Here is a 144,179-nt window from a genome sequence, read left to right as displayed (position 1 = left end):
TTTAGCCCGCACTTTCTGCCCCATCTACCTGTGCCAGCATCCAGCATTAGTGTGTAGCCATATATTTATTTAGCCCCCACTTTCTGCCCCGTCTACCTGTGCCAGCATCCAGCATTAGTGTGTAGCCATATATTTATTTAGCCCCCACTTTCTGCCCCGTGTACCTGTGCCAGCATCCAGCATTAGTGTGTAGCCATATATTTATTTAGCCCCCACTTTCCATCCCGTGTACCTGTGCCAGCATCCAGCATTAGTGTGTAGCCATATATTAATTTAGCCCCCACTTTGCATCCCGTATACCTGTGCCAGCATTGGTGTGTAGCCATATATTTATTTAGCCCCCACTTTATGCCCCGTCTACCTGTGCCAGCATCCAGCATTAGTGTGTAGCCATATATTTATTTAGCCCCCACATTCTGCCCCGTGTACCTGTGCCAGCATTCAGCATTAGTGTGTAGCCATATATTTATTTAGCCCCCACTTTCTGCCCAGTGTACCTGTGCCACCATCCAGCATTAGTGTGTAGCCATATATTTATTTAGTCCCCACTTTCTGCCCCGTGTACCTGTGCCAGCATCCAGCATTAGTGTGTAGCCATATATTTATTTAGCCCCCACTTTCTGCCCAGTGTACCTGTGCCACCATCCAGCATTAGTGTGTAGCCATATATTTATTTAGCCCCCACTTTCTGCCCCGTGTACCTGTGCAAGCATCCAGCATTAGTGTGTAGCCATATATTTATTTAGCCCCCACTTTCTGCCCCGTGTACCTGTGCCAGCATCCAGCATTAGTGTGTAGCCATATATTTATTTAGCCCCACTTTCTGCCCCGTGTACCTGTGGTCAGCATCCAGCATTAGTGTGTAGCCATATATTTATTTAGCCCCCACTTTCTGCCCCGTCTACCTGTGCCAGCATCCAGCATTAGTGTGTAGCCATATATTTATTTAGCCCCCACTTTCTGCCCCGTCTACCTGTGCCAGCATCCAGCATTAGTGTGTAGCCATATATTTATTTAGCCCCCACTTTCTGCCCCGTGTACCTGTGTCAGCATCAGCATTAGTGTGTAGCCATATATTTATTTAGCCCCCACTTTCTGCCCAGTGTACCTGTGCCAGCATCCAGCATTAGTGTGTAGCCATATATTTATTTAGCCCCCACTTTCTGCCCGTGTACCTGTGCAAGCATCCAGCATTAGTGTGTAGCCATATATTTATTTAGCCCCCACTTTCTGCCCGTGTACCTGTGCCAGCATCCAGCATTAGTGTGTAGCCATATATTTATTTAGCCCCCACTTTCTGCCCGTGTACCTGTGCCAGCATCCAGCATTAGTGTGTAGCCATATATTTATTTAGCCCCCACTTTCTGCCCCGTGTACCTGTGCCAGCATCCAGCATTAGTGTGTAGCCATATATTTATTTAGCCCCCACTTTCTGCCCCGTGTACCTGTGCAAGCATCCAGCATTAGTGTGTAGCCATATATTTATTTAGCCCCCACTTTCTGCCCCGTGTACCTGTGCCAGCATCCAGCATTAGTGTGTAGCCATATATTTATTTAGCCCCCACTTTCTGCCCCGTGTACCTGTGCCAGCATCCAGCATTAGTGTGTAGCCATATATTTATTTAGCCCCCACTTTCTACCCGTGTACCTGTGCCAGCATCCAAGCATTAGTGTGTAGCCATATATTTATTTAGCCCCCACTTTTCTGCCCGTGTACCTTGCCAGCATCAAGCATTAGTGTGTAGCCATATATTTATTTAGCCCCCACTTTCTGCCCTGTGTACCTGTGCCAGCATCAAGCATTAGTGTGTAGCCATATATTTATTTAGCCCCACTTCTGCCCCGTGTACCTGTGCCAGACATCCAGCATTAGTTTGTAGCCATATATTTATTTAGCCCCACTTTTCTGCCCCCGTGTACCTGTGCCAGCATCCAGCATTAGTGTGTAGCCATATATTTATTTAGCCCCCACTTTCTGCCCCGTGTACGCTGTGCCAGCATCAAGCATTAGCTTTGTAGCCATATATTTATTTAGCCCCCACTTTCTGCCCGCGTGTACCTGTGCCAGCATCCAGCATTAGTGTGTAGCCATATATTTATTTAGCCCCCACTTTCTGCCCCGTGTACCTGTGCCAGCATCCAGCATTAGTGTGTAGCCATATATTTATTTAGCCCCCACTTTCCATCCCGTGTACCTGTGCCACATCCAGCATTAGTGTGTAGCCATATATTATTTAGCCCCCACTTTCCATCCCGTGTACCTGTGCCAGCATCAGCATTAGTGTGTAGCCATATATTTATTTAGCCCCCACTTTATGCCCCGTGTACCTGTGCCAGCATCCAGCATTAGTGTGTAGCCATATATTTATTTAGCCCCCACTTTCATCCCGTGTACCTGTGCAGATCCAGCATTAGTGTGTAGCCATATATTTATTTAGCCCCCACTTTCTGCCCCGTGTACCTGTGCCAGTATCAGCATTAGTGGTGTAGCCATATATTATTTAGCCCCCCACCTTTCTGCCCGTGTACCTGTGCCAGCATTCAGCATTAGTGTGTAGCCATATATTTATTAGCCCCCACTTTCTGCCCGTGTACCTGTGCAACATCAAGCATTAGTGTGTAGCCATATATTTATTTAGCCCCCACTTTCTGCCCGTGTACCTGTGCCAGCATCCAGCATTAAGTGGTGTAGCCATATATTTTATTTAGCCCCCACTTTCTGCCCCGTGTACCTGTGCCAGCATCCAGCATTAGTGTGTAGCCATATATTTATTTAGCCCCCACTTTTCTTGCCCCCGTGTACCTGTGCCACATCCAGCATTAGTGTGTAGCCATATATTTATTTAGCCCCCACTTTCTGCCCGTGTACCTGTGCCACCATCCAGCATTAGTGTGTAGCCATATATTTATTTAGCCCCCACTTTCTGCCCCGTGTACCTGTGCCAGCATCCAGCATTAGTGTGTAGCCATATATTTATTTAGCCCCACTTTCTGCCCCGTGTACCTGTGGCCACGCATCCAGCATTAGTGTGTAGCCATAATATTTATTTAGCCCCCACTTTCTGCCCGTGTACCTGTGCCACCATCCAGCATTAGTGTGTAGCCATATATTTATTTAGCCCCCACTTTCTGCCCCGTGTACCTGTGCCAGCATCCAGCATTAGTGTGTAGCCATATATTTATTTAGCCCCCACTTTCTGCCCCGTGTACCTGTGCCAGCATCCAGCATTAGTGTTGTAGCCATATATTTATTTAGCCCCCACTTTCTGCCCCGTGTACCTGTGCCAACATCCAGCATTAGTGTGTAGCCATATATTTATTTAGCCCCCACTTTCCATGCCCCGTGTACCTGTGCCAGCATCCAGCATTAGTGTGTAGCCATATATTTATTTAGCCCCCACTTTCTGCCCCGTGTACCTGTGCCAGCATCCAGCATTAGTGTGTAGCCATATATTTATTTAGCCCCCACTTTCTGCCCCGTGTACCTGTGCCAGTATCCAGCATTAGTGTGTAGCCATATATTTATTTAGCCCCCACTTTCTGCCCCGTGTACCTGTGCAGCATCCAGCATTAGTGTGTAGCCATTATTTATTTAGCCCCCACTTTCTGCCCCGTGTACCTGTGCCAGCATCCAGCATTAGTGTGTAGCCATGTATTTATTTAGCCCCCACATTCTATCCCGTTGTACCTGTGCAAACATCCAGCATTAGTGTGTAGCCATATAATTTATTTAGCCTCCACATTCTATCCCGTGTACCTGTGGCCAGCATCAAGCATTAGTGTTTATTATTTATTTAGCCCCCACATTCTATCCTGTGTACCCTATGCCAGTATCAAGCATTAGTGTGTAGCCATATATGTATTTAGCCCCCACTTTCTGCCCCGTGTACCTGTGCCAGCATCCAGCATTAGTGTGGTAAGCCATATATTTATTTAGCCCCCCACTTTCTGCCCCGTGTACCTGTGCCAGCAATCCAGCATTAGTGGGTAGCCATATATTTATTTAGGCTCCCCACATTCTATCCCGTGTACCTATGCCAGTATCAAGCATTAGTGTGTAGCCATATATTTATTTAGCCCCCACTTTCTATCCCGCTGTACCTGTGCCAGCATCAAGCATTAGTGTGTAGCCATATATTTATTTACCCCAACTTTCTGCCCCGTGTACCTGTGCCAGCATCAAGCATTAGTGTGTAGCCATATATTTATTTAGCCCCCACATTCTATCCCGTGTTACCTGTGCCAGCATCCAGCATTAGTGTGTAGCCATATATTTATTTAGCCCCCACTTTCTGCCCCGTGTACTGTGCCGACTTCCAGCATTAGTTTGTAGCCATATATTTATTTAGCCGCCACTTTCCGTCCCGTGTACCTGTGCCAGGATCAAGCATTTAGTGTGTAGCCATATATTTAATTTAGCCCCACTTTCTGCCCCGTGTACCTGTGCCAGCAATCCAGCATTAGTGTGTAGCCATATATTTATTTAGCCCCCACTTTCTGCCCCGTGTACCTGTGCCAGCATCCAGCATTAGGTGTAGCCATATATTTATTTAGCCCCCACTTTCTGCCCCGTGTACCTGTGCCAGCATCCAGCATTAGTGTGTAGCGCATATATTTATATAGCCCCCACTTTCCTGCCCGTGTACTGTGCGCAAACATCAAGCATTAGTGTGTAGCCATAATATTTATTTAGCCCCCACTTTCCTGCCTCCGTGTACTGTGCCAGCATCCAGCATTAGTGTGTAGCCATATATTTATTTAGCCCCACTTTCTGCCCGTGTACCTGTGCCAGCATCCAGCATTAGTGTGTAGCCATATATTTATTTAGCCCCCACTTTCTGCCCCGTGTACCTGTGCCACCATCCAGCATTAGTGTGTAGCCATATTATTTAATTTGCCCCGCACTTTCTGCCCCGTGTACCTGTGCACCATCCAGCATTAGTGTGTAGCCATATATTTATTTAGCCCCACTTTCTGCCCCGTGTACCTGTGCCATATCCAGCATTAGTGTGTAAGCCATATATTTATTTAGCCCCCACTTTCCTGCCCCGTGTACCTGTGCCAGCATCCAGCATTAGTGTGTAGCCATATATTTATTTAGCCCCCACTTTCTGCCCCGTGTACCTGTGCCAGCATCCAGCATTAGTGTGTAGCCATATATTTATTTAGCCCCCACTTTCTGCCCCGTGTACCTGTGCCAGTATCAAGCATTAGTGTGTAGCCATATATTTATTTAGCCCCCACTTTCTGTCCCGTGTACCTGTGCCAGCATCCAGCATTGGTGTGTAGCCATATATTTATTTAGCCCCCACTTTCTGCCCCGTGTACCTGTGCCAGTATCCAGCATTAGTGTGTAGCCATATATTTATTTAGCCCCCACTTTCTGCCCCGTGTACCTGTGCCAGTATCCAGCATTAGTGTGTAGCCATATATTTATTTAGCCCCCACTTTCTATCCTGTGTACCTATGCCAGTATCAAGCATTAGTGTGTAGCCATATATTTATTTAGCCCCCACTTTCTGCCCCGTGTACCTGTGCCAGCATCCAGCATTGGTGTGTAGCCATATATTTATTTAGCCCCCACTTTCTATCCTGTGTACCTATGCCAGTATCAAGCATTAGTGTGTAGCCATATATTTATTTAGCCCCCACTTTCTGCCCCGTGTACCTGTGCCAGCATCCAGCATTAGTGTGTAGCCATATATTTATTTAGCCCCCACTTTCTGCCCCGTGTACCTGTGTCAGCATCCAGCATTAGTGTGTAGCCATATATTTATTTAGCCCCCACTTTCTGCCCCGTGTACCTGTGTCAGCATCCAGCATTAGTGTGTAGCCATGTATTTATTTAGCCCCCACATTCTATCCCGTGTACCTGTGCAAACATCCAGCATTAGTGTGTAGCCATATATTTATTTAGCCTCCACATTCTATCCCGTGTACCTGTGCCAGCATCAAGCATTAGTGTTTATTATTTATTTAGCCCCCACATTCTATCCTGTGTACCTATGCCAGTATCAAGCATTAGTGTGTAGCCATATATGTATTTAGCCCCCACTTTCTGCCCCGTGTACCTGTGCCAGCATCCAGCATTAGTGTGTAGCCATATATTTATTTAGCCCCCACTTTCTGCCCCGTGTACCTGTGCCAGCATCCAGCATTAGTGGGTAGCCATATATTTATTTAGCCCCCACATTCTATCCCGTGTACCTATGCCAGTATCAAGCATTAGTGTGTAGCCATATATTTATTTAGCCCCCACTTTCTATCCCGTGTACCTGTGCCAGCATCAAGCATTAGTGTGTAGCCATATATTTATTTTACCCCAACTTTCTGCCCCGTGTACCTGTGCCAGCATCAAGCATTAGTGTGTAGCCATATATTTATTTAGCCCCCACATTCTATCCCGTGTACCTGTGCCAGCATCCAGCATTAGTGTGTAGCCATATATTTATTTAGCCCCCACTTTCTGCCCCGTGTACCTGTGCCAGCATCCAGCATTAGTGTGTAGCCATATATTTATTTAGCCCCCACTTTCTGCCCCGTGTACCTGTGCCAGCATCCAGCATTAGTGTGTAGCCATATATTTATTTAGCCCCCACTTTCTGCCCCGTGTACCTGTGCCAGCATCCAGCATTAGTGTGTAGCCATATATTTATTTAGCCCCCACTTTCTGCCCCGTGTACCTGTGCCAGCATCCAGCATTAGTGTGTAGCCATATATTTATTTAGCCCCCACTTTCTGCCCCGTGTACCTGTGCCAGCATCCAGCATTAGTGTGTAGCCATATATTTATTTAGCCCCCACTTTCTGCCCCGTGTACCTGTGCCAGCATCCAGCATTAGTGTGTAGCCATATATTTATTTAGCCCCCACTTTCTGCCCCGTGTACCTGTGCCAGCATCCAGCATTAGTGTGTAGCCATATATTTATTTAGCCCCCACTTTCTGCCCCGTGTACCTGTGCCAGCATCCAGCATTAGTGTGTAGCCATATATTTATTTAGCCCCCATTTTCTGCCCCGTGTACCTGTGCCAGTATCAAGCATTAGTGTGTAGCCATATATTTATTTAGCCCCCATTTTCTGCCCCGTGTACCTGTGCCAGTATCAAGCATTAGTGTGTAGCCATATATTTATTTAGCCCCCATTTTCTGCCCCGTGTACCTGTGCCAGCATCAAGCATTTGTGTGTAGCCATATATTTATTTAGCCCCCATTTTCTGCCCCGTGTACCTGTGCCAGTATCAAGCATTAGTTTGTAGCCATATATTTATTTAGCCCCCACTTTCTGCCCCGTGTACCTGTGCCGACTTCCAGCATTAGTTTGTAGCCATATATTTATTTAGCCCCCACTTTCCGTCCCGTGTACCTGTGTCAGCATCCAGCATTAGTGTGTAGCCATATATTTATTTTGCCCCCACTTTCTGCCCCGTGTACCTGTGCCAGGATCAAGAATTAGTGTGAAGCCATATATTTATGTAGCCCCCACTTTCTGCCCCGTGTACCTGTGCCAGCATCCAGCATTAGTGTGTAGCCATATATTTATTTAGCCCCCACTTTCTGCCCCGTGTACCTGTGCCAGCATCCAGCATTAGTGTGTAGCCATATATTTATTTAGCCCCCATTGTCTGCCCCGTGTACCTGTGCCAGTATCAAGCATTAGTTTGTAGCCATATATTTATTTAGCCCGCACTTTCTGCCCAGTGTACCTGTGCCACCATCCAGCATTAGTGTGTAGCCATATATTTATTTAGCCCCCACTTTCTGCCCCGTGTACCTGTGCCACCATCCAGCATTAGTGTGTAGCCATATATTTATTTTGCCCGCACTTTCTGCCCCGTGTACCTGTGCCACCATCCAGCATTAGTGTGTAGCCATATATTTATTTAGCCCCCACTTTCTGCTCCGTGTACCTGTGCCAGTATCCAGCATTAGTGTGTAGCCATATATTTATTTAGCCCCCACTTTCTGCCCCGTGTACCTGTGCCACCATCCAGCATTAGTGTGTAGCCATATATTTATTTAGCCCCCACTTTCTGCCCCGAGTACCTGTGCCAGTATCCAGCATTAGTTTGTAGCCATATATTTATTTAGCCCCCACTTTCCGTCCCGTGTACCTGTGCCAGGATCAAGCATTAGTGTGTAGCCATATATTTATTTAGCCCCCACTTTCTGCCCTGTGTACCTGTGCCAGCATCCAGCATTAGTGTGTAGCCATATATTTATTTAGCCCCCACTTTCTGCCCCGTGTACCTGTGCCAGCATCCAGCATTAGTGTGTAGCCATATATTTATTTAGCCCCCACTTTCTGCCCCGTGTACCTGTGCCAGCATCCAGCATTAGTGTGTAGCCATATATTTATATAGCCCCCACTTTCTGCCCGTGTACCTGTGCAAACATCAAGCATTAGTGTGTAGCCATATATTTATTTAGCCCCCACTTTCCCTCCCGTGTACCTGTGCCAGCATCCAGCATTAGTGTGTAGCCATATATTTATTTAGCCCCCACTTTCTGCCCGTGTACCTGTGCCAGCATCCAGCATTAGTGTGTAGCCATATATTTATTTAGCCCCCACTTTCTGCCCCGTGTACCTGTGCCAGCATCCAGCATTAGTGTGTAGCCATATATTTATTTAGCCCCCACTTTCTGCCCTGTGTACCTGTGCCAGCATCCAGCATTAGTGTGTAGCCATATATTTATTTAGCCCCCACTTTCTGCCCCGTGTACCTGTGCCAGCATCCAGCATTAGTGTGTAGCCATATATTTATTTAGCCCCCACTTTCTGCCCCGTGTACCTGTGCCAGCATCCAGCATTAGTGTGTAGCCATATATTTATATAGCCCCCACTTTCTGCCCGTGTACCTGTGCCAGCATCCAGCATTAGTGTGTAGCCATATATTTATTTAGCCCCCACTTTCTGCCCGTGTACCTGTGCCAGCATCCAGCATTAGTGTGTAGCCATATATTTATATAGCCCCCACTTTCTGCCCGTGTACCTGTGCAAACATCAAGCATTAGTGTGTAGCCATATATTTATTTAGCCCCCACTTTCCCTCCCGTGTACCTGTGCCAGCATCCAGCATTAGTGTGTAGCCATATATTTATTTAGCCCCCACTTTCTGCCCGTGTACCTGTGCCAGCATCCAGCATTAGTGTGTAGCCATATATTTATATAGCCCCCACTTTCTGCCCGTGTACCTGTGCAAACATCAAGCATTAGTGTGTAGCCATATATTTATTTAGCCCCCACTTTCCCTCCCGTGTACCTGTGCCAGCATCCAGCATTAGTGTGTAGCCATATATTTATTTAGCCCCCACTTTCTGCCCGTGTACCTGTGCCAGCATCCAGCATTAGTGTGTAGCCATATATTTATTTAGCCCCCACTTTCTGCCCCTTGTACCTGTGCCAGCATCCAGCATTAGTGTGTAGCCATATATTTATTTAGCCCCCACTTTCTGCCCCGTGTACCTGTGCCACCATCCAGCATTAGTGTGTAGCCATATATTTAATTTGCCCGCACTTTCTGCCCCGTGTACCTGTGCCACCATCCAGCATTAGTGTGTAGCCATATATTTATTTAGCCCCCACTTTCTGCCCCGTGTACCTGTGCCAGCATCCAGCATTAGTGTGTAGCCATATATTTATTTAGCCCCCACTTTCTGTCCCGTGTACCTGTGCCAGCATCCAGCATTGGTGTGTAGCCATATATTTATTTAGCCCCCACATTCTGCCCCGTGTACCTGTGCCAGTATCCAGCATTAGTGTGTAGCCATATATTTATTTAGCCCCCACTTTCTGTCCCGTGTACCTGTGCCAGCATCCAGCATTGGTGTGTAGCCATATATTTATTTAGCCCCCACTTTCTGCCCCGTGTACCTGTGCCAGCATCCAGCATTGGTGTGTAGCCATATATTTATTTAGCCCCCACTTTCTATCCTGTGTACCTGTGCCAGCATCCAGCATTGGTGTGTAGCCATATATTTATTTAGCCCCCACTTTCTGCCCCGTGTACCTGTGCCAGCATCCAGCATTAGTGTGTAGCCATATATTTATTTAGCCCCCACTTTCTGCCCCGTGTACCTGTGTCAGCATCCAGCATTAGTGTGTAGCCATATATTTATTTAGCCCCCACTTTCTGCCCCGTGTACCTGTGTCAGCATCCAGCATTAGTGTGTAGCCATGTATTTATTTAGCCCCCACATTCTATCCCGTGTACCTGTGCAAACATCCAGCATTAGTGTGTAGCCATATATTTATTTAGCCTCCACATTCTATCCCGTGTACCTGTGCCAGCATCAAGCATTAGTGTTTATTATTTATTTAGCCCCCACATTCTATCCCGTGTACCTGTGCCAGCATCCAGCATTAGTGGGTAGCCATATATTTATTTAGCCCCCACATTCTATCCCGTGTACCTATGCCAGTATCAAGCATTAGTGTGTAGCCATATATTTATTTAGCCCCCACTTTCTATCCCGTGTACCTGTGCCAGCATCAAGCATTAATGTGTAGCCATATATTTATTTAGCCCCCACTTTCTATCCCGTGTACCTGTGCCAGCATCCAGCATTAGTGTGTAGCCATATATTTATTTAGCCCGCACATTCTGCCCCGTGTACCTGTGCCACCATCCAGCATTAGTGTGTAGCCATATATTTATTTAGCCCCCACTTTCTGCCCCGTGTACCTGTGCCAGCATCCAGCATTAGTGTGTAGCCATATATTTATTTAGCCCACACTTTCTGCCCCGTGTACCTGTGCCGACTTCCAGCATTAGTTTGTAGCCATATATTTATTTAGCCCCCACTTTCCGTCCCGTGTACCTGTGCCAGAATCCAGCATTAGTGTGTAGCCATATATTTATTTAGCCCCCACTTTCTGCCCCGTGTACCTGTGCCAGGATCAAGAATTAGTGTGAAGCCATATATTTATGTAGCCCCCACTTTCTGCCCCGTGTACCTGTGCCAGCATCCAGCATTAGTGTGTAGCCATATATTTATTTAGCCCCCACTTTCTGCCCCGTGTACCTGTGCCACCATCCAGCATTAGTGTGTAGCCATATATTTATTTAGCCCCCATTGTCTGCCCCGTGTACCTGTGCCAGCATCCAGCATTAGTTTGTAGCCATATATTTATTTAGCCCCCACTTTCTGCCCAGTGTACCTGTGCCACCATCCAGCATTAGTGTGTAGCCATATATTTATTTAGCCCCCACTTTCTGCCCCGTGTACCTGTGCCACCATCCAGCATTAGTGTGTAGCCATATATTTATTTTGCCCGCACTTTCTGCCCCGTGTACCTGTGCCACCATCCAGCATTAGTGTGTAGCCATATATTTATTTAGCCCCCACTTTCTGCTCCGTGTACCTGTGCCAGTATCCAGCATTAGTGTGTAGCCATATATTTATTTAGCCCCCACTTTCTGCCCCGTGTACCTGTGCCACCATCCAGCATTAGTGTGTAGCCATATATTTATTTAGCCCCCACTTTCTGCTCCGTGTACCTGTGCCAGTATCCAGCATTAGTGTGTAGCCATATATTTATTTAGCCCCCACTTTCTGCTCCGTGTACCTGTGCCAGTATCCAGCATTAGTTTGTAGCCATATATTTATTTAGCCCCCACTTTCCGTCCCGTGTACCTGTGCCAGGATCAAGCATTAGTGTGTAGCCATATATTTATTTAGCCCCCACTTTCTGCCCCGTGTACCTGTGCCAGCATCCAGCATTAGTGTGTAGCCATATATTTATTTAGCCCCCACTTTCTGCCCCGTGTACCTGTGCCAGCATCCAGCATTAGTGTGTAGCCATATATTTATTTAGCCCCCACTTTCTGCCCCGTGTACCTGTGCCAGCATCAAGCATTAGTGTGTGTCCATATATTTATATAGCCCCCACTTTCTGCCCGTGTACCTGTGCAAACATCAAGCATTAGTGTGTAGCCATATATTTATTTAGCCCCCACTTTCTGCCCCGTGTACCTGTGCAAACATCAAGCATTAGTGTGTAGCCATATATTTATTTAACCCCCACTTTCCCTCCCGTGTACCTGTGCCGACATCCAGCATTAGTGTGTAGCCATATATTTATTTAGCCCCCACTTTCTGCCCGTGTACCTGTGCCAGCATCCAGCATTAGTGTGTAGCCATATATTTAATTTGCCCGCACTTTCTGCCCCGTGTACCTGTGCCACCATCCAGCATTAGTGTGTAGCCATATATTTATTTAGCCCCCACTTTCTGCCCCGTGTACCTGTGCCAGCATCCAGCATTGGTGTGTAGCCATATATTTATTTAGCCCCCACTTTCTGCCCCGTGTACCTGTGCCAGCATCCAGCATTAGTGTGTAGCCATATATTTATTTAGCCCCCACTTTCTGCCCCGTGTACCTGTGCCAGTATCCAGCATTAGTGTGTAGCCATATATTTATTTAGCCCCCACTTTCTGCCCCGTGTACCTGTGCCAGTATCCAGCATTAGTGTGTAGCCATATATTTATTTAGCCCCCACTTTCTGCCCCGTGTACCTGTGCCAGTATCCAGCATTAGTGTGTAGCCATATATTTATTTAGCCCCCACTTTTCTGCCCCGTGTACCTGTGCCAGCATCCAGCATTAGTGTGTAGCCATATATTTATTTAGCCCTCACTTTCTGCCCCGTGTACCTGTGCCAGCATCCAGCATTAGTGTGTAGCCATATATTTATTTAGCCCCCACTTTCTGCCCCGTGTACATGTGCCAGCATCCAGCATTAGTGTGTAGCCATATATTTATTTAGCCCCCACTTTCTGCCCCGTGTACATGTGCCAGCATCCAGCATTAGTGTGTAGCCATATATTTATTTAGCCCCCACTTTCTGCCCCGTGTACATGTGCCAGCATCCAGCATTAGTGTGTAGCCATATATTTATTTAGCCCCCACATTCTATCCCGTGTACCTGTGCAAACATCCAGCATTAGTGTGTAGCCATATATTTATTTAGCCCCCACATTCTATCCCGTGTACCTGTGCCAGCATCCAGCATTAGTGTGTAGCCATATATTTATTTAGCCCCCACATTCTATCCTGTGTACCTATGCCAGTATCAAGCATTAGTGTGTAGCCATATATTTATTTAGCCCCCACTTTCTGCCCCGTGTACCTGTGCCAGCATCCAGCATTAGTGTGTAGCCATATATTTATTTAGCCCCCACTTTCTGCCCCGTGTACCTGTGCCAGCATCCAGCATTAGTGTGTAGCCATATATTTATTTAGCCCCCACATTCTATCCTGTGTACCTATGCCAGTATCAAGCATTAGTGTGTAGCCATATATTTATTTAGCCCCCACTTTCTGCCCCGTGTACCTGTGCCAGCATCCAGCATTAGTGTGTAGCCATATATTTATTTAGCCCCCACATTCTATCCTGTGTACCTATGCCAGTATCAAGCATTAGTGTGTAGCCATATATTTATTTAGCCCCCACTTTCTGCCCCGTGTACCTGTGCCAGCATCCAGCATTAGTGTGTAGCCATATATTTATTTAGCCCCCACTTTCCCTCCCGTGTACCTGTGCCAGCATCCAGCATTAGTGTGTAGCCATATATTTATATAGCCCCCACTTTCTGCCCGTGTACCCGTGCAAACATCAAGCATTAGTGTGTAGCCATATATTTATTTAGCCCCCACTTTCCCTCCCGTGTACCTGTGCCAGCATCCAGCATTAGTGTGTAGCCATATATTTATTTTGCCCGCACTTTCTGCCCCGTGTACCTGTGCCACCATCCAGCATTAGTGTGTAGCCATATATTTATTTAGCCCCCACTTTCTGCCCCGTGTACCTGTGCCAGCATCCAGCATTAGTGTGTAGCCATATATTTATTTAGCCCCCACTTTCTGCCCCGTGTACCTGTGCCAGCATCCAGCATTAGTGTGTAGCCATATATTTATTTAGCCCCCACTTTCTGCCCCGTGTACCTGTGCCAGTATCCAGCATTAGTGTGTAGCCATATATTTATTTAGCCCCCACTTTCTGCCTCGTGTACCTGTGCCAGCATCCAGCATTAGTGTGAAGCCATATATTTATTTAGCCCCCACTTTCTGCCCCGTGTACCTGTGCCAGTATCCAGCATTAGTGTGTAGCCATATATTTATTTAGCCCCCACTTTCTGCCCTGTGTACCTGTGCCAGTATCAAGCATTAGTGTGTAGCCATATATTTATTTAGCCCCCACTTTCTGCCCCGTGTACCTGTGCCAGTATCAAGCATTAGTGTGTAGCCATATATTTATTTAGCCCCCACTTTCTGCCCCGTGTACCTGTGCCAGCATCCAGCATTAGTGTGTAGCCATATATTTATTTAGCCCCCACATTCTATCCCGTGTACCTGTGCCAGCATCCAGCATTAGTGTGTAGCCATATATTTATTTAGCCCCCACATTCTATCCCGTGTACCTGTGCCAGCATCCAGCATTAGTGTGTAGCCATATATTTATTTAGCCTCCACATTCTATCCTGTGTACCTATGCCAGTATCAAGCATTAGTGTGTAGCCATATATTTATTTAGCCCCCACTTTCTGCCCCGTGTACCTGTGCCAGTATCCAGCATTAGTGTGTAGCCATATATTTATTTAGCCCCCACTTTCTGCCCCGTGTACCTGTGCCAGCATCCAGCATTGGTGTGTATCCATATATTTATTTAGCCCCCACTTTCTGCCCCGTGTACCTGTGCCAGCATCCAGCATTGGTGTGTAGCCATATATTTATTTAGCCCCCACTTTCTGCCCCGTGTACCTGTGCCAGCATCAAGCATTAGTGTGTAGCCATATAATTATTTAGCCCCCACTTTCTATCCTGTGTACCTGTGCCAGCATCCAGCATTGGTGTGTAGCCATATATTTATTTAGCCCCCACTTTCTGCCTGCCCCGTGTACCCTTGCCAGCATCCAGCATTAGTGTGTAGCCATATATTTATTTAGCCCCCACTTTCTGCCTGCCCCGTGTACCCTTGCCAGCATCCAGCATTAGTGTGTAGCCATATATTTATTTAGCCCCCACTTTCTGCCCCGTGTACCTGTGCCAGCATCCAGCATTAGTGTGTAGCCATATATTTATTTAGCCCCCACTTTCTGCCCCGTGTACCTGTGCCAGTATCCAGCATTAGTGTGTAGCCATATATTTATTTAGCCCCCACATTCTGCCCCGTGTACCTGTGTCAGCATCCAGCATTAGTGTGTAGCCATATATTAATTTAGCCCCCACTTTCTGCCCCGTGTACCTGTGCCAGCATCCAGCATTAGTGTGTAGCCATATATTTATTTAGCCCCCACTTTCGATCCTGTGTACCTGTGCCAGTATGCAGCATTAGTGTGTAGCCATATATTAATTTAGCCCCCACTTTCTGCCCCGTGTACCTGTGTCAGCATCCAGCATTAGTGTGTAGCAATATATTTATTTAGCCCCCACTTTCTGCCCCGTGTACCTGTGCCAGCATCCAGCATTAGTGTGTAGCCATATATTAATTTAGCCCCCACTTTCTGCCCCGTGTACCTGTGCCAGCATCCAGCATTAGTGTGTAGCCATATATTTATTTAGCCCCCACTTTCTGTCCCGTGTACCTGTGCCAGCATCCAGCATTAGTGTGTAGCCAAATAATTATTTAAACCCCCACTTTCTGCCCCGTGTACCTGTGTCAGCATCCAGCATTAGTGTGTAGCCATATATTTATTTAGCCCCCACTTTCTATCCCGTGTACCTGTGCCAGCATCCAGCATTGGTGTGTAGCCATATATTTATTTAGCCCCCACTTTCTGCCTGCCCCGTGTACCCTTGCCAGCATCCAGCATTAGTGTGTAGCCATATATTTATTTAGCCCCCACTTTCTATCCCGTGTACCTGTGCCAGCATCCAGCATTAGTGTGTAGCCATATATTTATTTAGCCCCCCCCCCCACTTTCTGCCCGTGTACCTGTGCCAGCATCAAGCATTAGTGTGTAGCCATATATTTATTTAGCCCCCACTTTCTGCCCCGTGTACCTGTGCCAGCATCCAGAATTAGTGTGTGTCCATATATTTATTTAGGCCCCCACTTTCCACCCCGTGTACCTGTGCCAGCATCCAGCATTAGTGTGTAGCCATATATTTATTTAGCCCCCACTTTCCACCCCCTGTACCTGTGCCAGCTTCCAGCATTAGTGTGTAGCCATATATTTATTTAGCCCCCACTTTCCATCCCGTGTACCTGTGCCAGCATCCAGCATTAGTGTGTGTCCATATATTTATTTAGCCCCCACTTTCCACCCCCTGTACCTGTGCCAGCATCCAGCATTAGTGTGTAGCCATATATTTATTTAGCCCCCACTTTCCATCCCGTGTACCTGTGCCAGCATCCAGCATTAGTGTGTAGCCATATATTAATTTAGCCCCCACTTTCTGCCCCGTGTACCTGTGCCAGCATCCAGCATTAGTGTGTAGCCATATATTTATTTAGCCCCCACTTTCTGTCCCGTGTACCTGTGCCAGCATCCAGCATTAGTGTGTAGCCAAATAATTATTTAAACCCCCACTTTCTGCCCCGTGTACCTGTGTCAGCATCCAGCATTAGTGTGTAGCCATATATTTATTTAGCCCCCACTTTCTATCCCGTGTACCTGTGCCAGCATCCAGCATTGGTGTGTAGCCATATATTTATTTAGCCCCCACTTTCTGCCTGCCCCGTGTACCCTTGCCAGCATCCAGCATTAGTGTGTAGCCATATATTTATTTAGCCCCCACTTTCTATCCCGTGTACCTGTGCCAGCATCCAGCATTAGTGTGTAGCCATATATTTATTTAGCCCCCCCCCCCACTTTCTGCCCGTGTACCTGTGCCAGCATCAAGCATTAGTGTGTAGCCATATATTTATTTAGCCCCCACTTTCTGCCCCGTGTACCTGTGCCAGCATCCAGAATTAGTGTGTGTCCATATATTTATTTAGGCCCCCACTTTCCACCCCGTGTACCTGTGCCAGCATCCAGCATTAGTGTGTAGCCATATATTTATTTAGCCCCCACTTTCCACCCCCTGTACCTGTGCCAGCTTCCAGCATTAGTGTGTAGCCATATATTTATTTAGCCCCCACTTTCCATCCCGTGTACCTGTGCCAGCATCCAGCATTAGTGTGTGTCCATATATTTATTTAGCCCCCACTTTCCACCCCCTGTACCTGTGCCAGCTTCCAGCATTAGTGTGTAGCCATATATTTATTTAGCCCCCACTTTCCATCCCGTGTACCTGTGCCAGCATCCAGCATTGGTGTGTAGCCATATATTTATTTAGCCCCCACTTTCTGCCCCGTGTACCTGTGCCAGCATCCAGCATTAGTGTGTAGCCATATATTTATTTAGCCCGTCTTTTTGTCTTTTTCTCTTACCAAGGAGGAACCTGATGAAGAACCTGAAGAATTTTATGGTTCTAATGAATCAGAGGAAGAGCTAGATTATGACGTAAGTGGAAAAGAACTAAATCTGCAACAAATATTATAAGAAAATCCCGATATTGATTGACTTTGAATGTAAATGTGTTTTTGTGTAATTGTTTTTGTCTTTTTCTCTTACCAAGGAGGAACCTGATGAAGAACCTATAGAATTTTATGGTTCTAATGAATCAGAGGAAGAGGTAGATTATGACGTAAGTGAAAAAGAACTAAATCTGCAACAAATATAATAAGAAAATCCCGATATTGATTGACTTTGAATGTCAAATGTGTTTTTGTGTAATTGTATTTGTCTTTTTCTCTTAACAAGGAGGAATCTGATGAAGAACTTGTTTATGAAGAAGTTTATGAAGAAGTTTATGAAGAAGTTTATGAAGAAGAAGTTTATGGTTCTGATGAATCAGAGGAAGACTATGGCGTAAGTTGAAAAGAACTAAATCTGCAACAAATGTAATAAGAAAATCCCTTAGGATTTTCAATCAGACTCTTTTAACAAGGAAGCTCAAGGGGAAATAACGGCCAAGTGGCTGTGATGATGGCCACATTTGAGATTTCAGGTTTTTTGGGGTTTTAAAAAATTCAAATGCTAATAAATCTGCCCCTCAGGGTGCTTTTAGGGCATTTTAATATCCAGGTGTAGGTGTTTAATTACTAGGGGTAATTACTACATAAATGTGGAGATATGCTAAATGGCTAGCTGAAATTACACCTATTATCTCACATTCATTTGTAGTTTCCTAGAATTGACTTTGTTAAACCAAAGATCTGCTCCGTAGCTAATATTATAACATTCTTCCCTTAGGTGCAAAACAACTGCATAAGACGAGTTATTAGAGACTAAGACCAACAATCTGCCCAAAGGAATTTCTATGATAGAATATTAACAGATCCAATGAAGAACGTATAAGCGCCAAAAAGGAATCTACCCCAGGCAGGATCTGTTACCAACCTGAAACTTGGCTCCTTCGATATGTTCCCAAAAGAAAAGGGAAGGGATGGAAAGGGTTGGGAACATCTGGAGCCAAAATGCATCTACTTAATGCTATGAACCAGTTGTGTTCAGAGAGGAGTTCCAGTGACAACTCTCAAACACTTATCTGCCTGATATTTTTGGATGTATATGTACTGTACATGTATATTATATTTTGCTTGAGAAAATGTATATTTTATAATAAAAGTTTTATAAAAAAGAGAAACAAACTACAAAAATAAGGGTTTCTTTTTAATGAGAATTTTAATTTGGTGGCAGTGGACGAGTGTGGATATAATAGTGCAAATAGGGAAAGGAGGGATCTCTTTCTCTCTGTAACATAGTAATAGGTAACTTAAAGGTCCCCTTTATGCAAAAATTGGGATATGGTTAATGTTTTGGTAAATGCATATTCTTAAAATGTGAGCTCAGAAATCACCCAAATCTTAATAAAGTAAATTGCTGGTGGGAAAGCATACGTGGGTCTTGCTTTTCCAAAGTCGCCCGCAGTTTCCTTGTAAACAAAATGCTGCGTATGGTTTCCCACTAGTGGGTTACTTTATTGTCGATGGGAAACAGTCTGGGGTGGATTTGTTGCCCCAGTAGCCCAGATTTAACCCCGGATGACAAATCTCCCCACATGCCATTAGCCTTAAGTGCCGGGCATTCTATGTGGGGCAATTTGTGCTAGTGGTGTAACAACAACAGGGCTGCAAAATGCTCCTCAGAGGGGCCCGGCACGCACACAGCAGCCCCTGCCCGGCCCTCCATCCCCCCACGCTCATGCTGGCTGGGGATGGGGGATTTCTAACAACTATAGAGAAAACAGACCCCTATCCCACAGGCCCCCCCACATGCATGGGGTCTGCATCCTCTATAGCAGGGATCCTCAAACTATGGCCTGGTTAATTTACCCGGCCCCCTGCTGCATCCTCACCCCTGGCAGCGGAGAGAGAGGACTCAGCGGGGAGCGGGACAGGGGAGCTGAGAGGGAGGACAGACGGTGCTGGCAGAGAGAGGACTCATCATTGAGTGGGAGGGGGAGCTGGGAAGACAGACGGAGCGGAGGGAGCTGGAAGAGGGAGGACTCAGTGGGCAGCGAGAGGGAGTGCGGGGGCAGTGGGGGGGGGTGGGGAGTGGTCTGTGGAAGAGAGAGGACGCAGCGGGTAGCGGGAGGGGGGAGCTGGAAGAGAGAGAATGCAGGAGTGGCCCATAGTTTGCCCCCAACAGTCTGAGGGACCATGGACTTGCCCCTTGCTTAAGAAGTTTGAGGACCCCTGTTCTATAGTTACCCCACTGGCTCGATGCCTCTGTATTTTTTTCAGAGGGTCTTAAGTTCAATAAAAATCGAGAAAACTTCCTAAACCCTCTCCCAAGCACTTGGATTGTTTTGTATTGAGCAGTGACTGCTAATGCAAAGCTGAAATTTCTATTTGGCCTTATACCCCCTTTACTTATACTGAGAGGAACAACTCACTTAGCAACTTAGGGACGTCTTATACTTAGCACTAGCCAATGGGGCAGTTATGTTGAATGAGCAAAATGATTGATATAGAACAATTTGCTTCCTCCATCTATTGCAGTTGTGGAACAACAGTTCCAAGGTGCATACCTCTGTTGTGGATGTGAGCGAGTTGCCACTTTAGAGGCTCGCGTTAGAGCTCTAGAGGAACAAGTTGCAACACTGCGTTCTATTGACAATCTTGAAAGAAGTCTCTTGCTAACTGAACAAGAACTAGCGGGGTCAGATAGTATGGGGGAGGGGAGCAAGGAAAGGATGATAGGGCAGTAAGCTGGGTGACAGTTAGGAAATCGAGTGTGGGGAAAAGAAAAAGGGAGGCTGCTCCAGGGTTTGCGCATCCCAACAGATTTGCCAGATTGTGTGAAGAAGATGGGAGTGTGAACTCTGGACTGGCGGTTCTAGATGAGGCTGATCTCTCTAACAGCCGGGAGACCAGTTTCTCTAGTAGTGGTGGGGAGGAGAGCAGAGCTAGGCCTAAACAGATGGTGGTTATAGGGGATTCGATCATTAGGAAAGTGGACAGGGTAATCTGTCGAGCGGATCGCTTCAACCGGACAGTTTGCTGTCTTCCTGGTGCCAGGGTTCGGCATGTGGTTGATCGGGTCGACACATTATTGGGAGGGGCTGGGCATGACCCGGCTGTCTTGGTACATATCGGTACTAACGACAAAATGAACGGTAGGTGGGGGACCTTAAAGAGTGAGTTCAGGGATCTAGGCTCTAAAATTAAGCAAAGGTCCTCCAATGTCATTTTTTCAGAAATTTTGCCGGTGCCGCGTGCTAGTTTAGGGAGACAGCGGGAGCTTAGGGAGCTAAATCCGTGGCTAAAGTCTTGGTGTAGGAAGGAAGGGTTTGGGTTCCTAGAGCACTGGGCTGACTTTTCTTTGGGGTACAATCTATACAGCCCTGACGGATTGCACCTCAATGGAAGGGGGTCTACTGTGCTAGGGGAGAGAATGGTTAAGAGGCTGGAGGAGTGTTTAAACTAGACAAGGGGGGGGTGGGTGAGCTAGATTCTTATGGGAGAGCTAGTGTAGATGGGGCAGTGGGACCAGTAAAGGGTTGTGGGGGAGGAGTGAGGGGGGCATATAGTTTATCAGATAAGGAGCTTCCATTGTTACAAGGGAAACAGACTAATTTTCACCTTAGCTCTAACTGTCCTTTAGCTAATGTAAGCATCAGAGGGAGAAGTAATAATCTCCGCTGCATGCTGGCTAATGCGCGTAGCTTGTCGGGAAAAATAGGGGAGTTGCAGGCTATTGCATGTATTGAAAATTATGATTTAATTGGTATCACTGAGACCTGGTGGGATGATAAATGCGACTGGGCTGTGAATTTAAATGGGTATACGCTTTTTAGGAGGGACAGAGGGATTAAAAAGGGTGGAGGGGTTTGTCTCTATGTAAAGTCAGATTTAAAGCCATGTAATAAAGACATTACCAATGAAAACGTTGAATCTCTTTGGGTAGAAATTTCAGTAGGGCTGAAGGTCACAAAGAAAATGATCATTGGTGTATGTTATAAACCCCCCCGTATAGATGAGGGCGATGAGTCCCAGCTACTTTTACAAATGGAGGAGGCTTCAAAATTGGGTCAAGTTGTTATTATGGGGGACTTTAATTATCCGGACATTGACTGGAGTAATGGGGTGGCTAAGTCAGAAAAAGCTAGTAGGTTTGTAAATATGCTAAATGACAACTTTTTATTTCAGGTGGTTCAAGAACCTACTCGGAATGAGTCTATTTTGGACCTGGTAATATCTAATAATACTGAACTCATCTCTAACATTTGTGTGGGTGAGCATTTGGGGAACAGTGATCACAACATGGTTTCCTTTGAGATAATGCTACAGAGACAGCTCTATAAGGGAGTAACTAATACGCTCAATTTTAGACGTCCAGACTTTGCCAGTATAAGGGCATCTCTGCAATGTGTCAACTGGGAAAGGCTTTTCATGGGGTTAGACACAGAAGGAAAATGGAACATCTTTAAAACATTGCTTTGCAAGTATACACAACAGTATATCCCCCTTGTAAGCAAGGAGAGGCATCGCAAAGCAAAACCTTTATGGCTGAATAAAAGAGTAAAGGTCGAGGTTGGTAAGAAAAAACGTGCTTTGAGGGCATTCAAGTTAGCTGGGACAGCGGAAACTTTCATCAGGTACAAGGAAGCAAATAAAGCAGAAAAAAAGCTATCAGGCAAGCTAAAATAGAGATGGAAAGGGATATTGCAGCTAGGAGTAAAAAGAATCCAAAATTATTTTTTAATTATGTGAATAGTAAAAAAATTAAGCAAGAAGGGGTGGGAACCTTATTATCACGGGGGGGTACGTTGGTTGATGAGAACGGGGGAAAAGCAGAAATTTTGAACTCTTATTTTTCATCTGTCTATACATCTGAGGAGCCAGATAATGAAGGCTTCCCTTGTAATATGCCCAGTGCTAGTAATTTAGCTACTGACGCATGGGTCACTCAGGAGGAAATTCAAAAGAGACTTGAACATGTAAAGGTAAACAAAGGTCCAGGGCCGGATGGGATTCATCCCAGGGTATTAAATGAGCTGAGCGCTGTGATTGCCAAACCTCTTCACTTAATTTTTCAGGATTCGTTGAGGTCTGGCATGGTGCCGAGAGACTGGCGGATTGCTAATGTGGTGCCGTTATTTAAAAAGGGATCTCGTTCTCAGCCTGAAAACTATAGGCCTGTTAGTCTGACATCAGTAGTAGGAAAGCTTCTGGAAGGGGTAATAAGGGATAGGATAGTTGAATACATTGCAGTTCACAATACTATTAGTTTGTGCCAGCATGGTTTTATGCGTAACAGATCTTGCCAGACTAATTTAGTCGCCTTTTATGAGGAGGTGAGCAGGAACCTTGATGCTGGAATGGCAGTTGATGTCATCTACTTAGATTTTGCTAAAGCGTTTGATACAGTACCTCACAGAAGGTTAATGATCAAATTGAGGAATACTGGCCTAGAACATAATATTTGTAATTGGATAGAGAACTGGCTGAAGGATAGAGTACAAAGAGTGGTTGTAAATGGAACATTTTCTAATTGGGCCAGTGTGGTTAGTGGAGTACCGCAGGGGTCAGTCCTTGGGCCTTTGCTTTTTAACTTGTTTATTAATGACCTGGAGGTGGGCATAGACAGTACTGTTTCTATTTTTGCTGATGACACTAAATTGTGCAAAACTATAAGTTCCGTGCAGGATGCTGCCGCTTTGCAGAGCGATTTGACAAAATTGGAAAACTGGGCAGCAAACTGGAAAATGAGGTTCAATGTCGACAAGTGCAAAGTTATGCACTTTGGTAGAAATAATATAAACGCAAACTATCTACTGAATGGTAGTGTGTTGGGGGTTTCCTTAATGGAGAAGGATCTAGGGGTTTTTGTAGATCACAAGTTGTCCAATTCCAGGCAGTGTCATTCTGTGGCTACTAAAGCAAATAAAGTGCTGTCTTGTATAAAAAAGGGCATTGACTCAAGGGATGAGAACATAATTTTGCCCCTTTATAGGTCCCTGGTAAGGCCTCACCTTGAGTATGCAGTGCAGTTTTGGGCTCCAGTCCTTAAGAAGGATATTAATGAGCTGGAGAGAGTGCAGAGACGTGCAACTAAACTGGTTAAGGGGATGGAAGATTTAAGCTATGAGGTTAGACTGTCAGGGTTGGGGTTGTTTTCTCTGGAAAAGAGGCGCTTGCGAGTGGACATGATTACTCTGTACAAGTACATTAGAGGGGATTATAGGCAGTTGGGGGATGTTCTTTTTTCCCATAAAAACAATCAGCGCACCAGAGGTCACCCCTATAGATTAGAGGAACGGAGCTTCCATTTGAAGCAGCGTAGGGGGTTCCTCACGGTGAGGGCAGTGAGGTTGGGGAATGCCCTTCCTAGTGATGTGGTAATGGCAGATTCTGTTAATGCCTTTAAGAGGGGCCTGGATGAGTTTTTGAACAATCAGAATATCCAAGGCTATTGTGATAATAATATCTACAGTTAGTATTACTGGTTGTATATATATAGTTTATGTATGTGAGTGTATAGATTGGTTAGTATAGGTTGTGTGCTGGGTTGAACTTGATGGACAATGGTCTTTTTTCAACCCTATGTAACTATGTAACTATGTAACAGTTACACTCTGTACCCCTGATACCATCTTGCCTTACTATACTCACTATCCCACAGTTACACTCTGTACCCCTGATACCATCTTGCCTTACTATACTCACTATCCCACAGTTACACTCTGTACCCCTGTACCATCTTGCCTTACTATACTCACTATCCCACAGTTATACTCTGTACCCCTGATACCATCTTGCCTTACTATACTCACTATCCCACAGTTATACTCTGTACCCCTGATACCATCTTGCCTTACTATACTCACTATCCCACAGTTATACTCTGTACCCCTGATACCATCTTGCCTTACTATACTCACTATCCCACAGTTACACTCTGTACCCCTGATACCATCTTGCCTTACTATACTCACTATCCCACAGTTACACTCTGTACCCCTGATACCATCTTGCCTTACTATACTCACTATCCCACAGTTATACTCTGTACCCCTGATACCATCTTGCCTTACTATACTCACTATCCCACAGTTACACTCTGTACCCCTGATACCATCTTGCCTTACTATACTCACTATCCCACAGTTATACTCTGTAACCCTGACATCATCTTGTCTTACTATACTTAAGAGGTCATATGACTTAATTGGTACCTAATGTGGTTAATATGTACCTAATGGGGCTATAAAACATACAGGGAGCCATAGATACAGAAATGAGGGCAACCAACCTACTATATACTGTAAGTATCTACTGTACTGTAATGATTGGAAGGAAGTAGAATATTGCTTTGCTCCAAAGGCCACAATGCAACAGCATGGCTAAAGCCCCTTCAGCAGCTCCATATTATAATTATTCTTATTCTCTATTGCCGAACAGTCCCTCACTCTGCTGTGCTGTAACTATGCTAACTGTTCAGCAATAGCGACTAAGGATAATGAGAATACGGAGCTGCTGAAGCACAGATGGGTCAGTGAGCTCTAAAGAGAAATATGTGAGCCATAATGCGTCCCGCTCCCACTTTAATATGCCTTTCCCAGTGCCCCCTGTTTCTCACCCCAATGGGCTATGTGCCCAAAACCACATAGCCAGTATATATGCAGTGCCAACATCATGTATAATTCCCACAGGGCACACAGCCAGTATTTATGCAGTGCAAACATTATGTATAATGCCCACAGAGCACACAGCCAGTATATATGCAGCGCCAACATCATGTATAATGCCCACAGGACACATAGCCAGTATATATGCAGTGCCAACATCATGTATAATGCCCACAGGACACACAGCTGGTATATATGCAGCGCCAACATCATGTATAATGCACACAAGGCACAAAGCCAGTATATATGCAGTGCCAACAGCATGTATAATGCCCACAGGGCAATCAGCTAGTATATATGCAGTGCCAACATCATGTATAATGCCCACAGGGCACACAGCCAGTATATATGCAGTGCCAACATCATGTATAATGCCCACAGGGCACACAGCCAGTATATATTCAGCGCCAACATCATGTATAATGCACACAGGGAACAAAGCCAGTATATATGAAGAGCCAACATCATGTATAATGCCCACAGGGCACACAGTTAGTATATATGCAGTGCCAACATCATGTATAATGCCCACAGGACACACAGCTGGTATATATGCAGCGCCAACATCATGTATAATGCACACAAGGCACAAAGCCAGTATATATGCAGTGCCAACAGCATGTATAATGCCCACAGGGCACACAGCTAGTATATATGCAGTGCCAACATCATGTATAATGCCCACAGGGAACACAGCCAGTATATATGCAGTGCCAACATCATGTATAATGCCCACAGGGCACACAACCTGTATATATGCAGCGCCAACATTATGTATAATGCCCACAGGGAACACAGCCAGTATATATGCAGCGCCAACATCATGTATAATGCCCACAGGGCACACAGCCTGTATATATGCAGTGCCAACATCATGTATAATGCCCACAGGGCACACAGCCTGTATATATGCAGCGCCAACATCATGTATAATACCCACAGGGAACACAGCCAGTATATATGCAGCGCCAACATCATGTATAATGCCCACAGGGAACACAGCCAGTGTAAATATGCAGCGTCAACACCCTGTATAATGCCCACAGGGCACACAGCCAGTATATATGCAGCGCCAACATCATGTATAATGCCCACAGGGCACACAGCCAGTATATGCAGCGCCAACATCATGTATAATACCCACAGGGAACACAGCCAGTATATATGCAGCGCCAACATCATGTATAATGCCCACAGGGAACACAGCCAGAGTAAATATGCAGCGTCAACACCCTGTATAATGCCCACAGGGAACACAGCCAGTGTAAATATGCAGCGTCAACACCCTGTATAATGCCCACAGGGAACACAGCCAGTGTAAATATGCAGCGTCAACACCCTGTATAATGCCCACAGGGCACACAGTCAGTATATATGCAGCGCCAATATCATGTATAATACCCACAGGGCACACAGCCAGTATATATGCAGCGCCAACATCATGTATAATGCCCACAGGGAACACAGCCAGTATATATGCAGTGCCAACATCATGTATAATGCCCACAGGGCACACAACCTGTATATATGCAGCGCCAACATTATGTATAATGCCCACAGGGAACACAGCCAGTGTAAATATGCAGCGTCAACACCCTGTATAATGCCCACAGGGCACACAGCCAGTATATATGCAGCGCCAACATCATGTATAATGCCCACAGGGAACACAACCTGTATATATGCAGCGCCAACATCATGTATAATGCCCACAGGGCACACAACCTGTATATATGCAGCGCCAACATTATGTATAATGCCCAAAGGGAACACAGCCAGTATATATGCAGCGCCAACATCATGTATAATGCCCACAGGGCACACAGCCAGAATATATGCAGTGCCAACATCATGTATAATGCCCACAGGGCACACAGCCAGTATATATGCAGCACCAACATCATGTATAATGCCCACAGGGAACACAGCCAGTATATATGCAGTGCCAACATCATGTATAATGCCCACAGGGAACACAGCCAGAATATATGCAGCGCCAACATCATGTATAATGCCCACAGGGCACACAGCCAGTATATATGCAGCGCCAACATCATGTATAATGCCCACAGGGCACACAGCCAGTATATATGCAGCGCCAACATCATGTATAATGCCCACAGGGAACACAGCCAGTATATATGCAGTGCCAACATCGTGTAAATATGCAGTGCTAACACCATTTATAATGCCCACAGGGCACACAGCCAGTATATATGCAGCGCCAACATCATGTATAATGCCCACAGGGCAAACAGCCAGAATATAAGCAGCGTCAACACCATGTATAATGCCCACAGGGCATACAGCCAGTATATATGCAGTGCCAACATCATGTATAATGCCCACAGGGCACACAGCCAGTATATATGCAGTGCCAACATCATGTATAATGCCCACAGGGCACACAGCCTGTATATATGCAGCGCCAACATTATGTATATTGCCCACAGGGAACACAGCCAGTGTAAATATGCAGTGCTAACACCATGTATAATGCCCACAGGGCACAAGGCCTGTATATATGCAGTGCCAACATAATGTATAATGCCCACAGGGCACACAGCCAGTATATATGCAGTGCCAACATCATGTATAATGCCCACAGGCCACACAGCCAGAATATATGCAGCGTCAACACCATGTATAATGCCCACAGGGCACACAGCCAGTATATATGCAGTGCCAACATCATGTATAATGCCCACAGGGCACACAGCCAGTATATATGCAGCGCCAACATCATGTATAATGCCTACAGGGCACACAGTCAGTATATATGCAGTGCCAGCATCATATAATATAATAAGTATAATAATAAAGTATAATGCCCAAATAATACATTATGCCAACAGAAAGCAAAGTAAAAACACATGTACATTTCATGGCTGATGCCCTTGAATATATAGTGAAGGGAAAAGAAGAGCAAGTTGGTGGCACAGTGGCACTTTGGGGCTGGGAAAGAAGCGTGACAGAGAAAGAAGGTTACGTTTGGTGGGAGAGGTGGAAGGGAGTTATCAGAATAGCGGTCAGGGAAACAGTGAGTTTATAGGGAGGGCACTGGGGATTTAGAGAGAAGGTGGCATCAAGGGGTTAATAGTGCCATGTCTGGGGGCAGAGGCAAAAGAGGCTTTGTAAATGTGTAGCAGGAAATGATAAACTATTAATGGGTTAGGGCACCGGCACACAGGGCGTTTTCTTACCCACGATAAACTGAGATACCGCGGGCGAAGAAACGTCCCTAGTTCCCTTCTCACAGGCAATAATGGAAATCGCCGGTGGGGAAACCTACAATGCGCTTCCGCTTTCCTAAGTTGCCTCGCGGGGAATCTTTGGGCGACTTGAGAAACCGGAAGCAGCGCGTACGTTTCCCCCCAGTGATTTACATTATTGCCAATGGGAAAGCATTTTCAGGAGAGCAGTCGCCGGCGGTAGCGCAGATGCGGGCGACTAATCTCCTAGTGTGCCATCATCCTTACCAGGGAGTTGGTAGGGGGCAGAGGCAGAGGACGCTGAAGAGAGACAGCAGGGAGCAAACACACTGCTAAGGGTTAATATAGAGGGATTTCTCTCCATACTCACCCACTGCAGCTCCTCTCTGATCCTCCTTCTCTCCTGCTCATGGTATGTGCCCCCACCTGTATAGTCTGGCCAGAAATGGGCCCCTACCCTGATGTACCGCTTTATTAACTCCACACATGCTGGTACGATCCTTGGAAAAAGGGCAATAAACATTCCATTAACCCCACACATGCCGGTACGATCCTTGGAAAAAGGGCAATTAGCATTCCATTAACTCCACACATGCTGGAAAGATCCTTGGAAAATGGGCAATAAACATTCCATTAACTCCACACATGCTGGTACGATCCTTGGAAAAAGGGCAATAAACATTCCACTAACTGCACACATGCCGGTACGATCCTTGGAAAAAGGGCAATTAGCATTCCATTAACTCCACACATGCTGGTACGATCCTTGGAAAAAGGGCAATTAGCATTCCATTAACTCCACACATGCCGGTACGATCCTTGGAAAAAGGGCAATAAACATTCCATTAACTCCACACATGCTGGTACGATCCTTGGAAAAAGGGCAATAAACATTCCATTAACTCCACACATGCTGGTACGATCCTTGGAAAAAGGGCAATTAGCATTCCATTAACCCCACACATGCCGGTACGATCCTTGGAAAAAGGGCAATTAGCATTCCATTAACTCCACACATGCCGGTACGATCCTTGGAAAAAGGGCAATAAACATTCCATTAACTCCACACATGCCGGTACGATCCTTGGAAAAAGGGCAATTAGCATTCCATTAACTCCACACATGCCGGTACGATCCTTGGAAAAAGGGCAATAAACATTCCATTAACTCCACACATGCCGGTACGATCCTTGGAAAAAGGGCAATAAGCATTCCATTAACTCCACACATGCCGGTACGATCCTTGGAAAAAGGGCAATTAGCATTCCATTAACTCCACACATGCCATATTGTTGCTGGAAAATGGGGAATACGCAGTCCATTAACTCCAGAAATGCCTGGAAGATTGGGAAATGGGAAATGAACACTTTGTTAACACCACACAAAATACACTAATTATACACAAAGTGAGAAGCAGTGAGAACCATAGCTTAAAACCCATTAAATACACTGATCTCTGAAACCCCAGACCCCTTACCCTTCCAAAAAGCAGGTCTCCTGTAGGCTGCCTTATGTTGTACCTGAAGATCTCAGCATGATAGAGTTCAGAAAGAGTTCAGAAATCTTTTGTGTTGCCAAATGTTCTCAGTAGCCCCATCCTTGTGGTAGGCATGAGAATAGCACCCAAGCTGGGGAAACCCTGTTCCCTACACACCAATATTACAACTAAAAAAGTAAAAATTTGTCAAATGCTAATTCTTGACATGCAGACGTGATGTTTTTTCGCATACAACTATTTTTTATTCTCATTCCAAACACATTAAAGTCAATGAGTGGTTTTTCTGATTCCTACCGCCAACTTTTTTTGCTGTGCAACTTTTTTCACACTCAAATCAGTCAATGGGCATTTTTTTCTCAATTTTACTATCGTGCCTTTTTTTTTCATGCACTTTATTTTTTAACACAACTATTTTCTCCAAATATATCAAAATCATTGTTATTTTTGTTGTGGTCAGTTTTTTCCCCAGTTTAACGAAAAATTTTACCAATTACGAAATGTATAATTTCATTGTGAATCCATGCCTAACGAATAAATTTGCTCATCACTAGTGCCAATACCTTTCTTTAGATGGGAGCTCCTTTGGGTCGGGCCCTCTATAGCTATTGTACTTGTTATAGGTCGGTTTGTATGGTTTCTTGTATGTTTAATGTATACATGCATTTATTGTACAACCCTGCAGAATATATTGGCGGTTTACAAATACATGTTAATAATACTTAATGCCCCCAAAACATGTAGGGTTAACAAAAAACAGAGCTATTTCCCATTTGCTCTGTTGCCAGGGTGCAGCAGCCAGCAGAATGAAGGTTCCCATTACACACCTTTACTTTAGGCGCTGTAACGAAATTGTTTCCCCGCCGCCTAGTATCATTTATGAAAAACCACCACGACAACTGACCCCTCCCCAACAGCAAAGTTTAATGCCTACCTACACCAGTGCCGGGCACCTTGCCCCTCCCCTGCGTGTGTTAATTTGCACATTTTTGTTCATTTACGGTGCGTGAATAAACCAGTATGTGCATAGGTGCAGTCACAGGGCCCAGGGGTAAAGGGGCGACAAAAGAGATACATTCCTAGTGCCCCCACACCATTGCGCCCTAGGCACGTGCCTCTCCGCCTACCCCTAGTTCCAGCCCTGATCTGTTTCATCTACAGGGGTCCTACACATGGTGACAGGCACATTACAATGCCTTCAGTGTCCACCCCACCATCTCAGTGTGTATGACCCCCATATAAACAAACTTTGGCCACCTGAGGGCCACAGCAGATGGAAACACAATGTACTGGGACTACCTCAGTCAACACAATAGTCCGGCAATTACCAACTGGTAAGGCAGGGAGAAAAAGCTGAGCAAATTCCGACAACTAAAGTTGGAGGCAGACTCGGTGGGAGGGGGGTGCACAAATAGATATTGGGATAAAAGCCATAGTGAAGAGACTGACCAACAAGATAAAGAAAAGAGGGAAATGACACAAGGGACAATTTAATACAAGGTATGTAGAATGGTTGGGGGTAGAGTCAGACTGGGCCAGCGAGGCACTGGGAGAAAATTCTGTGGGCCCCGCCACAGCGGACACATTGCTTGGTCTGTGAGTAGATCTAATTGTAGGAGGTGCTGCAGCGGCAAAGAAGGAAGCGGTGCAACTGGGAGGAATGGGGGTATACGCAGGTACAAGTCCCTCTAACGTGCCGGGCTAAACAGAAGTGAACCAAGGTAAATCAGGCTGAATCCCCTAAATATGAATGCCAGGGCGCTACTGGGCAGTTTGATACCCGGTATGCATAGCATTACATAAGGATCTGGCTTGTAGAGACTTAAATATCACAAAAGTGCATACAAATAGCCATGTAATAGTCACATTTTCAGCATATTATGCTGGGTAAAACCACAAATAAAATGTTGACTCAAGAAAACCTTATATTTTAGGACAGTAAATCCTAAATGGGTAAATAGTTTTTTGTTTTTTACTAAGAATTAATGAGTCACAAGGTTTCCCTAAAATTAACAGCTTTGACAAAATACCTGAAAATCAGCACAAAGCTTGCATGTTCCAGCATCCTATCTCCCTCATCATCAGGTGCCAAGATAAATCATCCTAAAAACCAATGCCAGGGGGAAACCGAACAATTTGATGCCCAGTGTGCATAGAATTACCAAAGTATCAGATCTATAGAAACTCCAAAATCAAAATAGCGCAGTCCTTCTGTCCTTCTCCCCATCATCCACACACTTAGTATCCCACCTGAGCAACACTTTACTAACTGCCCCAACCAAATACTCCTCCCCATCCCCCCACACACTTTGTATCCCACCTGAGTAACACTTTACCCCTGCCCCAACCAAATACTCCTCCCCATCCCCCCACACACTTTGTATCCCACCTGAGTAACACTTTACCCCTGCCCCAACCAAATACTCCTCCCCATCCCCCACACACTTTGTATCCCACCTGAGCAACTCTTTACCCTCTGCCCCAACCAAATACTCCTTCCCATCACCCACACACTTTACCCTCTGCCCTGACCAAATACTCCTTCCTATCACCCACACACTTTGTATCCCACCTAAGTAACTCTTTACCCTCTGTCCCAACCAAATACTCCTCCCCATCACCCACACACTTTGTATTCCACCTGAGTAACACTTTACCCTCTGCCCTGACCAAATACTCCTTCCTATCACCCACACACTTTGTATCCCACCTGAGCAACTCTTTACCCTCTGTCCCAACCAAATACTCCTCCCCATCACCCACACACTTTGTATTCCACCTGAGTAACACTTTACCCTCTGCCCCAACCAAATACTCCTCCCCATCACCCACACACTTTGTATTCCACCTGAGTAACACTTTACCCTCTGCCCTGACCAAATACTCCTTCCTATCACCCACACACTTTGTATCCCACCTAAGTAACTCTCTACCCTTTACTCGTGCCAAAAACTCCTTCTCTCCATCGCCCACACACTTTCTATCCAACCTGAGGAACTCTTTACCCTCTACCAAAACCGAATACTCATTTTCTCATTTTTACCCTCTGCACCGGCCAAATACTCCTTCTCCCCATCACCCACACACTTTATATCCCACCCGAGTAACACATTACCCTCTGCTCCAACCAAATACTCGTTCCTATCACCCACACACTTTGTATCCCACCTAAGTAACTCTCTACCCTTTACTCGTGCCAAACACTCCTTCTCCCCATCGCCCACACACTTTCTATCCAACCTGAGAAACTCTTTACCCTCTACCAAAACCAAACACTCATTTTCCCCATCATCCACACACTTTTTATTCCACCTAAGTAACTCTTTACCCTCTGCCCCTACCAAATACTCCTTTCCTATCACCCACACACTTTGTATCCCACCTAAGTAACTCTCTACCCTCTACCCCGACCAAATACTCCTTCCTATCACCCACACACTTTGTATCCCACCTAAGTAACTCTTTACCCTCTGCCCCAACCAATACTCCTTCTCCCCATCCCCCCACACACTTTGTATCCCACCTAAGTAACTCTCTACCCTTTACTCGCACCAAAAACTTCTTCTCCCCATCGCCCACACACTTTCTATCCAACCTGAGGAACTCTTTACCCTCTACCAAAACCGAATACTCATTTTCTCATTTTTACCCTCTGCACCGGCCAAATACTCCTTCTCCCCATCACAGAATACCTGCACTGCTGATTAAAAACTTCAGAGCTACTGACAGTAATACCTGCACTGCTAGTTGTGACTCTTGAGCTACTCACAGTAACATATGCACTGCTTATTTTAACTCACGAGCTACTAACAACAATACCTGCACTGCTGATTGTAACTTCTGAGCAACTGAAAGAAATACCTGCACTGCTGATTGTAATTCCTCAGCTACTGACAGAAATTCCTGCACTGTTGATTGTAACTCCTGAGTAAGTGGCATTAAAAGCTGCACTGCTGATTGTAACTCCTGAGCAAATGATTGTAATGCACTGCAGAGCGTAACTTTTGGGCTACTGACAGAAATTTCTACACTGCTGATTTGTAACTCCTGAGCTACTGACATGACTAAATGCACTGCTGATTACTACTGAGATGCACTGCTGGTTGTAACTCTTGAGCTACTGAACTTTATACCATTTTAAATAAATCTACTTTACAGATTTTGGATTTTACATCTACTACGCATCTGTAAGTCTGATGCCAAACGGACAATCTGGGCCAAATAGGGCTGATCTGACCATTGAGCCTTTCATTGGACCCAGATGCTGGAAGAAGAACAAGAACTTCCTCTTGTGCCACCATCTTACCTTAGGGCAGTGCTTTTCAGCCAGTCAGAATTATCAGTTCAAGCTCCTCTCAAAAGGTTCAACCTTTGACCGAGTCGCTCCATGAAGGTCCAACGTCTGGTCATTGCCCCGCCTCAGCTAAGGACATAAGTACAGATATTGGAAAACATTAGAGTAATGTGAATACAATCACTGGGGGGCACCATCCAGTGATTCCACCTTTCCTTTTCTTTTAAGGGTATATATAACTTGATCTCTTTTTTAGGGAACCAAGGGTGTCAGGTTAGTGATCCACAAACAAAAAATAATGGCATCTAAATGAAATAATATCCTATTAAATAAGTAATAAAGTCTGGGTTTCCTTGTCCTGTATACTTACCAATGCTGCCCCAGAAGCAAGGTTCTCACGCCTCATGGAGCTCTAGGAGATTCTATCTTCCCCCTGTGTCTGAGTTGCTTTTTACCTGAGAGAACAATTCACTGACGTTAATATACTCGGCTCATTACGGCAGAACAGTAGAAGGGAATACAGAATGTGAGCGCTAGAGTATGGTAAGGATCTGACTGATCACTGTGCAGCCCTACAGATCCCGCAGGAAACTGATCTCACAGAATATAAAGTAAAACAGAGACCCAGTCTAAGGGTAATGGCACAGGGGGAGACCCCTGCGGTACCTACAGTCCCCACCGTATTGGCCACTCACTGTAGCACCCAGGCATTTCCATGTGCTCACACTACAGAGCAAACTGACATATCCTTTATGTTTCATCCATGTTGGCCTTTATATCATTTAGTTCTGTTAGCCTAGAGCAGGGGTCCTCAAACTTTTTTAAACAGGGGACCAGTTCACGGGCCCTCAGACTGTTGGGGGGCGGAATACAGTGTGCATCAGCGCGTCACACCGGCCCAAGTGTCTAAGGGGCTAAGGACCACGCTGAGGCAGACAGGTAGTAGTCAGGGGTGAGGACGCAGCGGGAGCCGGTAAATGACCTTGGCAGGCCATATCTGGCCCACGGCCTATGGTTTGAGGAGCCCTGGCCTAGAGTCTCACTCGTGTCCTACTAAACTGTGTGCGGAACTAAAACTTGCAGTCTTGAACTTTTTGCAGTTTCTATTCTAATAATTGCTTTGTCTGTTGTTACTTTATAATACAAAAGAGCAATGAATATCCTAAAAAGTATATCCTTATAACTCCACACAAATTTAACATTAAGTCCAGTGGATCTCAGGTGTCCAGGGTACATATAATTCATGTACAGTATAATATATATATATAAAATCAATAAAGTTTATTAATATGCCTCTTGCTCTAAAATACCCTACAGGGGGCCCTACAACAACAGTAACTCCTGTATAGACAAATACATTTTACGCAAACGAGAACCATTCCCAAAAGAAATAAAATAATAAGTCACACAAATCAATCGGTTGGGATTGGGAGTCGCACCACTCAATAGATTTAATATCAACAGGTTGATATATTTTCTTTAAGACAAGTCACAGAGTCTCAGTGGGGGTATGTGAATCCACATGACATTCAATGATTATATAATAAGGCTCCAAATTGATAATGCCTTGTATTTGATGGTAACTAAGCTGACTAGATCCATATTAGTGGCAAAACAATCCTACTGGGTTTATTAAAACCTAAATAGTTATTTATTGGGTTTATTTAACGCTTAAATGGTTTTAATCAGACTTAAGGCATGGTGATCCAAATTACAGAAAGATCCCTTATCCAGAAAACCCCAAAGCATTGGATAATAGATCCTATCCCTGTGCTTCAGAATATGTGCGCTGGTATTTCCCCACTCTTTGAAGGTTTGAACTTCAAAACGTAGTGACATCTAGTGGGAAACTAAGGGTAGTGCACAAATTGACTAACAGTCAATATTCTGATAACACAATTAGAATACATGGGCATACTGCACTTAGGGGCCCATTCATTAAAGTATGATTTTTTAAAATAATAAGACTCTCCATGGTACATTCATTCATCCACGAAAAAGTCATATTTTTCGTACTTTTTCGTTACCCATTCCAGCTTTGGTATCGTACTGTTTTTTTAATGCTGTTTTTTTAAAATACATTACATTGGAACAGCCAGTAGAAGAAACCCCTGTAGTGCCCTGACACACTCTAATTGCCATAGGTTTGTGTTCCTGCCACTGGTTAGGCTCATGTCACACAAGGCACTTTGTCTCCCTGGGATATTTTACCAAAAAGCGCACATGATCTTCTTCCACATCTACCAGTCACTTAACCCTTTCACCAACAGCCGATTTGGTCACTTAGCAGGTACTTTTATTGCCCAACAGATTTTGAACATTTGTACACTCTTTAATTTTAGGGGGCCTTTCCTGGGGGGCATTTAAATTTACCCAGGGGAAAAAAACTATATAATTTTTTTCAGGACAACTTCAAGGGGACGTAAAGGCAAAGATGAATAATTGCTAAACACATTCACTGCGCCGCGGGGAGCAATTTTGCAGTACACACTGATTCAAACCCTTTGCACATTGAAGCTCTGGAATTTTGTTTGTTGGGCATATCCCCCCTGCTTGAGCTCTGTGTGCCCCCCACTAAGGGCCACTGGCCGACCAGAACTTTCTGTTACTGGCCACCAATAAGATTTGAGCGGGCCTATAGGCGCACACAGTAAGAGGCACGTCAGCACTATTCTTATTGGCAATTGGGAACAGCAGGGAACAGGGACTGCCTGCTAATTCACTTTGGAGCTGATATGCAACCACCAAATGTTTTCCCCAACGAGGGCAATTTGAGTGCTTCAGTCTTGTAAATGGTGGATACGTTTTAATCAGTATATATTGCAAAATTGTTCCTTATGGACTAAAGAATGCATATAGTAGTTATTATTATTTGCCTTTACATACACTTTAATATTAAAATATGCTAGCATTTGGTGTAATTCCCCTTCTGCAACAAGAAATTGGCTTCAAAATGCCTAAACATAATTGTTATAGATCACAAACTCCCAGCAGCACACTGACCCATTCCTACAGCACTGCTCCAGTAAGCTGCACACTTCTGATTTCAAGGCCAAATGTTCCTCTAACAGTAGGTTTCCCCTAGCAAACCATACATTTCTGGAAAGAACACATTCTGACAAATCCAATATAGGTAATTGTGCCTTTCTACTCCAAATCACCAAACTGCAATGCTTTCCTAAAATTATTGTTTTTGTTAATAAAAATGTGTGAACTTTTTAAAAAATGGTTTCAGTCTACAGCATCTTATCTCCCACAGGTCATTAGGTACCAAAATAAAACACCCTAAATATGAATGCCAGGGGTCCAATAAACAGTTTGATGCCCAATGTACATAGGTACATGGCTAAACATGTGCCATTTAGGGCCCCAAAATAAAAATAATTTTAGCTACTGGAAAAATAACACATTTATTGCATTTCATATACACTCACCCCAGAAAGTCATATAGTTTTGAAAAGTACACATTCCCCCAAAACCAAAACAAGCGCGCCTCTTTCAACTCCAACTATCAAACGGCAAAGCTTTCCTAGAGTTGGTGATTTTCATTTCCAAAAATCCACTCAAGGCTTCCACTCTGCAGCTTCTTATATCCCACATATTATTAGGTACCAAGATTAAATACCCGAAGTATGAATGCCAGGGGTCCTCTGAACAGTTTGTAAAGGCCCCAAGATGAAAACAAACTATATTTTTATATATTTATATATTATTCCCTCAAATCCATCCATCCAAATGTCTTTCTACTCCAAACTACCAAGCCGCATAGCTTTGCTAAAATCACCATAAAACTTCCACTCTGCAGAATCTTATCTGCTACATATCATTAGGTACCAAGATAAAACACTCTATATATGAATGCCAGGGGTCCCTTTGAACAGTTTAATGCCCAACGTACAAAGGTTTATGAAAGTACAAGGCATAAAGAGACCCCAAAATATACCTTGGGCATACAAATTTCATGTTTTACATTTACACTAATTCGTAAACACACCACCAGTTTCAGGGTATTAGCACATAGGGAGATTAGCCGCCCGAGATAAATCTTCACTACCTCAGATCTCCCTGAACAATTTCTTCAAAAACCTCAGACGGCAGCACCCCCGGAGTTACCTGGGGTGGCAAAAAGCCTCCTGGTAACTTTAAGAGCCAAATTTCCATTTCTTAATATGGAATTTCGGCTCTGCTAGTGTAGAGAGCTCTATTACACTCTCTACACCAGCGCTGCGCCCCCCTCTGGCGCTGTAAATGTAAGCGCAGGGGGGCCGAGAGGGGCAGCATCGGAGGCCAGAAACGCCCCTAAGCGACATGTATGTTTTCCCACCAGAGAGTAACATTATCGGCAGTGGGAAAGCATTTTAAAGAAAGCGTTTTCCCGCAGTAGTTAAGATTTATTGCGGGCGACTAATCTCCCCGTGTGCAGTCACCCTTAAATAATCTCTCCAAAATCGCAGACCTGTATCTGTAAGAGACCTGCTGTATGTACCCACATGTATAGCAGCCCCATGCAATAAACAGTAACGCCCCCAATGTTCCTTACTATACACTCTATCCAAATACTGTCTCACTGCAGTTTTCAACGGAAAAAGAGAAGGAAAAAGTGAAAGAAGGGAAATCTGCCAAAACACAGCAAATGTCATTTAGAAAAGTCTATTGTGGTTCAGCTATAAAATATGTCAATATAAAAAAATATAAATTTTAGATGGCTTTAGTTGAAAACTATTACAGACCAAATTGTTTTTTTTTATCTGTGAAAGGGTCACAATCCACAATGTGCAAACAAAAAAAGCATTAATAATAAAACATGTAAAATAATAATAATTTTAAACATTTTCAGGAAACTTTGACACATTGCTCCCTGACACGTTTGGTCTCTTCAGCTTTATCCTGAGCATAAAAACATTGCTAATTCTTATTTCCAAATGATATAAAAATCCCTGAGCAAATGCCCTAAGCCGGACGTTGCAGGAAGTTGGTGCTAAAAGAAAAACCCTTCTGTGCCAATGTGCCACACACCCATGTGGTTTCCTCCTTGGTAGAGCAAACACGGCTGTAATAGCTATATGGGCCATACTAGGGAACCATAACTATAAATAACATTTTTTTTTTTTGGTGTAAATTGAATTACTCTCATCAGTTTCCTACCATCTCCTAATTGTTTCCCCCACCCCACATGAGAGACTTTACCTTTTCTGGTAATTGTATTTTTCTGGTTTTCTGCCCAAGGTTGTTAGGATGAATGTGGGGTGGTGGCTGCAGCAGAGGCCAGAGAACCCCCTCCAATCTGACCCTCCTTCTACTGATTTCTTCTTTTTCACAATACAAGGCAGAGGCCGGAACTTGGAACCAACAGAGAAAGCTTCCGGAAGTCTCCCTGCTGCAGTAATAAAAGTGAGTGAATGAAAGAGCAGCGCCCCCTGCTGTCCAAACCTGCTTCAGCTCTCCAGCGCTCCATAGAACTCAGTCGGGTGTGAAAGGCTTTCAGTGACTCTCATTCTGGGTTAAGCCCCGCCCCTCTGCTTGGGAATGTGAAATGGAACAGCCGGAAGCAGGAAGCGGAACTGGATTTGTGCTAAGAGGAGACTGATTTCAATTACCTGGGGGAGGTTACTAAATGGAGTAATGCATATTGGCAAATGAACCAAAGTGTATAATAATGTGTAATGCCTCAAACACCCAAAGCAAAATCAACTACAAAAAGCCCAAGATTGTAAAAATACATATATAATAAATTACAAAAATGTATTAAAGAAAACTGCTACTGGGTTTTATTGTGATGTGCTGCTATGTGAGTCTATAGCACATAGGCTGCTCCTCTGCCCAACAGGTACAACTTCTACTCCCACTTAAAGGGGAAGCATGTCTCTTCACAAAATAATACAAAATCAGTTTATATATTATTTCCCCTAAATATTTCTTTGCAGGTAGGGATTAGTCTGTGGTTCTCCTTTAAGAGGAGAGGCTACCCATATAATTCATGTATATAATCGCTGGGTTTGGAAAATGATCCTCCCCTTTTCCCTCACTAGTGTTGTTCCCAATACACTGCTTACTAATGTTGCAAAGTCCTCAGAGCACTTCAAGAGAATATCAAAGTGCGTGTTATGTCTCCCCCAGACCCTGCAGACCAGTCAGGGTTCTCCTTTTTAGAATTTAGTTAATAACAATTTGGATAAGAAATGAGATTTTATCCGAGAGGCATTGCAGATACAAAGCGGCCATGTTACTAAGGTTCTGTTCCAAAGCCCCACAGTAGGAGACCATTGCTTTCTCCTCCACTCCTTGACCTTCAGATAAATCATTTGGAGGACAATTTTCATTGTTACCAAACTTGCCATAAATAAAGCCATTTCCTGAATTTAACATGCTGATTTGATGCGTTCCTTCTTCCTGGAAATGATGAGAGAAAAGTCTAAAATGGAATGAAGCTGCTGATCCCTGGAACGAGCACTGTACTTTGTAGCACTTTGAGGTAAAGGGAATCGTGAAGGAGAAGGTCTTTCTGGCGATGGCCAACCCGATGATTGCAGGGTACATGGAGCTGTACTCAGTTTAGTTGGTAAGGCATTAGTACATCCAGCAGACTGGAGAGCTTCCTTGGTCTTATTCGGTGTAGGGTGGGAAAATGACTTGCCATTACGTGTAAATATCAATTTCAAGGGAAACCCCAGTGATAGCAGATCTTGTGAGATCTGGGGATCTGATCGATGTGCAGAAACTGAGATGGTAAATGGTAAAGCTTTTTTGCAATTCTGACTCCAAGATTCTGGAATTCCTCGTTTTCTTATCTCGACAAAACCTGTTCTCCAGGTATTCTAATTTCAATTGGAGGTTCAGAACCTGTTGTTTAATTCAATTACTTAATTAAGTCCATTTTTGTATTGTCCATCCTTGATTCGAGTGTATCTGTGTGTCTTGCCAATTCTTTATCTTTCTCAGAAACAGTAGTGATTTGTGCAGTAGCCTTGTCCATTAATGACTGGAACACCACTAGAACACTGTCAGATTGGTCCAAAGTTAGAGGACTTGTTTGAGTAGTTTGGGAAGTGGGAATTGCAGATTCCGCTTCCGCCCCATCCGAGTTGTGTGCAGATTGTATCAAACAACCAATTTGTTGCTTCAAGAAAGCGACAATTGGTTTTGTGGATAAAGGAAGGGAGAGGTTTTGCTTTTTTCTTTGATCATTAAAGATAAATGAAATTGTAATCCAGGAGAAAGTTAAGTGGCACAGTAATGTGGAGGAAAATACTTGTAAAGAGAAATATTTAGCTGCACAGTAATAAAACATCACCTTTACAAGATTATTTGGTGTTATGGTGCCATCTTATGGTGAAGGAGTTGAACTACAAAAGTATTTGACGATACAGTCCATAACCTCACAGTCCCAAAATTACTGAATATAACAGTGCATTTTTAAAGTGTTGAGAAAAAGCTGAAAGCCAGTGATAGGTTCTCCAATATCATAGAGCGGTTTGAGATATAAACCTTTCAAAGTGTTGTAGAAGATCTTAACGTCAATACGTCAGGTTATTAAACTCTTTATGCAGTTGTATTAGTCCAAGGGGCATATTCATTATAGTGTGGAAGCCAACATCACCAGTCATGTTGCCAATAAAAACCAATTAGCAATTAGAATTTGAACGGTCAACTACAAAAACAAAGATCTTATTGGCTGCTATGGGCAACATCACCAGTAATGTTTGCCTCCAATGTTAATAATTACTGCCCCAAGTGTAAGACTAATAACCTTATGACTTACAATAACCATATGAATGCCATGGTCAGAACATAAAGTAAATCAGCCTATGCTTTCCCAAGTAGAAGCAACAAGGTCAATAAATTCATTTCAAGGCTTAATAGTTGCTATAGTTGCCTGGAGCTAAAACAAAAACAATTATGCCTCCATATAACTATAGAAAAAAGTCCAGAAAAATGGTAGAGAAGTTTTCCAAATGTCAATCAAATATACTTACATTTCCATGTAGTTGACCGCTTAAAAGCTACAATGCTCAAAAAAGAGATAGGTATGTGGCAAAGCTAACTGGGTGCCAGGGTGAGAGATTCAACATGAATAATTAGAAGCCAAAACTCACAATTTCCCTGTGAGCTGAAAAGCCTTAAGAACGTCACACCAGTCCTCCTGCCGGATACCGCGACTCACCATCCACACTGTAGGGAGCAGAGTCAGGCAGAGATTTGCAGCCTCCAAATGGGCAGCAGGCGTCTCACTCAGGAGTACTCCAAGTCCATATCTGTAAAGAAAAGGGACAGCTAGCGGGGAAAAGGCATCCCTAATTTCACAAGAGAGACTGCAAATAGTCAACTCCAGTCAAGATTAACTGGCGCTCCGAGATCTGCGGCCTGCTTGCTGGGCGATGGCCATGCTCAGAAATACTTAGTACAAGTATTAAGTGAAGGGCTGTCATGTTCACTTACTAGAGTTTTTAATACCTTCGAAACAATTGTTGTTGTTTACTGCTTTGTTCAAAAAATAGCCTGAAAGAAATATTTTTTTACATCATGCAGGGAACTGGAGTTGTGAGAGGGATGTTCCCTTGCAAGAACAATGTAATAAGGAACTGATAGATACTACCAAGTTTAAGCATAAGAGCAACTTTTATCCTGGGCAATATGGAGGGACACTTCTAGATCCAGTTGTTCTGACCCAGTACAATAAGGCATTGGGCAGGTTAATAACAGAGGCTGCTGACACAGCAAATAAGTTTCTCTTTGATGCTGTTCAGATTCCCAAAGCTTGCTATTGAACCGTATAAACGCACGCTGTTTTGCAGAATGCAGTACGCTAGACTCAGGGATAACATTCCCCGTGTTGCTGCTGTTCAGTGCGTAACTGCATCTCCCACAGAGGCTTCTGGGAATCATAGTCGAACAACAGAAAGGCCAGTGACTGCTTGAGACCTGTGCCTGTGGAGAAACCTGTGTATCTGCCGGAAGGATGAAGAAGGCTGCACAGAATGATGAGCACCATATAAAAACAATAAAATAAATCTTACCTGACAACAATCTGCTTTCTGATTCCCAGCGTCCCCAAGTATAGATGACTAGAAGCATTTTATGTTTAACTGTGGAGAGAGGCAAAACAGGTGTAAGAACAACATAGAAACTGGTTGGCATAGTTCCATCTGCAACATGTAGGCAGTTAACTTATGGGCAAACTTTGTCTTTAAGTGATAGAGCTCCTAATTTGTGTATGGCCACTCGGGAATTATTGGCCCTGCAAATTCATAGAACTGGGCAGCACTGCAACTAAAGCTCTGCAGCACCACTTGCCAATTCTTTAATACACATTGGGGCACATTCATCAAAGTACGAGTTCGAATCCCGAAATGGGAAAAATTCGGATTAAATACGATAATTTCTGATGATCGCAAATCAGAACAGTCATGGTAAAATATTGTACATATAAGTCACAAAATTTTCATATCGAACGATCGTAAACGGCGGGAAAACCTTTCTGAATTTGATCCTTCAGTGCATGATTCTGGAAGCCTCCTATAGGGCTCAATGGCACTCTGCAGCTACAACCCGGCCCAAGGAAAGCCTCCCATAGGGCTCAATGGCACTCTGCAGCTCCAACCTGGCCCAAGGAAAGTCTCCCATAGGGCTCAATGGCACTCTGCAGCTCCAACCCGGCCCAAGGAAAGTCTCCCATAGGGCTCAATGGCACTCTGCAGCTCCAACCCGGCCCAAGGAACGTCTCCCATAGGGCTCAATGGCACTCTGCAGCTCCAACCCGGCCCAAGGAAAGTCTCCCATAGGGCTCAATGGCACTCTGCAGCTCCAACCCGGCCCAAGGAAAGTCACCCATAGGGCTCAATGGCACTCTGCAGCTCCAACCCGGCCCAAGGAAAGTCTCCCATAGGGCTCAATGGCACTCTGCAGCTCCAACCCGGCCCAAGGAAAGTCTCCCATAGGGCTCAATGGCACTCTGCAGCTCCAACCTGGCCCAAGGAAAGTCATGATACCGAAGCTTGAATGAATCCGAAACTTTTGTACTCTGCGCAACAATACGATTTTGTCGCACAAATTTTGTTGCAAAGTATGAAAAAGTCACGCAAATGTGCGAAAAAGTCGTGCAAAGTATGAAAAAGTCGCAGAAAATACCCACAGTACGAACCAATATGAATTTTTTGTATTCGGACTCAATGGTACTTTGATAAATGTGCCCCATAATGTAAGTTTACGTTGAATAATTAATGCATACGTTGCCCCTGTCCCTATCTGGGAAGGACATGCCATGTGTGGGAATATTACAGAGAGGGCAGGTTTGGGGGCTGATTGGGGCATGCCAGGGTATGTAAGAATAAATAGTGCAGTGTAAGTGCCATTGCGCAGGACATACACTATACCTACATAGAGAATGACATGAACATATTTACCAAAAAAAGGATTTAAAGAGAGAAGTTGCACAAATTACTACACAAATGAAGTAACACGTGTTAAAGGAAAACAAAGGGTTTAACCCCGGGGGCGCCAATTTGTCAGCACCACCCTCTGGCTTATTGACACAACCTTTATTATATTGCGGCTACACTTAATCATCATCATTTACTGGTTGATCAAATTTACCCTCGCTTCTCTGTGGAAACGCACTAGCAGAATGTCTTGACCATTTGGGGGCCTCCTCTCCTTATACAATAATCTCCTTTTCTGTCATACATACAATATAAAAGCTTCTCCCGGCTGTCTCACTACAGCATGTAGGTTTCCTACTAACCAACACCTGAACGCTCAGTCCCTAACTGCTGCACAATAGCCCAGGTTACTAACTCCAAACGCTACCTCCTTGTTGGGGCAAAAGACTGCCCTTGATACCCTAACAACTACCTAACCAGCCCCAAGGTGGCACTGGCACACTGTGCTCCTACTTCCCCTGGTCTTGGCTAAGTGCAGCCCTCCTTACAGTCTCACAGCTGTCAAACTGACAGCACTGGCACAATGGGGGTATAGCATCTTATCCCAATAACCGGAAGTGACCTCACACACAAACACATTTCCAGAAGTGACATCACACGTATCCGCAAAATCGCTGCTGAAGCGGAAATATTGTACCCCCATATGTGCAAATGCATCAAATGCCGTCACCAAATGCTTACTGCACATGCGTGCCCGAAATTCCCCAAAGGACTTTGTGAGATAAATCGGGAGACTGCTGCTTGGGGACGGGAGAACGGGAGAGAGCCACCAAAATCTGGAAACTCCAGAAGAGTGACAGCTCTGCAGTCTAGACTAGACACTTCCTTATATAAGCTCCTATGGGAGGGGGGTTCCCTACAGGCCAACCCTAAAGTGATACTGACATAAAAAAAACAACTCTTCATAATATGAATTTATACTAAAACATAGCTCCCAACATTTGAAAAATGAAAAGAGGGACAAAAAGATTTGGTGCAAGTAGCGCAGCAATTTTTTTTACCCCGTCCACTTTTGTGACCACGCCCCAATTGACACACCCCATTTTTTTCTAAAAATACTCTTTTTATATAGTTGAAATGGTGGGCTATAGCAAATGTGCTATACCCTCATACTGTACTACCTCAGGAAAACAATATAGCAACTCCTACATATAAAATACATCAGTACACACGGGGCGCAACCTTATAAAAGGGCCTGTCGCCGCCGCACAAGGATCCATATAAGAAGCAGAGCCGAACAAGGAGCAGGAGCGCCCGGCTCAAATCAGCGCATCCCTCCGTCCAGGCTAGTTCAATGAATGTCTATTACGTAAATGCGGGACATTCCTGGAACTATCAGAGACAGCGGGATGCGCTATTAAAAGCGGGACAGTCCTGCGCAAAGCGGGACAGTTGGGGGGTATGCTAAAAGTTATTTATAGGTCATGCTGATTATTTGCTACTGATATGTCCAGTCCTAAACCTGACTGTTCCTTCTCAATCTGTCAGTTATAGCGTCTAATGCTAACGGACTGGGAACATGGGTGATCAGATAGGTAATGTAAAAGCATCAGGCAGCAGATTTACAGCAAAATAATAAAGCTCGTGAAAAGACAATGTTATGATAGTTGCTTCATTTCTGCTGTCAGTATCTCTTTATGGTTTAGTGCCACCTACTGGCTAAACTTAAACATTGCCCAACTATTTACACTAAGAAACTAAAATAAATGTTACCTCCTTACAGGTATTATATATTTATGAGAACTGTAGCTTTCTCTACAGGTACAGTTCTGAGATCTATTCAAATGCAATGACTGCAGAAGTAGGACATGGAACTATTTAAGCCAAAGCTTAGGAACAAAGGTGCAGCACTCATAGGGCACATTTACTAAACCTCTAGCATTGCTCATATCTTTATTTCCATGTATGTCTGACATTTACAAACAAATCTGAATTGAGAAAGTCAGAGTAGGAAAAAGTCACAGAAACTGCAACTTTTTCAAACTGTGGACCGAAAGCTCGAATTTATCAAATTGTCACACAAAAACCAGCATCAAAAATGGAAGGGACATCTGCCATTGACTTCTACAAGATATCAGATATAAATTTAAGCTGCCAAACTGTCAGATTTGGATTTTTAGCCATTTGCAAAAGTCACAACTTTTTGTTTCTGTGACTTTTAACCCTAAAAATCTGAAAGAAAAAAAAAATTGGGAAAAAAAAAAATCCCCCATATATCCCCCATAGAGACAGCAGAATTAGGAGAATGAGCCTTGGGTACAACTCGCAGTCTTGCACAGTGTCAGTATATGAATCCGGGACAGATCATCCCTCAACAAACAGCAGGTTTTTGCTGTGAGAATATTTATGGGGCATAGTGGTTTTATTAGGACCTTTTCCCTAGTCTATATTAATCAGATTAAACTACAAACTTTACTGGTACTATTTGCCATTAAACCTCTTTTTACCCCACCATGGGTACATACTAGTGCAACAAGTTATCAGTTTCAGCTCCATATAGCCCCCAAATGTCCAATGTCAAATGTTGAGATTTTCAGGGATCAAAATGAATTTCTTCTTTACAAAATGTATTCTGACCCTACAACACCCGCAGGTTCCTGAAAATCTTACTCCGTTCTGCGGAGTCTAATGGGGTTATGTACTGCCCAGTAGCTGATTGCTTATGTTTCCCATGCAACCGGCTTATAAGGCACCGTCATTTTGCCATAAGAATGTCAAAATGCCATAAACATCTATACACTGAATGTTCATTTGGAAAAATCCCAGCAATTTGTGATACACCCAGTAAACATGCAGTCTAAACTGCCTGATCTTAACCATAAAGGCCACTCATACAGGCACTATCCATAAGGGTAAAGGCACACCAGGAGATTTGTGCTGTAACATTTAAATGCTTTAGGTGGAGGCCATTATAGTCAAGGCCTTTGGCACTGTAGGCCATGGGTAAGCAGGCCCGGATATGTGGTGAGGCCACAAAGGCCCGGGCCTAGGGCAGCAGAAGTTTAGGGGCGGCATGCCGCCCCGCCGCAAGAAAATTTTTACATTTATCTCCCATACGGACCTCTTCCCACTGCTCAGTATGGGAGTTAAAAGGAGCGCACTCACGGCTGCGGGGGGGGGGGGGCGGGTTGTCGCGCGTTCACGCATGTGCACAGGTGGAGGGGGGGCACCAACAGGGGCGGCCTCGGGGTGCCCAGAAGAGAAATCCGGCCCTGTGGGTAAGAGCACTAGCAAAGCGCCACGCGTGACATTATCCATACTCCTTTGTGCTATATTGGGCATATATTGGGCATTGCTCTGCCTTTTATGTCTCATCAAGGGAAGAGGGAGAATTTTAGGAACTAAAAAATAACGTAAAATGTCTTTTTCCCTCAAAAACATTTAATAAAAATTGATAGTACTGGGGAAGCAATAGTTACAGTGACTCCACAACAAAAAAGATGTGTCCTTTCCTCACAAGTAAAATAATATAATAGTCTCACTTGAAAAAAAAATAACATACACAAAATTCCTTTTATTAATCCCTAAGGGGCTGGACAGCTGGTTATTACCAATAAATAATTACAAATAATTGACATTTCTGTTTGGTAGTAAATAACTGCACTTGGGCTGCAGCTCTGTGCGTTATTCCTGCTTCGGAAACAAAGCCACCTGTATTAGAACCGAGATGCCTCATAAGATCATTTACTGAGTTCCACATCATAGACACGCTAAGTCTAGACCTTCAGATCTTGCTCGGGCATTCCGGATAAGGGGTCTTTCCGTAATTTGGATCTCCATACCTTAAATCTACTAAAAAATCAATCAAACATTAATTAAACCCAATAGGATTATTTTGCATCCAATAAGTATTATTTATATCTTAGTTGGGATCAGTTACAAGGTACTGTTTTATAAAATAGGCAATCATTTTTAAAATTCTGAATTATTTGATTAAAATGGAGTCTATGGGAAACGGGGTTTCCGTAATTCGGAGCTTTCTGGATAGCGGGTTTCTGGATAAGGGATCCCATACCTGTACATGCTACTGTGTGGGTGCATGGTGATATCAATGGCACTCCAGAGTGGGGAGTGTGTTATTATGTCCCTTACAATCCCTTACATTCCCACTCAATCATTTCCCAGCAGGCCTAAACGGTGCGTTATAGTAATATTGGAATTAGAAGCCCCCTCTCAGGCCCTCTCTCTGATCTAGATGTCCCTCAACCCCTGTCACAACCTCAAATCATAACAAACCCCATTGAATGGGACTTTGCTGGGATGTCCTGTACGGCCAGTCTGGTTTAAATAAATATATTGTTTCAATGCGTTGGATAGTTTTATTATACACGACACATCATCATATCAGTCATTTAGTATTTATACATTGTTTCATATATTTCTGCCACCAGCAATGATTCACAATCTTCGCAACTTTTTTCAGATATCACACAAGTTAGTAATAACATATTAAGAGAAAAAGGGCCGTTAAATCAATAATACATGTACCGTGAGTGCAATAATATATATTATATATCTACAAGTTGCATAGCAATAGCTATCAAAATGTAGCCAAATCTGAATGCAATGGGCTATAGGCAGGAGATGCAAACAGCTTATCTCTAACGTTCCTGTCTAATATCAATATTGTCTTTATTAGGTGCCTTGTCACAAAGAAATATGGATTTCATCAGATGCTCTATTTGTTGTCTCTTTATATATTTATTCTGCCACTCGCTATCACCATGTATTTAGCAGTAACATTAAAGGGAAGCCCCACTCAGAAACTCTTTTGTAGTGTTACAAAAACCCAATGGTTTTAAAGTTGTCTGTAAATGTTATGACAAACAAACATTTCATGACATGTGACCAGAGATGACTTCACACACAGCAATGTGACAGTTGGTTTTGTCCGTTGGTTGACTTTGTGGCGAGAGGTAAGTCTGAATCCCCTCTGAGAGATTTTTTGCTAAATAACCCTTATTTTAGCTAAAAAAAGATGGGAAATAGTTGGGTGATGCCCCCCTAGACTAGCGGATGTTGCTCCTCTCACAGATTTTAGTGAATTTGGAGAATTTTAGAGATGACATTAATCTTAGCGCTGGTTGGGAGACACAGACACAGGGTTTGGCAGTTTTGCAGTTCTGCAGCAAATATATCCTTTTTCTTTTGACTGGGGACCCCATAAACATTTGGAGGCCATACAATACATACATTTTTCCTCCCAGTATTGACAGGCTCCTTAGAGTTCTGCCCCTTTGCCCCGGGTATCTGCCCTGCTCTCATGTAGCAACCTTAACATTTAACTGAATACAAATGGCAGAGAGGGTCCGGATCACAAGAGCTCACAGTCTCTTCTCTCTCTCCCCATTACATGAAATAGAGCGATTTGAGAGATTTAAAGCGATTTTGAGCTATTTGCAGCGACTCTTACGATCCTCGGTGATACAGAAGAAGACAAACAAAAGTCTTTATAAAGACTACAACCCGACATCTATAGTAGAAGAACAGGAAGAAGAACAAGAAGAAGAAGAAAAAGAAGAAGAAGAAAAAGAAGAGGAATCTGCACAGTGAGTTATTACTAAATCCTTATTTGTTTATTGGGAGTCTCCACATTAACCCTAACCTTCCCTCTATTTTATATTACAGAACCATCCGACATGGGCCTCAAGAACAGCTGCCTGAGACCCAGGAACCAGGTAAGGCCGCTCACAATTTTTTTTTTTTTCTGCCCTCACAGAAGTCACTGTTGAGAAAGGTAACCAAGGGGTTAAAGGAGAGCCTAACCCAATTATAAGCAGCATTTATGTTCAATTACTTTTAAATAGAAATATAAGGGATTATACAAGTGTGTGCCCTGGGAATTACATTTCCTATATTTACTTACAAGAGTCGCCATATCATGTACGTTATCTACCATCAATACAACAGCACCCCTAGTGGTAATAAATACCTGCCACTTTGCTATTTCCCTCTGTGGTAGGAAACTGGCACATTATTATTACTATGAATTTAATAAAAACTGCTTAAGCCCTTAATGTCTTCTCTTTTCCTTCATTTCTCTAGGGCTCAGCGAGAACATCCTGTGGCCCCAACGCTGACCCCTATCTGCGCTCTATAAAGAAGAAGATGGCAGAAGAAATCCACAGAGCACAGACAGAGCTGTGGATCAGCAAAGCTGCACTGACACTGGACCTGCCCAGGAAAAGTGCAGCTGAGTGGAAGAAGGAGAAGAAGGAGATAAAGGCCAGACTCAAACACCTGAACAAGGCCTTGCAGGAGATCAACGCTGCTATCCAGCACTGCACTGTCTAGGTGCCTTCTCCTTATCCGCAGTTTCACCAGCGCTCACCCCTCCTTCCAATATATGGTTTTATACACAGGGGCACACTGAAGGTACTCGCTAAATTCTGCATTCCCTTTCACTCCATCGGTTAGACTGCAGAAGCCGGGGTCTGCAGGCTGCCTGGGGCCCAGTGGAATGGAAGGGAATGCAGAATGCACCTGGTGCTTAACTGCGCTCATGTGTATGCCGCCATATTCCCATTATTTAACATCGCGCATTGATTCTGGGAGAAAATCCGATTGCCGTTAAGGAGTCAGGAAGGAATTTTTCCCTCTAATGAAGCAGATTGGCTCAAAGCTTCTCAGAGGTTTTTTTTGCCTTCCTCAGAATCAAAAAAGCGCATTTTATATCATCAATAAAACTGTGTTTTCACAGATTTACCATCAAGCCGCTGTGTGTGTGCCCTTTATTCTGGGTATTGGTTGGTCTCATTTGACAAGGGTTACATATAGAGGGGTGGAGAGTGGGAATGTATGTGAGATTGGATCAAATCAGCAGTGAAGAAACACTGAAAGGTTCAGTACCTGTGAGTGACAGTGCTCTTGCGGGTATGGCTGCCCCACCAAGCATTCTCACACTGGCCCAACAGGCTGGAGATTCTGTTCACAAAGGTCATTCCTGGCATCCCCCCCACCATTCCCCATCATGGCATGAAGGCTGTATATACATCCATCAAAAAGCTGTGGGGAAAGAAAAACAATGATTAATCAAATAAACTCAAACCAGGGATTAATGTGATAGTCACACAGTAACAGCAAATCCTTATAAAAGGGAACAAAAAAATAAGGCAATATTTTGATTGCATTTCAGTCTATAGGGATATTGTCCCTATTCCAAAATCAAGCAGCCCCCCCTCCTGCCAGCACCTTCTTCCCTAGCCTACACTGCCATTTAAAAGGATCTACAATTTTGCAATCTGCGTAACCATACCATCAAGGAGCAAATGTCTGACACTATGAATGACACCCTAAGGGCTGTACCATAAGTGGGACAGGGGGGGATTAGGTGACTTGCATGATCCCAAGCAGACAGTGACTGCAGGTTACACATGGGCAGATGCTGACCAGTTTAGCTGACAAATGACTGAAGGTTATCTGGCTCTTTCTACCTAGCTTTAGGCTGTCTAAAACACACACAAAATATATACAATGTATTTAAAAATTTGAGTTTTACCATATTAATACAAACTTTTCAGCATTTAAGTTTTGTATTTAGCTCCCTCAACAATTAGAGAGATTTGATCTCTTTTATAGTCAGTGATTGCTCTGGGCAGTATATACAGCACTACATTTATTCCTCAGTGCTGTACAACAGTCTGGTGTAAATTCCCTGCACTGTTACACACTGGAATTAAAATGATTTTTTACCATTTGATTTACACCATATGCTAAGAGATACGTAAAAAATATATACCTAAAAGTTAAAAAGCAGATTTGGTGATTGTATAAGTATTCACCCTGTAACAATGCTAGGTAGAACCACCTTTGGCTGCTATTACAGTTGCCAGTACATACGAGGTTTAGAGAATTATAACAAGTCTATTAGGCAGGGTTGAAACTGACTTATGTGGAGTGAGAGAGTCCGCAATGTGCTCTGTCCTATCTGAGCTGAAGCTCCATTTAGTCAGCTCATCAATTCCTGCTCTGCTACAGCTATCTCAGTCACCTGTAAATAAAGTGATTGTGAATTGGAAATGTCTAGAAGCACCAACACTTTATTTACAAAGCGGTAGGCAACCTTATCTCATAGAAGGGCCCTACCAAGTGCTTTAGCGAGTAGTGTGCTGTCTCTGGTACATAGGTCTAAAGAACTAAAGAAAGACACATGTCGATCAAGTGCAACCGTTTGTATCCATATCAAAGACTGTAATTAACATTTTACTAAAATCGATTTTTTAGTAACTTTTTAGTTTTTAGTATTTTCTCACTTATTAAAAAGCCCTTAAAAAACCCTTCTCGAAGCTATCTAATGTATCTGCCAGTACAACCATTTCAGGGAGAGAATTCCCCCACAAGAATTACTTACCATGTAAATAATATACGGGTTCCCGTGGGTTAGCACACACACAAGTCCAACATCACCCTGCACAATGCTGGAGTGGGCTACAGTTCCAGACTCTGGAGCATCCTGTACATTAAATAAAATACCAACAGTTCCCAACAGTGACCCAGCAATACTCTCACAAGGCAGTGATCACAGGCAAATAAACCCAATAAGCAACCAAACTGTAATAGAAACTCACAAAGCAACCAGCAACCCAAGAAATGGCCCAAACCTTGCTAGTAAATCAAACACTGAGCTAACGAAACAAGCCTGTGTTACCGCAGTTGAAAACCAAGATGTACTTTATAGGAAACTGGTTAAACTTTAAAGGTAATGTTAATTTAGGAACAAAACAAGGACAACACTATCCAGAGCCCTAAAGAAACAACATGGAGACTAATTGCTAACCTGCTATTATGGGTTGGTGCTTTTTAATCAACATGAACCAATACACTCACATCTTCTAGCTTTTAACTATTCATTACTCTTATTTTCAAGATCTTTAGCAAAAAGATTGATACTCACTGAGCTTGTTCAGAGGATGTATAGATTTGTTTTCAGATACCAAGAAAGCAACTAAAACTGTTAGCCCGATAATATAGAACCACTGTAGAACTAAAACAAAGACAACTGAGGACAGAACATATGGGCTCTAGATGTGGGGAAGAGCAGGGCAATTACAAACGGATCCAATGTTTACCCCTTTTTTATGTAAACTCCTCTTATCTGTGTCTGTTCAACTGTCCAAACTAATTGCACTTTTCGTTCCACTTTTCTAGAAATGATTGAATGTGACGATAATAGCTTGTATACGAGCTAACTATAACACTTTTTTTGTAACTTTTACAGTAAAAGCTCACAAATAAAACAAAGTTCAGGTTAGAATATTTCCATTAAGCAGACCTATAGGAAAGGAAAAAAAAAAAATATATATATATACACATATACTGGTAAGGGCTATCTGTAGAAGATAGTAGAGCAGATACTGGGTATGGCAATTTAAGGAAGGGGGGAACCAGAGAAGGAACAGTAAAGGCCCCCATACACGGGCCGACTATAGCTGCCGATATCGGTCCCTTGGACCGATTCGGCAGCTAATCGGCCCGTGTATGGGGAGAGCAGAGCGGCCTGGCCGACCGATATCTGGCCTGAAATTGGCCAGATCTCGATCGGCCAGGTTAGAAAATCTGGTCGGATCGGGGACCGCATCGGCTCGTTGATGCGGTCCCCGATCCGACTTCCCCATTGCCGCCCACATAATCCGATCGTTTGGCCCCAGGGCCAAACGATCGGATTATTTTTTTTTTTACCTAAATGCTCCCCGATATCGCCCACCCGTAGGTGGGGATATCGGGGGAAGATCCGCTCGCTTGGCGGATCTGCTCGTGTATGGGCACCTTAAGAGTCAGAAGGGTGTTTGGGCAGATAAGGTAGAGGAGATGGGGAGAGTAAGGGCTCTGGCACACGGGAGAGATTAGTCGCCCGCGATTAACTCCCTGTTCGCGGGCGACTAATCTCCCCGAGTTGCCTACCCCTGCCATCCCACCGGCGAACATGTAAGTCGCCGGCGGGATGGCAGACGCGGCGGCGTGATTTCGCGCAAATCGCCCCGCCGCGTCTGCCATCCCGCCGGCGACTTACATGTTCGCCGGTGGGATGGCAGGGGTAGGCAACTCGGGGAGATTAGTCGCCCGCGAACAGGGAGTTAATCGCGGGCGACTAATCTCCCCCGTGTGCCAGAGCCCTTAAGGTTGTGATGACAAATAGGTTGTGAGCGGAAGAGATAAGGAGAACAACAGAGTGAAGGATAACAGATTAGAAAATGAAGGAAAAAGAACAGAAAGATACTGCAAAAAAGGGTTGGGAAGAGAGAAGAGGGTGAAGAGCTTGCAAATCTTCCCTCTTTACTCCTTAACACATCACTATGTACCAGTTTATAATAGCAACCCTTAACTAACAAATAGAAGGACTATCAGCTTCACATCTCTGTTGGATGAGTACACTGGCAGCTGAAGGTATGAACAGTTGAAGCATAAAGTCCGACATCCATTCTTCCTACAGACATCTAAATCAAGAGGGAATTTGGAAATTCAAATATGTTTTCATTGAACACCAGCATAGAGTGACTGCACTGACCACACTCACATATACACTGCAGTATTAACCCCTACTGCTCACATTGCACAATGTAAAAAACAACACTTGTGTACTGCACTGATAGCCCTGCATATACACCTGCATACACTGTAATCAAAACTGCTACACATACTGCATACATTGCATATATTCTGCTGAGTGTACCTACATGTACATGGCCACTTACTGAAATGACAACCTCTGTATATAAACCTACTCTAAGCAAAGCAGCATGATTTGTACTGGTATCAGACCCCTTATCCGGAAACCCATTATCCAGAAAGTTCCGAATTACAGAAAGGCCATCTACTATAGACTCCATTATAAGCAAATCATTCTAATTTTGAAAAATGGTTTCTTTTTTCTGTAATAATAAAACAGAACCTTTGATCCCAACTAACATATAATTAATCCTTATTGGAGGCAAAACAAGCCTATTGGGTTTATTCCATATTTAAATTATTTTTAGAAGACTTAAGTTATGGAGATCCAAATGACAGAAGGATCCCTTATCCAGAAAACCCCAGGTCCTGAGCATTCTGGATAATAGGTCCCACACCCGTACTTAAAGCATCTTGGCATATACAACTGCATACACTGCCCACATGGCACCTGTACCCATAAATCTACATATGTTGCACTGAAAATATCTTTACTCCATTCCTTTCACTCTCCACTCCTGCATATGCTGACTTGGCAATTGAACAAACTGCACAGAAGCTGCATATATCAGCTGCAACACCAGGTATACTGTATGCCATACATACGCCAGATTGTGGCCATTTCTGCACTTTGCATGCTGCGCTCAGATTCACAAATGAACCCTATGGAATCCCTCCGATTAGTTTATTCCAACCTTCATACACAGCATTCCGTTCTTTGGTGTATTAACAATATGCTTACAGTTTAAATGCCAACCCATTCCTGAATTCTCTGTTCCACCTCTTGCATTCTAAATTCTACAACCTCCACATGGGAAAAAGGAGCTACATAAAGTGCTTGATAAGCCTCTCAGAGGCAGAAGGCAGGTTTAACAACTTGATCGTGACAGGAGAAGATGGAAAAATGTAATACAAATGTAAAACTCATACATACATGGGACCTTGCCAAACCAGTGAATCTGCCTTTCTGTTGCTTGTAGAGAGGCTTCAGAGATAATTCTGCTTTGAATAAAAGGCCTTTGTCTTCTCTTTACTGCCATAATTCTGTTTGTATTCTCCCAAAACACTTATGTCAGGCTGTTCATCTCTTACAGAAAAGCATAAGGGCGAAGACACATCAGAACTGTCCCTTAGGTTTGCTACCCGGCTGACCGTCCAAATAAACCAGAAAATGTACCCGGCATAGATATTCCCCTGTAAGCAGGACTATTCCTCTAGAAGACAAAAGCGATAACTAAATGTAAAATGGAAGTAACAAAACATCATTAATTATCATAATTATAACTAATTATACACACAGTGAGAAGCAGTGAGAACCATAGCTTCAAATCCATTAAATACACTGATCTCTGAAACCCCAGACCCCTTACCCTTCCAAAAAGCAGGTCTCCTGTAGGCTGCCTTATGTTGTACCTGAAGATCTCAGCATGATAGAGTTCAGAAAGGGCTCAGAAATCTTTTGTGTTGCCAAATGTTCTCAGTAGCCCCTCCTTGTGGTAGGCATGAGAATAGCACCCAAGCAGTAGAAACCCTGTTTCCTTCACACCAATATTACAACTAAAAAAGTAAAAATTTGTGAAATGCTAATTCTTGACATGCAGACGTGATGTTTTTTCACATACAACTATTTTTGATTCTCATTCCAAACACATTAAAGTCAATGAGTGGTTTTTCTGATTCCTACCGCCAACTTTTTTCACACTCAAATCAGTCAATGGGCGTTTTTTTTCTCAATTTTACTATCGTGCCTTTTCTTTTCACACACTTTATTTTTTAACACAACTATTTTCTCCAAATATATCAAAATCATTGTTATTTTTGTTGTGGTGAGTTTTTGCCCCAGTTTAACGATTTTACGAATTACGAAAAGTATAATTTCACTGTGAATCCATGCCTAACGAATAAATTTGCTCATCACTAGTGCCAATACCTTTCTTTAGATGGGAGCTCCTTTGGGTCGGGCCCTCTATAGCTATTGTACTTGTTATAGGTTGGTTTGTATGGTTTCTTGCATGTTTAATGTATACATGCATTTATTGTACAACCCTGCAGAATATATTGGCGGTTTACAAATACACGTCAATAATACTTGAATAATACGTGAATAAACCAGTATGTGCATAGGCGCAGTCACAGGGCCAAGGGGTAAGGGAGCGACAAAAGAGATACATTCCTAGTGCCCCCACACCATTGCGCCCTAGGCACGTGCCTCTCCCGCCTACCCCTAGTTCCAGCCCTGATGTGTTTCATCTACAGGGGTCCTACACATGGTGACAGGCACATTACAATGCCTTCAGTGTCCACCCCACCCAAAACAATGTACCGGGGCTACCTCAGTAAACACAATAGTCCAGCAATTACCAACTGGTAAGGCAGGGAGAAAACGCTGGGCAAATTCCGACAACTAAAGTTGGAGGCAGAGTCGGTGGGAGGGGGGTGCACAAATAGATATTGAGATAAAAGCCATAGTGAAGAGACTGACCAACAAGATAAAGAAAAGAGGGAAATGGCACAAGGGACAATTTAATACAAGGGATGTAGAATGGTTGGGGGTAGAGTCAGGTAGAGTCAGGAGGTGCTGCAGCGGCAAAGAAGGAGGTGGTGCAACTGGGAGGAAGGGGGGTATATGCAGGTACAAGTCCCTCTAACGTGCCGGGCTAAACGGAAATGCTGTGCTCCTATAGAACTAAGGTAAATCAGGCTGAATCCCCTAAATATGAATGCCAGGGCGTTACTGGGCAGCTTGATACCCGGTATGCATAGCATTACATAAGGATCTGGCTTGTAGAGACTTAAATAATCCTAACTGGGAGCAGCGCCTGCCCCTAATATCTGCCCTATTCTTAACTGGGAGCAGCGCCTGCCCCTAATATCTGCCCTATTCCTGACTGGGAGCAGCGCCTGCCCCTAATATCTGCCCTATTCTTAATTGGGAGCAGCGCCTGCCCCTAATATCTGCCCTATTCTTAACTGGGAGCAGCACCTGCCCCTAATATCTGCCCTATTCCTGACTGGGAGCAGCGCTTGCCCCTAATATCTGCCCTATTTCTGACTGGGAGCAGCGCCTGCCCCTAATATCTGCCCTATTCCTGACTGGGAGCAGCGCCTGCCCCTAATATCTGCCCTATTTCTGACTGGGAGCAGACTTGTTGCCCCTAATATCTGCCCTATCCCTGACTGGGAGCAGCGCCTGCCCCTAATATCTGCCCTATTTCTGACTGGGAGCAGCGCCTGCCCCTAATATCTGCCCTATTCCTGACTGGGAGCAGCACCTGCCCCTAATATCTGCCCTATTCCTGACTGGGAGCAGCGCCTGCCCCTAATATCTGCCCTATTCCTGACTGGGAGCAGCGCCTGCCCCTAATATCTGCCCTATTCCTGACTGGGAGCAGCGCCTGCCCCTAATATCTGCCCTATTCCTGACTTGGAGCAGCACCTGCCCCTAATATCTGCCCTATTCCTGACTGGGAGCAGCGCCTGCCCCTAATATCTGCCCTATTTCTTACTTATATCTGACTGTATCTCAGTGCATAGGGATATTGCCCATATTACAATATACTGCAGCCGTATTCAGTATGAGGATCGGATCCCATTCCCCATTACATACAGTAGTCTGGCCCATCCGGTGCCTCCCCCATTGATTGCTTTATATGTTACTCTGTATGTCCAATATATGAAACCTACTTATTGTACAGCGCTGCGGAATATGTTGCCGCTTTAAAAATACATGTTAATAATAATGTAATGCACATGAGCAAACTGTCTCTCCCCTTCCCTCACTCTCCAGCCCTGAGCCCAAATCACTGAAGGGTAAAATGCACAACACAATATTCATTGGGCAGATGAGAAGGTGCCTGTGGGTACAAAACCTGCTCCTGTAGGGTTACTATGCAGCCATATTCCCTGGATACACAGAATATTGCCAGGTGAGCAATAAAGCACAGAACCCACCCATGTTATGGAACCCCCATACTGAGGGGAAGGGAAATCCTTCTGAAACAGGTAACTCTTTTGTATGTATGAAATCCATTCCCTTTTCAAAATATATGGATCCCTAGTCCTGCCGGTGCCATCTGAACCAGGTGCAACTGAATGAGGCACCGGGAAGCAGCAGCGGGCAGAACCCCTGTGGCACCGCGCCGTATACAAGAGCAGAATAAAGACCTTCCTAGCATTGCTTGATACAAACACCAGCATGGCGTTACATTAACATTTGCTTTGCCGCCTAAAGCTTTAAGCTACTGTCAGATGGGACTTATTACCCGCTGTGTGTGGCACCCAGGCCCATGCCAGCGGATTGGCTGATACTTGGCCTGCATTTATTATAACAATCAACAGCGATACAAGCAAAACCCAACTCTTTCACTTTAATATGCCAGCGTTGCCCCCCTGTCCTATCTCTGCCCCAAACTGACACACAATTCTGTTACTAACACAGTTTTATAGAAGAGTAACACAATTACTGCTAGAAGTAAAGCTACAGAGGAGAAAGGGTTAATACTGTGCCACGCGTGTGTATCCCAGTTTGTTACATGCTATTATTCCCATCATTTAGTTATGAAGAATAGCCCCCAGTAATGTACAGAGGGGTAACAGCCCAGAGTGGGATCCGCTCTCTGCTTGCCAATAGCGTGCCAGGAATCAGCACCACTGCCAGATATTTGCAGCAATGGAAACGATATTAAACCCCAACGCTGCTCATATTCAGACAAAATCGCCGGTGCTGCTACCTATGGGATTCCCATTACTAGCCGGGCAGAGCAGTTTATATACGGCAGTACAAGCAGACAAACAAGTGCCTGTGCCCTGGGCCGAGCATAGATGGAGCACACAACTAGCAGCTTCATTCTACTTATACTTTATTGTAGTTTGGGGCGTGTTTTGGGGAGACCTGCACCTTTTTCAAGCATCCTGGCAACACTAAAATAAAGTCTAAGCAAGCAGCATTCACCTGCTCTGTGTGTGCTCCTTCCCATTAATACTATGTACTATGTATATAAAACATTGCCTTAAGGTGGATGCAGGGTACTGGGAGTTGTAGCACCAAAGCCACTGGAGCTGCAGGACCATTCATGCGAGTTCCCCCAAGCACAGAAAGTTCCTGCACAGCAGCAGCGGAAGGTAACATAGGTTCAGCAGAACAAGATGGCGTCAGTAGGGCAAGATGTTACCAACCTGCGTACCCACCCCATGTACAGCTTTATTTGGGTAGCGCCATTGTACCCTGTGCAGGAGCTGAATTCAGGGTTTTACTGTGCTACTAATATTTCTCTCCTATTCATTTTCCTTTCTCTCTTTCAAACCACTATTGGGTTGCTAGGGAAAACTGGACCTAGCAACTAGCTAGCTGCTAAAAGACCCAGCCGCAATGCTGAAAAAAAGCTAGAAAAAAAACTGCAAACTGTTTTGGAATATCCCTGTGTACATCACACTTAATGCTACTTTAACCCTTTTACTGCCAGCCGTTTTGGTCAAAGCAGAACTTGTATTGCCAGACAGTTTTTGAGCATTTTGCACTGTTTCACTTTAGGGGCCTTTCCTCGGGGGGACATTTAGTTTACCCAGGAAAACAATATATCATTTTTTTTAAAGAACAACCTAAGCTTTTCAAAATATAACAAGATATAGGCTTCTAAATGTCTAAAAATGCAAAAAAAAAAATTTTTCCATAATATAAACACACATACTAGAAACAAAAATTATTTTATGCACAAATATACAACTGATTTGGAAAGTCCCATGCCTCCTGAACGTGCCAGTACCAAATATATATAGTTTTATGGAGATTTCTCACTTGTATAGGTCAAAAACTCCCAGCAGTACACTACCAAATTCCCAAAGCACTGCTCCAGAAAGCTGAATACTTTAGATTTCAAGGCCAAAAATTCCACTAACAGAAGGTTTATCCCAGAAAATTGTACATTTTTGGAAAGAACAGATACTGGGGAATACAGAATAGGCACAACTGTCTACTCCAGACTATCAAGTCGCAATGCTTTCCTAAAGTTATTGGTTTTTATCAAAATTTGTGATTTTTAAAAAAATAGCTTCAAAGCTTCCAGTCTATAGTATCTTATCTCCTACAGGTCATAAAGTAACCAAATAAAACACCCTAAATATGAACCCCAGGGGTCCACTGAACAGTTTGATGCCCAATATGTATAGGTTTACTTAAGTATGTGGCATGTAGGGGCCCCAATGGGAACATACCCCCATATGATTTCTGTCATTTCAGCTCCTGCAAAATCAACACATTTACATCATTATATGTGGGATAAAGCTAGTAAAAAGTACGCTCACCCCAGAAAGCCATATATTTTTGGAAAGTACACATTCCCCCGAATCTATAATGGGTAAACATTTCTTTTTGCTCTAAAGTACCAAGCTGTAAAGCTTTCCTAAGTTTGCAGATTTATATGACATTTAGAAAATCGCATAAAAATGTTGCAATTTGCCGCATTTATCTCTCACAATTTCTTGATAAAGATCAGATAAAGGCAAATCACCCCAAATAGGAAAACCTAAGGTCTACTGAACAGTTTGATGCCCAATATGAATAGATATACCAAAGTCTACGGTAAGTACTGACCCCAAAATGAAAATAGCGCATATGGATTTCTTGCCTGCCAACTCAGCTTTTGCACACAGAGCCCCCTGTCAGCGTATTATGTGCAGTAACCCCCCCCCAGCTATACACAGACCCCCAGAAAACCATATATTTTTGGAAAGTACACATTCTGATAAATTCAAAATAGGTAAAGTTATTTTCTACACCAAAGTTACACACGGCAAAGCTATGCTAAAAACAGATTAGGAACACTAATACAGGGATAAAAATGCGATAAAACCACAAAAATTGTGCAAATAAGTGAAACAACAAAATAAGTCAGAATATCTGATTCAATAGTCACTCTGTGAAAATAAACAGTTTTTAGATAAAAGAAACTAAAAACAAAATGGTAAAATAAAATTGTGTGCTGTAAGTGTGTGAAAATGTATGTAAGTGTGTATAAATGTATGTAAGTGTGTGTGTAAGTGTGTAAGTGTAAAAAAAAAAACCAAACACCTTACCTGTCCTGAAGACCCGATCGCCTCCTCCTCCAGACTGCAGTGGGCCGGTGCTAGGGGGGGAAGCAGGAAGCAGCAGACGCAATGCGATCACGTCTGCTGCTTCCTGGAGGGTCCTGCTCGTTGCCCAGGGGGGCTGTAATCTCTAGAAACTCTCTGCAGCGGCGGCACATGCCTTTAAATGCCAACGACGTATGGGGCACGTCATTTTAAGTCACCATGTTGTATTTTAGCCCAAACTCAGCATTTTTTACTCCCCTACAATTCCACATGAGCCGGAGAGATGGTGATGCGCCTGACACAACTGTGGCCCAATGGCGCCACAATCTGGAGAAAGCAGGTATGCGCTCAAACTGAGGTGCAAGTCCCGCTAACGTGCCGGGCTAAAGGGAAGTGCTGTGCCCCTACAGGGTACGGTACCACTGGAACCAGGAGCCAATACTTATAGCTGATAGGAACGTGTCACTATTACTTTTATCAGTGTGAATCCCCTAAATATGAATGCCAGGGCGCTACTGGGCAGTTTGGTGCCGGTATGTACAGCATTACATAAGGGTCCGGCCTACAGAGACTCCATCACAATAGCGCATACAATTTATCCCATAGGTCACTTTAGCTACTGCAAAATCAATGCACTTACTGCATTTTATGTGGAGTAAAGTTACAAGCCATTTTTGGACAGTACACGTTAGGGTGAATCTGAACGGGGTAACCATGTCTCTCTACTCCAAAATACTAAGTTGCAAAACTTTCTGTAAATTAGCGTTTTGAAGCAGCACCTAAACATCACGTTACAGCTTACATTTTAAAACATCATTTCTCCCTAAATATGAATGGCAGCGCCACAGGGCCCCCGAACAGTTTGATGCCTAATTTGTATAGGATTACCACTATACTCACTATCCCACAGTTACACTCTGTACCCCTGATACCATCTTGCCTTACGATACTCTCTATCCCACAGTTACACTCTGTACCCCTGATACCATCTTGCCTTACTATACTCACTATCCCACAGTTACACTCTGTACCCCTGATACCATCTTGCCTTACTATACTCACTATCCCACAGTTACACTCTGTACCCCTGATACCATCTTGCCTTACTATACTCACTATCCCACAGTTACACTCTGTACCCGATACCATCTTGCCTTACTATACTCACTATCCCACAGTTATACTCTGTACCCCTGATACCATCTTGCCTTACTATACTCACTATCCCACAGTTATACTCTGTACCCCTGATACCATCTTGCCTTACTATACTCACTATCCCACAGTTACACTCTGTACCCCTGATACCATCTTGCCTTACGATACTCTCTATCCCACAGTTACACTCTGTACCCCTGATACAATCTTGCCTTACTATACTCACTATGCCACAGTTACACTCTGTACCCCTGATACCATCTTGCCTTACTATACTCACTATCCCACAGTTATACTCTGTACCCCTGATACCATCTTGCCTTACTATACTCACTATCCCACAGTTACACTCTGTACCCCTGATACCATCTTGCCTTACTATACTCACTATCCCACAGTTACACTCTGTACCCCTGATACCATCTTGCCTTACTATTCTCACTATCCCTCAAGTCACACTCTGTACCCCTGATACCATCTTGCCTTACTATACTCTCTATCCCACAGTTACACTCTTTGATTGGTTTCTATTATTTATTTCTTATACTGTGCTAATTATTTGCCTTCTTCTTCAACCTCTTTGCAGCTTTAAAATAGGGGTCACTGACCCAAGAGCCCAAAAACTATTGCTCTGTGAGGCTACAGCTCTATTGTTACTTTTTATAAGTCTTTTTTTCTATTTCTTATATTTCTATTTTGTCTCCTCCTACTCATATATCAGTCTCTCATTCAAACCACTTCTGGTTGCTAAGGTAAGCAACCTAGCAACCAGATAGTTGTTGACAATCTGAATTGGAAAGTTGCTAAACAAAAATTGAATTAAAACTACAAATAATAAAAAATGAAGACCAATTGCAAATTGTCTCAGAATATGACTTGCTACATAAAGGATAGAAATCCCCAGTTATATAGATTTATTTAGCTACAAACCTCTGAATTTCTGAACAGACCCACAAAGAGCTTCCATTAAATATATAATTTGAGCCAATACAAGCAGGGCAGCCTGCCTTCAGATCAGAAACCTGCCAGGCACTTACACTGCGCTTGGGCTAAAATGTTACTCTGACAGCTCTCTGTGCTCAGCTTGTACCCCATATATGCGCACATCCACATTTCATCATCTTCTCCCTAAGGAACATATGTTGTGAAATAAACAAAAACAATATGTGGATGAGGTTTATTTTAGCTAAATTGCCATGGGCAATAATAAGCCCCAAAACAGCACTGTAGCGCATAAACAGAAGTTAGTGGGCTCCACAGAATATCATTTCAAGACATTTTCGTAAAACATATATTTAAATTATCATTCCAGACCCCAAGAGGGGGCAAGCCCTACAGTTACCCCTCCGGCCTGAGCACAGCCCTGGGTTACATCTCCCACTAACACTCTCAATAACAGTTGCTTCAATCGTACAATCCATCTATCAATTCCATCCGTTCAGATTCTTAACCGCTCTTAATCTAAATTTATGAGCCTGGATATTTTGCTTTTAAATGCATGAAATTCCCCAATCCCTTACATTCCCACTCAATCATTTCCCAGCAGGCCTAAACGGTGCGTTATAGTAATATTGGAATTAGAAGCCCCCTCTCAGGCCCTCTCTCTGATCTAGATGTCCCTCAACCCCTGTCACAACCTCAAATCATAACAAACCCCATTGAATGGGACTTTGCTGGGATGTCCTGTACGGCCAGTCTGGTTTAAATAAATATATTGTTTCAATGCGTTGGATAGTTTCATTATAAACACGACAAATCATCATATCAGTCATTTAGTATTTATACATTGTTTCATATATTTCTGCCACCAGCAATGATTCACAATCTTCGCAACTTTTTTCAGATAACACACAAGTTAGTAATAACATATTAAGAGAAAAGGGCCGTTAAATGAATAATACATGTACCGTGAGTGCAATAATATATATTATATATCTACAAGTTGCATAGCAATAGCTATCAAAATGTAGCCAAATCTGAATGCAATGGGCTATAGGCAGGAGATGCAAACAGCTTATCGTTACGTTATGTATCGTTACGTATCGATCGTTACGATCATTACGTTATTGTTACAATATCGATACATATCGTTACGTATCGTTACGTTCCTATCTAATATCAATATTGTCTTTATTAGGTGCCTTGTCACAAAGAAATATGGATTTCATCAGATGCTCTATTTGTTGTCTCTTTATATATTTATTCTGCCACTCGCTATCACCATGTATTTAGCAGTAACATTAAAGGGAAGCCCCACTCAGAAACTCTTTTGTAGTGTTACAAAAACCCAATGGTTTTAAAGTTGTCTGTAAATGTTATGACAAACAAACATTTCATGACATGTGACCAGAGATGACTTCACACACAGCAATGTGACAGTTGGGTTTGTCCGTTGGTTGACTTTGTGGCGAGAGGTAAGTCTGAATCCCCTCTGAGAGATTTTTTGCCAAATAACCCTTATTTTAGCTAAAAAAAGATGGGAAATAGTTGGGTGATGCCCCCCTAGACTAGCGGATGTTGCTCCTCTCACAGATTTTAGTGAATTTGGAGAATTTTAGAGATGACATTAATCTTAGCGCTGGTTGGGAGACACAGACACAGGGCTTTGGCAGTTCTGAAGCAAATATATATATATTTTTTTGACTGGGGACCCCATAAACATTTGGAGGCCATACAATACATACATTTTTCCTCCCAGTATTGACAGGCTCCTTAGAGTTCTGCCCCTTTGCCCCGGGTATCTGCCCTGCTCTCATGTAGCAACCTTAACATTTAACTGAATACATTTCAATACATTTTTCCTTGCAAAGCAAAGCAATTGGCACAGAAATGAATGGGGTTGATCTTTTCCCATCAGCCTGTACAGCCCCCTAAAAGCACTGTGACACCAGGACCCACGCTTGGTTGGCAGCGCTGTCCGGAGCCCTTCTTTGCACCAAACTTTTGTATCTCTCCCAATCAAATTCTTCATTCTATTAAAGCTTCTAATAATTGGTGCTACTGGTTATTTATAGAGCAGCAAACATATTCAGTAGCGCAGTACAACTGGGAGGGATACAGAAAGGGAACCCTAGTATATACTGCTATAAATGGCAGAGAGGATCACAAGAGCTCACAGTCTCTTCTCTCTCCTGAAATAGAGCGATTTGAGAGACTTGAGAAATAGAGCGATTTGAGAGATTTGCAGCGACTCCTACCATCCTTGCGATATAGAAAGATACAGAAGAAGACACACAAAAGTCTTTTTAAAGACTACACCTTTTCTCCACAGCAGAAGAACAAGAAGAACCTGCCGGACCCATTGTGGTTCACCTGGTAAGGAACCAGCATTTTTCCCTCTGCAATATGTATTACATAGTAGATGAGGTTAAACAAGAGGCACATCCATGGAGTTCTACCCCTAACTCTGATCTTTACTGTGTTTATTTGGGGTCTTTTAATTTGACATCTTTAGATTAACTCTAACCTTCCCAAATCTCTATTTTATATGACAGAGGCAGCAGAGATGGGCATGAGTGCCAGCAGCCGGCAGTACTACGAGTACCGCTATGGGAAGGTAAGCGCCCCTAGTGCTAATAAATACACATTGCTGTGGTATGTGGGCTAAGAAATTCTAATTATTATTACTGAGGATTAAAGAAAACCTGCTGGAGACCTTAATGTCTTCTTGTTTCCTGCATTTCTGTAGATCTCATGGTGGATCCCCCCTGATCGGGACATCTTCGAGATCAGGGATTTTGAAGATCCACGGGCGGGTCCCTATTTGGAGTGCATTAGGGAACAGATAAGAGGAGACATAAGGATGGCACTCTATGATCTGTGGATGGCCAGGGATTGTGTGAAGATCACAAAGTGGTGGCAATTTCGCCTGAAGGCCGACTTCCGAGGGGACTACAGGTACATCAAAGCCCACCTAAAGGACCTCTACAAAGACCTAGAGGCTATCAACAAGGTCATCCTGACGCGGAACAGCGAGAGATATTAAGGTGCAGTATAGAATCCATCCGTCTTTCCCTTTCTTCTTTCTATGCTGTTTGCTGAAATGGAAATATTCCCTAAATGATGGCTATTTTGTAATGGAAAGGGGCTGATGGATTGAAATCAATTACAATTCTCAGATTTTGTGCAATGTGTGAAGCCCATGTAAGATGCCAACGTTGTGGGGAAAAAACCCACTTGTTCAGTGTTTTAATTTTGCTTCAGCGCCTGATTTGATATTAATGTGCCCCTAAGTGTAATAGGGTTTCTCCAGGGATATCGCTTGCTAAGGTATAAATAAGTTCTTTTGTTTGATTTTTGCAGGTGGCCCTCGGAACTAAAAGGCAAAAGGTGAAATCCGCCCAGATCCATCTTCTCTCCTATCAACCGCAATTCCACCAGCGGTGCCTGCACTCCCATCCACCGTAATTCCACCAGCGGTGCCTGCACTCCCATCCACCGTAATTCCACCAGCGGTGCCTGCACTCCCATCCACCGTAATTCCACCAGCGGTGCCTGCACTCCCATCCACCGTAATTCCACCAGCGGTGCTCCCCCTTTCATCTAAAATATGGTTCATACACAAGAGCACCTTAAGGTGCTTGGTAAAAACTGCATTCCCTTTCCCACCATCCCTCAGACTGCAGGAGCCGGGGTCTGCAGGCTGCCTGGGGCCCAATGGAATGATGTGTATGCTACCATATTCCCTTGTTTCCCTCACCCTGCTTCCCTTGATTATGGCAAGCAGGGTGAAGGCATTGATTCTGGGAGCAAATCCGATTGCCGTTAAGGAGTCAGGAAGGAATTTTTCCCTCTAATGAAGCAGATTGGCTCAAAGCTTCTCAGAGGTTTTTTTTGCCTTCCTCAGAATCAATGAAAAACACAATTTTTTATTTGTATTATTAATAAAACTGTGATTTTCACAGATGAACCATCAAGCCGTGTGTGTGTCTTTATTCTGGGTATTGGGCTCATTTGGAAGGGGAAACACATAGAGGGGGAGAGACTGTGAGAATAGAACAAATCAGCAAAGTAGAGGCACTGAAAAGTTAAAGAAGAAAGAAAGAGAAATGTACACATGTTGCTGCTTTATAAGAAATCCTGCTTTCCACTGTATGTGTCAGTCTGATTCCTTACACCCCCCAGCACTTCAGTACCTGTGAGTGACACACACCAGTCCTCCTGCGGGTATGGCTGCTCCACCAAGCATTCTCACACCGGGCTAACGGGCTGAGCTTCTGTTTATAATGGCCATTCTTGGCATCCTCCCATCATTCCCCATCATGGCATCCAGCCCTGAGACCAAATCACTGAAGGGTAAAATGCACAACACAATATTCATTGGGCAGATGAGAAGGTGCCTGTGGGTACAAAACCTGCTCCTGTAGGGTTACTATGCAGCCATATTCCCTGGATACATAATATTGCCAGGTGAGCAGTAAAGCACAGAACCCACCCATGTTATGGAACCCCCATACTGAGGGGAAGGGAAATCCTTCTGATTTCCGACAAACAGGTAACGCTTTTGTATGTATCGAATCCATTCCCTTTTCAAAATATATGGACCCCTAGTCCTGCCGGTGCCATCTGAACCAGGTGCAACTGAATGAGGCACCGGGAAGCAGCAGCGGGCAGAACCCCTGTGGCACCGCGCCGTATACAAGAGCAGAATAAAGACCTTCCTAGCATTGCTGGATACAAACACCAGCATGGCGTAACATTAACAATCCTCTAAAGCTTTAAGCTACTGCCAGATGGGACTTATTACCCGCTGTGTGTGGCACCCAGGCCCATGCCAGCGGATTGGCTGATACTTGGCCTGCGTTTATTATACACCGGCTGAGAATAAGCCCCCCCTAGCAATAGCTTCAATGAACAGCGATACAACCCAAACCAAACTCTTTCACTTTAATGTGCCAGCGTTGCCCCCCTGTCCCATCTCTGCCCCAAACTGACACACAATTCTGTTACCTTACTAACTCAGTTTTATAGAAGAGTAACAAAATTACTGCTAGAAGTAAAGCTACAGAGGAGAAAGGGTTAATACTGTGCCCCGCGTGTGTATCCCAGTTTGTTACATGCTATTATTCCCATCATTTAGTTATGAAGAATAGCCCCCAGTAATGTACAGAGGGGTAACAGCACAGAGTGGGATCCGCTCTCTGCTTGCCAATAGCGTGCCAGGAATCCGCACCACTGCCAGATATTTGCAGCAATGGAAACGATATTAAACCCCAACGCTGCTCATGTTCAGACAAAATCGCCGGTGCTGCTACCTATGGGATTCCCATTACTAGCCGGGCAGAGCAGTTTATATACGGCAGTACAAGCAGACAAACAAGTGCCCGTGCCCTGGGCCGAGCATAGATGGAGCACACAACTAGCAGCTTCATTCTAATTATACTATATTGTAGTTTGGGGCGTGTTTTGGGGAGACCTGCACCTTTTTCAAGCATCCTGGCAACACTAAAATAAAGTCTAAGCAAGCAGCATTCACCTGCTCTGTGTGTGCTCCTTCCCATTAATACTATGTACTATGTATATAAAACATTGCCTTAAGGTGGATGCAGGGTACTGGGAGTTGTAGCACCAAAGCCACTGGAGCTGCAGGACCATTCATGCGAGTTCCCCCAAGCACAGAAGGTTCCTGCACAGCAGCAGCGGAAGGTAACATAGGTTCAGCAGAACAAGATGGCGTCAGTAGGGCAAGATGTTACCAACCTGCGTACCCACCCCATGTACAGCTTTGTTTGGGTAGCGCCATTGTACCCTGTGCAGGAGCTGAACTAAGGGTTTGACTGTACTACTAATATTTCTCTCCTATTCATATTCCTTTCTCTCTTTCAAACCAAAATTGGGTTGCTAGGGAAAACTGGACCTAGCAACTAGCTGTCTGTTGAAACGCCAAGACACTCAGCTGAACAAAAAGCTAAATAATAGGAAAGCTAGAAAATAAAGACTAACTGCAAACTGTTTTGGAATATAACTTTGTACATCACACTTAATGCTAATTTAAAGGTCAACTTCCCCCTTAATAACAGTGGAACAAATCTACAAGCGAAACCAAGAATGCCGCAGGGGTCATTTATAAGCGGAAGTGCGGCATACAAAGTGCCATTTTAAGTAACCATGTTGTATTTTAGCCCAAACTCAGCATTTTTACCCCCCTACAATTCCACATGAGCCGGAGAGATGGTGATGTGCCTGACACAACTGCGGCCCAATGGCGCCACCATCTGGAGAAAGCAGGTATGCGCTCAAACTGAGGTGCAAGTTCCGCAAACGTGCCGGGCTAAAGGGAAGTGCTGGGCAGTTTGGTGCCGGTATGTACAGCATTACATAAGGGTATAGAAAAGTGACAAAAATATCCCCAACTTTACAGAAGAAAGCCAAATATTTTTGGACACTACACGTTAGGGTGAATCTGAACGGGGTAACCACGTCTCTCTATTCCAAACTACTAAGTTGCAAAACTCTTCGTAAATTAGCGCTTTGAAGCAGCACCTAAACATCACCTTACAGCTTGCATTTTACATCATTTCTCCCTAAAAATGAATGGCAGCGCCACGGGACCCCGAACAGTTTAATGCCTAATGTGCTTAGGATTACAACTATACTCACTATCCCACAGTTACACTCTGTACCCCTGAGACCATCTTGCCTTACTATACTCACTATCCCACAGTTACACTCTGTACCCCTGATACCATCTTGCCTTACTATACTCACTATCCCACAGTTACACTCTGTACCCCTGAGACCATCTTGCCTTACTATACTCACTATTCCACAGTTACACTCTGTACCCCTGATACCATCTTGCCTTACTATACTCACTATTCCACAGTTACACTCTGTACCCCTGATACCATCTTGCCTTACTATACTCACTATCCCACAGTTACACTCTGTACCCCTGAGACCATCTTGCCTTACTATACTCACTATCCCACAGTTACACTCTGTACCCCTGATACCATCTTGCCTTACTATACTCACTATCCCACAGTTACACTCTGTACCCCTGAGACCATCTTGCCTTACTATACTCACTATTCCACAGTTACACTCTGTACCCCTGATACCATCTTGCCTTACTATACTCACTATCCCACAGTTACACTCTGTACCCCTGATACCATCTTGCCTTACTATACTCACTATCCCACAGTTATACTCTGTACCCCTGATACCATCTTGCCTTACTATACTCACTATCCCACAGTTACACTCTGTACCCCTGATACCATCTTGCCTTACTATACTCACTATCCCACAGTTATACTCTGTACCCCTGATATCATCTTGCCTTACTATACTCACTATCCCACAGTTACACTCTGTACCCCTGATACCATCTTGCCTTACTATACTCACTATCCCACAGTTATACTCTGTACCCCTGTATGGGGAAGTTTAAAAGAAAAGATTTAAAAATACTCAGTGGGGGGGGGGGCTCCTATGCTTCATTCTGCTAAAGGTGACTGACCAATTGTGTAACGGAGAAATTAACACTGCTGGGGGCAGATAAAAATGGGTAGGTAAGGTAAAGGTAGGGTGAGGTAAAACTCAGTGGTGTTGCTGACAGAGGGCATTAGTTGAAAAATGAATAGGTTAAAATCTGTGCAAGGAGTTGAGTGGGTTCCGCGGCAGGACTTAATTGGTTAATATATTCCTAATGGAGCTAAAAAACATACAGGGAGCCATAGATACAGAAATGAGGGCAACGAACCTACTATATAAGTATCTACTGTACTGTAATGATTGGAAGGAAGTAGAATATTGCTTTGCTCCAAAGGCCACAATGCAACAGCATGGCTAAAGCCTCTTCAGCAGCTCCGTATTATAATTATTCTTATTCTCTATAGCCGAACAGTCCCTCACTCTGCTGTGCTGTAACTATGCTAACTGTTCAGCAATAGCGACTAAGGATAATGAGAATACGGAGCTGCTGAAGCACAGATGGGTCAGTGAGCTCTAATCTTATCAAGGGGTTAATAGTGCCATGTCTGGGGGCAGAGGCAAAAGAGGCTTTGTAAATGTGTAGCAGGAAATGATAAACTATTAATGGGTTAGGGCACCGGCACACAGGGCGTTTTCTTACGATAAACTGAGATACCGCGGGCGAAGAAACGTCCCTAGTTCCCTTCTCACAGGCAATAATGGAAATCGCCGGTGGGGAAACCTACAATGCGCTTCCGCTTTCCTAAGTTGCCTCGCGGGGAATCTTTGGGCGACTTGAGAAACCGGAAGCAGCGCGTACGTTTCCCCCCAGTGATTTACATTATTGCCAATGGGAAAGCATTTTCAGGAGAGCAGTCGCCGGCAGTAGCGCAGATTTACTGCGGGCGACTAATCTCCTAGTGTGCCATCATCCTTACCAGGGAGTTGGTAGGGGGCAGAGGCAGAGGGGGCTGAAGAGAGACAGCAGGGAGCAAACACACTGCTAAGGGTTAATATAGAGGGATTTCTCTCCATACTCACCCCCTGCAGCTCCTCTCTGATCCTCCTTCTCTCCTGCTCATGGTATGTGCCCCCACCTGTATAGTCTGGCCAGAAATGGGCCCCTACCCTGATGTACCGCTCCATTAACTCCACACATGCCTGGAAGATTGGGAAATGGGAAATGAACACTTTGTTAACACCACACAAAATACACTAATTATACACACAGTGAGAAGCAGTGAGAACCATAGCGTCAAATCCAATAAATACACTGATCTCTGAAACCCCAGACCCCTTACCCTTCCAAAAAGCAGGTCTCCTGTAGGCTGCCTTATGTTGTACCTGAAGATCTCAGCATGATAGAGTTCAGAAAGGGCTCAAAAATCTTGTGTGCTGCCAAATGTTCTCAGCAGCCCCCCTTGTGGTAGGCAGGAGAATAGCACCCAAGCAGGAGAAACCCCTTTAGCTCTTTAGACTTGGGCCCCAGGGCCGCCATCAGAAATCACGGGGCCCCTCACAACTAAATTTTCTAGGCCCTCCCACGCCCCCAATGGCCCCTCCCCCAGTGACCCCTCCCATCAATACAAAGTACACACAGACATTGGTAGCCAGGGCCCCCTAAAACATTGGTAGCCAGGGCCCCCCTAAAACATTGGTAGCCAGGGCCCCCCTAAAACATTGTTGGTCCTCCCCCAAATTACTCATACTATGGCCCGCTCCCCGCTGCTTACTGCTTCCTCCCGTGTCCTTTGGCTCCACCCCAGACCAGGGCCCAAGCATACGGCTGCTTTTTCCAGGGCCCCCCCAAGCATCCTCCAGTTCCCCCCCCCCAGTGTTCTCCTGCTTCCTCCAGGCCCCCCAAGCATCCACTAGTCCCCCCCCCCCAGTGTCCTCCTGCTTCCTCCAGGCCCCCCAAGCATCCGCCAGTTTCCCCCCCCCCCATGTCCTTCTGCTTCCTCCAGGCCCCCCCAAGCATACTGCTGCTTTCTCCAGCCCCTCAGCCCCTAATATCCTTCAACTCCCCCATCACCCTCCAGTTCTCCCCCCAGTGTCCTCCTGCTTTCTCCAGCTCCCCCAAGCATCCTTCAGTTCCTCACCCCCTGCTGTCTCCCCTGCTGGTTCCTTGACGTCCGCCGCTATGTCCCACTGCTGTCTGCGGCATCTGCGCTTTTATAAAGGTTGCGCCCCGTGCGTGTGACGTCACTACGCATGGGGCGCAACCTTATATAAGTGCAGATGGAGCGGAGAGCAGCGGGACATAGCGGCGGACGCCAGTAGTGACAGGGCCCGGACTCGATTAAAGGGGGCCCGACCTAAGAAAACTCTAGCACGGCCGGGCCCCCTTTAAAGTTAGAAACGTGGATGATTGTCCCCCCAGTGCCCCCTGATGGCGGCCCTGTTGGGCCCTATAGCCAATTGGTGTCTAAACACCAATATTAAAACTAAAACAAATATATATTAGTTGGTGCAAGAATAAAAATTTAAATGGTAGAGTGAATTATTTGCAATGTTAAAAGTGTAATTCAGAAATAAAGTACCCCATACCTATCAAGTCACAATTCTTTCAGAAGTATAAATGAGGTGCCAACTAGTGATGAGCGAATATGTCCTGTTTTTGAAAAAAAATTCCAAATCAGTGATTCTTGACATACAGATGTGATGTATTTAAACGCGGGCAACTTTTTTTTCCTAACGCGCAACTTTTTTTGATGCGCACAACTCTTTTCATTTGTTGTGCAACATTTTTTTCTCACTCAAAAATCATTTAAGTCAATGGGCGCTTTTTTCCCCTCAATTTTACATTGCGTCTTTGATTTTGTCTTTTTTTCTCCAAATACATTAAAAAAATTTTATGTCCCAGTTTCAAGGAAAAACTTCACTATGGCGAAATGTGGAATGTTACTGTGAATCCACGTGGGGCAAAAAAATGAGCTCATCACTAGTGCCAATAGCTTTCTTTAGATGTGAACAGGAGAGGGACATGGAAAGCTCTAGCTATGGCTCTGCAAGGCCCCGGCTCTTCTATAAAGCACAATAGCCTTATTGTACCCCAACATTCCAGCATTCCCAATGCCCGTCATACTATTTTTGCATCCGATGACTCTGTCTCTGGCCTTATCAGTTACCTTCCCCTTCATGCCAACTCTGTCCTCCTTCCTTTCTGTGACCTGTCAGCACCCCCACAATGCACCACATTAGAATCCCGCAGGTCTGTCCCATCTTCCTCTTCCCTCAAAAATGAATAAACTCCCTAGCGCAACATTGCGGGTTCTTTCTTGCCTGGACTTGGAACAGTAGCAGGAAGGTTGTGTTGAGGCAGAACTTTGCTCTGAATGGGTGAGTGCCACAGGGTAGGGCTAAACGCAGCTTTTGGATTCAGGTTGCATCCCGCTAACTCTACATTATAAGTTATATAACGGGTATTAAACATGCAGACGCGGTGGATTGTGTGCCGAAATGCATACTCACGTGTTTCAGCACTGAAATCCGCTGTGTGCACCTTGCCGATACAGTGGCTCAGGGGGTGGGCATATCTGAAAGCTGATTGGATCGTAGTGGTTGATTCTTGGCCTTTTGGCCCTTTTATTTTAAAATCCCATAAAATTACTCTAGAAAGCCCCCACAATAACATGCCTTTCTCCCTGCACCCAGATTTATTATGTTTACAAGCAGCTGAACTGCAGCTCTTTTACAGACTTGTCTAGCATATTTAATAATAGAATTACACAGCGGGGAAGAAAAGAAGCATAGAATCCAGCATTAGTGTGTACCCATACATTTATTTAACCCAAACTTTCTGCCCCGTGTACCTGTGCCAACATCCAGCATTAGTGTGTAGCCATATATTTATTTAGCCCCCACTTTCTACCCCGTGTACCTGTGCCAGCATCCAGCATTAGTGTGTAGCCATATATTTATTTAGCCCCCACTTTCTGCAACGTGTACCTGTGCCAGCATCCAGCATTAGTGTGTAGCCATATATTTATTTAGCCCCCACTTTCTGCCCCGTGTACCTGTGCCAGCATCCAGCATTAGTGTGTAGCCATATATTTATTTAGCCCCCACTTTCTGCCCGTGTACCTGTGCCAGCATCCAGCATTAGTGTGTAGCCATATATTTATTTAGCCCCCACTTTCTGCCCCGTGTACCTGTGCCAGCATCCAGCATTAGTGTGTAGCCATTTATTTATTTAGCCCCCACTTTCCTTCCTATGTACCTGCGCCAAGAATAAGCATTAGTATGTAGCCATATATTTATTTAGCCCCCACTTTCTGCTCCGTGTACCTGTGCCAGCATCCAGCATTAGTGTGTAGCCATATATTTATTTAGCCCCCACTTTCTGCCCCGTGTACCTGTGCCAGCATCCAGCATTAGTGTGTAGCCATATATTTATTTAGCGCCCACTTTCTGCCCCGTGTACCTGTGCCAGAATCCAGCATTAGTGTGTAGCCATATATTTATTTAGCCCCCACTTTTTGCCCCGTGTACCTGCGCCAAGAAAAAGCATTAGTATGTAGCCATATATTTATTTAGCCCCCACTTTCTGCCCAGTGTACCTGTGCCAGCATCCAGCATTAGTGTGTAGCCATATATTTATTTAGCCCCCACTTTCCATCCCGTGTACCTGTGCCAGCATTCAGCATTAGTGAGTAGCCATATATTTATTTAGCCCCCACTTTCTATCCCGTGTACCTGTGCCGGCATCCAGCATTAGTGTGTAGCCATATATTTATTTAGCCCCCACTTTCCATCCCGTGTACCTGTGCCGGCATCCAGCATTAGTGTGTAGCCATATATTTATTTAGCCCCCACTTTCAATCCCGTGTACCTGTGCCGGCATCCAGCATTAGTGTGTAGCCATATATTTATTTAGCCCCCACTTTCCCTCCCGTGTACCTGTGCCGGCATCCAGCATTAGTGTGTAGCCATATATTTATTTAGCCCCCACTTTCAATCCCGTGTACCTGTGCCGGCATCCAGCATTAGTGTGTAGCCATATATTTATTTAGCCCCCACTTTCAATCCCGTGTACCTGTGCCGGCATCCAGCATTAGTGTGTAGCCATATATTTATTTAGCCCCCACTTTCTGCCCCGTGTACCTGTGCCAGCATTCAGCATTAGTGTGTAGCCTTATATTTATTTTAGCCCCCACTTTCTGCCCCGTGTACCTGTGCCGGCATCCAGCATTAGTGTGTAGCCATATATTTATTTAGCCCCCACTTTCCATCCCGTGTACCTGTGCCAGCATCCAGCATTAGTGTGTAGCCATATATTTATTTAGCTCCCACTTTCTGCCCCGTTGTACCTGTGCAGCATCCAGCATTAGTGTGTAGCCATATATTTATTTAGCCCCCACTTTCTGCCCCGTGTACCTGTTCCAGCATCCAGCATTAGTGTGTAGCCATATATTTATTTAGCCCCCACTTTCTGCCCCGTGTACCTGTGCCAGCATCCAGCATTAGTGTGTAGCCATATATTTATTTAGCCCCCACTTTCTGCCCCGTGTACCTGTGCCAGCATCCAGCATTAAGTGTGTAGGCCATATATTTATTTAGCCCCCCACTTTCTGCCCCCGTGTACGCCTGTGCCAGCAATCCAGCATTAGTGTGTAGCCATATATTTATTTAGCCCCCCACTTTCTGCCTCGTGTACCTGTGCAAACATCCAGCATTAGTGTGTAGCCATATATTTATTTAACCCCCACTTTCTGCCCTGTGTACCTGTGCCGCATCCAGTATTAGTGTGTAGCCATATATTTATTTAGCCCCCACTTTCTGCCCCGTGTACTGTGCCAGCAATCCAGCATTAGTGTGTAGCCATATATTTATTTAGCCCCCACTTTCTGCCCCGTGTACCTGTGAGGCATCAAGCATTAGTGTGTAGCCATATATTTATTTAGCCCCCACTTTCTATCCCGTGTACCTGTGCCAGCATCCAGCATTAGTGTGTAGCCATATATTTATTTAGCCCCCACTTTCTGTCCTGTGTACCTGTGCCGGCATCCAGCATTAGTGTGTAGCCATATATTTATTTAGCCCCCACTTTCTGTCCTGTGTACCTGTGCCGGCATCCAGCATTAGTGTGTAGCCATATATTTATTTAGCCCCCACTTTCTGTCCTGTGTACCTGTGCCGGCATCCAGCATTAGTGTGTAGCCATATATTTATTTAGCCCCCACTTTCTGCCCCGTGTACCTGTGCCGGCATCAAGCATTAGTGTGTACCCATATATTTATTTAGCCCCCACTTTCTGCCCCGTGTACCTGTGCCGGCATCCAGCATTAGTGTGTAGCCATATATTATTTAGCCCCCACTTTCTGCCCCGTGTACCTGTGCCAGCATCCAGCATTAGTGTGTAGCCATATATTTATTTAGCCCCCACTTTCCATCCCGTGTACCTGTGCCAGCATCCAGCATTAGTGTGTAGCCATATATTTATTTAGCCCCCACTTTCCATCCCGTGTACCTGTGCCAGCATCCAGCATTAGTGTGTAGCCATATATTTATTTAGCCCCCACTTTCCATCCCGTGTACCTGTGCCAGCATCCAGCATTAGTGTGTAGCCATATATTTATTTAGCCCCCACTTTCCATCCCGTGTACCTGTGCCAGCATCCAGCATTAGTGTGTAGCCATATATTTATTTAGCCCCCACTTTCTGCCCCGTGTACCTGTGCCAGCATCCAGCATTAGTGTGTAGCCATATATTTATTTAGCCCCCACTTTCCATCCCGTGTACCTGTGCCAGCATCCAGCATTAGTTGTAGCCATATATTTATTTAGCCCCCACTTTCTGCCCCGTGTACCTGTGCCAGCATCCAGCATTAGTGTGTAGCCATATATTTATTTAGCCCCCACTTTCTGCCCCGTGTACCTGTGCCCAGCATCCAGCATTTAGTGTGTAGCCATATATTTATTAGCCCCCCACTTTCTGCCCCGTGTACCTTGTGCCAGCATCCAGCATTAGTGTGTAGCCATATATTTATTTAGCCCCCACTTTCTGCCCCGTGTACCTGTGCCAGCATCCAGCATTAGTGTGTAGCCATATATTTATTTAGCCCCCACTTTTTGCCCTGTACCTGTGCCAAGCATCCAGCATTAGTGTGTAGCCATATATTTATTTTAGCCCCCACTTTCTGCCCGTGTACCTGTGCCACATCCAGCATTAGTGTGTAGCCATATATTATTTAGCCCCCACTTTCCTGCCCCCGTGTACCTGTGCCAGCATCAGCATTAGTGTGTAGCCATATATTTATTTAGCCCCACTTTCCATCCCGTGTACCTGTGCCAGCAATCCAGCATTAGTGTGTAGCCATATATTTATTTAGCCCCCACTTTCATGCCCCGTGTACCTGTGCCGGCATCCAGCAATTAGTGTGTAGCCATATATTTATTATAGCCCCCACTTTCATCCCGTGTACCTGTGCCTAGCATCCAGCATTAGTGTGTAGCCATATATTTATTTAGCCCCCACTTTCCATCCCGTGTACCTGTGCCAGCATTCAGCATTAGTGAGTAGCCATATATTTATTTAGCCCCCACTTTCTATCCCGTGTACCTGTGCCGGCATCCAGCATTAGTGTGTAGCCATATATTTATTTAGCCCCCACTTTCCATCCCGTGTACCTGTGCCGGCATCCAGCATTAGTGTGTAGCCATATATTTATTTAGCCCCCACTTTCAATCCCGTGTACCTGTGCCGGCATCCAGCATTAGTGTGTAGCCATATATTTATTTAGCCCCCACTTTCCCTCCCGTGTACCTGTGCCGGCATCCAGCATTAGTGTGTAGCCATATATTTATTTAGCCCCCACTTTCCCTCCCGTGTACCTGTGCCAGCATCCAGCATTAGTGTGTAGCCATATATTTATTTAGCCCCCACTTTCCATCCCGTGTACCTGTGCCGGCATCCAGCATTGGTGTGTAGCCATATATTTATTTAGCCCCCACTTTCTGCCCCGTGTACCTGTGCCAGCATCCAGCATTAGTGTGTAGCCATATATTTATTTAGCCCCCACTTTCTGCCCCGTGTACCTGTGCCAGCATCCAGCATTAGTGTGTAGCCATATATTTATTTAGCCCCCACTTTCTGCCCCGTGTACCTGTGCCAGCATCCAGCATTAGTGTGTAGCCATATATTTATTTAGCCCCCACTTTCTGCCCCGTGTACCTGTGCCAGCATCCAGCATTAGTGTGTAGCCATATATTTATTTAGCCCCACTTTCTGCCCCGTGTACCTGTGCCAGCATCCAGCATTAGTGTGTAGCCATATATTTATTTAGCCCCCACTTTCTATCCCGTGTACCTGTGCCAGCATCCAGCATTAGTGTGTAGCCATATATTTATTTAGCCCCCACTTTCTGTCCCGTGTACCTGTGCCGGCATCCAGCATTAGTGTGTAGCCATATATTTATTTAGCCCCCACTTTCTGCCCCGTGTACCTGTGCCAGCATCCAGCATTAGTGTGTAGCCATATATTTATTTAGCCCCCACTTTCTGCCCGTGTACCTGTGCCAGCATCCAGCATTAGTGTGTAGCCATATATTTATTTAGCCCCCACTTTCTGCCCCGTGTACCTGTGCCAGCATCCAGCATTAGTGTGTAGCCATATATTTATTTAGCCCCCACTTTCCATCCCGTGTACCTGTGCCAGCATCCAGCATTAGTGTGTAGCCATATATTTATTTAGCCCCCACTTTCATGCCCGTGTACCTGTGCCAGCATCCAGCATTAGTGTGTAGCCATATATTTATTTAGCCCCCACTTTCTGCCCGTGTACCTGTGCCAGCATCCAGCATTAGTGTGTAGCCATATATTTATTTAGCCCCCACTTTCTGCCCCGTGTACCTGTGCAGCATCCAGCATTAGTGTGTAGCCATATATTTATTTAGCCCCCACTTTCTATCCCGTGTACCTGTGCCAGCATCCAGCATTAGTGTGTAGCCATATATTTATTTAGCCCCCACTTTCTGCCCGTGTACCTGTGCCAGCATCCAGCATTAGTGTGTAGCCATATATTTATTTAGCCCCCACTTTCTGCCCGTGTACCTGTGCCAGCATCCAGCATTAGTGTGTAGCCATATATTTATTTAGCCCCCACTTTCTGCCCCGTGTACCTGTGCCAGCATCCAGCATTAGTGTGTAGCCATATATTTATTTAGCCCCCACTTTCTGCCCCGTGTACCTGTGCCAGCATCCAGCATTAGTGTGTAGCCATATATTTATTTAGCCCCCACTTTCTGCCCCGTGTACCTGTGCCAGCATCCAGCATTAGTGTGTAGCCATATATTTATTTAGCCCCCACTTTCTGCCCCGTGTACCTGTGCCAGCATCCAGCATTAGTGTGTAGCCATATATTTATTTAGCCCCCACTTTCTGCCCCGTGTACCTGTGCCAGCATCCAGCATTAGTGTGTAGCCATATATTTATTTAGCCCCCACTTTCTATGCCCCGTGTACCTGTGCCAGCATCCAGCATTAGTGTGTAGCCATATATTTATTTAGCCCCCACTTTCTGCCCCGTGTACCTGTGCCAGCATCCAGCATTAGTGTGTAGCCATATATTTATTTAGCCCCCACTTTCTGCCCCGTGTACCTGTGCCAGCATCCAGCATTAGTGTGTAGCCATATATTTATTTAGCCCCCACTTTCTGCCCGTGTACCTGTGCCAGCATCCAGCATTAGTGTGTAGCCATATATTTATTTAGCCCCCACTTTCTGCCCCGTGTACCTGTGCCAGCATCCAGCATTAGTGTGTAGCCATATATTTATTTAGCCCCCACTTTCTGCCCCGTGTACCTGTGCCAGCATCCAGCATTAGTGTGTAGCCATATATTTATTTAGCCCCCACTTTCTGCCCCGTGTACCTGTGCCAGCATCCAGCATTAGTGTGTAGCCATATATTTATTTAGCCCCCACTTTCTGCCCCGTGTACCTGTGCCAGCATCCAGCATTAGTGTGTAGCCATATATTTATTTAGCCCCCACTTTCTGCCCCGTGTACCTGTGCCAGCATCCAGCATTAGTGTGTAGCCATATATTTATTTAGCCCCCACTTTCTGCCCGTGTACCTGTGCCAGCATCCAGCATTAGTGTGTAGCCATATATTTATTTAGCCCCCACTTTCTGCCCCGTGTACCTGTGCCAGCATCCAGCATTAGTGTGTAGCCATATATTTTATTTAGCCCCCACTTTCATGCCCGTGTACCTGTGCAGCATCCAGCATTAGTGTGTAGCCATATATTATTTAGCCCCCACTTTCTTGCCCCGTGTACCTGTGCCAGCATCCAGCATTAGTGTGTAGCCATATATTTATTTAGCCCCCACTTTCTGCCCGTGTACCTGTGCCAGCATCCAGCATTAGTGTGTAGCCATATATTTATTTAGCCCCCACTTTCTGCCCCATGTACCTGTGCCAGCATCCAGCATTAGTGTGTAGCCATATATTTATTTAGCCCCCACTTTCTGCCCCGTGTACCATGTGCAGCATCCAGCATTAGTGTGTAGCCATATATTTATTTAGCCCCCCACTTTCCATCCCCGTGTACCTGTGCCAGCATCCAGCATTAGTGTGTAGCCATATATTATTTAGCCCCCACTTTCATCCCCGTGTACCTGTGCCAGCATCCAGCATTAGTGTGTAGCCATATATTTATTTAGCCCCCACTTTCTATCCCGTGTACCTGTGCAGCATCCAGCATTAGTGTGTAGCCATATATTTATTTAGCCCCCACTTTCTGCCCGTGTACCTGTGCCAGCATCCAGCATTAGTGTGTAGCCATATATTTATTTAGCCCCCACTTTCTGCCCGTGTACCTGTGCCAGCATCCAGCATTAGTGTGTAGCCATATATTTATTTTAGCCCCCACTTTCTGCCCCGTGTACCTGTGCCAGCATCCAGCATTAGTGTGTAGCCATATATTTATTTAGCTCCCCACTTTCATGCCCCGTGTACCTGTGCCAGCATCCAGCATTAGTGTTAGCCATATATTTATTTAGCCCCCACTTTCATGCCCGTTGTACCTGTGCCAAGCATCCAGCATTAGTGTGTAGCCATATATTTATTTAGCCCCACTTTCTGCCCCGTGTACCTGTGCCAGCATCCAGCATTAGTGTGTAGCCATATATTTATTTAGCTCCCCACTTTCCATGCCCGTGTACCTGTGCCAGAATTCCAGCATTAGTGTGTAGCCATTATATTTATTTAGCCCCCACTTTCATGCCCCGTGTACCTGTGCCAGCATCCAGCATTAGTGTGTAGCCATATATTTATTAGCCCCCACTTTCAATCCCGTGTACCTGTGCCAGCATCCAGCATTAGTGTGTAGCCATATATTTATTTAGCCCCCACTTTCAATCCCGTGTACCTGTGCCAGAATCCAGCATTAGTGTGTAGCCATATATTTATTTAGCCCCACTTCAATCCCGTGTACCTGTGCCAGCATCCAGCATTAGTGTGTAGCCATATATTTATTTAGCCCCCACTTTCATGCCCGTGTACCTGTGCCAGCATCCAGGCATTAGTGTGTAGCCATATAATTTATTTAGCCCCCACTTTCTGCCCGTGTACCTGTGCCAGCATCCAGCATTAGTGTGTAAGCCATATATTTATTTAGCCCCACTTTCTGATCCCGTGTACCTGTGCCAGAATCCAGCATTAGTGTGTAGCCATATATTTATTTAGCCCCCACTTTCAATCCCGTGACCTGTGCCAGCATCCAGCATTAGTGTGTAGCCATATATTTATTTAGCCCCCACTTTCAATCCGTGTACCGTGCCAGCATCCAGCATTAGTGTGTAAGCCATATATTTATTTAGCCCCCACTTTCTGCCCCGTGTACCATGTGCCAGCATCCAGCATTAGTGTGTAGCCATATATTTATTTAGCCCCCACTTTCTGCCCCATGTACCTGTGCCAGCATCCAAGCATTAGTGTGTAGCCATATATTTATTTAGCCCCCACTTCTATCCCGTGTACCTGTGCCAGCATCAAGCATTAGTGTGTAGCCATATATTTATTTAGCCCCACTTTCTATCCGTGTTACCTGTGCCAGCATCAGCATTAGTGTGTAGCCATATATTTATTTAGCCCCCACTTTCTGTCCCGTGCTACCTGTGCCAGCATCCAGCATTAGTGTGTAGCCATATATTTATTTAGCCCCCACTTCTGCCCAGTGTACCTGTGCCAGCATCCAGCATTAGTGTGTAGCCATATATTTATTTAGCCCCCACTTTCTGCCCATGTACCTGTGCCAGCATCCAAGCATTAGTGTGTAGCCATTATATTTATTTAGCCCCCACTTTCTGCCCGTGTACCTGTGCCAGCATCCAGCATTAGTGTGTAGCCATATATTTATTTAGCCCCCACTTTCTGCCCCGTGTACCTGTGCCAGCATCCAGCATTAGTGTGTAGCCATATATTTATTTAGCCCCCACTTTCTGCCCAGTGTACCTGTTGCCAGCATCCAGCATTAGTGTGTAGCCATATATTTATTTAGCCCCCACTTTCTCCCCGTGTACCTGTGCCAGCATCCAGCATTAGTGTGTAGCCATATATTTATTTAGCCCCCACTTTCTGCCCCGTGTACCTGTGCCAGCATCCAGCATTAGTGTGTAGCCATATATTTATTTAGCCCCCACTTTCTGCCCCGTGTACCTGTGCCAGCATCCAGCATTAGTGTGTAGCCATATATTTATTTAGCCCCCACTTTCTGCTCCGTGTACCTGTGCCAGCATCCAGCATTAGTGTGTAGCCATATATTTTTTAGCCCCCACTTTCTATCCGTGTACCTGTGCCAGCATCCAGCATTAGTGTGTAGCCATATATTTATTTAGCCCCCACTTTCTGCCCGTGTACCTGTGCCAGCATCCCAGCATTAGTGTGTAGCCATATATTTTATTTAGCCCCCACTTTCTATCCCGTGTACCTGTGCCAGCATCCAGCATTAGTGTGTAGCCATATATTTATTTAGCCCCCACTTTCTATCCCGTGTACCTGTGCCAGCATCCAGCATTAGTGTGTAGCCATATATTTATTTAGCCCCACTTTCTATCCCGTGTACCTGTGCCAGCATCCAGCATTAGTGTGTAGCCATTATTTATTTAGCCCCACTTTCTATCCCGTGTACCTGTGCCAGCATCCAGCATTAGTGTGTAGCCATATATTTATTTAGCCCCACTTTCTGCCCCGTGTACCTGTGCCAGCATTCCCAGCATTAGTGTGTAGCCATATATTTATTAGCCCCCACTTTCTATCCCACGTGTACCTGTGCCAGCATCAGCATTAGTGTGTAGCCATATATTTATTTAGCCCCCACTTTCAATCCTGTGTACCTGTGCCAGCATCCAGCATTAGTGTGTAGCCATATATTTATTTAGCCCCCACTTTCTATCCCGTTACCTGTGCCAGCATCCAGCATTAGTGTGTAGCCATATATTTATTTAGCCCCACTTTCCCATCCGTGTACCTGTGCCAGCATCCAGCATTAGTGTGTAGCAAATATATTTATTTAGCCCTAACTTTCAATCCCGTGTACCTGTGCCAGCATCAAGCAATAGTGTGAGCCATATATTTATTTAGCCCCTACTTTCAATCCCGTGTACCTGTGCCAGCATCCAACATTAGTGTGTAGCCATATATTTATTAGCCCCCACTTTCTGCCCCGTATACCTGTACCAGCATCCAGGCATTAGTGTGTAGCCATATATTTATTTAGCCCCCACTTTCTGCCCCGTGTACCTGTGCCAGCATCAAGCATTAGTGTGTAGCCATATATTTATTTAGCCCCCACAATCTATCCCGTGTACCTGTGCCAGCATCCAGCATTAGTGTGTAGCCATATATTTATTTAGCCCCCACTTTCCATCCCGTGTACCTGTGCCAGCATCCAGCATTAGTGTGTAGCCATATATTTATTTAGCCCCCACTTTCTGCCCCGTGTACCTGTGCCAGCATCCAGCATTAGTGTGTAGCCATATATTTATTTAGCCCCCACTTTCTGCTTCGTATACCTGTGCCAGCATCCAGCATTAGTGTGTAGCCATATATTTATTTAGCCCCCACTTTCTGCCCCGTGTACCTCTGCCAGCATCCAGCATTAGTGTGTAGCCATATATTTATTTAGCCCCCACTTTCTGCCCCGTGTACCTGTGCCAGCATCCAGCATTAGTGTGTAGCCATATATTTATCAAGCCCCCACTTTCTATCCCGTGTACCTGTGCCAGCATCAAGCATTAGTGTGTAGCCATATATTTATTTAGCCCCCACATTCTGCCCCGTGTACCTGTGCCAGCATCCAGCATTAGTGTGTAGCCATTTATTTATTTAGCCCCCACTTTCCGCCCCGTGTACCTGTGCCAGAATCCAGCATTAGTGTGTAGCCATATATTTATTTAGCCCCCACATTCTATCCCGTGTACCTGTGCCAGCATCCAGCATTAGTGTGTAGCCATATATTTATTTAGCCCCCACTTTCAATCCTGTGTACCTGTGCCAGCATCCAGCATTAGTGTGTAACCATATATTTATTTAGCCCCCACTTTCTGCCCCGTGTACCTGTGCCAGCATCCAGCATTAGTGTGTAGCCATTTATTTATTTAGCCCCCACTTTCTGCCCCGTGTACCTGTGCCAGAATCCAGCATTAGTGTGTAGCCATATATTTATTTAGCCCCCACTTTCTATCCCGTGTACCTGTGCCAGCATCCAGCATTAGTGTGTAGCCATATATTTATTTAGCCCCCACTTTCAATCCTGTGTACCTGTGCCAGCATCCAGCATTAGTGTGTAGCCATATATTTATTTAGCCCCCACTTTCTATCCCGTGTACCTGTGCCAGCATCAAGCATTAGTGGTGTAGCCATATATTTATTTAGCCCCCACTTTCTGCCCCATGTACCTGTGCCAGCATCCAGCATTAGTGTGTAGCCATATATTTATTTAGCCCCCACTTTCTGCCCCATGTACCTGTGCCAGCATCAAGCATTAGTGTGTAGCCATTTATTTATTTAGCCCCCACTTTCTATCCCGTTTACCTGTGCCAGCATCAAGCATTAGTGTGTAGCCATATATTTATTTAGCCCCCACTTTCTGCTCCGTGTACCTGTGCCAGCATCCAGCATTAGTGTGTAGCCATATATTTATTTAGCCCCCACTATCTGCCCAGTGTACCTGTGCCAGAATCCAGCATTAGTGTGTAGCCATATATTTATTTAGCCCCCACTTTCCATCCAGTGTACCTGTGCCAGCATCCAGCATTAGTGTGTAGCCATATATTTATTTAGCCCCCACTTTCCATCCAGTGTACCTGTGTTAGCATCCAGCATTACTGTGTAGCCATATATTTATTTAGCCCCCACTTTCTGCCCCGTGTACCTGTGCCAGCATCCAGCATTAGTGTGTAGCCATATATTTATTTAGCCCCCACTTTCTGCTCCGTGTACCTGTGCCAGCATCCAGCATTAGTGTGTAGCCATATATTTCTTTAGCCCCCACTTTCTGCCCCGTGTACCTGTGCCAGCATCCAGCATTAGTGTGTAGCCATATATTTATTTAGCCCCCACTTTCTGCTCCGTGTACCTGTGCCAGCATCCAGCATTAGTGTGTAGCCATATATTTATTTAGCCCCCACTTTCTGCCCCGTGTACCTGTGCCAGCATCCAGCATTAGTGTGTAGCCATATATTTATTTAGCCCCCACTTTCCATCCCGTATACCTGTGCCAACATCCAGCATTAGTGTGTTGCCATATATTTATTTAGCCCCCACTTTCTGCCCCGTGTACCTGTGCCAGCATCCAGCATTAGTGTGTAGCCATATATTTATTTAGCCCCCACTTTGTGCCCCGTTTACCTGTGCCAGCTTCCAGCATTAGTGTGTATCCATATATTTATTTAGCCCCCACTTTCTGCCCCGTGTACCCGTGCCAGCATCCAGCATTAGTCTGTAGCCATATATTCATTTACCCCCACTTTCTGCCCCGTGTACCTGTGCCAGCATCCAGCATTAGTGTGTATCCATATATTTATTTACCCCCACTTTCTGCCCCGTGTACCTGTGCCAGCATCCAGCATTAGTGTGTATCCATATATTTATTTAGCCCCCACTTTCTGCCCCGTGTACCTGTGCCAGCATCCAGCAGTAGTGTGTATCCATATATTTATTTAGCCCCCACTTTCTGCCCCGTGTACCTGTGCCGGCATCCAGCATTAGTGTGTAGCCATATATTTATTTAGCCCCCACTATCCATCCCGTATACCTGTGCCAACATCCAGCATTACTGTGTTGCCATATATTTATTTAGCCCCCACTTTCTGCCCCGTGTACCTGTGCCAGCATCCAGCATTAGTGTGTAGCCATATATTTATTTAGCCCCCACTTTCTGCCCCGTGTACCTGTGCCAGCATCCAGCATTAGTGTGTAGCCATTCATTTATTTAGCCCCCACTTTCCGCCCCGTGTACCTGTGCCAGCATCCAGCATTAGTGTTTAGCCATATATTTATTTAGCCCCCACTTTCTATCCCGTGTACCTGTGCCAGCATCCAGCATTAGTGTGTAGCCATATATTTATTTAGCCCCCACTTTCTGCCCCATGTACCTGTGCCAGCATCCAGCATTAGTGTGTAGCCATATATTTATTTAGCCCCCACTTTCAATCCTGTGTACCTGTGCCAGCATCCAGCATTAGTGTGTAGCCATATATTTATTTAGCCCCCACTTTCTATCCCGTGTACCTGTGCCAGCATCCAGCATTAGTGTGTAGCCATATATTTATTTAGCCCCCACTTTCCATCCCGTGTACCTGTGCCAGCATCCAGCATTAGTGTGTAGCAATATATTTATTTAGCCCTAACTTTCAATCCCGTGTACCTGTGCCAGCATCAAGCAATAGTGTGTAGCCATATATTTATTTAGCCCCTACTTTCAATCCCGTGTACCTGTGCCAGCATCCAACATTAGTGTGTAGCCATATATTTATTTAGCCCCCACTTTCTGCCCCGTATACCTGTACCAGCATCCAGCATTAGTGTGTAGCCATATATTTATTTAGCCCCCACTTTCTGCCCCGTGTACCTGTGTCAGCATCAAGCATTAGTGTGTAGCCATATATTTATTTAGCCCCCACAATCTATCCCGTGTACCTGTGCCAGCATCCAGCATTAGTGTGTAGCCATATATTTATTTAGCCCCCACTTTCCATCCCGTGTACCTGTGCCAGCATCCAGCATTAGTGTGTAGCCATATATTTATTTAGCCCCCACTTTCTGCCCCGTGTACCTGTGCCAGCATCCAGCATTAGTGTGTAGCCATATATTTATTTAGCCCCCACTTTCTGCTTCGTATACCTGTGCCAGCATCCAGCATTAGTGTGTAGCCATATATTTATTTAGCCCCCACTTTCTGCCCCGTGTACCTCTGCCAGCATCCAGCATTAGTGTGTAGCCATATATTTATTTAGCCCCCACTTTCTGCCCCGTGTACCTGTGCCAGCATCCAGCATTAGTGTGTAGCCATATATTTATCAAGCCCCCACTTTCTATCCCGTGTACCTGTGCCAGCATCAAGCATTAGTGTGTAGCCATATATTTATTTAGCCCCCACATTCTGCCCCGTGTACCTGTGCCAGCATCCAGCATTAGTGTGTAGCCATATATTTATTTAGCCCCCACATTCTATCCCATGTACCTGTGCCAGCATCCAGCATTAGTGTGTAGCCATATATTTATTTAGCCCCACTTTCTGCCCCGTGTACCTGTGCCAACATCCAGCATTAGGGTGTAGCCATATATTTATTTAGCCCCACTTTCTGCCCCGTGTACCTGTGCCAGCATCAAGCATTAGTGTGTAGCCATATATTTATTTAGCCCCCACATTCTATCCCATGTACCTGTGCCAGCATCCAGCATTAGTGTGTAGCCATATATTTATTTAGCCCCACTTTCTGCCCCGTGTACCTGTGCCAACATCCAGCATTAGGGTGTAGCCATATATTAATTTAGCCCCACTTTCTGCCCCGTGTACCTGTGCCACCATCCAGCATTAGTGTGTAGCCATATATTTATTTAGCCCCCACTTTCTGCCCCGTGTACCTGTGCCAGCATCCAGCATTAGTGTGTAGCCATATATTTATTTAGCCCCACTTTCTGCCCCGTGTACCTGTGCCAGCATTCAGCATTAGTGTGTAGCCATATATTTATTTAGCCCCCACTTTCTGCCCCGTGTACCTGTGCCAGCATCAAGCATTAGTCTGTAGCCATATATTTATTTAGCCCCCACTTTCTGCCCCGTGTACCTGTGCCAGCATCCAGCATTAGTGTGTAGCCATATATTTATTTAGCCCCCACTTTCTGCTCCGTATACCTGTTCCAGCATCAAGCATTAGTGTGTAGCCATATATTTATTTAGCCCCCACTTTCTGCCCCGTGTACCTGTGCCAGCATCCAGCATTAGTGTGTAGCCATATATTTATTTAGCCCCCACTTTCTGCCCCGTATACCTGTTCCAGCATCCAGCATTAGTGTGTAGCCATATATTTATTTAGCCCCCACTTTCTGCCCCGTGTACCTGTGCCAGCATCAAGCATTAGTGTGTAGCCATATATTTATTTAGCCCCCACAATCTATCCCGTGTACCTGTGCCAGCATCCAGCATTAGTGTGTAGCCATATATTTATTTAGCCCCACTTTCTGCCCCGTGTACCTGTGCCAACATCCAGCATTAGGGTGTAGCCATATATTAATTTAGCCCCACTTTCTGCCCCGTGTACCTGTGCCACCATCCAGCATTAGTGTGTAGCCATATATTTATTTAGCCCCACTTTCTGCCCCGTGTACCTGTGCCAGCATTCAGCATTAGTGTGTAGCCATATATTTATTTAGCCCCCACTTTCTGCCCCGTGTACCTGTGCCAGCATCCAGCATTAGTGTGTAGCCATATATTTATTTAGCCCCCACTTTCTGCTTCGTATACCTGTGCCAGCATCCAGCATTAGTGTGTAGCCATATATTTATTTAGCCCCCACTTTCTGCCCCGTGTACCTCTGCCAGCATCCAGCATTAGTGTGTAGCCATATATTTATTTAGCCCCCACTTTCTGCCCCGTGTACCTGTGCCAGCATCCAGCATTAGTGTGTAGCCATATATTTATCAAGCCCCCACTTTCTATCCCGTGTACCTGTGCCAGCATCAAGCATTAGTGTGTAGCCATATATTTATTTAGCCCCCACATTCTGCCCCGTGTACCTGTGCCAGCATCCAGCATTAGTGTGTAGCCATATATTTATTTAGCCCCCACATTCTATCCCATGTACCTGTGCCAGCATCCAGCATTAGTGTGTAGCCATATATTTATTTAGCCCCACTTTCTGCCCCGTGTACCTGTGCCAACATCCAGCATTAGGGTGTAGCCATATATTTATTTAGCCCCACTTTCTGCCCCGTGTACCTGTGCCAGCATCAAGCATTAGTGTGTAGCCATATATTTATTTAGCCCCCACATTCTATCCCATGTACCTGTGCCAGCATCCAGCATTAGTGTGTAGCCATATATTTATTTAGCCCCACTTTCTGCCCCGTGTACCTGTGCCAACATCCAGCATTAGGGTGTAGCCATATATTAATTTAGCCCCACTTTCTGCCCCGTGTACCTGTGCCACCATCCAGCATTAGTGTGTAGCCATATATTTATTTAGCCCCACTTTCTGCCCCGTGTACCTGTGCCAGCATTCAGCATTAGTGTGTAGCCATATATTTATTTAGCCCCCACTTTCTGCCCCGTGTACCTGTGCCAGCATCAAGCATTAGTCTGTAGCCATATATTTATTTAGCCCCCACTTTCTGCCCCGTGTACCTGTGCCAGCATCCAGCATTAGTGTGTAGCCATATATTTATTTAGCCCCCACTTTCTGCTCCGTATACCTGTTCCAGCATCAAGCATTAGTGTGTAGCCATATATTTATTTAGCCCCCACTTTCTGCCCCGTGTACCTGTGCCAGCATCCAGCATTAGTGTGTAGCCATATATTTATTTAGCCCCCACTTTCTGCCCCGTATACCTGTTCCAGCATCCAGCATTAGTGTGTAGCCATATATTTATTTAGCCTCCACTTTCTGCGCCGTGTACCTGTGCCAGCATCCAGCATTAGTGTGTAGCCATATATTTATTTAGCCCCCACTTTCCATCCCGTGTACCTATGCCAGCATCCAGCATTAGTGTGTAGCCATATATTTATTTAGCCCCCACTTTCTGCCCCGTGTACCTGTGCCAGCATCCAGCATTAGTGTGTAGCCATATATTTATTTAGCCCCCACTTTCTATCCCGTGTACCTGTGCCAGCATCCAGCATTAGTGTGTAGCCATATATTTATTTAGCCCCCACTTTCTGCCCCGTGTACCTGTGCCAGCATCCAGCATTAGTGTGTAGCCATATATTTATTTAGCCCCCACTTTCTGCACCGTGTACCTGTGCCAGCATCCAGCATTAGTGTGTAGCCATATATTTATTTAGCCCCCACTTTCTGCCCCGTGTACCTGTGCCAGCATCCAGCATTAGTGTGTAGCCATATATTTATTTAGCCCCCACTTTCTGCCCCGTGTACCTGTGCCAGCATCCAGCATTAGTGTGTAGCCATATATTTATTTAGCCCCCACTTTCTGCCCCGTGTACCTGTGCCAGCATCCAGCATTAGTGTGTAGCCATATATTTATTTAGCCCCCACTTTCTGCCCCGTGTACCTGTTCCAGCATCCAGCATTAGTGTGTAGCCATATATTTATTTAGCCCCCACTTTCTGCCCCGTGTACCTGTGCCAGCATCCAGCATTAGTGTGAGCTATCCCACAGTTAAACTCTGTACCCCTGATACCATCTTGCCTTACAACTCACTATTCTACAGTTATACTCTATAGGCCTGATACCATCTTGCCTTACTATACTCACTATCCCACAGTTTACAGAATAGTTTCCATATCCATAGTTTACAGTAATTTGGATTTACTAAATACACATTTGTGAGTCTGGTGCCAAACAGATCCACATTCTGGGCCAAATAGGGCTGATCTGACCATTGAGCCTTTCATTGGAACCAGATACTGGAGGAAGAACAAGACCTTCCTCTTGTGCCACCATCTTACCTTAGGGCAGTGCTTGTCAGAAGTTTCATTTCAACTAACTAAAAGGCAAAAGGTAAGATCCGCCCAGATCCACCTTCTCTCCTATCAACCGCAATTCCACCAGCGGTGCCTGCACTCCCATCCACCGTAATTCCACCAGCGGTGCCTGCACTCCCATCCACCGTAATTCCACCAGCGGTGCCTGCACTCCCATCCACCGTAATTCCACCAGCGGTGCCTGCACTCCCATCCACCGTAATTCCACCAGCGGTGCTCCCCCTTTCATCTAAAATATGGTTCATACACAAGAGCACCTTAAGGTGCTTGGTAAAAACTGCATTCCCTTTCCATCCATCCCTCAGACTGCAGGAGCCGGGGTCTGCAGGCTGCCTGGGGCCCAATGGAATGGTGTGTATGCTACCATATTCCCTTGTTTCCCTCACCCTGCTTCCCTTGATTATGGCAAGCAGGGTGAAGGCATTGATTCTGGGAGCAAATCCGATTGCAGTTAAGGAGTCAGGAAGGAATTTTTCCCTCTAATGAAGCAGATTGGCTCAAAGCTTCTCAGAGGTTTTTTTTGCCTTCCTCAGAATCAATGAAAAACACAATTTATTATTTGTATTATTAATAAAACTGATTTTCACAAATGGGTATCTGGGTATTGGGCAGTTTATATACGGCAGTACAAGCAGACAAACAAGTGCCCGTGCCCTGGGCCGAGCATAGATGGAGCACACAACTAGCAGCTTCATTCTAATTATACTATATTGTAGTTTGGGGCGTGTTTTGGGGAGACCTGCACCTTTTTCAAGCATCCTGGCAACACTAAAATAAAGTTTAAGCAAGCAGCATTCACTTGCTCTGCGTGTGCTCCTTCCCATTAATACTATGTACTATGTATATAAAACATTGCCTTAAGGTGGATGCAGGGTACTGGGAGTTGTAGCACCAAAGCCACTGGAGCTGCAGGACCATTCATGCGAGTTCCCCCAAGCACAGAAAGTTCCTGCACAGCAGCAGCGGAAGGTAACATAGGTTCAGCAGAACAAGATGGCGTCAGTAGGGCAAGATGTTACCAACCTGTGTACCCACCCCATGTACAGCTTTATTTGGGTAGCGCCATTGTACCCTGTGGAGAAGCTGAACTAAGGGTTTGACTGTACTACTAATATTTCTCTCCTATTCATTTTCCTTTCTCTAGTTCAAACCAAAATTGGGTTGCTAGGGAAAACTGGACCTAGCAACTAGCTATCTGTTGAAACTCCAAGACGCTCAGCTGAACAAAAAGCTAAATAATAAGAAAGCTAGAAAATAAAGACTAACTGCAAACTGTTTTGGAATATAACTGTGTACATCACACTTAATGCTAATTTAAAGGTCAACTTCCCCCTTAATAACAGTGGAACAAATCTACAAGCGAAACCAAGAATGCCGCAGGGGTCATTTATAAGCGGAAGTGCGGCATACAATGTGCCATTTTAGGCTATTTTACGTAACCATGTTGTATTTTAGCTCAAACACCGCATTTTTACCCCCCTACAATTCCACATGAGCCGGAGACACAACTTCGGCCCAATGGCGCCACCATCTGGAGAAAGCAGGTATGCGCTCAAACTGAGGTGCAAGTCCCGCTAACGTGCCGGGCTAAAGGGAAGTGCTGTGCCCCTACAGGGTACGGTACCACTGGAACCAGGAGCCAATACTTATAGCTGATAGGAACGTGTCACTATTACTTTTATCAGTGTGAATCCCCTAAATATGAATGTCAGGGCGCTACTGGGCAGTTTGGTGCCGGTATGTACAGCATTACATAAGGGTCCGGCCTACAGAGACTCCATCACAATAGCGCATACAATTTATCCCATAGGTCACTTTAGCTACTGCAAAATCAATGCACTTACTGCATTTTATGTAGAGTAAAGTTACAAAAATATCCCCAAGTTTACCCAAGAAAGCCATGTATTTTTGGACAGTACACGTTAGGGTGAATCTGAACGGGGTAACCATGTCTCTCAACTCCAAACTACTAAGTTGCAAAACTTTCTGTAAATTAGCGTTTTGAAGCAGCACCTAAACATCACGTTACAGCTTACATTTTACATCATTGCTCCTTAAAAATGAATGGCAGCGCCACGGGACCCCGAACAGTTTAATGCCTAATGTGCTTAGGATTACAACTATACTCACTATCCCACAGTTACACTCTGTACCCCTGATACCATCTTGCCTTACTATACTCACTATCCCACAGTTACACTCTGTACCCCTGATACCATCTTGCCTTACTATACTCACTATCCCACAGTTACACTCTGTACCCCTGATACCATCTTGCCTTACTATACTCACTATCCCACAGTTACACTCTGTACCCCTGATACCATCTTGCCTTACTATACTCACTATCCCACAGTCACACTCTGTACCCCTGATTTCATCTTGCCTTACTATACTCACTATCCCACAGTTACACTCTGTACCCCTGATACCATCTTGCCTTACTATACTCACTATCCCACAGTTACACTCTGTACCCCTGATACCATCTTGCCTTACTATACTCACTATCCCACAGTTACACTCTGTACCCCTGATACCATCTTGCCTTACTATACTCACTATCCCACAGTTACACTCTGTACCCCTGATACCATCTTGCCTTACTATACTCACTATCCCACAGTTACACTCTGTACCCCTGATACCATCATGCCTTACTATACTCACTATCCCACACTTACACTCTGTACCCCTGATACCATCTTGCCTTACTATACTCACTATCCCACAGTTACACTCTGTAACCCTGACATCATCTTGTCTTACTATACTCACTATCCCACACTTACACTCTGTACCCCTAATACCATCTTGCCTTACTATACTCACTATCCCACAGTTACACTCTGTACCCCTGATACCATCTTGCCTTACTATACTCACTATCCCACACTTACACTCTGTACCCCTGATACCATCTTGCCTTACTATACTCACTATCCCACAGTTACACTCTGTACCCCTGATACCATCTTGCCTTACTATACTCACTATCCCACAGTTACACTCTGTACCCCTGATACCATCTTTGCCTTACTATACTCACTATCCCACAGTCACACTCTGTACCCCTGATACCATCTTGCCTTACTATAACTCACTATCCCACTTACACTCTGTACCCCTGATACCATCTTGCCTTACTATACTCACTATCCCACAGTTACACTCTGTACCCCTGATACCATCTTGCCTTACTATACTCACTATCCCACAGTTACACTCTGTACCCTGATACCATCTTGCCTTACTATACTCACTATCCCACGTTACACTCTGTACCCTGATACCATCTTGCCTTACATACTCACTATCCCACAGTTACACTCTGTACCCTGATACCATCTTGCCTTACTATACTCACTATCCCACAGTTACACTCCTGTACCCCTGATACCATCTTGCCTTACTATACTCACTATCCCACAGTACACTCTGTCCCCCTGATACCATCTTGCCTTACATACTCACTATCCCACAGTTACATTCTATACCCCTGATACCATCTTGCTTACTATACTCACTATCCCAGTTACACTCTGTACCCCTGATACCATCTTGCCTTACTATACTCACTATCCCACACTTACACTCTGTACCCCTGATACCATCTTGCCTTACTATACTCACTATCCCACAGTTACACTCTGTACCCCTGATACCATCTTGCCTTACTATACTCACTATCCCACACTTACACTCTGTACCCCTGATACCATCTTGCCTTACTATACTCACTATCCCAGTTACACTCTGTACCCCTGATACCATCTTGCCTTACTATACTCACTATCCCACAGTTACACTCTGTACCCCTGATACCATCTTGCCTTACTATACTCACTATCCCACAGTTACACTCTGTACCCCTGATACCATCTTGCCTTACTATACTCACTATCCCACAGTTACACTCTGTACCCCTGATACCATCTTGCCTTACTATACTCACTATCCCACAGTTACACTCTGTACCCCTGATACCATCTTGCCTTACTATACTCACTATCCCACAGTTACACTCTGTACCCCTGATACCATCTTGCCTTACTATACTCACTATCCCACACTTACACTCTGTACCCCTGATACCATCTTGCCTTAACTATACTCACTATCCCACAGTTACACTCTGTACCCCTGATACCATCTTGCCTTACTATACTCACTATCCCACACTTACACTCTGTACCCCTGATACCATCTTGCCTTACTATACTCACTATCCCACAGTTACACTCTGTACCCCTGATACCATCTTGCCTTACTATACTCACTATCCACACTTACACTCTGTACCCCTGATACCATCTTGCCTTACTATACTCACTATCCCACACTTACACTCTGTACCCCTGATACCATCTTGCCTTACTATACTCACTATCCCACACTTACACTCTGTACCCCTGATACCATCTTGCCTTACTATACTCACTATCCCACACTTACACTCTGTACCCCTGATACCATCTTGCCTTACTATACTCACTATCCCAGTTACACTCTATACCCCTGATACCATCTTGCCTTACTATACTCACTATCCCAGTTACACTCTATACCCCTGATACCATCTTGCCTTACTATACTCACTATCCCAGTTACACTCTATACCCCTGATACCATCTTGCCTTACTATACTCACTATCCCACAGTTACACTCTGTACCCCTGATACCATCTTGCCTTACTATACTCACTATCCCACAGTTACACTCTGTACCCCTGATACCATCTTGCCTTACTATACTCACTATCCCACAGTTATACTCTGTACCCCTGATACCATCTTGCCTTACTATACTCACTATCCCACAGTTACATTCAGTACCCCTGATACCATCTTGCCTTACTATACTCACTATCCCACAGTTATACTCTGTACCCCTGATACCATCTTGCCTTACTATACTCACTATCCCACAGTTACACTCTGTACCCCTGATACCATCTTGCCTTACTATACTCACTATCCCACAGTTACACTCTGTACCCCTGATACCATTTTGCCTTACTATACTCACTATCCCACAGTTACACTCTGTACCCGATACCATCTTGCCTTACTATACTCACTATCCCACAGTTACACTCTGTACCCGATACCATCTTGCCTTACTATACTCACTATCCCACACTTACACTCTGTACCACTGATACCATCTTGCCTTACTATACTCACTATCCCAGTTACACTCTATACCCCTGATACCATCTTGCCTTACTATACTCACTATCCCACAGATACACTCTGTACCCCTGATACCATCTTGCCTTACTATACTCACTGTCCCACAATTACACTCTGTACCACTGATACCATCTTGCCTTACTATACTCACTATCCCAGTTACACTCTATACCCCTGATACCATCTTGCCTTACTATACTCACTATCCCACAGTTACACTCTGTACCACTGATACCATCTTGCCTTACTATACTCACTATCCCAGTTACACTCTATACCCCTGATACCATCTTGCCTTACTATACTCACTATCCCACAGTTACACTCTGTGCCCCTGATACCATCTTGCCTTACTATACTCACTATCCCACAGTTACATTCAGTACCCCTGATATAATCTTGCCTTACTATACTCACTATCCCACAGTTATACTCTGTACCCCTGATACCATCTTGCCTTACTATACTCACTATCCCACAGTTACATTCAGTACCCCTGATACCATCTTGCCTTACTATACTCACTATCCCACAGTTATACTCTGTACCCCTGATACCATCTTGCCTTACTATACTCACTATTCCACAGTTACACTCTGTACCCCTGATACCATCTTGCCTTACTATACTCACTATCCCACAGTTACATTCAGTACCCCTGATACCATCTTGCCTTACTATACTCACTATCCCACAGTTAAACTCTGTACCCCTGATACCATCTTGCCTTACTATACTCACTATCCCACAGTTACACTCTGTACCTGTGGGATACACATGCCCTGTGGACATCATGTATAATGCCCACAGTGCACATAGCCAGTATATATGCAGTGCCAACATCATGTGTAATGCCTACAGGGCACAAAGACAGTATATATGCAGTGCCAACACCATGTATAATGCCCACAGGGCACACAGCCAGTATATATGCAGTGCCAACAACATGTATAATGCCCACAGGGCACACAGAAAGTATATATGCAGCGCCCACACCATGTATAATGCCCACAGGGCACATAGTCAGTATATATGCAGTGCCAACATCATGTATAATGCCCACAAGGCACACAGACAGTATATATGAAGCGCCAACACCATGTATAATGCCCACAGGGCACATAGTCAGTATATATGCAGTGCCAAGATCATGTATAATGCCCACAGTGCACATAGCCAGTATATATGCAGTGCCAACATCATGTTTAATGCCTACAGGGAACACAGACCGTATATATGCAGTGCCAACATCATGTATAATGCCCACCGGGCACACCGACAGTATATATGCAGTGCGAACACCATGTATAATGCCCACAGGGCACATAGCCAGTATATATGCCACGCCAACATCATGTATAATGCCCACAATGCACACAGCCAGTATATATGCAGTGCCAACATCATGTATAATGCCCACAGGGCACACAGCAAGTATATATGCAGTGCCAACATCATGCATAAGGGAAACAGGGAGTTTAAAGGGTGGGCACTGGGGATATAGAGAGAAGGTGGCATCAAGGGGTTAATAGTGCCATGTCTGGGGGCAGAGGAAAAGGAGGCTTTGTAAATGTGTAGCAGGAAATGATAAACTATTAATGGGTTAGGGCACCGCCACACAGGGCGTTTTCTTACCCATGATAAACTGAGATACCGCGGGTGAAGAAACGTCCCTAGTTCCCTTCTCACAGGCAATAATGGAAATCGCCAGTGGGGAAAACTACAATGCGCTTCCGCTTTCCTAAGTTGCCTCGCGGGGGATCGCGTGTACGTTTCCCCCCAGTGATTTACATTATTGCCAATGGGAAAGCATTTTCAGGAGAGCAGTCGCCGGCGGTAGCGCAGATGCGGGCGACTAATCTCCTAGTGTGCCATCATCCTTACCAGGGAGTTGGTAGGGGGCAGAGGCAGAGGGGGCTGAAGAGAGACAGCAGGGAGCAAACACACTGCTAAGGGTTAATATAGAGGGATTTCTCTCCATACTCACCCCCTGCAGCTCCTCTCTGATCCTCCTTCTCTCCTGCTCATGGTATGTGCCCCCACCTGTATAGTCTGGCCAGAAATGGGCCCCTACCCTGATGTACCGCTCCATTAACTCCACACATGCTGGTACGATCCTTGGAAAAAGGGGAATAAACATTCCATTAACTCCACACATGCTGGAAAGATCCTCAGAAAATGGACAATAAGAATTCCACTAACTCTGCACATGCCAAAATGTTGTTGGAAAATGGGAAATAAATAGTCCATTAACTTCTCACATGCTGGTACGATCCTTGGAAGATGGGGAATAAGCAGTCCATTAACTCCAGAAATGCCTGAAAGACTGGGAAATGGACACTTTGTTAACACCACACAAAATACACTAATTATACACACAGTGAGAAGCAGTGAGAACCATAGAGTCAAACCCATTAAATACAATGATCTCTGAAACCCCAGACCCCTTACCCTTCCAAAAAGCAGGTCTCCTGTAGGCTGCCTTATGTTGTACCTGAAGATCTCAGAATGATAGAGTTCAGAAAGGGGTCAAAAATCTTTTTTTGCCAAATGTTCTGAGTAGCCCCACCTTGTGGTAGGCAGGAGAATAGCACCCAAGCAGGAGAAACCCCTATAGCTCTTATGAGACTTGGGCCCTTTTGCCTATTGGTGCCTACACACCAATATTACAACTAAAAAAAATATATATTAGTTGGTTCAAGAATAAAAATGGAAATGGTAGAGTGAATTATTTGCAATGTGAAAAGTGTAATTCAGAAATAAAGTACCCCATACCTATCAAGTCGGAATCCTTTTAGTAGTAGAAATGAGGTGCCAACTAGTGATGAGCGAATATGTCCTGTTTCACCAAAAATTAGCAAACCGGTAATTCTTGACATGCAGACGTGATGTATTTTTACGCAGGCAACTCTTTTTCCTGCAGCACAACTTTTTTGTTGGGCAACTTATTTTTTCTCACTCAAAAAAAACATTTAACCCTTTTACTGTTGTTTGGCAGATAAAGATTCTTTCTGGAGAGGCGCTGCAGAGGGTTTCTAGCGATGACAGCTCCCTGGGCAACGAGCCAGGCGGGCTGTCATGTCGGCTCTGTGACGTGATCGTCGCACGATCGCATCGCGTCTGCTGCTTGGTTCCGCTTCCTTCTTCCCCCCAGCACCGGCCCACTGACTTCCTGCACATGGAGGACTAGGACTGTAGCACAGAGGACCAGGCACGCTTCAGGACAGGACACTTACACACACTTACTCACATTTACACACACATACAGCACACAATTTAGATATTCAAATACTCTGACTCATACTAATTACGCTGTCATGTGACTTATTTTGTTGTTTCACTGATTTGCACAATTTTTGTTTTATCCCTTTATTAGTGTTCCTGATCTGTTTTTAGCATGGCTTTGCCGTGTTAGGGGGGTTACGGCACATAATACGCTGACAGGGGGCTCTGTGTGCAAAAGCTGGGTTGGCAGGCGAGAAATCCATATGCACAAAAATACAACTGATTTGGAAAGTCCCATGTCTCCTGAACGTGCCAATACCAAATACCAAAAAGAAATGCAATGAACAACACTGCAAGTGTAAAACTGCAATAAAATCACAAAAATGAAAGACAATTGGGCAAATCAATGAAATAACAAAATGAATTATTTCCCAGCGTGTTTAGTGGTCAGAATACGTGGCTGCCAGGAAAAGCGCTAAGGGAAGACCCTCAGGTGCCTATATGGGGAATTAAATAACTTTCTGTTAAATCTGGTGGCAGAACAAAAGGGCAGAACATTTCTCTGCAGGGATCGGCGCAGGCCCAGGACAGCCGGACCCTCGGCACCTGAACCAATTGCTGTGGCTAAGTAATAATACAGCACAATGTAATGTAAAGGGTAAGTTCACCTTCAAAGCAGAACAAAAGCTAGTCCATCTTTAAGTTAACTTTCGTGGGTCATAAAATCTTCTGTTCTCATCAAGTTCTAGAGCAAAACAACACAGGAGCAGGGTCTGGGGGCCTCGGCACAGGAGCGGAAACCACGAGGGAGCGAATTTAAATTCATGTGGGCATAACATCACAGCATTACACATTTAATATTATCCCCCTGTCCAATGGCTGCGCCTGTAATTCTGGTAACATCAAAGCTTTTTGTACCCTCATACAGTAGCGCCTCGGCCACACACCTCCTGCACAATGTCCAATTGCACTGCCCTGCCATGTACAGCTTTGTCTGCGTAGTGCGTTGTGACATTGTGCAGGAGTTGCGCGGCGTAGGCAGAACTGTATGAATTGCAGCACCAACTAAATCGGAAGGTACAAAAAGCTTTAATATCAGCAGAGTTGTGCAGCCGTTGGGCAGGGGGATACATCTCATTGGGTAACGCTGTGCTGATGTCCCTGCGTATTTACACTCGCTCCCTCCAGGTTTCAGTTTGGGGATTTTGGTTGTGTGTACTGGGCTCTCCTGAATAGCTGCGAATTGGGCACAAGCTACACGGGGCTGGTAAAAATGGGCCTGCAAAAATGAAATGTGAGAGCTTAAGAGGCCAAAGGCAAGAAGAGAGGTGTTAGGCACTAACATAGGGGGAGATAGAAAAAATAATACCAGCAAGAAATGGGCCGCTGACGCCCATATGCATAGGATTGCCAAAGTATCTGGCCTATAGCATCACAATAGTTCATACAAGTTGTCCCGCAGGGCACTACAGCTACTGCAAAATCAATACATTTACTGTATTTTATGTGGCGCAAAATGACAAAATATACATTTACCAAAATGGGCACTTATGGGTAGTTATATCTTACAACTCAAAACTTACATTTTACAGCACCCTGTCTCCCATATGTCATTAGGTAACAAGGATAAAAAAAAGGGAACAAAAAAACAGCACATTTTTTGCTCGCCCAGTGAGATCAGCGGGCAGAAATGCAGTTAAAGTGAGGGAACATGGAGTGTTTGCTCCACTGCTCTGTTTTTTTTTGCAGGCTAAGAAAGCGGATCCACACCCTTACGCACCTCTGTAAAACTGCATTGAGAAGTACAGAATCCTCCTTCCCCGAGCAGGGATCGGCCAGAAAACACCAAAGCAGGAGTTTTTGGGCAGATGCAGTTTTACTGAGGTGCAGAAATACGGAAGGGATTCTCACCCTGCAGAAAAAACGCAGACTAAGAGCAAACGCTCCGTGTACCTTTGGCCTAAATTGTTTCACTGAGAATAAAATCTATTGCAATGAATTGGCCGTCTTAATACCCACCCATCTCTGTGCATTCAGTGCCAACACTCTATTGTATAGAGCCGCCGCAGTAAGAGAAGCGGTTGATGTAAATATGTACCAGCTAGGCTCACTGCTTGGGAAAGATTTTGCCCCATTCTGATTTCGGCACATTTGCTGCAGGCAGTTGTTTATTCAGATGGCGCGAGCGCCCCTCAGTGCCATACACAGAGCTTGATACGGCTGCCTGATGCACTTTTACTCAGTTGCCAAATACTGGGCTCTGTAGCTCCTTCCAAGTCATTGTTGGTCTCGGTGGTTTCTCTCATTTTCTTTTGTTTCCATGATAAGAAGTCAGTGCTTTAAAGAAATAAAATTTCAGAAAACAACTTCAATGTAGGACTTGTGGGTCAGTAATGAAGAGAATAGGGCAGGGGTTTGAAGACTTGGGCAAGTTACTAGAACTAAATGACCTTAGCAACCAGTGAGTAGTTTGAATGAGAGGCTGGAATATGAATAGGAGAGGACCCGAATAGAAAAAGAAGTTAGGAAACGTAACAATAACAATAAAACTTCAGCTTCACAGAGCAATCAGTTGTTGGACGCTGGGGTACGTGACCCCCATTTGAAAGCTGCAAAGAGTTGGAAGAAGAAAAAGACAAATAGACTATAAAAAAATGAATAATTAAGACCAATTGGAAAGTTGCTTAGAATAGGCCATTCTATAACATACTAGAAGATAACGTTAACTGAATGCAGTGCAAAAAAAGTTGGGGGAGCACAGAGACCAGCGTACTCCCCATGAATACATTCTTCATTCCTGTCTTCAGCGGCACTGAGGGGGGGTGGGGGACTTTATGTAATTAGATGACATAATTACTCTTGGAATGGGCCTAAGTACTGGGCACATTTTTGAGAGTGAGTGCACACGTATTAATGTCATGGGGTGGGAAGCGCAGCAGCAAGAAGGGGGTAGGCAGAGGTACCTGCTTAGCACCCCCCCACACACACACACATAGTTGCGCCCTAGGCAGGTACCACTTCTGCCTACCCCTGGTTCCGGCCCTGGGTATGTGTCAAAAACACCCAGCAGTACACTAACAGATCGTGCCTGAAATACTTTACACAGCAAGGCCAGACTCTACTCACAGTAGGATTACCCCAGGAAACCATATATTTTTGGAAAAAAAAACTATTTTGGAAAATCCGAAATGGGCAAATATGTCTTTCTACTCCAAACTACCAGACTGTAAAGCTTTTCTACAGTTATTGGTTTTTATAAATATGAAATTAGTTAAAAAACACCTCAAAGCTTCCAGTTTACAGGATCCTATCTCCTACAGGTCATTTGGTACCAAGATAAAAACATCCTAAATATGAATGCCAGTGGGGTTGTGGTCAAGATGGCAAATAAAACATAGTCAATATAAATGCCAGCGGGGGTGTGGCCAAGATGGCAAATAAAACATAGTCAATATAAATGCCAGCGGGGGTGTGGCCAAGATGGCAAATAAAACATAGTCAATATAAATGCCAGCGGGGGTGTGGCCAAGATGGCAAATAAAACATAGTAAATATAAATGCCAGCGGGGGTGTGGCCAAGATGGCAAATAAAACATAGTAAATATGAATGCCAGCAGGGGTGTGACCAAGATGGCAAATAAAACATAGTAAATATAAATGCCAGTGGGGGTGTGGCCAAGATGGCAAATAAAACATAGTAAATATAAATGCCAGCGGGGGTGTGGCCAAGATGGCAAATAAAACATAGCAAATATAAATGCCAGTGGGGGTGTGGCCAAGATGGCAAATAAAACATAGTAAATATGAATGCCAGCAGGGGTGTGGCCAAGATGGCAAATAAAACATAGTAAATATAAATGAAAACCATACTAACAGGAACCCAAACATTTCCCAAAGCGCTGACCAGGCCGCAGACCAAGAAGACTATTCACCCTCCTTGGACTCAGTGCAAAGCATCGCGACTAAAACAATACCTGATCCTAAACTCGGAGATTCTCTATTTACCCATCAATGACCGCCCAACTTGAAACTGTTAAAGTGGACTCATCGTTTCAGCGTCAGGATTTTCAAATTCTCTGTGAACGCACGTCCAATGTAGCCCACAGACTGTCCATTGCTGAAGACATTATATAAGTTTATCACTGCCACATCATTTACACTTTTTTATTGAGGAATTATCTAAATATTGGCGCGGGTTTAGTTAACACAACACAACTACACCAAAATACACTCATTTATGTGGATAAAGAGACACAAATCTGTTTACCCCAGAAAGCCACATATGTTGGGAAAGTACCTGTACATATTCAGGGAAATACAAAGGGGTAAACAACATGGTAGAATGCAATAAAACCAACCCAAGGAGAGCAGCAGCCAGAACCCAAGTTTCACTTGTTTCCCCAATTCGGTTTTACAGGCAACAAATATGCAGAGCTGAAAATGCAATAAAATGGCTAAAAACTGAATAACGCTAAAAATCCAATTGACATGAAATACAAAAGATACTGCATTAGTATTAGGGCAGTTTTTGAAGGCAAAATAACCACACAATAGTAAAATAAATAAAAGCTAAACAATAGTAAAAGTGTGTGCATGTGGCAAATTGCACAGTGTGTGTGAGTATGTACAAGTGCTGTAAGTGTGCGACCCCCTCGACCCCCCAGAAATATATGTATACGTGTGTGTCACTAACTTGTATACAGGCTGGAGAGGCAGGAGGGCTGCTGAAACCAGAGGTGGGCCGCCATGATGCAGAGAACTGCAGGGGGGGCAAAGGCTGAAGGAACAGGAAGGTCCCTGCTGCCCAACGGCCCACTCTTTCCCCCAAAGGGAACTGTGATTTGGTGGGTTCCCTCAGTGCAGCAGCCACAGAGCAGGTAGCCATGCCCTCCCCACTCACTGCACAATCATGCTCACTCACACTCACACTCAGTCACACACTCACACACAGAAAGAAGCAGAATTAGCATCTCACCCTCCTGGAAGCAGCACCATTTTGTAGGATAATGTCTCACACACACAGCATCATGTGACCAGGGTGGGGCTCAGAAAAGATACAAAGTAAAAAGTATGGGGGGGGGGGGGGCTGGTGCCTGGCAGAGAGAGAGCTGCAATGTTATCAGGAGACAGGGGCACAGAATCAGCACTTACTGCTGTCATTACTGCTCTCCAGTTGGGCATTTGCCCCGTCCCCCCCCTATTTTTCTCCCTCAAACAGGGCAAAAGCCTCAGGTCCCCATAATGGTGTTTAGGGTTCCTGCCACACAAGGCGCTTTCCTGGCTTGTGTATAAGCGCAGGCTGAGAAACCACCCCTCCACTTCTATCTGCTTCATGGCGCGTCTGTGCAGATTTTGGCTCAGTCAGTATCTGTGTTCCTGCCGAAATCCACTCCATGTGTCAGATGTGGGTTCAGATACACCATAAAGCAGATCGTAGAAATTTTAGAACAAGATTTAGAGCTTGAAATACAAACTGATTTGTAAAGCCTCATGTCTCCCAAACGTGCCAATACCCCAGGAAACCATATATTGTTGAACAGTACACATTCTGCCAAATCCGAATGGGTAACCATGTGTTTCTACTCCTAAGTACCAAACAGCAATGCTTTTCTAAGTTTACCAGTTTCAAAAAAAAAAATGAAAATTCTAAAACATTGTCTCAAAGTTTCCACTTTCAAGCATCATATCTCCCACATAACATTAGGTACCAAGAAAACACTCCCTAAATATGAAAGCCAAGGGCCCACTGAACAGTTTAAATGCCAGATACATCGGTGATCCTATGCACAATTGGCATCAGAGACCCCAAAAGTAAGTTAGTGCATAGATATTGCCCCTGAGATCACTTTAGCGGACTGGGGGGGCAGGGCAGACCGGGGGCCCTGCAGGTGCGTGTCCCCTAATCCCCCCCACAGGGTCCCCCACCAGACGTCCTCCCTTGAGCTTGTGTAAGTTTAATGCGTCGGGGAGGAACGGTCGGACAGGGGGAGCACCAGGAAGGGTCGGGTCTAGGCCAATAAACCAATCCGATCCTTAAAAGAAATTGTTTCCCCAGTCAAATTATAACAAAGCCATGGTAAGTAATCAGAGCAGCTGAACCCCCTCCGAAAGCAAACTAGAACGTTTATGTTCCCCAGTGTCCCCTCTCCGACAGCAAACTAGAATGTTTATGTATCCCAATGTCCCCTCTCCAACAGCAAACTAGAATGTTTATGTACCCCAGTGTCCCCTCTCCGACAGCAAACTAGAATGTTTATGTACCCCAGTGTCCCCTCTCCGACAGCAAACTAGAATGTTTATGTACCCCAGTGTCCCCTCTCCGACAGCAAACTAGAATGTTTATGTACCCCATTGTCCCCTCTCCGACGGCAAACTAGAATGTTTATGTACCCGTGTCCCTTCTCCGACGGCAAACTAGAATGTTTATGTACCCCAGTGTCCCCTCTCCGACAGCAAACTAGAATGTTTATGTTCCCCAGTGCCCCCTCTGACACCAAGCTAGAATGTTTATGTACCCAGGTGTCCCCTCTCCGACAGCAAACTAGAATGTTTATGTACCCAGGTGTCCCCTCTCCGACAGCAAACTAGAATGTTTATGTACCCCAGTGTCCTCTCTCTGACAGCAAACTAGAACATTTATGTACCCCAGTGTCCTCTCTCTGACAGCAAACTAGAACGTTTATGTACCCCAGTGTCCTCTCTCTGACAGCAAACTAGAATGTTTATGTACCCCAGTGTCCCCTCTCCGACAGCAAACTAGAATGTTTATGTACCCCAGTGTCCCCTCTCCGACAGCAAACTAGAATGTTTATGTACCCCAGTGTCCCCTCTCCGACAGCAAACTAGAATGTTTATGTTCCCCAGTGCCCCCTCTGACAGCAAACTAGAATGTTTATGTACCCCAGTGTCCCCTCTCCGACAGCAAACTAGAATGTTTATGTACCCAGGTGTCCCCTCTCCGACAGCAAACTAGTATGTTTATGTACCCCAGTGTCCCCTCTCCGACAGCAAACTAGAACATTTATGTACCCCAGTGTCCCCTCTCCGACAGCAAACTAGAATGTTTATGTACCACAGACATTTCAAGGGGGTGGGCCAGTGACATCAGGGAGTGGCCGGTGATATTTTGGGGCAGGTCTGTGCTATCAGGGGGCATTTGGAAATCCAAACAGGCAATGTTTACCTGGATAGCGCTTCTGAAAACAGGGCTGTCAAAGTAAAAATTAAACTGATGTCAACACTAGCGCTTGTTGGGGGTGTGAGGATATGAAGCCTGTAAAACAACCCATTTCCCCCATATACACAGAGCCCCTATGTAACCACCCACACACACAAGGGAAACTAACAGGAAAAAATACCAGCATCATATTTCATACCCACAGAACAATTGCGAATATAATATGCTGCTCCGACATGATGAATTATGCCCACAAAGCTATAAAATTGGAAATACCGTGTCAACGTAATATTTAAACCTCACAGAACAGAAAACTTAAACAGTATAAATGCAATGCCAGCCTTATATGTAATGCCCACAGGGCGCATAGTCAGTATATATGCAGTGCCAATATCATGTATAATACCCACAGGGCGCATAGAAATTATATATAAAGCGCCAACATCATGTATAATGCCCACAGGTCACACAGCCAGTATATATGCAGTGCCAACATCATATATAATGCCCACAGGGCACACAGCCAGTATATATGCAGTGCCAACATCATGTATAATGCCCACAAGGCACACAGCCTGTATATATGCAGAGCAAACATCATGTATAATGCCCACAGGGAACACAGCCAGTATATAGCACAAACATCATGTATAATGCCCACAGGATGAACAGCCAGTATATATGCAGCACCAACATCATGTATAATACCCACAGGGCACACAGCCAGCATATATGCAGTGCCAACATCATGTATAATGCCCACAGGGCACACAGCCAGTATATATGCAGTGCCAACATCATGTATAATGCCCACAGGGAACACAGCCAGTATATATTAAGCACCAACATTATGTATAATGCCCACAGGGCACACAGCCAGTATATATGCAGCACCAACATCATGTATAATGCCCACAGGGCACACAACCTGTATATATGCTGCGCCAACATTATGTATAATGCCCACAGGGAACACAGCCAGTGTAAATATGCAGTGCTAACACCATGTATAATGCCCACAGGGCACACAGCCAGTATATATTAAGCACCAACATTATGTATAATGCCCACAGGGCACACAGCCAGTATATATGCAGCACCAACATCATGTATAATGCCCACAGGGCACACAGCCAGTATATATGCAGTGCCAACATAATGTATAATGCCCACAGGGAACACAGCCAGTATATATGCAGTGCCAACATCATGTATAATGCCCACAGGGCACACAGCCTGTATATATGCAGCGCCAACATTATCTATAATGCCCACAGGGAACACAGCCAGTGTAAATATGCAGTGCTAACACCATGTATAATGCCCACAGGGCACACAGCCAGTATATATGCAGTGCCAACATCATGTATAATGCCCACAGGGCATACAGCCAGTATATATGCAGCACCAACATCATGTATAATGCCCACAGGGCACACAGCCAGTATATATGCAGTGCCAACGTCATGTATAATGCCCACAGGGCACACATCCTGTATATATGCAGTGCCAACATCATGTATAATGCCCACAGGGCACACAGCCTGTATATATGCAGTGCCAACATCATGTATAATGCCCACAGGGCACACAGCCTGTATATATGCAGCACCAAAATTATGTATAATGCCCACAGGGAACACAGCCAGTGTAAATATGCAGTGCTAACACCATGTATAATGCCCACAGGGCACACAGCCAGTATATATGCAGTGCCAACATCATGTATAATGCCCAAAGGGAACACAGCCAGTAAACATGCAGAACCAACATCATGTATAATGCCCACAGGGAACACAGCCAGTATATATTAAGCACCAACATTATGTATAATGCCCACAGGGCACACAGCCAGTATATATGCAGCACCAACATCATGTATAATGCCCACAGGGCACACAGCCAGTATATATTAAGCACCAACATTATGTATAATGCCCACAGGGCACACAGCCAGTATATATGCAGCACCAACATCATGTATAATGCCCACAGGGCACACAGCCAGTATATATGCAGTGCCAACATGATGTATAATGCCCACATGGCACACAACCTGTATATATGCTGCGCCAACATTATGTATAATGCCCACAGGGAACACAGCCAGTGTAAATATGCAGTGCTAACACCATGTATAATGCCCACAGGGCACACAGCCAGTATATATGCAGTGCCAACATCATGTATAATGCCCACAGGGCACACAGCCAGTATATATGCAGCACCAACATCATGTATAATGCCCACAGGGAACACAGCCAGTATATATGCAGCGCCAACATCATGTATAATGCCCACAGGGCACACAGCCAGTATATATGCAGTGCCAAGATCATGTATAATGCCCACAGGGCACACAGCCAGTATATATGCAGTGCCAAGATCATGTATAATGCCCACAGGGCACACAGCCAGTATATATGCAGTGCCAACATCATGTATAATGCCCACAGGGCACACAGCCAGTATATATGCAGTGCCAACATCATGTATAATGCCCACAGGGCACAAAGCCAGTATATATGCAGCACCAACTTCATGTATAATGCCCACAGGGCACACAGCCAGCATATATGCAGCGTCAACTGGGTCCACTTTTGTTTAATTTGTTCATAAATGACTTAGGGGAGGGTATTATGAGTAATTTATCAGTGTTTGCAGATGACACAAAACTCTGCAGACCAGTCAATTCTATCCAGGATGTGACATCCCTGCAGCAGGATCTTGACCAACTGGCAATCTGGGCAGCTAAGTGGCAGATGAGATTTAATGTGGATAAATGTAAGGTCATGCACCTGGGATGTAAAAATATGCAAGCCCCGTATACCCTTAATGGGACTGCACTAGGCAAATCCCTAATGGAGAAGGACCTTGGAGTCCTTGTAGATAATAAACTTGGCTGTAGCAAGCAATGCCAGGCAGCAGAGCAGCTGCAAGGGCAAACAAGGTATTGAGCTGTATTAAAAGGGGTATAGATTCACGGGAGGGGGATATTCTTCCCCTTTACAGAGCGCTGGTAAGGCCCCATCTAGAATATGCTGTTCAGTTTTGGTCTCCAGTGCTCAAACGGGACATTATTGAGTTAGAGAGGGTCCAGAGAAGGGCAACTAAGCTGGTAAAGGGTATGGAAAGTCTCAGTTATGAAGAAAGACTGGCCAAGTTGGGTTTGTTTACACTGGAGAAGAGGCGCTTAAGAGGTGACATGATAACTATGTATAAATATATAAAGGGATCATATAATAACCTTTCTAATGTTTTATTTACCAGTAGGTCCTTCCAACGGACACGAGGGCACCCACTTCGTTTAGAAGAAGGGAGGTTCCATTTAAACATTCGGAAAGGATTTTTCGTGCTGGCTGATACATTATATAACTTTAAGAAGGGGCTGGATGGATTCTTAGCAAGTGAGGGAATACATGGTTATGGGAGATAGCTCTTAGTACAAGTTGATAAAGGGACTGGTCCGATTGCCATCTTGGAGTCAGGAAGTAATTTTTTCCCCTCTGCGGCAAATTAGAGAGGCTTCAGATGGGGTTTTTTGCCTTCCTCTGGATCAACTAGTAGTTAGGAAGGTTATATATAGGCATTATGGTTGAACTTGATGGACGTATGTCTTTTTTCAACCCAACTTACTATGTTACTATGTATAATGCCCACAGGGAACACAGCCAGTGTAAATATGCAGTGCTAACACCATGTATAATGCCCACAGGGCACACAGCCAGTATATATGCAGTGCCAACATCATGTATAATGCCCACAGGGCACACAGCCAGTATATATGCAGCACCAACATCATGTATAATGCCGACAGGGCACACAGCCAGTATATATGCAGTGCTAACATCATGTATAATGCCCACAGGGCAAACAGCCAGTATATATACAGTGCCAACATTATGTATAATGCCCACAGGGCACACAGCCAGTATATATGCAGCACCAACATCATGTATAATGCCCACAGGGAACACAGCCAGTATATATGCAGTGCCAACATCATATTTAATGCCCACAGGGCACACAGCCTGTATATATGCAGCACCAACATCATGTATAATTCCCACAGGGCACACAGCCAGTATATATGCAGTGCCAACATCATGTATAATGCCCACAGGGAACACAGCCAGTATATATGCAGTGCCAACATCATGTATAATGCCCACAGTGCACACAGCCTGTATATATGCAGCACCAACACCATGTATAATGCCCACAGCCAGTATATATGCAGCACCAACATCATGTATAATGCCCACAGGGAACACAGCCAGTGTAAATATGCAGTGCTAACACCATGTACAATGCCCACAGGGCACACAGCCAGAATATATGCAGCGTCAACACCATGTACAATGCCCACAGGGCACACAGCCAGTATATATGCAGTGCCAACATCATGTATAATGCCCACAGGGAACACAGCCTGTAAATATGCAGCGCCAACATCATGTATAATGCCCACAGGGCACACGGCCAGTAAATATGCAGAGCCAACATCATGTATAATGCCCACAGGGCACACAGCCAGTATATATGCAGTGCCAACATTATGTATAATGCCCACAGGGAACACAGCCAGTATATATGCAGTGCCAAGTTCATGTATAATGCCCACAGGGAACACAGCCAGTATATATGCAGCACCAACATCATGTAAAATGCCCACAGGGCACACAGCCAGAATATATGCAGCGTCAACACCATGTACAATGCCCACAGGGCACACAGCCAGTATATATGCAGTGCCAACATCATGTATAATGCCCACAGGGAACACAGCCAGTATATATGCAGTGCCAAGTTCATGTATAATGCCCACAGGGCACACAGCCTGTATATATGCAGCGCCAACACCATGTATAATGCCCACAGGGCACACAGCCAGTATATATGCAGCACCAACATCATGTAAAATGCCCACAGGGCACACAGCCAGAATATATGCAGCGTCAACACCATGTATAATGCCCACAGGGCACACAGCCAGTATATATGCAGTGCCAAGTTCATGTATAATGCCCACAGGGCACACAGCCAGTATATATGCAGTGCCAACATCATGTATAATGCCCACAGGGCACACAGCCTGTATATATGCAGCGCCAACATTATGTATAATGCCCACAGGGCACACAGCCAGTATATATGCAGCACCAACATCATGTATAATGCCCACAGGGCACACAGCCTGTATATATGCAGTGCCAACATCATGTATAATGCCCACAGGGCACACAGCCAGTATATATGCAGCGCCAACATTATGTATAATGCCCACAGGGAACACAGCCAGTGTAAATATGCAGTGCTAACACCATGTATAATGCCCACAGGGAACACAGCCAGTATATATGCCGTGCAAACATCATGTATAATGCCCACAGGGCATACAGCCAGTATATATGCAGCGCCAACATCATGTATAATGCCCACAGGGCACACAGCCAGTATATATGCAGTGCCAACATCATGTATAATGCCCACAGGGCACACAGCCTGTATATATGCAGCGCCAACATTATGTATAATGCCCACAGGGAACACAGCCAGTGTAAATATGCAGTGCTAACACCATGTATAATGCCCACAGGGCACACAGCCAGTATATATGCAGAACCAACATCATGTATAATTCCCACAGGGAACACAGCCAGTATATATGCAGAACCAACATCATGTATAATGCCCACAGGGCACACAGCCAGTATATATGCAGTGCCAACATCATGTATAATGCCCACAGGGCACAGAGCAAGTATATATGCAGTGCCAACATCATGTATAATGCCCACAGGGCACACAACCTGTATATATGCAGCGCCAACATTATGTAAATTGCCCACAGGGAAAACAGCCAGTGTAAATATGCAGTGCTAACACCATGTATAATGCCCACAGGGCACACAGCCAGTATATATGCAGCACCAACATCATGTATAATGCCCACAGGGAACACAGCCAGTGTAAATATGCAGTGCTAACACCATGTATAATGCCCACAGGGCACACAGACAGTATATATGCAGCGCCAACACCATGTATAATGCCCACAGGGCACACAGCCAGTATATATGCAGCGCCAACATCATGTATAATGCCCACAGGGAACACAGCCAGTATATATGCAGCACCAACATCATGTATAATGCCCACAGGGAACACAGCCAGTGTAAATATGCAGTGCTAACACCATGTATAATGCCCACAGGGCACAGAGCCAGTATATATGCAGTGCCAACATCATGTATAATGCCCACAGGGCACACAGCTGGTATATATGCAGCGCCAACATCATGTATAATGACCACAGGGCACACAGCCAGTATATATGAAGAGCCAACATCATGTATAATGCCCACAGGGCACACAGTTAGTATATATGCAGTGCCAATACCATCTATAATGCCCACAGGGCACACAGCCAGTATATATGCAGTGCCAACATCATCTATAATGCCCACAGGGCACACAGCCAGTATATATGCAGCACCAACATCATGTATAATGCCCACAGGGAACACAGCCAGTATATATGCAGCGCCAACATCATGTATAATGCCCACAGGGCACACAGCCTGTATATATGCAGCGCCAACATTATGTATAATGCCCACAGGGCACACAGCCGGTATATATGCAGCGCCAACATTATGTATATTGCCCACAGGGAACACAGCCAGTGTAAATATGCAGTGCTAACACCATGTATAATGCCCACAGGGCACACAGCCAGTATATATGCAGAACCAACATCATGTATAATGCCCACAGGGAACACAGCCAGTATATATGCAGAGCCAACATCATGTATAATGCCCACAGGGCACACAGCCAGTATATATGCAGTGCCAACATCATGTATAATGCCCACAGGGCACACAACCTGTATATATGCAGCGCCAACATTATGTAAATTGCCCACAGGGAACACAGCCAGTGTAAATATGCAGTGCCAACACCATGTATAATGCCCACAGGGCACACAGCCAGTATATATGCAGCGCCAACATCATGTATAATGCCCACAGGGAACACAGCCAGTGTAAATATGCAGTGCTAACACCATGTATAATGCCCACAGGGCACACAGACAGTATATATGCAGCGCCAACACCATGTATAATGCCCACAGGGCACACAGCCAGTATATATGCAGTGCTAACACCATGTATAATGCCCACAGGGCACACAGCCAGTATATATGCAGTGCCAACATCATGTATAATGCCCACAGGGCACACAGCCAGTATATATGCAGTGCCAACATCATGTATAATGCCCACAGGGCACACAGCCTGTATATATGCAGCACCAACACCATGTATAATGCCCACAGGGCACACAGCCAGTATATATGCAGTGCCAACATCATGTATAATGCCCACAGGGCACACAGCCTGTATATATGCAGCACCAACACCATGTATAATGCCCACAGGGCACACAGCCAGTGTAAATATGCAGTGCTAACATCATGTATAATGCCCACAGGGCACACAGCCAGTATATATACAGTGCAAACATCATGTATAATGCCCACAGGGCACACAGCCAGTATATATACAGTGCCAACGTCATGTATAATGCCCACAGGGCACACAGCTAGTATATATGCAGTGCCAACATTATGTATAATGCCCACAGGGCACACAGCCAGTATATATACAGTGCTAACATCATGTATAATGCCCACAGGGCACACAGCCAGTATATATGCAGTGCTAACATCATGTATAATGCCCACAGGGCACACAGCCAGTATATATACAGTGCCAACATCATGTATAATGCCCACAGGGCACACAGCTAGTATATATGCAGTGCCAACATTATGTATAATGCCCACAGGGCACACAGCCAGTATATATGCAGTGCCAACAACATGTATAATGCCCACAGGGCACACAGCCAGTATATATGCAGTGCCAACAACATGTATAATGCCCACAGGGCACACAGAAAGTATATATGCAGCGCCCACACCATGTATAATGCCCACAGGGCACATAGTCAGTATATATGCAGTGCCAACATCATGTATAATGCCCACAAGGCACACAGACAGTATATATGAAGCGCCAACACCATGTATAATGCCCACAGGGCACATAGTCAGTATATATGCAGTGCCAAGATCATGTATAATGCCCACAGTGCACATAGCCAGTATATATGCAGTGCCAACATCATGTTTAATGCCTACAGGGAACACAGACCGTATATATGCAGTGCCAACATCATGTATAATGCCCACCGGGCACACCGACAGTATATATGCAGTGCGAACACCATGTATAATGCCCACAGGGCACATAGCCAGTATATATGCCACGCCAACATCATGTATAATGCCCACAATGCACACAGCCAGTATATATGCAGTGCCAACATCATGTATAATGCCCACAGGGCACACAGCAAGTATATATGCAGTGCCAACATCATGCATAAGGGAAACAGGGAGTTTAAAGGGTGGGCACTGGGGATATAGAGAGAAGGTGGCATCAAGGGGTTAATAGTGCCATGTCTGGGGGCAGAGGAAAAGGAGGCTTTGTAAATGTGTAGCAGGAAATGATAAACTATTAATGGGTTAGGGCACCGCCACACAGGGCGTTTTCTTACCCATGATAAACTGAGATACCGCGGGTGAAGAAACGTCCCTAGTTCCCTTCTCACAGGCAATAATGGAAATCGCCAGTGGGGAAAACTACAATGCGCTTCCGCTTTCCTAAGTTGCCTCGCGGGGGATCGCGTGTACGTTTCCCCCCAGTGATTTACATTATTGCCAATGGGAAAGCATTTTCAGGAGAGCAGTCGCCGGCGGTAGCGCAGATGCGGGCGACTAATCTCCTAGTGTGCCATCATCCTTACCAGGGAGTTGGTAGGGGGCAGAGGCAGAGGGGGCTGAAGAGAGACAGCAGGGAGCAAACACACTGCTAAGGGTTAATATAGAGGGATTTCTCTCCATACTCACCCCCTGCAGCTCCTCTCTGATCCTCCTTCTCTCCTGCTCATGGTATGTGCCCCCACCTGTATAGTCTGGCCAGAAATGGGCCCCTACCCTGATGTACCGCTCCATTAACTCCACACATGCTGGTACGATCCTTGGAAAAAGGGGAATAAACATTCCATTAACTCCACACATGCTGGAAAGATCCTCAGAAAATGGACAATAAGAATTCCACTAACTCTGCACATGCCAAAATGTTGTTGGAAAATGGGAAATAAATAGTCCATTAACTTCTCACATGCTGGTACGATCCTTGGAAGATGGGGAATAAGCAGTCCATTAACTCCAGAAATGCCTGAAAGACTGGGAAATGGACACTTTGTTAACACCACACAAAATACACTAATTATACACACAGTGAGAAGCAGTGAGAACCATAGAGTCAAACCCATTAAATACAATGATCTCTGAAACCCCAGACCCCTTACCCTTCCAAAAAGCAGGTCTCCTGTAGGCTGCCTTATGTTGTACCTGAAGATCTCAGAATGATAGAGTTCAGAAAGGGGTCAAAAATCTTTTTTTGCCAAATGTTCTGAGTAGCCCCACCTTGTGGTAGGCAGGAGAATAGCACCCAAGCAGGAGAAACCCCTATAGCTCTTATGAGACTTGGGCCCTTTTGCCTATTGGTGCCTACACACCAATATTACAACTAAAAAAAATATATATTAGTTGGTTCAAGAATAAAAATGGAAATGGTAGAGTGAATTATTTGCAATGTGAAAAGTGTAATTCAGAAATAAAGTACCCCATACCTATCAAGTCGGAATCCTTTTAGTAGTAGAAATGAGGTGCCAACTAGTGATGAGCGAATATGTCCTGTTTCACCAAAAATTAGCAAACCGGTAATTCTTGACATGCAGACGTGATGTATTTTTACGCAGGCAACTCTTTTTCCTGCAGCACAACTTTTTTGTTGGGCAACTTATTTTTTCTCACTCAAAAAAAACATTTAACCCTTTTACTGTTGTTTGGCAGATAAAGATTCTTTCTGGAGAGGCGCTGCAGAGGGTTTCTAGCGATGACAGCTCCCTGGGCAACGAGCCAGGCGGGCTGTCATGTCGGCTCTGTGACGTGATCGTCGCACGATCGCATCGCGTCTGCTGCTTGGTTCCGCTTCCTTCTTCCCCCCAGCACCGGCCCACTGACTTCCTGCACATGGAGGACTAGGACTGTAGCACAGAGGACCAGGCACGCTTCAGGACAGGACACTTACACACACTTACTCACATTTACACACACATACAGCACACAATTTAGATATTCAAATACTCTGACTCATACTAATTACGCTGTCATGTGACTTATTTTGTTGTTTCACTGATTTGCACAATTTTTGTTTTATCCCTTTATTAGTGTTCCTGATCTGTTTTTAGCATGGCTTTGCCGTGTTAGGGGGGTTACGGCACATAATACGCTGACAGGGGGCTCTGTGTGCAAAAGCTGGGTTGGCAGGCGAGAAATCCATATGCACAAAAATACAACTGATTTGGAAAGTCCCATGTCTCCTGAACGTGCCAATACCAAATACCAAAAAGAAATGCAATGAACAACACTGCAAGTGTAAAACTGCAATAAAATCACAAAAATGAAAGACAATTGGGCAAATCAATGAAATAACAAAATGAATTATTTCCCAGCGTGTTTAGTGGTCAGAATACGTGGCTGCCAGGAAAAGCGCTAAGGGAAGACCCTCAGGTGCCTATATGGGGAATTAAATAACTTTCTGTTAAATCTGGTGGCAGAACAAAAGGGCAGAACATTTCTCTGCAGGGATCGGCGCAGGCCCAGGACAGCCGGACCCTCGGCACCTGAACCAATTGCTGTGGCTAAGTAATAATACAGCACAATGTAATGTAAAGGGTAAGTTCACCTTCAAAGCAGAACAAAAGCTAGTCCATCTTTAAGTTAACTTTCGTGGGTCATAAAATCTTCTGTTCTCATCAAGTTCTAGAGCAAAACAACACAGGAGCAGGGTCTGGGGGCCTCGGCACAGGAGCGGAAACCACGAGGGAGCGAATTTAAATTCATGTGGGCATAACATCACAGCATTACACATTTAATATTATCCCCCTGTCCAATGGCTGCGCCTGTAATTCTGGTAACATCAAAGCTTTTTGTACCCTCATACAGTAGCGCCTCGGCCACACACCTCCTGCACAATGTCCAATTGCACTGCCCTGCCATGTACAGCTTTGTCTGCGTAGTGCGTTGTGACATTGTGCAGGAGTTGCGCGGCGTAGGCAGAACTGTATGAATTGCAGCACCAACTAAATCGGAAGGTACAAAAAGCTTTAATATCAGCAGAGTTGTGCAGCCGTTGGGCAGGGGGATACATCTCATTGGGTAACGCTGTGCTGATGTCCCTGCGTATTTACACTCGCTCCCTCCAGGTTTCAGTTTGGGGATTTTGGTTGTGTGTACTGGGCTCTCCTGAATAGCTGCGAATTGGGCACAAGCTACACGGGGCTGGTAAAAATGGGCCTGCAAAAATGAAATGTGAGAGCTTAAGAGGCCAAAGGCAAGAAGAGAGGTGTTAGGCACTAACATAGGGGGAGATAGAAAAAATAATACCAGCAAGAAATGGGCCGCTGACGCCCATATGCATAGGATTGCCAAAGTATCTGGCCTATAGCATCACAATAGTTCATACAAGTTGTCCCGCAGGGCACTACAGCTACTGCAAAATCAATACATTTACTGTATTTTATGTGGCGCAAAATGACAAAATATACATTTACCAAAATGGGCACTTATGGGTAGTTATATCTTACAACTCAAAACTTACATTTTACAGCACCCTGTCTCCCATATGTCATTAGGTAACAAGGATAAAAAAAAGGGAATAAAAAAACAGCACATTTTTTGCTCGCCCAGTGAGATCAGCGGGCAGAAATGCAGTTAAAGTGAGGGAACACGGAGTGTTTGCTCCACTGCTCTGTTTTTTTTTGCAGGCTAAGAAAGCGGATCCACACCCTTACGCACCTCTGTAAAACTGCATTGAGAAGTACAGAATCCTCCTTCCCCGAGCAGGGATCGGCCTGAAAACACCAAAGCAGGAGTTTTTGGGCAGATGCAGTTTTACTGAGGTGCAGAAATACGGAAGGGATTCTCACCCTGCAGAAAAAACGCAGACTAAGAGCAAACGCTCCGTGTACCTTCGGCCTAAATTGTTTCACTGACAATAAAATCTATTGTAATGAATTGGCCGTCTCAATACCCACCCATCTCTGTGCATTCAGTGCCAACACTCTATTGTATAGAGCCGCCGCAGTAAGAGAAGCGGTTGATGTAAATATGTACCAGCTAGGCTCACCGCTCGGGAAAGATTTTGCCCCATTCTGATTTCGGCACATTTGCTGCAGGCAGTTTATTCAGATGGCGCGAGCGCCCCTCAGTGCCATACACAGAGCTTGATACGGCTGCCTGATGCACTTTTACTCAGTTGCCAAATACTGGGCTCTGTAGCTCCTTCCAAGTCATTGTTGGTCTCGGTGGTTTCTCTCTTTTTTTTTGTTTCCATGATAAGAAGTCAGTGCTTTAAAGAAATAAAATTTCAGAAAACAACTTCAATGTAGGACTTGTGGGTCAGTAATGAAGAGAATAGGGCAGGGGTTTGAAGACTTGGGCAAGTTACTAGAACTAAATGACCTTAGCAACCAGTGAGCAGTTTGAATGAGAGGCTGGAATATGAATAGGAGAGGACCCGAATAGAAAAAGAAGTTAGGAAAAGTAACAATAACAATAAAACTTCAGCTTCACAGAGCAACCAGTTGTTGGACGCTGGGGTACGTGACCCCCATTTGAAAGCTGCAAAGAGTTGGAAGAAGAAAAAGACAAATAGAATATAAAAAAAAATGAATAATTAAGACCAATTGGAAAGTTGCTTAGAATAGGCCATTCTATAACATACTAGAAGATAACGTTAACTGAATGCAGTGCAAAAAAAGTTGGGGGAGCACAGAGACCAGCGTACTCCCCATGAATACATTCTTCATTCCTGTCTTCAGCGGCACTGAGGGGGGGGTGGGGAACTCTTGGAATGGGCCTAAGTACTGGGCTATTAACACATTTTTGAGAGTGAGTGCACACGTATTAATGTCATGGGGTGGGAAGCGCAGCAGCAAGAAGGGGGTAGGCAGAGGTACCTGCTTAGCACCCCCCCCCCACACACATAGTTGCGCCCTAGGCAGGTACCACTTCTGCCTACCCCTGGTTCTGGCCCTGGGTATGTGTCAAAAACACCCAGCAGTACACTAACAGATCGTGCCTGAAATACTTTACACAGCAAGGCCAGACTCTACTCACAGTAGGATTACCCCAGGAAACCATATATTTTTGGAAAAAAAAAAACTATTTTGGAAAATCCGAAATGGGCAAATATGTCTTTCTACTCCAAACTACCAGACTGTAAAGCTTTTCTACAGTTATTGGTTTTTATAAATATGAAATTAGTTAAAAAACACCTCAAAGCTTCCAGTTTACAGGATCCTATCTCCTACAGGTCATTTGGTACCAAGATAAAAACATCCTAAATATGAATGCCAGTGGGGTTGTGGTCAAGATGGCAAATAAAACATAGTCAATATAAATGCCAGCGGGGGTGTGGCCAAGATGGAAAATAAAACATAGTAAATAGAAATGAAAACCATACTAACAGGAACCCAAACATTTCCCAAAGCGCTGACCAGGCCGCAGACCAAGAAGACTATTCCCCCTCCCTGGACTCAGTGCAAAGCATCACGACTAAAACAATACCTGATCCTGAACTCGGAGATTCTCTTAGTGATTAAATGGATTTACCCATCAATGGCCGCCCAACTTGAAACTGTTAAAGTGGACTCATCGTTTCAGCGTCAGGATTTTCAAATTCTCTGTGAACGCACGTCCAATGTAGCCCACAGACTGTCCATTGCTGAAGACATTATATAAGTATATCACCAACACATAATTTACACTTTTTTATTGAGGTATTATCTATATATTGGCGCGGGTTTAGTTAACACAACACAACTACACCAAAATACACTCATTTATGTGGATAAAGAGACACAAATCTGTTTACCCCAGAAAGCCACATATGTTGGGAAAGTACCTGTACATATTCAGGGAAATACAAATGGGTAAACATGGTAGAATGCAATAAAACCAACCCAAGGAGAGCAGCAGCCAGAACCCAAGTTTCACTTGTTTCCCCAATTCGGTTTTACAGGCAACAAATATGCAGAGCTGAAAATGCAATAAAATGGCTAAAAACTGAATAACGCTAAAAATCCAATTGACATGAAATACAAAAGATACTGCATTAGTATTAGGGCAGTTTTTAAAAACAAAATAACCACACAACAGATAAATAAAAAGACAAATAAATAAAAGCTAAACAATAGTAAAAGTGTGTACATGTGGCAAATTGCACAGTGTGTGTGAGTATGTACAAGTGCTGTAAGTGTGCGACCCCCTCGACCCCCCAGAAATATATGTATATGTGTGTGTCACTAACTTGTATACAGGCTGGAGAGGCAGGAGGGCTGCTGAAACCAGAGGAGGGCCGCCATGATGCAGAGAATTGCAGGGGGGGCAAAGGCTGAAGGAACAGGAAGGTCCCTGCTGCCCAACGGCCCACTCTTTCCCCCAAAGGGAACTGTGATTTGGTGGGTTCCCTCAGTGCAGCAGCCACAGAGCAGGTAGCCATGCCCTCCCCACTCACTGCACAATCATGCTCACTCACACTCACACTCAGTCACACACTCACACACAGAAAGAAGCAGAATTAGCATCTCACCCTCCTGGAAGCAGCACCATTTTGTAGGATAATGTCTCACACACACAGCATCATGTGACCAGGGTGGGGCTCAGAAAAGATACAAAGTAAAAAGTATGGGGGGGGGGCTGGTGCCTGGCAGAGAGAGAGCTGCAATGTTATCAGGAGACAGAGGCACAGAATCAGCACTTACTGCTGTCATTACTGCTCTCCAGTTGGGCATTTGCCCCGTCCCCCTCTATTTTTCTCCCTCAAACAGGGCAAAAGCCTCAGGTCCCCATAATGGTGTTTAGGGTTCCTGCCACACAAGGCGCTTTCCTGGCTTGTGTATAAGCGCAGGCCGACTGGGGATCCAACCCAAGGGGCCTTGCAGGTGCGCGTCCCCTAATCCCCCCCCACTGGGTCCCCCACCAGACGTCCTCCCCTGGGCTCCCGAAAGTTTAATGCGTCAGGGAGGAACGGTCGGACAGGGGGAGCGCCAGGAAGGGTCGGATCTGGGCCAATAAACCAGTCCAACCCTGCAGGCACAGAAAAGGAATTGTTTCCCCAGTCATATTATAACAGAGCCATGGTAAGCAATCAGAGCAGCTGAACACCCTCCGAAAGAAAACTAGAATGTTTCTGTACCCCAGTGTCCCCTCTCCGACAGCAAACTAGAATGTTTATGTTCCCTAGTGTCCCCTCTCCGACAGCAAATTAGAATGTTTATGTACCCCACTGTCCCCTCTCTGACAGCAAACTAGAATGTTTATGTACCCCAGTGTCCCCTGTCCGACAGCAAACTAGAATTTTTCTGTAACCCAGTGTAAGGGGCCAAAACAATAGCATCCCTGACTAATATGGGCTAAGTCAGATAGGAAGGTTTATGAAACCCCATTGGCCAAAGATAGTGGTGTCCAAAATAAAGGTTCCCTCCAGTGTTATCCGATAATTGGCCCAAGGTTCAAATCTGCCCTCCCCTTGAATGGTAACTGCACAGATATCAGCTCCTCCCTTGTATGGCAGCTTAAGCATCCTCCATAATAAAGACAACAAAATGCAATACAGGTATAGGATCCGTTTTCCAGAATGCTTGAGACCAAGGGTATTCTGGATAAGGGGTCTTTCCGTAATTTGGATCTCCATACCTTAAGTCTACTAAAAAATCAATAAAAGATTAATTAAACCCAATAGGATTGTTTTGCCTCCAATAACGATTAGTTATATTGTAGTTGGGATCAATTACAAGATGCTGTTTTTTTATTACTACAGAGAAAACGGAAATCAGTTTTAAAATTCTGAATTATTTGATTAAAATGGAGTCTATGGGAGACGGGCTTTCTGTAATTCAGAGCTTTCTGGTTAATGGGTTATTGGATTAGGGATCCCATACTGTATCAGGAATTTGAACCCCATATTTTTAATATGATGTGGAAATGTTATTTATAAAATAGTTGATTTTGTGTATTCTTACCTGAATGGAATGTATCAGGCCCGCCCTACTGAGACATATTGATGCAATTCAGCAGTTTAATTAAAATTAAGTGCCATCATTTGTCAGACATTCCCTTGGGTTATTTTTCTATAGGGAAAATATTAGTAAAAGTCTTACTGTTCAAATGGAGACAGCCATTCCCTTTCAGTCCCCTGCCGCCAATGAAAAGCAAGGAATATCCCTTTATTCATAACTCTACAGACAAAAGGAAGGTTTATTAGTAAAGTCAGATTCATTTCTCTCCTCCTCATACCCAAATATACATTCAAATGAGTGAGCTTTGGAATATTTGGGTTTAGTAACAATACATTGGGTTTAGTTTGTGACGTTCTGCCCTACACACTACAGGCTTTTGCGTGTTTGTGATACACACGTGTCGCTTTATGCTCCTCGTTGGCAGCTCATTTTGTAGCATCATTGTCTGTAAATGCATTGGATCCCTAAACAGAGCCATTTTCTCTGAAGGGGGCGCAGTGCCAGGCACACAATCGCGCACATCATGTAAAGCCCCAGTGTGCCCATTTTGTCTATTACTGTAATTAAGGTTCAAACTGAAGAATGCAGAGGAACATAGGCGCCTTGCACTCTATTCCTGGTCTATGGAAAATGGAAAGTCAGGGGCTCCTTCCTCCCTGCTGTTTATTTTCTGCAAAGAAATCATGTATAATAGAGGGGCCTAATTATTATTACTATTTATATAGTGCTATTGTTCTCTGTAGCACTTTACAGAGTAAGGGGACACTAAAGTCCATAGGGTTTGCATATACAGAACAATGGGAAGGGAGCAAGATAGCAGCTCCCAGTAGGTATCAGAATAGCCCTCAATAGTAAGAAATCCAAGTCCGGCTTTGGACTCCTCCAGTTACATGGGAGTAGGAGAAACAATAGGTTAGCTGAAAGCAGTTCTAATGTGTAGCGCTGGCTGAAAGCTCAGACTCAGGCACAATGCACTGAGATGGCGCCTACACACCAATATTACAGCTACAAATACATTTGTTGGTTCAAGAATAAAATGTTAAATGGCAGAGTGTATTTTTTCCAGAGCATTAGCCATTGTTATAACTCTCTCCAAATATTCGGGCATCATAAATAAGCCCTAATTTTTGCCTAATTTCTAGTAAAAGATATAACAGAAGAGTTTAGAATTCAGATGTTTACATCCCTATTATAAATAACCTGTGATTGGCTGTATTTCTCGTCAATCTGCTGACAATCGTGCCTGGTTTTCAGACATCTAAAAACCGGGCAGCCATGTAAAAACTGCGCCGTCTGGTTCAAAACTAGACAGGTGGCACCCCTATCCCCAGATTTAAAGAGCCAGTAACATTAAAAAAGTGTTTTTTCCAATACAAGTTTTCATCCGTTAATCCAGCACCTGCAAAATAAACCTTAACATAAACATCATTAAAAAACCCAGACCCACTGCAGAAATTAGCACTTCATTAACCCAAGACTTGCCAGTAAAATCACTGCCGAAATAGCAAATGAGCCGTTAACCCCAGTAAGAATAATGGATTCATGAAAACAAAAAAATAAAAGATAGTTATACTGGATTTGGCCCCTATTTCAAAATCACCATGTTCACCCAAGACTCCAACAAAGAATATTATAAGGCAAGCCAAGGGCCAAGATAAAAGGCATAAGGCATAAAACAAGGCATCCACAATTGAATAAAATAAAAACTAATTTGCAGCAGAATAAAACAGGTGGGAGGGAAGTACAAGACCAGAAATCATGATTCCCAGGCAATTACAACATCATAACAATCAATTATAAAAACAAACAGACCAATTACTGACTTTCTACTCAACTGTGGCTCATGATTGCACAGTAATCAGTTGATGTATTTTTACAATTCATGGATAATAAAGCAGGAGCAGGTAAGGAGTAAAACCGGGGGGTGAGGAGCCACTGACTGTGTGACCCTCTCCCTGACTTACTACTTGAAGAATCTGGAGGGAGCAGGAGGTGCCGACTAGATAGAGGAGCCGAATTTCCAAAAGCTCTGGTGGTGTTGCAGGGCAGTGAGGCAGGCAGTTCTACGGCAGCTGGTGGTGTTGCAGGGCAGTGAGGCAGGCAGTTCTACGGCAGCTGGTGGTGTTGCAGGGCAGTGAGGCAGGCAGTTCTACGGCAGATGGTGGTGTTGCAGGGCAGTGAGGCAGGCAGTTCTACGGCAGCTGGTGGTGTTCTTTCGCTGCACTAATAGGGCGGTGTGTTGAGCTGTAGGAGGAATTTGGTTTTTGACAAAAAATTATAGTAGCGGTAAACAGTAAGAAATGTACTTTATTAGTAGGTGTTAATATAGGTGGGGTTAGTTCCCAGAATGTGATTTGTCGGTCAGCCTTTAAGGCTGATGCCAGACGAGGATTAGGGCGGATATTTTCGGCAAGCGAAAAAGCAGTTGCTGAAAATACCGCCCTACGCCTCCTACATGTGCCTGCACCCGAATGAATGGAATACGCTCTGGTGCAGGCACATGTAGCCGAAATACGCATAAAAACGCGAGACTTTCAAACTCTGATGTACTGATGTAGAGAATGCTATTTTGAGACAATTTACAACTGTCTGGCTGGTGTGCCAGGCACGGACTCCAGTTTATACAGAGAGAAATGGTGCCCAAAAAATGCCACTGTGACATTATCACATTATCAGATACTGAAAAATAAACCAAATAAAGTGCATTAAATAACCAAGAGCAGTATTTAACCAGAACTGTAGCATAGTATCTGAATCCTGAAACAGTGAAGCGTGTAAATAAAAACTGATCAGCGAGCATTAAATACTGTGGGGATACTGACCCAAGGCAGAGCTTGTGCTGAGGTCCCTGTTATCGTAGCAACAAACCTCTATGTCTGTGTCACGTTAAACACATGCAGTCAGATCCAGTGAATCACATAGAAGCCACTTTACCCAGTGAGGGGCACGGACGTCACATTACATGGCATCATTTATGGCCCATTTGAGTGGCTGAGAGTCAGAGTATGGGAGGAGTTGCCCCCAGGGTTTGACTGGGGAGTGCAGGGCCCACCGGGCTTCTGCCTCGGGGGCCCCTGCACCCCCAAATGGTCCCCGCCGCCTTCACCCCCCCCTCCCGCAGAGGCCCCCAGCACCTGTCCAACCTCCTCCTCGAGCACCCTATATCAAACTTACCTGAAGCGCGTTGGGGGAGGGAGACCAGTGGATCAGCGGAGGACCTGCGGAGATTGGGTATGGGCCGACGGGGCCCACCGGGTTTTTTCCCAGTACCCCGGTGGCCCAGTCGGACACTGGTTGCCTCTGCTGGCAAAATGTACAGCAACCAGTCTGTAAGGGCACAGCCTCCCCATTCAGCCACAAACTACAGAGTGAGCAGAACAGTGTCCCCATCAGTAACAGGGGAACTGCCCAGCCACAGGGCTCACACTCGGGGCTAAGTCCCCAACAGTGGATCTATGCTGGTTAACAGGGTCGGTCTTATCAACTGAAGGGCCCAATTGGGGAACTTTGTCACGGCCCCCCAGATAGGGTTGCCACCTTTCTCTTTAGATAGACCCAGACAGGACTGGGGGAGTGACATCAGGGGACGGGCGCTGTGACGCAAAGGGGCAGATGTGGTGAAACGGGGGGCAGGCACGGTGATGTAAGGGGGTGTGTCAATAACATGTAGGGGCGGGATAAGCCCTAGCGTACTGTGATTGGCTGTATTTCTTGTCAATCTGCAGGTAATCCTAATCCTAATCCTGCAGGTAAAGGTTTTTAGACATCTGAAAACCAGGCAGCAATCTAAAAACCGGGTTGCCTGGTTCAAAACTAGACAGGTGGCAACCCTATCCCCAGATTTAAAGAGCCATTAACATTAAAAAAAAAGTGTTTTTTCCCCAAACAAAAGTTTTCATCCATTAATCCAGCATCTACAAAATAAACCTGACCATAAACATCATTAATAAAACCCAGACCCACTGCAGAAATACCAATTAGCACTTCATTAACCGTAATGGTAACAGTAATGGATTCATGAAAACAAAAGATAGTTATACTGGATTTGGCCCCAGTTCCAAATCACAATGTTCACCCAAGACTCCAACAAAGAATATTATAAGGCAAGCCAAGGGCCAAGATAAAGGCATAAGGCATAAAACAAGGCACACAATTTAATGAAATAAAAACGGACTAATTTGCAGCACAATAAAACAGGTGGGAGGGAAGTAAAAGACCAGAAATAATGATTCCCAGGCAATTACGATATCATATCAATTAAAAAAACATAAACATAGACCAATTACTGACTCACTACTCAACTGTGGCTCATGATTGCACAGTAATCAGTCAGTGTATTTTTACAATTCTGTGCTTGCAACAAATGTCCCCTTGTATCTCTTTAGCTCAGCATATAAATTCATTTAGATTCCCATGGCAACACTTTAAAACAAATTCAAACTGTAAAATACATTGCGGCATAGATAGATAGATGATCCAAAGATAGATAGATAGATAAAAGACGATAGATAGGGATAGATGATAGATAGATAGATGATAGAAAGATAGATGTATGGATAGATAGATATGACACAGACTGTTCTATAACTAGATACATATTACATTATACATAATATTTGGAGCTTCCAGTTTACTTGTCTTTGCCGATACATTTTCTATGAGCAACAAGAGCAGCAACATCTCCAGATCTCTAGGGTTCAGTTTGCACCCTTTGTAACCGTTTCATTAGATGATTGGATCTCAATATATTTATCAATCTGGTACATTATAATTAAATACAGTACGTCACAAGTTCACAACACATAATGGGTCTAATGTTTTCGAGCAAACAAATCTCAATGCTGACATTTTGCGACCATTCTTAACCCAAATGTTCTATATGTGATTAACATCTGGCATCTTGCCTGTCTGTGGTGCAGACACAGATGAATATATTGAGATCCAATCATCTAATGAAATATTTAAAATCTAGTACATTATAATTAAATACAGCAGGAGCAGGTAAGGAGTATAACCGGGGGGTGAGGAGCCACTGACTGTGTGACCCTCTCCCTGACTTACTACTTGAAGAATCTGGAGGGAGCGGGAGGTGCCGACTAGATAGAGGAGCCGATGCCGAATCTCCAAAAGTGCTGGTGGTGTTGCAGGGCAGTGAGAGACAGTTCTACGGCAGCTGGTGGTGTTGCAGGGCAGTGAGAGACAGTTCTACGGCAGCTGGTGGTGTTGCAGGGCAGTGAGAGACAGTTCTACGGCAGCTGGTGGTGTTGCAGGGCAGTGAGAGACAGTTCTACGGCAGCTGGTGGTGTTGCAGGGCAGTGAGAGACAGTTCTACGGCAGCTGGTGGTGTTGCAGGGCAGTGAGAGACAGTTCTACGGCAGCTGGTGGTGTTGCAGGGCAGTGAGAGACAGTTCTACGGCAGCTGGTGGTGTTGCAGGGCAGTGAGAGACAGTTCTACGGCAGCTGGTGGTGTTGCAGGGCAGTGAGAGACAGTTCTACGGCAGCTGGTGGTGTTGCAGGGCAGTGAGAGACAGTTCTACGGCAGCTGGTGGTGTTGCAGGGCAGTGAGAGACAGTTCTACGGCAGCTGGTGGTGTTGCAGGGCAGTGAGAGACAGTTCTACGGCAGCTGGTGGTGTTGCAGGGCAGTGAGAGACAGTTCTACGGCAGCTGGTGGTGTTGCAGGGCAGTGAGAGACAGTTCTACGGCAGCTGGTGGTGTTGCAGGGCAGTGAGAGACAGTTCTACGGCAGCTGGTGGTGTTGCAGGGCAGTGAGAGACAGTTCTACGGCAGCTGGTGGTGTTGCAGGGCAGTGAGAGACAGTTCTACGGCAGCTGGTGGTGTTGCAGGGCAGTGAGAGACAGTTCTACGGCAGCTGGTGGTGTTGCAGGGCAGTGAGAGACAGTTCTACGGCAGCTGGTGGTGTTGCAGGGCAGTGAGAGACAGTTCTACGGCAGCTGGTGGTGTTGCAGGGCAGTGAGAGACAGTTCTACGGCAGCTGGTGGTGTTGCAGGGCAGTGAGAGACAGTTCTACGGCAGCTGGTGGTGCGGTGCTGACTGAGCCCAACGGGGCGGCTGGTACTGATGCTGCTGGTAATGTGTCCAATAACGATGCCTAACCCTATAGTAGGGAGGAAATGAAAGAAAACAACTTAGAAGTGTTTAGTTTAGTCCCCTCAGAGCCACAGTCTGTAAATGATTAATCCACTGATTCACATTGTAGCAGCATCTTATGTCTGTCGCCCCCCCTCCTGGGAGGTAGAGTATGGTCTGTGCCCAGTCAGATTCCCAAATTGTGCAAAGTGTTGTGCCACCAGTTATCCCAAAATGATTGGCCAATATTTGTTCACAAATTGCCTTAGGGAACTGCTAGAAAATGTTCATTTTTAATGGGAGATAAAATGAAGATCCTAATCCTGTGAACTAACTACCATAGGAGGATGTTAGCGGCAGCCCGACCCAACCCCGCCGGAACCCCAACCCGACACCCCCCCCCACGGCAGCCTGACAAGACCAGACAAGACAAGACTCCCCACGGCAACCCAAACCCCCCATGGCAGCCCGCCCCGACCCCCTGGCGGCAGCCAGGCCGACCAGAAACCCACCCCCGCGGCAGCCAGGCCCGACCAGACACCACCCCCCCACTGAAGCAGCCCGGCTTCCCACGGCAGCCCCACACACCCAACCCCGACCCCCCCCGGTGGCAGCCCAACTTCCCACAGAAGCCCGGCCCAACCAGATCCCCGGGCCGGGCTGTCGTGGGAAGGGTCTGGTTGGGCTGCCGTGGGACCCCCCCCCCGGCAGCCCAGCCCGACCCCCCCCCCACGGCAGCCCAGCCGGCCCGATCAGACCCCCCCATGGCAGCCTGACCCCCATCACCAGGACCTGACCAGACCCCCCGACAGCATCCCGACCCGACTCCTCCGCCACCATGGCAGCCTAACCCCACCCCCCCACAGAAGACCAAACAGACCCCTCCTGGCAGCCCAGCCCGACCAGACCCCCCCCATCGCAGCCCGGCCAGACCCCCCCATCGCAGCACGGCCCGACCAGACCCTTCCCACGGCAGCCCAGACCCCCCACGGCAGCCTGACCCGACTCCCCACGACCTGACCAGACCCCCCCCCACGGCGTCCCGGCCCGACTCCCCCTCCCCATGGCAGCCCAACCCTACCCCCCCACAGAAGACCCACCCGACCAGACCCCCCCACACAGCAGCCTGACCCGACTCCCCACGACCTGACCAGCCCCCCCCCCACGGCAACACAGCCTGCCCAGCCCGACCCGACTCCCCATGGCAGCCTGGCCCCACAAAAAACCCCCACAGCCCCACCCGATCCCCCCCATGGCAGCCTGGCCCGACTCTCCACAGTAGCCCGACCCCCCACAGCAGCGCCAACGGACCCCACCCAACCTGATCAATCCCTGCCACGGCAGACCCACCCAATGGCAGCCCGACCAGATCGTCCCCCACTATAGACCTGTCTCTATAATTGCGAGCCGCGGCAGCGTGACGCGCCCCCAGAAACTCGCCCCCCCCATGGCAGCCCAACTGACCCGAACAGACCCCCCCACAGCAGCCTGACCCGACTCCCCACGACCTGACCAGACCCCTCCACGGACTCAACCCCCACCATGGCAGCCCAACCCAACCTCCCCCACAGAAGACCCATCTGACCCACCCCACAGCACCCCAGCCCGACCAGAACCCACCCCCAGGCAGCCCAGCCCACCCCCCCACAGGAGCCTGACTCGACTCCCCATGACCTGACCAGCCCCCCCACCCCCCATGGCAGCCAGACCAGACCCTACCACTGCCCAGCCCAACTCCCCATGGCAGCCTGGCCCCACAAGAACCCACCCAATGCCCCCCATAGCAGCCTGGCCCGACTAGACTCTCCACAATAGCCCGACCCCCACAGCAGTGCCAACGGACCCCACCCAACCTGACCCGGCAGCCCAACCAGACCTTCTCTTAAATTGCGATCCAACAGCGCGACGCGACACCACCCCGCCCCAGCCACACCCAACGCGTCATATCTCACACAAAGCCAACAACTATTTTTAGCAAATACCCACATCGATAACTCACCTACATCCCTCTGGCCGGACAACACAACCGCACTTCTGAACTTAGCACTGCGTCAAAAATTAATAAGCACGTCATGACTATTGAGTGGATTTACTAACAAGTTGTTACAGTTGAGGAGACTGTCTCTTCCTTGTATGCAAATAAACAAAGTGTATTCTGGGATCTCATTAAAATTAATACCCAGAATTCCACTTTGCTTACGTGTTTACATATTTGCCAGTCTCCTCAATTGTAATGATATGATAGCCAATCTACTCTCCTGGGTGGGAGCCATTCCTTGTTATTATTGGGCTGTGTAATGACTGGGCCTTTTGGCTAAGAATTACACTATAGCTCCTATCAAGCCTTGTTATCTGCTGGCCTTTCAGCGCTGGAGCTAAAGGAGGAGAGGATCCCAGTAACAATTCTTGGAACAGTTTTGGCTAGGTGGTCCTGAACTCTTCATGGACTATGTGTTTAATAAGAGAGAGTGTTGGACTATGGTTTTCCTTAGTGAATGCTGTTTGTGCACTGGGTGATGAAATAAGGCAGACTTCATATTTTATATATAGTATAAAAAGAAAATTAATATATATGGATCCTATACAAGGGTGAATTGGGTATAAAGCTCACCAGGCTAAACCATCCCAGTGCCCATATCTAACCCCATCCCAGAGGGGCCCCTAACCATATAATCTCCTGAAACTTTCAGATATTGGTTTAGGGCAAAACCAGTCAGCTCTAGCCCCCGGCACCACTATAGCCAGGCCCAGTCTAACCCTGGGATTTTGGTTATACCACATTTTATATTATTATTACTATTTTTACCCATTCTCTGCTTTGGTCAGTAGGGGGAAGGATATAGGGATCTCTTATATCAAAACACGAATGGGAAAAATTTGGATTGGAAACGAAAATTTCTGAAGATCGCAAATATCACGAAAATGCTTACGAAAAAATCGCATTAGTCACGATAATATCGTATTGACGATCCGAAAGTCACAAAATTTTCGTACCGAACTATCGTAAACAGCGGCAAGACCAATCCGATTTTTTCGCGCATTCGTGGATAAGTAAATGTGCCCCTTAGCCTTACGGCACAGGGGATTCTACTTCCTGCAGGCATTTTGCTCGGGGATAAAGGGCTTTTCTGGGCCAGGAGGCTTCAGGACATTTGGCCAGCTAGTCCTGCATATATTGGCTTTTCAATTTTTCAGGCCGAGTCATTGCCCCCTTATACACTGTGTGGCACTTAGTAGGGAGCACATTGTATTTTCTTGCACTTGGTTGATTGGAGCACACAGGCTTCTAGAAATACAAGGAAAAGACAAAAAAAATTTGGAGAAAAGATCCGATCGTATGGTTTGAACCAGAGTCAGACTGGGAAAAATCCCGGTGGGCCCCAGCTCTAGTGGGCCCAGGTGGCCCAGACTCGACCCTTGCCGGTGCTCCCTCTGCCCGACCGCTGCTCCCCTGACGCGTAAAATTTACGCGCTCGCGGGAATGATGTCGGGTGGGGGGCCCTGTGAGGGGGGTTAGGGGGGCCCTGCGGGGGGGGGGGGTTAGGGGCGGGGCACCTGCAGGAGCCCTGGGGCGGGAGGCCCGGTGGGCCTTTCACCCCCTCAGTCCGACCCTGGTTTGAACAACTGTTGAAGGGTTGGGAACGTTGTTGGAACTGTATGACTGTACATATTAATGTATGGGATATTTAATATGGAGCAAACGATCGATTAGTTCATTAATCAGCTTAATAGAGTGATTAGATTTGAAATTACGACTTTACCGCGTAGAATACAATCACTTACACGGGATAATTTCATATCGCTCAGAGGTTGGTTCCCACAATCCGTTTGGCCATTTGCTAAGCGTGAGAGTCCAACCTGATTGGTTGGTAGCCTCGCACTCCCGGCTCGGAATAAATTCATGTGAGAATGGGCTTTGGGTTTGTGTTGTTCATGAAGCCCAATAAACACTTATAATAGTGAATTGTGTAGATGAGGGGATTGGGCTGAAAGCCAATAACATGTAATGGGGCTGCTGGAGCCGGTTCTGTACAGTGATGCTCAGAGGGTACAGTTCCGGCTAGAGAATCCGTGCGGATATTGCTGGGGCTCAGGGGTAATTGTGTTGGGCTGAACCCCCCGACTGTTCCTCCCCTTCAGCTTCTTATTCTTAGCGCCCCCCATTTTCTAAATGCTACTCCTCCTACAGGTTTAGGGGTACAACACCCGAACTCCCCACACTTCTTCGCCCTATAGCCGAGCTGGCTGCTTGTGCTTTTCTAAGCGATCCCACCCCCCGTGCCGATCCGAACCCCCCAATATTTCCATTGACTTTGACAAGGAAGATATTCGAACTGCTGCCAATCTTACAGCTTTGAGGCTACACTCCCCAAACTTGAATCACACAGTCATGGGCTCAGCCTGAATGAAAATATGATGATTGTTGGATGCCCAAAAGTGGGCGGAGCTGTGCACAGCCAATCAGATTTTACCTATTGGCTCGGCAGAAATCCAACCTGCTGCCAGTCTCACAGTAATAACGCCGGGGCCCCCAAACTTTGCAGGGTTAGGCACCAGGTAACTGCGGTTTAAGGTTAGGAAAAGTGGGCAGAGCCACCAACAGCCAATTAGATTTTATGTAATGACTTTTAATGGGGAAATCCAACCTGCTGCCATTCTCACAGTATTAACCCCAGTGTCACCAGAGGACTGCATTTTTAGGTTTAAGAAAGTAGGTGGAGCCACCAACAACCAATCAAACTTCACCTATTGTATTTTTTTGGTTTCAATTTAAATTGCTGCCTTTCTCACACTATTCATGTCAGGGTTCCCAAACTTTGCACAGTCAGTCACTGGCTGACTACGTATTCAGGGTTAGACAAATGGGCGGAGCCACCAAGAGTCAATCCATTTCCACCCATTAAATTTCATTGGTTTATATTTAAACTGATGCCATATTAATATCTGTTACATATACTAATACATATTACTTATTAATTCCAGGGTTGTTAAACTTTCCAGAGTCACTGGGTATTTGCCATTCAAAGTTAGAAAAATGTGGGTGGAGCCACCAACAGCCAATCACATTTACTTTCAATGGTGAAGTGTAAAATGCTGTCAGTCTCACAATTTTTATGCCCCCAAACTTTGCAAAGTTGGTCACTAACAGCCAATCAGATTTCATCCATTGAATTCTATCGGATTAAATGTAAAATGCTGCCATTCTCACACTATGCCAGGGGGCCACTGTTTGTCACTGGGGGACTTCCACTCAAGGTTAGAAAAAGGGAGCACACCCACCAACCACCAATCACAATTTACCTATTGACTTTTATTGGTGGAAATTTAAACTGCTGCCGTTCTCTAACTATTAATCCCAGGGTCCCTAAACTTTGCAGAGTTAGTCACTGGGTAAGGGGGCGGAGCCACCGACCGCCAATCAGATGTCACTTGTTGACTTTCAGTGGGGAAATTTAAATTGCTGCCATTCTATTAAAACCAGGGTCCCCACACTTTGCACAGGGGTTTTTACTATATAACTGTGGGCCCAAGGTTAGAAAAAGTGGGCGGAGCCAACAGATCAGATTTCACGTTTTTCAACCCAACATGAAGTTTGTTCTCAAACTCCCCTTTCTAGTTGGACATCCGGCTGTTTGGTACTGGGGCCCCAACAAATCTGCCCAGAGATTCACCTGCTCCGTGCCAACTCAAATACATATATATATATCGGCATTCTGATTTGTTATTGTAGCTCTTTTTGTTAGAAAATGATTCATCAATGTATTGAGAATTTAGATGTTTTTTATTATAATAAAAACTAAACTTCTATGAACTGCCTGGTACATATCGATAGTAATACTGGGATCCAATGTGTGAAACCCCCATATTAAAAAAAAAAGCTCCAACTTTCTCCGTTTTATTTAAATAAAAACCGTAAAAATAGTTTCCTTTTATTTTGTTGTAATAAAACAGTCCCTGTAATTGATCTTAAATATATTAAATATAATTACTCCTTATTGGAGGCAAAATAACCTTATTGGGTGTATTTATTGTTTAAATTAATTTTTAGTAGATTTATTAAAGATCAAAATGATGGTAAGACCCCTTATCTGGAAATCTCAGGTCCCAGATGGTCTAAATAACGGGTCCTTACATAGTTACATAGTTACATAGGGTTGAAAAAAGACCAGAGTCCATCAAGTTCAACCCATCCAAGTAAACCCAGCACCCACAACCCACACCTACCAATCTATACACTCACATACATAAACTATAAATACAACCACTAGTACTAACTGTAGATATTAGTATCACAATAGCCTTGGATATTCTGATTGTTTTACAACCTCAACCTCGACAGTCTCACCTCATAGTTTAACCCTTCCATCCCCTTTACCAGTTTAGTTGCAGTCTCTGCACTCTCTCCAGCTCATTAATATCCTTCTTAAGGACTGGAGCCCAAAACTGCACTGCATACTCAAGGTGAGGCCTTACCAGGGACCTATAAAGGGGCAAAATTATGTTCTCATCCCTTGAGTCAATGCCCTTTTTTATACAAGACAGCACTTTATTTGCTGTAGTAGCCACAGAATGACACTGCCTGGAATTGGACAACTTGTGATCTACAAAAACCCCTAGATCCTTCTCCATTAAGGAAACCCCCAACACACTACCATTCAGTAGATAGTTCGCGTTTATATTATTTCTACTAAAATGCATAAAATCAACATTGAACCTCATTTTCCAGTTTGCTGCCCAGTTATCTAATTTTGTCAAATCGCTCTGCAAAGCGGCAGCATCCTGCATGGAACTTATAGTTTTGCACAATTTAGTGTCATCAGCAAAAATAGAAACAGTACTGTCTATGCCCCCCTCCAGGTCATTAATAAACAAGTTAAAAAGCAAAGGCCCAAGGACTGACCCCTGCGGTACCCACTAACCACACTGGTCCAATTAGAAAATGTTCCATTTACCCCACTCTTTGTACTCTATCCTTCAGCCAGTTCTCTATCCAATTACAAATATTATGTTCTAGGCCAATATTCCTCAATTTGATCATTAACCTTCTGTGAGGTACTGTATCAAACGCTTTAGCAAAGTCCACGTAGATGACATCAACTGCCATTCCAGCATCAAGGTTCCTGCTCACCTCCTCATAAAAGGCGACTAAATTAGTCTGGCAAGATCTGTTACACATAAAACCATGCTGGCACAAACTAATAGTATTGTGAACTGCAATGTATTCAAGTACCCTATCCCTTATTACCCCTTCCAAAAGCTTTCCTACTACTGATGTCAGACTAACAGGCCTATAGTTTTCAGGCTGAGAACGAGATCCCTTTTTAAATAACGACACCACATTAGCAATCCGCCAGTCTCTCGGCACCATGCCAAACCTCAACGAATCCTGAAAAATTAAGTATCCCTTTCCATCTCTATTTTAGCTTGCCTGATAGCTTTTTTGCTGCTTTATTTGCCCCCTTGTACCTGATGAAAGTCCCTGCTGTCCCAGCTAACTTGAATGCCCTAAAAGCACGTTTTTTCTTACCAACCTCGACCTTAACTCTTTTATTCAGCCATAAAGGTTTTGCTTTGCGATGCCTCTCCTTGCTTACAAGGGGGATATACTGTTGTGTATACTTGCAAAGCAATGTTTTAAAGATGTTCCATTTTCCTTATGTGTCTAACCCCATGAAAAGCCTTTCCCAGTTGACACATTGCAGAGATGCCCTTATACTGGCAAAGTCTGCACGTCTAAAATTGAGTGTTTTAGTTACTCCCTTATAGAGCTGTCTCTGTAGCATTATCTCAAAGGAGACCATGTTGTGATCACTGTTCCCCAAATGCTCATCCACACAAATGTTAGAGATGAGTTCATTATTATTAGAAATCACCAGGTCCAACATAGAGTCATTCCTAGTGGGTTCTTGAACCGCCTGAAATAAAAACTTGTCATTTAGCATATTTACAAACCTACTAGCTGTTTCTGACTTAGCCACCCCATTACTCCAGTCAATGTCCGGATAATTAAAGTCCCCCATAATAACAACTTGACCCAGTTTTGAAGCCTCCTCCATTTGCAACAATAGCTGGGCCTCATCCCCCTCATCTATACGGGGTGGTTTATAGCATACACCAATGATCATTTTCTTTGTGACCTTCAGCCCTACTGAAATTTCTACCCAAAGAGATTCAACGTTTTCATTGGTAATGTCTTTATTACATGGCTTTAAATCTGACTTTACATAAAGACAAACCCCTCCACCCTTTTTAATCTCTCTGTCCCTCCTAAAAAGTGTATACCCATTTAAATTCACAGCCCAGTCGCATTTATCATCCCACCAGGTCTCAGTGATACCAATTAAATCATAATTTTCAATACATGCAATAGCTTGCAGCTCCCCTAATTTACCCGACAAGCTACGCGCATTAGCCAGCATGCAGCGGAGATTACTGCTCTAGCTCACCCACCCCCCCCCCTTGTCTAGTTTAAACACTCCTCCAACCTCTTAACCATTCTCTCCCGTAGCACAGTAGACCCCCTTCCATTGAGGTGCAATCCGTCAGGGCTGTATAGATTGTACCCCAAGGAAAAGTCAGCCCAGTGCTCTAGGAACCCAAACCCTTCCTTCCTACACCAAGACTTTAGCCACGGATTTAGCTCCCTAAGCTCCCGCTGTCTCCCTAAACTAGCACGTGGCACCGGCAAAATTTCCGAAAAAATGACATTGGAGGACCTTTGCTTAATTTTAGAGCCTAGATCCCTGAACTCACTCGTTAAGGTCCCCCACCTACCATTCATTTTGTCGTTAGTACCGATATGTACCAAGACAGCCGGGTCATGCCCAGCCCCTCCCAATAATGTGTCAACCCGATCAACAAATCTCCAGTGTGTCCCAAACTGGAGATGTGTGGGAAATAATAATGTGAATAATATGTGAATATTCCCCTAAATGCTAAACCAAAAGGGATGGACCCAAGGGTGCTGGGAGTTCCAGAAGAAGGATTAATCACAAGCCAAGTATTTATTTTGGTAACTTTTTAGTAATTTTCCTCCAGTGTCATTGAGGACCTTCATACGTTTCATATTTCAAACAGTGACGGGAACAGTCGGACATTTCGGCATAAATGAGACCTTTTCTCAGTTACTCACTACCGCTCTGCAATGAGTTCATTTTGGCGCAGACCAACTGCACGTGTGGATGGAATGAGCCCAAAATGTTCTGACAATCAGACTTCTATATGAGCCGGCCATATGTGGCCCTTTAATAAGAGATGGACTAAGGGAGAATCGACTCACACAGGAACCTGGGTGCACTTGAAAGCTTTGAAAGCTTCTAATCTGTGATTGGCTCTTCATTACTGTTACTGACCTTCATATTTATTCACTATTCTCCAATCCCCTCCCGGCACTGGATAGGATGTATGTTGACAGGCGAGGCCACAAAGGCCCGGGCCTAGGGCGGCACAAACTTAGGGCTGGCATGCCGCCCGCTGCAGCCAAATCTTTACATTTTGCTCCCATACGGAGTAATGGAGACCTCTCCCCACTGCTCCGTATGGGGGGGTTGTGTTCGCGCATGCATCGGATGGGAGAATTAGGGATGAGATCAATCAAATAAAATAACTTCCTGGGCAATTTATTGACATTTATACAAAGACAGTACAGCTTTGGTTTAGTTGACAAACAACCAAAATTCATCTGTTTGGTGTTTAAGCCTTAGGCCTGAATAACTAACATTCAGAAGGCAGACAGGTCTCTAGTGTAGAAACTTAGCCTGACACCCAGCCAAGGAGAGAGACATGGGAAATAAAGTCATTGGCAGAAAACGATTGTATAGATAGGTCCCAGAGTGTGACTGGAACAAAAAGCCGGATGCCCCACCCTTGTGCATGAGTTCACTTTTGGTTTAGGGCTCCTGCAGCAATGGTGTCCCGGGTTCCATTCCAGCCGGCGGCACAATCTTCAAGGAGAGCAAAACATTCCAATATATGTTTCAGAGTGCAAAGAATGATCATTCAGCCTGAATTTCATTAGGACCTCCTTCCCGCGGAGGCACCTTCCATTATATACAATATGGGGAGCATAGCGCGGCATTTTTTTTGGACCACACCCATTTTTGGGTCCAGACCCCCCCTAAATACAACTCCCATTTTACAAAATTTGGCAGATTATTTAAAGTTTGAACACATTTCTGTGGGGTTTGGGGTTTTCCTTTATGTGTTATTACAGTTTTGCTAAAGTAAAAGGTGAAATTGCCCTTTAAGCTGCAGGTCTCAGTTCCCCCAAGAGACCTATTTAGCTTAAGCGCAGGTGTAGCTTGTTAATGTTTTTGGGCTCTCTGCCAAAAAAAAAAACTACTTATTTAATTAAGTTTGAGAAACATTGTATCTTTTTAAGCCCTCAGTGCAGGAGATGAAAGGGAAATGAGGGACTCAGTAAGAATCCAGGGCTGCTTGCTGAGCTGTTAAAATCAGGACAGTTGAGATGACAATACTAAGTCTGAAGGTTCTTACTTGGCCAAAATGGTTATAAACAGGGTAAAACACTGAACAAATGAGAGTGGCACAGAGAGACAGAGGGTAACATGAAACTGGAAGGTTTGTACTACTTTTTCATAAAACGATTTTCGCCTAATTAAAGTAAACGTAATTCTAAGCAGCTTTCCGGTATTTAAGGCGCATTAATCCAGCTGTTTCAGGGTATGTGTAAAGCTACTGAAAGCAGGATTTGTCTGGCTGTATGTTTCTGCACTGCTATTTCTGACTCCAGACAAAATGTATCAGAAGCCAGGTGGTTTATTTCAATAGGCAGTACTAGGAGTAAAAAGGGATGGAGGGTTACTGCTCCCACTTGCAATTCCATTTACTAACTATAAAGCCCTTGTTTTGCCCTTGGTTGCAGTTCTGTGTCCCCTGAGCGAAGCATTGGCCTCACAGGCTGAACCCCCCGCTGCGGCTTTTATAGGAGATAGAACTTCACTCAAGCGCAACCAGATAGATGGAAGATTCTCAATTCATTTTTATGTTTCATCTCACTGAGATCAGAAGAGCGCGAGTGCATCCAACGCTCCATTGCTGTACAAAGCCTGCGCTTTCTGCATGGGGCGCAATCTGCTGGATAAGCAGCCTTCTGAGCGGGACACATTAGGGGCGCAATTCTCAGCTCTGTACAAGGAATACAATATCACCCTTGTTATTAAGCACAGGCTTTATTTCCAGGCTTGGAGCCTGCTGGCATTTGAAAGCAGATGAATTCATAAAATTAAATGCGTAAATGCAACGAAAAACTCAAGATCTATAAAACCTTCAGATAATGAAAGGCGCTTTATATTCTTTAAAAATAATATGAAATCTTCTGTACCGAGGCAACGAGAGATTGACGCGGTCAGACCATAAATGCCGCGGCCGCGTTCTTTCTGGTACCTGGGAATAAAGGCTCAGAACTATTTCATTTTCACCTCTGATTTCACATTTGAGTCCCAATAGCTCAACATCTGGTCATTATGTTCCCTTAAAGGTACAGTGTATTTCATTTCATTGCCCAGGTACCGTATTCAGAGTTATTTTAATATACAGATTGGAACGATTTATTCCAAATGGGAGCAGCATTTACAGCTCCCCTGGCTTTGTAACAGTAAATATCTGTAGTTATCGGCTGGCACAGTAATAGGTAATGTTTGTATTCCGGCTCTTGCTCTATTAAATCTCCCAGCATCCTCATCAAGTTTCTTCCAGCAAGGGTGCAGTTTGATAAAATCCTTCAATAACTGTGTGCTCTACCAACAATGTGAGGAGATGGATTATTGTTCCGAGAGCCGCGTGATGCCCGTGCCATAGTGCAGCCCCTGCCGACAGAAAATACAGAATTCCCAGGTGGCTGGAACACCAATGTTTGTGGTTAAGGCATACCTGCCTGTAAATGAGCCATTTGCTTTCACTGCTGACTTACATCAAACACTGGTGGCCAGGCCTTCCCTCAGTGTGTGTTTGACCACTGGCAAATTCTACCTGGAGATCCTTTCGATAACACCCCCAGGCAGAGACCCACTAAGATAACTTCCTACACAAGCTGGAAACCTTTGCTTTACTCCTGTCAGCATTGATTAAGTGGAAATGAACTATACCCAAAAGATGTCAGCGTTCCCTGCAACATTCTGTCGGAACCCTGAATATAATCTTTCATCGGCATGATCATAACTTTCTCTTTATTCTTGATGGGTAGCTTCTGCTCTCTGAAAACATCTTGGATGGCTGGGGAAGTAAATGTGAATTTGAGGGTTGACAGGAACGAGGGCAGAATGTAGAGCAAAGATCTACTGCAATAACCTGAATGACTTATTGGTGCCATTAAAAAAATGTAATTGAAAAAAAGAATGGATAGGGAAACAGTAGGAATTTCCAAACTTGCTAAATCAGGTCACTCAGATCTAGATCTTCAATGAGTAGCGACATAAATGGGGTAAATAGGAATCTGCCCTGCTATGTAGTTTGTGACTATTACACTGTTGCTTGACTTTATATCTTGAGTTTTGTCAGTAAACTATAGTCGGACTGTGGTTCCTTTTTAGCCAGGAAAGAAGCAAAGACACAAACAGGAGCAAACACTAGGATTAATACAAACATTTCCCGTGACTATATAGTGCTGCAAAGTGAATACTGGTTTTGAGGCATTGTCACAAAGGGGGGTTCATTTCTAAATGCGAGTGCAGTGTGCAAAGTGCCATTTCAAATGCAATTCACCAAAATGCATCGCTTTTCCCACAGTGTAATGTTTGGCACAGGGGAGCTGATGCAATTGCACAATCGCCCTTGCATTTTTACACAATTTGGATGCAAAGTCACTGTGGATAATTTCCGGTGTTGGTGTCAAAGTGACATTCGGGCATTATTGTATAGGCGCAATTGTGCTGCACGAGCTGCAGTGGAAACCATGGAATTGCTGCCATATTTGAGATGGAAGCTGAAGGGTTCCAGGAGCACTTGCTTGCGATTCATCCAAACAGACAGATGCAATTGCACTTCATGTCATACAAGAGTGCGGAGCGTCTTTAGGCACAAGTACCTCAAAAAGCCAAGCTTGGTTTAATAGAGTTACAAATAGTTGTTGTAGTGAGGACTTTGGATTTCTGGGTTTATAAGGGGGCATGCATTCCTGAGTACATAAAGGCTGAAGCCACACAGGCCCTTCCTCCTCGCCTGCACTCTGAACCATTGTGTCGGCCCTGGTGCAGGCACACACGCCAGATTT

General features: G+C 44.9%; 2 long non-coding RNA genes across 2 annotated transcripts; one reads left to right on the top strand and one right to left on the bottom strand.

Annotated features, from left to right (window-relative positions):
* Window positions 1–29,548: 29,548 nt before the first annotated feature.
* LOC116406603 lies at window positions 29,549–130,012 on the bottom strand. Its single transcript, XR_004219634.1, has 6 exons — window positions 129,922–130,012; window positions 126,825–127,104; window positions 125,002–125,079; window positions 34,497–34,581; window positions 34,139–34,255; window positions 29,549–29,674 (listed from the first exon to the last, which is right to left on the bottom strand). It is a non-coding gene; the product is annotated as an uncharacterized LOC116406603 (long non-coding RNA).
* LOC116406617 lies at window positions 66,981–67,898 on the top strand. Its single transcript, XR_004219705.1, has 3 exons — window positions 66,981–67,009; window positions 67,142–67,439; window positions 67,756–67,898. It is a non-coding gene; the product is annotated as an uncharacterized LOC116406617 (long non-coding RNA).
* Window positions 130,013–144,179: the final 14,167 nt, after the last annotated feature.

This window comes from Xenopus tropicalis, chromosome 8 (genome assembly GCF_000004195.4).
Source record: "Xenopus tropicalis strain Nigerian chromosome 8, UCB_Xtro_10.0, whole genome shotgun sequence".
Classification (NCBI taxonomy): Eukaryota; Metazoa; Chordata; class Amphibia; order Anura; family Pipidae; genus Xenopus; species Xenopus tropicalis.
Note: the sequence above shows the minus strand (reverse complement) of the source record. Positions and strands in the feature narration are given on the sequence as shown.